The sequence below is a fragment of the Rattus norvegicus genome, chromosome 12, assembly GCF_036323735.1.
Source record: "Rattus norvegicus strain BN/NHsdMcwi chromosome 12, GRCr8, whole genome shotgun sequence".
NCBI classification, from domain to species: domain Eukaryota; kingdom Metazoa; phylum Chordata; class Mammalia; order Rodentia; family Muridae; genus Rattus; species Rattus norvegicus.
Genome location: NC_086030.1, coordinates 48222292 through 48344187, shown reverse-complemented (window position 1 = coordinate 48344187; position 121896 = coordinate 48222292). Strand labels below are relative to the sequence as shown.

The 121896-nt window shown below is 50.2% G+C and overlaps 3 protein-coding genes across 12 annotated transcripts in view; 1 reads left to right on the top strand and 2 right to left on the bottom strand.

The window, feature by feature from the left end:
* Positions 1 to 375: 375 nt before the first annotated feature.
* Ssh1 (slingshot protein phosphatase 1) lies at positions 376 to 62432 on the bottom strand. Of its 5 annotated transcripts, NM_001427479.1 has the most exon segments (15): positions 376 to 7007; positions 10062 to 10611; positions 13361 to 13561; positions 15175 to 15321; positions 16306 to 16352; positions 19174 to 19302; positions 20820 to 20913; positions 22129 to 22323; positions 25690 to 25755; positions 26846 to 26914; positions 32649 to 32770; positions 33181 to 33245; positions 37360 to 37463; positions 57779 to 57819; positions 62344 to 62432. In NM_001427479.1, coding segments are annotated over 15 exon segments (3123 nt in total). In that variant the 5' UTR covers positions 62413 to 62432; the 3' UTR covers positions 376 to 5783.
* Positions 62433 to 68223: 5791 nt separating this feature from the next.
* On the top strand, positions 68224 to 91288 carry Dao (D-amino-acid oxidase). 4 transcript variants are annotated; one of them, XM_063270980.1, is made up of 14 exons: positions 68224 to 68311; positions 69792 to 69827; positions 70362 to 70974; positions 71763 to 71826; positions 76296 to 76495; positions 78471 to 78585; positions 80328 to 80404; positions 81261 to 81326; positions 83428 to 83482; positions 85369 to 85473; positions 86332 to 86414; positions 87766 to 87883; positions 89654 to 89752; positions 90646 to 91288. In XM_063270980.1, the coding sequence occupies exons 5-14, from the start codon at positions 76305 to 76307 to the stop codon at positions 90775 to 90777; spliced, it is 1041 nt and encodes a 346-aa protein (XP_063127050.1). In that variant the 5' UTR covers positions 68224 to 68311; positions 69792 to 69827; positions 70362 to 70974; positions 71763 to 71826; positions 76296 to 76304; the 3' UTR covers positions 90778 to 91288. The 4 variants fall into 4 exon arrangements, with proteins under 4 accessions (XP_063127050.1, XP_038944931.1, XP_063127051.1 ...); XM_063270981.1 differs by lacking the exons at positions 68224 to 68311; positions 69792 to 69827 and having other exon boundaries at positions 70574 to 70974; positions 90646 to 90785; positions 90938 to 91288; XM_039089003.2 differs by lacking the exons at positions 68224 to 68311; positions 69792 to 69827; positions 71763 to 71826 and having other exon boundaries at positions 70521 to 70974; positions 90646 to 90785; positions 90938 to 91288.
* Positions 91289 to 93002: 1714 nt separating this feature from the next.
* Positions 93003 to 121896, bottom strand: part of Svop (SV2 related protein) — a 59637-nt gene continuing 30743 nt past the window's right edge. For 2 of the 3 annotated variants that reach the window (XM_008769316.4, XM_063271030.1), the window contains 10 exons: positions 115093 to 115156; positions 111113 to 111238; positions 110153 to 110281; positions 109192 to 109265; positions 105526 to 105602; positions 102191 to 102298; positions 99631 to 99742; positions 98409 to 98490; positions 97047 to 97136; positions 93003 to 94573 (listed from right to left, as the gene is read on the bottom strand). In XM_008769316.4, the coding sequence (XP_008767538.1) occupies positions 94367 to 94573; positions 97047 to 97136; positions 98409 to 98490; positions 99631 to 99742; positions 102191 to 102298; positions 105526 to 105602; positions 109192 to 109265; positions 110153 to 110281; positions 111113 to 111238; positions 115093 to 115156 (1069 nt within the window). In that variant the 3' untranslated portion in view covers positions 93003 to 94366. The remainder of the gene's footprint in view (positions 94574 to 97046; positions 97137 to 98408; positions 98491 to 99630; positions 99743 to 102190; positions 102299 to 105525; positions 105603 to 109191; positions 109266 to 110152; positions 110282 to 111112; positions 111239 to 115092; positions 115157 to 121896) is intronic. The other variant, NM_134404.4, reaches the window with a different exon arrangement.

The following is a 121896-nucleotide window of genomic DNA, read 5'->3' as shown; positions in this document are numbered from 1 at the left end:
ACCACCAGGCATGACTTGTTTTGTCCTCGTCCAGTCCCAGCCACAGGCAAGAGAACTGGAAGGAAGAGGTTGGGGCAGTGTCAGCACCGTTGCTCTGGGTCTAACTCCTGCAGCTGTTGAGGAGAGCCTTGAACTCAATAGGTTCAAGAAATCTAAGAAAAGCGCCCACAGGGGCTGGGGATTTAGCTCAGTGGTAGAGCGCTTGCCTAGGAAGCGCAAGGCCCTGGGTTCGGTCCCCAGCTCCGAAAAAAAGAACCAAAAAAAAAAAAAAAAAAAAAAAAAAAAAAAGGCGCCCACAGTCACGATAGGGGAACCAGGCGTCTTGGCAAGGGCCCGAGGCAAAACGCAGTACACACACAGGCACGCACTCACGGGACATGTATAAAGGAAGTGTTTATTCTCATCACGAGAAGCACGCAGACTATTATGTACAGTACACACCAACAGAAGTAAAAAAAAAAAAGTGCACTATGCCTCTTCTACTGAAAATTCACAGTACAAAAGATACTGCCTCTTAAATATATAATATAAAAAACAAGAAAAACAATACAATAAAAAAAAAAACCATCGAAGTTGTAATGTGACGAAGGAATCCGGCACGGTGGTGGCTGCGGGCGTTTGAAAGGTGAAGGATGCGGTCTGGTGCCACTCCTCCTCTGGAGTGAGCTGTACCCATGTAGCAAGGAGCTCAGGACACAGGCAGAAGAGGAGGGAGTGTGAAGGGGTGGAGGGTAGGCGTTGGCAAGCCTCTGTAAACTAGAGGGCGACCTTGAGAGGTTCAGGTGGTGTGGTCTTGGGCTGTGGTTCAGGGAACGCTGGGCCTGCACCACCTCTCGGCTGCCTGGCAAACCAAATCTCGTCCTTCACTACCTACCTCAGGTTTTCGGGGTTTGCCGATGTCCGCATAGCCTGTGGGGATTCAGCAGGCTGGGTGGAGTAGTCAGGACCCAGGATGTCAACTGCATAGCAGAGTGACACACGTGGATGGGGGGTAGGGACGAGCTCAGGTGCTAATCTTAACCACCGGGACCGAAGTACCCAGCCACGAAAGATGAGAGCTGAACGGCTGCGCATAAATACACAGTATTTGTAAACGATTATTAAGGCACTCAGTTGTAAAAGAATAATTACGGGGTAGAGGAGGAAGCAGCTGTCTTCTCATGCAGCGAGGCCAAGGGGCCAGGGCGGCAGAGGCTGTGTGTCTAAGACAGGGACTGAAGGAGGGACTGTGGTGTCTACTGCAAAAGGGAACGGGGTAGTCAACCCTTCTCCAGATGGCCCCTGGTGGCAGCACTGCAGATGGGTCCAGGGCGACTTCCCTGCAAAGCTGGAGGACCCACAGTGTGTGAGGAACAGCATACACCAGGTTTGATCGAGTAGAATACACTTTTAAGTATAGTATGTATAATGCATACACAAGGCATACGCACATACACACAGCGCATATGCAAATACTTATATGCATATGTCCATACACAGTGGACTCTCACACCTCCATAGTAACAAAACCAAGGGGCTTTGGGTAGGGGAACACCAATGACCTTCATCTGCCCTTACGGTCAGCAGGAACCTAGCCTTTAGGGTGGGAAGGAGAGTTTCCCTCATCAGCAGTGACATTGCAACCAATGTGGGGAAGAGCGAGAGTCTCCCTGGTCCTGCTGGATTGCACAGCTAGGGTCGGGCAAGGGACCCTAGGTACACGGGTTACCCTGAAGGCATTCGTTAGGTGTGCCGCTGAGCATCAGCCAACCCACTGGGGTTGGAAATGAATTCTCACACCAGTAACTGCCAGCGTGTAGAAGGTAACTCTTTTAAGGGGCGGTGATGTGTGATGTCTCTTGTGTTCTCGTCCTTGCTAAGGAGAAATGGTCCCCGAAGAGCAGGAGATTCGAGAGCCTTCCGGGGTGGTCCCTGAGATTGGTGCCCAAAAGTACAGGGCGGCTGTCAACATCTAATCTCTCTTGGTTCCATCCTGAGGCACCCTCCGGGCTTTTCTCGGGCAGAGGATGCTGGGTCGGATCTTCAGCTATAGCAATGGGAGCAGAGCAGTGCAGCCATCTGGGAACCCGTGAGAGCCACGGGGATGAACTGCATGTGGCCAGCAGGGCTTCCGTACTGAGAACGAGGGGTGGGGGATTTGAGAAAGACACCTTGCTCTTAGTTCACGCAATCGGGCATCCAGACTCCCCCCACCCCACCCCCCTGCCCAGTACCCATCTCCCTTACACGTCAGGAAGCCTTCTGTGTGGACATACAAGGCCACCACATGGCTCAGGCTTTTGGGAAGCTATGGAAGTGCAGGCGAGTGAGAGCGAGGAAGAGCAGCCAAGTTCCCGGACCATCAATCAGAGCAGAAGGCTCTTCTTTCAACAAGGACATTCGGTGAAATTGGCAGCCATCGAAACTGGTGGCTCAACGCTGCCTAAGTCCCTGTACCTTTGTTTGCTAAGGTTACACACACACACAGCTAAACTAGCCAGGCATAGAGCAGCTCACAGAGCTAACATTTTCGGGGGAGGGGTGGGGGGTGGAGGTCAAGGTTCTACACAGCCTTGAACCCAGGGATCCAATGGCCTCCCCATCACAAGTGTATGCGACCAACCGAGCCTGGCTGGAACAAACTTTTCCTGAGACAATACGGGAGCTGATGCCGCTGCTGAGGTACGCCTTAGCTTAGCGAGGGGATAGTTTCACGGAAGCCTTTCTGGTTAAAGGCCGATCCGTGTTGACAGACAGAGCCAACCTTCCAGGAGGAGTGGAAACCATGACTCCAGGGATTCGGTTCTAAGGATGGGGAGGTTGCTGGGTGCGCCAGTTCTTCTAAGACAGGTGCAGGCAGTCTGCCAGCATCCAGAGACCTCCTCCAGTTTGCCCTCCTCCTGTCCTGACTCTTTGAACAGAAATTACGGCTTTTCAAAATGAGGGTTTTCAAAAATCCTGCCGCTCTTACAGATGGGATTAAAAAACGCAGCGGAAGCCTATCATTACCAAATCTAGGGAATTATTTTGACACAAAAATTGACCCACCATGTGAAATTGAACTTGGCGACATATATTAACTTGGCCTTTTTTTTTTTTTTTTTTGCTTTTGTTGGCCGAGGGGAGAATAGAAGAAACCCACAGGGTTTCAGGAAAAAGTGGATGATCGCTTTTTAAGGTGACTGCCATTGACAGTAGTGGGAAAATAAAGCCCTGTAAAATAACGCACATGTATTAAAAAAAAAAAAAAAGTCACGCCAGGTAGAAGAGTTCTGAGACAGAGCTCACAAAGACCCCCAGAGGAATGAAAAGAGAACTGGCCTAGATCCTAGAGACACTTGGGCGTTCACCAGGATGGCCGTTTTGAGACTCCGTTCTAACCAGTGCGGTGGAGGCCCCCATCCGTGTACTTCCAGAACACACCGTATCCTTAAAGATGTTGTGGTCTCACGGAACTGTCTGGCTGAACCAGCCAACCGCAGGATGGAGCTGTGGTCACCTCCACAAGGACTCCGTCTGCTCAAGAGGTAAAAGGACAGCTGGCAAGTCTGAAGTGTAGGCGGGAAGGGTTTGGTCTGAGATATCCAAGGAGCAAAGGCAGCCTTCAAATATGTCCCCTGTCTTCCTGCCATGTTACAAGCAGCCCTGGGGCATCGCAAAAAAACAGTCAGCAAGCTTTCTACCGGGGCTCGCAGAGAAGACATCTGAAGCAGGTAATGCCATCTTCTGGTGGCAAGGTTATTTACCACTTCTGAGGTAGAATCGCACTCTGTGGCCCCGACTGCCCTTTAACTCACGATGGACCTGCCTCGGCCTCCTGAGGGTAGGATCACAAGTCTAGACCGTTTACCCTTAAAAATGTTACAACTAAGCCTGGGGGCACGAAGGGATGACACCTGTGATCAAACCAGCATTTGGGAGGCTGAGGCAGGAGGATTGCTGTGAGTTTGAGGCCAGCTTGAACTACAGGGTGAGAGGCTACCTCAAAAATAAAAACAAAAGCCAAACCCTTGAGAGGCAGAGGCAGATGGGTCTCTGCTGAGTTCGAGGCCTACCGGGTCTCCAGAGAAAGTTCCAAGGCAGCAGAGGGTACTGCAGAGAGACCTTGTCTCAAATTAAGAAGGAAGGAAGGAAGGAAGGAAGGAAGGAAGGAAGGAAGGAAGGAAGGGAAGAGGAAGAAGAAGAAGAGGAAGAAAAGGAAGAAGGGAAGGAAGGAAGGAAGGCAGCCAGCCAGCCAGTGTTCGCACACACTGTTAATCCCAGCACTAGGGAGGTAGAGGCAGGCAGATCTCTGAGTTTGAGGCCAGCCTGGTCTACAGAGAAACCCTATCTCAAAACACCAAACCAAACCAAAACCCAAAACCACCAACAGAGCCCAGGTGATGTCACAGGGCTGTGCGCCACCATTTGCCGAACACCAAGTCAAGGCTTTCTGCTGGTCGGTCGGCCTCGCTGCTTGTCCCTTTTCACGATGGGCACCAGGAGAGGCCCATGATTTGAACACAGAACCCAGGCCCCCTGCTTCATTGAGCTAACCTGCACTCATACCTGTGCTGTGGCCAAGCCTCCTCTGCCCCATCGTTACAGCATGGCAAGCTGGAGACAAGGAAGCAGTATTCTATTCTCCCCATGAGAAGGGACACTTCATAAACATCTGTGAAGCTTTTTTTAACAGACTCTCTCCTCTCAGAGTGACTCCTGGGGAGCAGCTTGTAAGAAAGTACCCGTTGCTGACCTGCCTTTCCTTTCAACAAATGTGGAGATGGCACTGAATGAGAGCCTTGGGTGGAAGTGGGGGTGGGGTTGGGGGTGGGGGTCACAGTGTCTCAGCGGGATGAACCACATCCCAGATCCACGACCTCATGTCCTGAGGTCCGGAGGTGGTCTGAATTCCAAACAGGATGCCTTGTTAGCAGCAGACAAGGCTCAGCAGTGCCCTTCAGCAGTGCCCTTCTCTGTGATTGGGTGACGTAAGCTTGAAGCCAGCAGCTGAGGACCCCCCTGCCTCCGCCCATGGGCACCAGGACTGTTAAACGGGCGCTGCCACTAAGTGCCTTCCTCTGATGATATTGCCTCACTGTTCTTGGGATAGTCAGGTTCAAAGTCTTGATGCTTCTGCGGGTCACCACCCTCAAAAGAATAAAACAAACCAAACCCAAAACCCCCCACAATTCTCTTGGAAAAACCCTTCTGGACACAGCATTGTTCCTCGGATCGAGCCTCGGTCATTACTATTTTATAAATGAAATGCACAGTGAGCGGAGAGGTAGGCCTTGTGTTGTCCTCGGAGGATTCTCCCTCGAGGACCGGATTGAGCCGGGAACATGGGCAGCGGGGACCTCACCACTGTGGCTCCTTTACTCGTTGCAAACTGAGTATTTTGTATGTACACACATAGTTTTTTTTGTTTTTTTTTTCTCTCACTCTCTCTGCCAGGCTGGCCTAAAACTCACCAAGTAGCTGAAGATGACTTTGAACTTCTAATCCTTCTGCTTCCACCTCCAGTGTTGGGATGTGGGTGTATGCAGCCTTGTCTGGTTTTATGGGCTGCTGGGGAATCAAACCGAGGGCTTGGCGCGTGTCAGGTACACACTCTCAACAACTGAGACAAAGCCCCAGCCTGTGTGTATGCATCTGAACGGTACTCCGGGCTGACAGTTCCCGGGTTGCCCAGGCCCCACCCCTGGGTGTTCCCCCTCACAGGCTCTAGGTGGGGAAAGCTCAGAAGGCTGAAGTCGTTAACACAAATCAAGACACGAGAGCGGATCAAGACATTATGAAGACCTCGCAGAGCTGGAAGCTAGTCAGCTTTTGTTCACCCTCACTGGGATTTTCAAGTTCTCTGGGGCGGATTTCCCTGATGGTTTGGAGGTCGCAGAGGGGTTCCTAGGTGCGGCCTGGGGTTCGGGCAAGAAGGAAGAGAGAGTGCACTTGGCATCCTGTGAGTCGGCGATGGTTGACGTGTCAGCCTCACTGGACAGGTCCTCCGTGGAGAAGTTGAGACTTCCCAGCTTGGCGAGGGAATGGGAACGTTTCAGTGGGGAGGACACAGTGAGACCGGCCAGGCGGAGCCGCGTCTCGATCTCCTGCGCCCGCTGCTTCACCAGCCCTGGCTTCCCTCGGACACTGTGGATGCTGTCGCTGCTGGAGCTCCGGGTCAGGTTGGAGCTGATGGAGGAGGGGGTGGGAGTGTAGCACGCGGACTTCAGGAAGTCTTTAGAGAAGTCTTTACTGGTGTGATCTAGGCGGAGGAGGAGGGTAGGCGGAGGGCTCTTCTGTGAGGCTCCGCCCACAGGCTTCTCTTCAGTTCCAGCTTGGCTGTCTAGGGCTGGGTGTGCAGGCTCCTGACCCTCCTCGGGGATGCTGGCCTCCAGCCTGCTGGCGGCACTGTCCCGGCAAGTAGATGGTGAGTCTGAAGGCAGGCTCTTCAACCTCTCCAGCTCTTTGGTGTGCTTTCGGACCAGGCCTGCCTTCTGCAACTGGATAATGGACTCCTGATGTTGCATCAGGTAGCTATTGGCGGTCGGCTTCTCCCCCTCTTGACTGAACAGGAGCCTCAGGTCCTTTGAGGGCTTCGGATCTTTCTTGGTCGACAGTTCTTCCTTTGCCGCCGCCTCCGTATTGGCTGCGTTCTTATCACAGTGGGAATTCTTCGACAGGAGAGATTTCTGAAGGGCTTTCGAGGTCTCTCTGGAAGGCTCTGGAAGGCTTGCTGGTGGTTCCGGGGCAACCCCGGCTCCAGAACCACTGACATCTGGCTTCCTGGAGCCCGCTGGTAGTAGGAATGGAGAGGTGTTAGCTGGACCTGAGGTTGGCCTCTCCGGAGCTCGGGACCTATTGCTCGTGTGGGCCATTGGGGAAGACGTGACGTGGGGGAGGAAGGTCGGCTGGGTGCAGATGGCAGAGGAGCTGGGGTCTTCATGCCGCTCCATGAAGGCCTCAGGAGCCCCAGCTGCTGGGTACATGCAGTCGGCACAGGATGTATAGGGAGGCTTCACTTTGCTGAGGATCCCAAACACCGCATCACGCTGCAAGAGACAGAGGACAGTGAGGTGGCTCAATGCCATGCCGAAGACCAAAATCACGAAGAGGGTAGCCATGGTAGGGGAGGGTGGCTGGCTGGCTGGCGCCATGGCTGGGGAGGGGCAGTGCTTTCATCTCATTTGTTCAGGATTACAGACCCCTAGGGACACAGTGGATCGTGAACAGAGGTCAGCACAGTGTAAGAGATGTCTTGATTTTCCACAAGCCAAGATGTTGTCCTGGGCAGACCTTAAGCCATACGGCTGGGATAGACTCCCAGTACCACCCCCCCCCTTCTCTGTCTGTTTCCATCACCCACCAGGCTGACCGTTCCCTGGCCATGGTCTGGAAAGCAGGGTGCAGGCCCCGGGGGGCTGGAGAGCCAGCTCCCTGGTTAAGAGCACTTCCTGCTCTTCCAGAGGATTTGAGTTCAGTTCCCGGCACCCGTGCCTGACAGCTCACAACTGCCTGTAATTCCCGGGTATCCAACGCCTCTGCCTTCTGTGACCACTGCATTCATGTGCATGTATGTACACACACAGAGATGCCATTAAGAATAAAATTTAGGGGCTGGAGAGATGACTCAGTGGTTAAGAGCACTGATTGCTCTTCCAGAGGTCCTGAGTTCAATTCCTGGCAACCACATGGTGGCTCACAACCATCTGTAATGGGATCCGATGCCCTCTTCTGGTGCTTCTGAAGACAGCTACAATGTACTTATACATGAAATAAATAAATCTTTAAAAAAATAAATAAAATTTAAAAACATCAAGAAGGGCTGGAGAGATGGCTTGGCAGTTAAGAGCACTGACTGCTCTTCCAGAGGTCCTGAGTTCAATTCCCAGCAACCACATGGTGGCTCATGACCATCTATTATGGGATCTGCTGCCCTCTTCTGGTGAGTCTGAGGACAGCTACAGTGTACTCATATTACATAAATAAATTAAAAAAAAAAAGAACTGAGGGGTTGGGGATTTAGCTCAGTGGTAGAGCGGTTGCCTAGCAAGTGCAAGGCCCTGGGCTTGGTCCTCAGCTCCAACCAAAAAAAAAAAAAAAAAAAAAAAAAAAAGGAACTGAACAGAATTGACTCTGCACCATAGAAAGAGGGTTCTCCTGGGCTGAGAGAGTTTGCCATGGGGGCAACTGCAGTCTGAATACAGCAAAACCCTTCCCTGGCGGCACACCGTGTAGCTCGGGAACCCCTGGTCGCCATGATGGAGGGAGGGGCAGAAATGGTATTTAGACCGCCTCCAACACAAACTCAAACATACTTAACTCCATGTTATGCTGTCTCCCAAGGGACTTGCCTTTGGTCACTGGGGCCTCAATGAACAGGACAAGGACTTCTCTTTGGCCTCCCTGTGATTGGCGATGAAGGAGGTGAGAAGGGTAAGGGCGGCTGAGGGAGCCAGCTCTCTTCCCGCTGCCCAACAGTGAGATCCCTCAACTTGTGGGATAAGCAGCCTTCCGGACGCTGGGTTGGGGGGGGGGGGGAGGTTGTCTCATAATTCTGCTACAAATGCAGCCTTCGTAACCTCTTTCCATAACTCCAGGAGGTTCAGGTCACTCTGCACGGCCAACTCCTGGCTCAGGCTCACAGGCTGTGTTCTTACCCACCAGCTTAGCCCGTCACCCCTCCCTCTGCTTAGAGTCCCCTGTGCTTCCCTGGGTGCCCAGGACATGGCACCCGGCTGCGCCAACATGCCAGGGGGCTCAGCCACCTCTCACCTCCATTACCCCACTGCAGCACGCACGCGCTACGGTCCCTCACACAGGGGATTCTCTGCCCAGATCATAGCTCCCTGGTCAGCACCGCTCCTCAGCCTGGGCCTAGCAAGTCGCTCCCCATTAGGCCACGGATGATGCACCTCCCCTCTGGGTGCATCAGAGGACAAGCTCTGTCCTCTTTTGTGCCCTTGCGAATAAGTTTGCCTTCCTTTGTCTCATACACGTGGGGCTCAGAGACACAGAGCAGGACCTCACACTGGCCTGACTCACCTTTTAGGTCTAATTCTGCCAGGTTCTGGTGCCAAGTTCCCTGAGCCCATACCCAAGCTGCTCTCCTGGTCACCATGGAGTGACTCACGGTCGGGTCACTGGGGCTAGCCGCAGGACAGTGGTCCCAGACAAAGGCATTTTACGACATCTGTTCTCTCTGAAGGAAGTGGTGGGCAGAGGGGGAGGCATGTAGTTCCTCTTTGGTCTGCAACATACTTCATTACTTAGAGGACAGCAGTGAACTGCCTGGGGTGGCTAGGTCTGTCTGTCTGTCTGTCTGTCTGATTCTCCCTCCCTCAGCATTGTAGCACAAAGTTAAATACAAACCAACTTCCTACCTCAGTGTCCCCACTGAGAGTCGTCACTGCCTATGGAGTGGCAGGGATGGCCAGGGAACATGAAGTTTCTGACCCCAAGCCTTTGGTGAGTACCTGAGAGGCAGAACCCAAAAGTGGCAGCTCCCTTGGCCCTCTGCAAAGACAGCCCTGCTTCTAGGTCACTGCCAGATGTTGGAACAAGGAAGACAGGACCTGGGACCAGCGACTTTCTGAGCAGCCTGAGGTTGTAGTAACCAAGGCACACTGCGCATCACCCCTCAAGGATGGTGGCTATGAGGGACCCAGAGAGCTCGGTATTAACACAAGGCGGAAGATGAGACACCTGGCAAAGCTAACCCACACACGCTGTCACTCTGCCACAGCGGACCACTTAGGAAGGAGATGGCACCTCTGGAGATTTGTTTCAAAGCCATCTGAGATGAAAAGGTTGGGGGGTGAGGGGGATGGGCACTGCTGAGGGTGCAGCGATATGACTCAGGAACACCCTGTATTGACACAGTGAGAACTGGGACAATGGCATGACTCGGGAGCCCCACCTTAGATAAGGGGTCTTCTGCAAGGCTTGAGTGTCCCCACTGTGTACACGTGCTACCTAGGCAGGTATAGCAGTCCCCCTCCCTCTGAAATAAATCCCGTGCGCTGAAGTGGGGACTGTACAGTGAGGGCTGCGGGTCGGGTAGAGATGATGTGGCATGCTGCTCCCCACAGCGGTCCCCAGCCTACCTCAAAGTCATCGGGACAGCTCCTCTTGCTGTTGTTGTTATTTAGGTTTTCCTGGTCAAGCAAACCTCTCTCCAGCTGCGTGGAGGCCCGCCTCCACCTCCCCGGTCTTGGGCTGCCATCCTTCTCCAGCTCCTCCACCTGAGGCAAGGAGCCGCTGCGGGCTTTGGGGCTCCCAAACTCCAGTTTCCTCTTTACATCCTTTTCACACAGCCTGTCACCTTCCTGGGAACTCGGGACCAGCTTGCGCACCTCCACTGGCTGAGCCTCATCCTCTAACAGAGCATCCCTCTCAAGGTCTTCTAAGTGGACCAGGCCACCCGCACCATCACGGTGGGGAAGGAGGAGGGGGTCCGAGAGTCTTCGGAAACAACAGGGGAGAGAGGGTCCTCCCGAGGGCAGGCTTCTCGGGAGCCCGGGGTGGGTGGCATCTTCCAAACAGGGCAGCTGAGTATCCAGGGCGCCATCCAAGGTCTCTGGCAAGAACTCACTGGGCTCTGCTATGGTGTCATCTGCCGGCTGCTGGCGCCACAGTTTGTTATGTCGCTGTTTGCTGTAAGGAGAAAGGGCAGGAGGTGAGCTGAGAGCAGTACCAGCAGGTCCTAGAGGGCCGGGTAGGGGATGGCCTGCAGAGTCAGACGGGGTCAGGAAGCAGGCTTCCCTCTATTCACCGCCTACAGGAGCATCCTTTGGAGACTGCTTGCCATGCGGTAACAATGTGGCAGCTGCAGAGGGAGCTTTGACTGGAGGTTACGCCCCCTCCACCTTCCTGTTTGTGCTTATCTTATTGTGTGAATCTTAGTCAGGACAGGGAGGGCTCCAACCGTGACAGTATCAACCTTTTCACACCTACAATGTGAGAAAACTCAGGGGTCAAGGCAGAAGGCATGGATCAAGCTCTCTGCACACCAGGGTCCTGAGGCAAACGGAGATTCCAGAAAACTCCCAAGTATTTGTTTCAAGCAGAGACTACAGGTCTGTTCTAAATGAGTTCCTCTTTTTATTCCTTTCTTTTTAAGAATCAAGCTCAGGCTAGCCCCAAACTTATTATGTAGCCAAAGCTAGACTTGAGTTCCTGATTCTTCTACCTCTTTCCTTCCAAGTGCTGGGATTACATGCCTGGCTGGAATGAATTCTCCTGATATTTTTTTTTCTTTTCTTCTGATATTTTTAATTATTACTTTCACGTGGCCTTGCGTCTGACAGCAGACATTCTACCACTACCAGCCTTATGGCATTAAAAAGTTATTTTTTACTAATCCTTGAGAATTTCATACCATATATTTTATCATACTTACCCTGGCTTCACCACCCCAATTTGTGTCTTTTAAAACTACCCACTGAGTCCAGTTTATGTTGCCATAACTCATGGATATAGGTCATGTCAGAGCATGGGCAACCCACCAGAAGCCTCCCCCAGAAGCATCAACTGTCAGTGGCTTTCAAGTCAGGGGCAGGGGCTGGCACTGCTTTTATAACACGTTTGAAGGTATAAGCCACGAATAAAAGCAGAGAGAAAGAACTTTACACGACAGAGGTAATCACCAAGATCGCCTCCACCTCCCAGGCTTCAGAGTGAATCCACACTGTGGGGTATGTGGGGTGAGACCAAGAAGCAACTACAGATTGCCTGCAGAAGCTCATCCGTGCACTCCCTCCACTGACTGCAATCCAGGTTCACACCCCACAGTATGGGTCTGCATGAGACCCTTGACTAGACTGCGATGTGGGAAGGCATCAGGTGAACTGGGTCAGGCAACCTTCACTTCAGTTCCCTAAGCTAAGGGAGAGCAATGCATACTTTACCTCCTCCTGCTACTGCCTGGGAACCTGATAGATACTCTTTGAAACAATGTAACAGCCCAGAGATGGCTACAGTGGTTCTCCCAGCCTGCCCAACCCGGCAGGAACACTCTGCCTCTGGATTCCTTCTGTTCTACCCAGAAATAATCCAGGTGGCTGCTTGTGTAGACTGGACACGGAGCTGGGAGAAAGTGAGTCCTCAGATACTGGCATCTGTTCCAGCAGGGTAGGACCTCTGGGGGGAACCCTTACCACCCTTACCACCCCGCCACACACACACCCCCCCACCTCGTGCAGCAAGTGCTTTCTCTTGTGGCAGTCAATGCATGTGGGTGTAAACCTCTTTCCTGGCACACCTGAAGTCACTGTGTGACTTGAGACAAGTTAACCTGTCGGCGTTGCCTCCCTCTGCTCACTTGTAAAGCAAGAAGCTGAACTTTACACTAAGGTGTGGAGCAGTTTTAGCAGCCACACTGGTGAACTTCCGGGAGTCACCCTGCAAAGGACCTGTAGTGACTGCTCCTGAGTCCTCACTGAGCCATGCCAGTTCTTAAACTGCAGTAAAGTGTGCCATCTCGACCACTTCTATCTACACAGCCTGGCAGGACAATTCCCAACACCGCGACACCACCGTCTCCGTAACTGTCCCCGGTGCAGAATGCACACCACCCACTAGTCTCTGTCCCTTCCCTAGCCTCTGGCCACCAAGATCGCATTCTCCATCTCTAGGGACCTCACACAAGCTGGGGCCACACAATTTTTCCTGATAGCCCCAGAGTTTGCTTGGAATGCACTACACATCAGAATTGCCCTTTTATGGTGTGAGGAGATGGGACCTTGATAAATGGCAGAGGCCGGGCTTGAATTTCCGGGTCAGGCAGTTTTCTAGCTTCAGTTCCCTATGCAGCTTCACCCACAATCAGGAGCTCCTTCATCCAACTGCCTTCCTCCAGTGGGCAGAAGAAGATTCCTGTGTGCTCTCCCTGTTTACTGACCCACTCATCCACTGGCGGACTCCGTCTCTGTGCTACCATGAACAACACCGCCTTCAACACAACCTGTGAGCCCGTCCTTCTGGTCTTCCGGGTGTACCATGAGGGACCACCAGCAACTGAGGCTCGGGTGTCACATCCTTAACTTAGAAGATGGAACTGGGCTTGGGGGAATATTGCAGGGCTCATGTGTGGCGAATCAGACTCTTCAGCCTTGAGTTTGGCATAAAGCAGGTACTTAGGAAATGAATTCACTCAAGCCCACACCACATACCAGGACATGCCTTGGATAAGGAGTTAAGTACCTTCCCTTGCCCAGCGAAGACAAGCTTTCTACATGTGCCAACAAAATCAAAACGGATCCCTCCTGGAAGCCACTAATCAGAGTCCGAACAATAGTTGTTTTTTACAAGCCAGCTCCCGGGAGGCTGGCTGCCAGTTGTGGGAGCTCCTGGCAGCTTGGGCAGCGTTGTCTGCCAGCCTGTGTCTAGGTGTTCGTTCACTCACCTTGCATCCAGGATACCTTCATACTCCGACAGCTGCCTCATAAAGCCTGCGTTGGGCCGCGTGATGCTGCGCTTCTGTTTCACATAGTTAAACGCTTTCTCCAGGGGCCAGCCAAACTCCTTCATGGCGTACGCTATGACCGTGGATGCAGACCGGCTCACGCCCATCTTGCAATGGACCAGGCACTTGGAATGGTTCCTTCTGCAGGGATGTGGGTGTGGGGACTGAGAGCAAGGATTAACAGTGTCCCCCACCTACACGTTATCTCACAGCCCCAACCCTTCTCTGCCCTAGTGATCTAACACACCTCTTAAAGGAAATTATCTTCTCTGTGAGATCAGTTGGCCCACAGTGGGAGAACAGATGAACCTGCATGGCCTGACCCAGCTTTCCAATATACCTGGCTTCAGGATGGAATCTCCTCTGTCACTGGGATACGGGAGGCTACCTACAGCCACTTCCCAGGCATCGCTTGAACTGTTAAATGGGAGTTCTGCAAAAGCCACTGAGCCTCGACGGCAGATGGAGGCCTCTGAATGAGCTACTGTCGAAAAACAGGCCAGCAAGGAGAAAACGCTGCGCTCTGGGGAGAGTGAGCGCCCAGAGGGAGCATAGGGGATGACAGCAATCTGGCCAAGAGAGAATGGAGCCAGGGGGAAGATGGAGCCAATCTGCTGCTTGTAAGAAGGCTGTGCTGGCCCGGGCACAGCTGATTTCCGAGATACAAAAGGAACAGTGACTGACCCTCTCCTTGCTGGAGAAGGTGAAGGCTGTAAGGCTGGCAGAGGCTCCAGCAGGGAAGCTAGGATGGGGCCAGGGAGGCTCCTAAGTAAGAGGGTTTTTCGCTGTAGCACAGGAGTGGGAGTTGGGGATGGGGCACGGGGGTCTTTGCCTTGAACTTCAATACAACAGCTGCTCCAAAGGAGAGTAAAGAGGGGCCCCAGGGCTCAGGGACAGTGCAGATGGTCCCATTTCAGGACTGCCCTGTTCTAGGCACACAGGAGCATGGAACTACTCCAGGAAAGGGTACAGCCTGCATTCCTTGGGGAACTCTCCAAGAGCCCGAAGACCAGCATGTACCGGCCCTTTCCAGGAGAGAGCTCCCCAGTGGCATTTGGGTATTGAACCCCAGCTGGCATCTACTGATGATAAACACTGGATTCAATGTCACACTTGAGGGCACCCTGTGAATAAGGCCCACTCTGGTGTCTGGTGTTTCTGCACATTTACAGGTTGTTATGAATGTTCTTAAGGGATGGATGTGTACAGCGCTTTGTATGTCCATGTGGACGATTACATGTTATCACTTGGATCAAAGGTTATTGTGTTGTGTGTTCTTTCATGTGGCGATTTAGTTGAGTTCAAGAGAGTGTGTGGTGGCTGCAGACACTGGGCCGCCACAGAATTAGGGTGTAAATTTCTGGCATGGTGGCAACCTGTCTTGGGAACTGGATGGGTAGAGAGAGAGAGAGAGATTGTTGCCAGGCTCAGAGAGAGGCTATCAGCAGTGTGATATGGGATGGAGCAGAGTGGGTGAGATGCTTTGCTGACAGAGATGAAGATATCAAACAGATGTCATGGGGTGCTATGGTGCTGGACCTAGTGCAGGATAAAAGACAGCATTATTTTAATTTTACTGCAACAGGAAGCTAAAACGAAAACAATGGTCGACCAGATAGTCCCACCTCTTCAGACATTAGGCTTCTGTATCCAGGATGACCTCTCCTGTCTGCGGTTAGCTTCCTTATCCAGCCCGGCCTGCTACTCATTCCTGCCCCACCATTCCTCCCGAGGCTGCCTTCCCACAGGCTTACTTCGCTTTGTTTATGAACTGATAGGCCTCATTCCAGTGGGCAAGAAGGTCCGTGGTCTCCTCGTCATATACTCGGATGTTATGGTATGCAAACAGGCCAGGGAAAAAATTGTCGATTTCTCTAGTGACATTTAAAATGTAGTCGACCCTGAAAAGAAGCAAAGAGCCCAGAGAATCAGAACAAGGGACAGGAAAAGCAAAGTTACAAAAATCTGGCAGAGAAAAGTCAAAGAATATGCACACCACGGGACATGCCTTTGTGGTGAGAGGTCTGTTTACTTATTTATTTATTTTGCTTAATCGTCATCTTTTGCGTGAGTTTTCTTCATAGGACAAGAATACATTATTCAAAAGTAACCCACGTCATATCAAAACCCCTTCACTTAATGGTACATTCAAGACCAGTTTGGGTTATAGAGCAAGACACTGTCTTAAAAACAAAACAAAACTTCCGCTCTTAAAATAGTTAAAAAGCAGAATGTGCTTCTCTAACTCTCGTCCTGTTTGAGGGCATCTGCTAACCCAGACTCTACAGCCCTCCCTCCACCCTGACCCAGCACACTCATTTCCTGAAAACCAAAACAGTTTTGGTAACTGGAAAGGGTCTCAAATAGGTTTCGCCAAGCATAACAACGCCTCAAAGAGAGCTCCCTGAATCACCGTATTTATTCCCGGTTAGACTGTAGCATGAGGACAGACACTGCTGGGGGGATACCTCTCACCGGAAGTTCTAAGGGTGTACTTTAAACTCTGTTTAGCCTCAGTTTTCAACTGCAGCAGGTTCAAGAAGGCCAGCTCCTTGGACCACAGAACGGTGATTTCGTGACTGCTTTCTTCACAGGCTTGGTTTAAAGGTTTGCTCCTGCCACTGAACATTTCTTAGAGACAGACAAGTTCCTGCCCAGCAATGACTGCCCAAGGCCAGGCTGTCCTCCATCCCCCAGGGTGACTAAGTTGCACCCAGACCCCCACAATCACCTCCGACTCCAGGAAGAATCTAGAAACCACGGATTACTGGGTCTAGTGCTCCGAAGCACATGAGCCCCTCCAGCCATTGCAGAGACCAGGCTGAGGCAATGGCAGGGCAGAGGCTACCTATGCTGCCTGGAGAGGTGGGGAAGAGGGGACTCACCCTGAGCCCTGCAGCTCCTCCAGATTGGATGCATTCCACTCGGAGCCCTGGAAACAGATCATACAAAGCCCTGTGAGTGTTAACACTCCAGTCTCAGAACTACTTTCGGCACAGAGAGGCTCACAACCATCTGTAATGGGATCAGATGATGCCCTCTTCTGGTGGGTCTGAAGACAGCTACAGTGTATTCACTTACATAAACTAAATAAATAATTCTTAAAAAAAAAAAAAAGAGTTCCCACCCTCTGACCCGGTAATTCTGAGTTACAAACACCTCTTCCAAGGAAATAACCAGGGCTCACACAGACCCTTAGGAACACAGGAGGGACATTTAGGGCTATTCATGGGAAAAACCATGGGACTCAGTAACATAAATGACAATAGATCCTGATGATGGGCACTTCAAAACAAACCATCCCATTACACAGAAGGCAGAGGCAGGAGCATTGCCATGAACTTGAGATTCAAGGCCAGCCAGGAGTATATAGTAGGAGTTGTTTGGTAACTTTTTTTTTTTTTTACACAATAACCTTTTTTTTTTAGAGATTTATTAATTTATTATATATACAACATTCTGCCTGTATCCCTGTGGGTCAGAAGAGGGCCTTGGATCTCATTACAGATGGCTGTGAGCCACCATGTGGTTGCTGGGAATTGAACTCAGGACCTGTGGAAGAGCAGTCAGTGCTCTTAACCTCTGAGCCTTCTCACTAGCCCTGTAAGGGTTGTTTGGTAAAATAATCATCATGATGGTGCAAGGAGGCGATACTCAAGAAACAAAAAAAACAAAGAGGGAGACAAAGTCTACTCAGGAGCAGTACAGGCAGAGCGTCTGCTGTCTACACAGCATCAGAGAAAGCCAGTGCTGGGCCCCGGGTTCCAATCCTAGCCCTAAAGGAAACTGAACAACGGACAAATTAACACAGCAAAATGCTGTGAGTGACAGCCTCCCTGTGGGAGTTGGGAATAGTTTTCCTCCCTTCAAATGACTTGTTTCCAACTGTCTATAGCCTGTGTGAGTGGATACATTGATACACTGTATCCAATTGTCTATAGCTGTGTGACTGGATACATTGATACACTGTATCCAACTGGCTATAGCTGTATGACTGGATACAACGATACATTGTATCCAACTGGCTATAGCTGTGACTGGGTACATTGATACATTATATCCAACTGGCCATAGATGTGTGACTGGATACATCGATACATTGTATCCAACTGGCTATAGCTATGATTGGGTACATTGATACATTGTATCCAACTGGCTGCAACTGGATACATTGATACATTGTATCCAACTGGCTATAGCTGAGTGACTGGATACATCGATACATTGTACCCAACTGTCTATAGCTGTGTGACTGGATACATTGATACATTGTATCCAACTGGCTATAGCTGAGTGACTGGATACATCGATACATTGTACCCAACTGTCTATAGCTGTGTGACTGGATACATTGATACATTGTATCCAACTGGCTATAGATGTGTGACTGGGTACATTGATACATTGTATCCAACTGGCTATAGCTGTGTGACTGGGTACATTGATACATTGTATCCAACTGGCTATAGCTGTGTGACTGGGTACATTGATACATTGTATCCAACTGGCTATAGCTGTGTGACTGGGTACATTGATACATTGTATCCAACTGGCTATAGCTGTGTGACTGGATATGTTGATACACTGTATCATTAAAAACTCTCCCATTCCTAGTCAAGGAGCTGGGAAGAGAAACACAAAGGGCAACCACTGATGCACTTGAAAATGCAGCCACTCAGTCCTAGAAAGACCCTCCCTGTCTTCGTATCTCAGTCTCCTTGCCGACTTCCTCTCCTGAGCTCCCCAGGTCCTCTGGGGCTCAGGGTTTGGTCATCAAGCAATGTGAGCTGGACTTTCACATCTCAGAGGCAGCCTGGAGCAGAAAATTCCTTTAACATCTGCTCACAGGAAGAATGCACAGGCACCCCGGCTCCCCAGTCTCCACCAGCTCCACAGAGCTGAGTCCTTTGGCTATGACCACCACCTAGTGGAGAGAGTGGAGGGAGTCGCCTTCTCACATCTCAGTGGATAAAGTAGGAGACCTGTACATGCGGGGACAGTCACATATAAACAAGAATATAAAATATATACGTTCAATGCTCAGGAGGCTGAGGTAGAAGATCACAACTCTGGGCTAGCCTGAGCTGAGCTACAGAGTGAGCTTCTGTCTCCAAACCTACTTAAAGCCCCCCCACCGTGTGTGTGTGTGTGTGTGTGTGTGTGTGTGTGTGTGTGTGTACATATGTATATACATAGAGACATCTATTTATGAAGACTGAAGGGGCCCCTCGGTGGCTAATACCATCTTCCTTCCACTCCCATAATGAAACACTTTCTCTTCTAAGCAGTCAATGTCCATAACCAAGCCTACAGACTCTGCACTTGCCGACTCCAGAATGTACCTCACTTAGCCATCGTAATCACTCGATGAGGGGGAGAGACAAGTTGACTCAGTGGGGTGGGGGTGGCTACATAGGGCAGGTAAAGTGCTGGAGCGGGAACATGGCCTTGCTGGGTCTGACTTTCAATTCATGATCCCCTGGCTAATTTTAGCAACCTGCTTGCCTTTGAAAATTGGCCAGTTGCCTTCTATGGAGATTTACGTACAGCCTGAAGATGCCGAGTGCAGGAGACACAGTGGGGGTGGGGTGTATCCTTCGGTGGACTCTGAGGGGAATGGCTCAGCTACCTGTGTTTCTGGTAGGTGCTAAGGCACAACCTTATCTGGGTTGTATATGTCTGTGAGTATGCTCCCAAAGGAAGTCCCAAAATTAGGTCCCCAAACCAGGTCCCACCAGAACTGGGATTCTTACAAGATAAAGATGGTCAAAGATAAGGGAGGGCTTGTCCATCTGGCCCAAGATGAGCAGCATCTCGTTATCGATGAACTCCTTGAACTCTTTCAGGTTGCAGTTCATTTGCTTCTCCAGCTCATTTCGGATCTATGGGCAGGACAAACAGGAGAGATGGGGAGCGGAACCTATCAGAAGTGATCTGTGGGCGGGATAGGAGTGATGGGGGCGTAACCTATTGGAAGTGATCTGTGGGCAGGATAGGAGTGATGGGCAGAACCTATCAGAAATGATCTGCTCGGGTTGGGGATTTAGCTCAGTGGTAGAGCGCTTGCCTAGGAAGCGCAAGGCCCTGGGTTCGGTCCCCAGCTCCAAAAAAAAGAACAAAAAAAAAAAAAAAAAAAGAAATGATCTGCTCAAACAGGAAGGAGCCCACCTCTGCACAGGTGTGAAGCCACAGTGGGAACTGTGACTATCTACAAAAAGTGTGAGTTTGTCCTCATTCTCTTGCCCAGGGTAATGCATTTAGACACAGGTAGCGCATCTGTGTGGAGTGCAGGCATTCACTCTCTCTACCTACAATGTAACCCAACTAGAGGAAGCCCATTGTCCTCAACAAAGAAATATGGTTTTTTTCTAAGTTTTTTTCTATTGAGTTTAAAACCTACACATTTACAGTGAAGTACCAAATACACTGCAGTGGGAAGGTAAAGTCGCTTTCTAGAAGGAAAAGGGATAACAGCATGATTTTTTTTTTTTTTTTAGAGTATTAACCAGTTAAAGACAAGAATTAAAGGTTGAGGTAGGAATTTGAGTGAGCCTTGAAGTCAGAGAACTTCTGTAATGGTCCTAGAATTAAAGTTGTGTGCAACCCAAGGCGGGGCCCTAGATTTGTTTGAGTGTTCGGTTTACATGTATGGCTGTGCACCATGTGCCTGCAATGCCTGCACAGGCCAGAAGAGGGCGGCAGAGCTCCTCTAGAAGGTGTTTATGCAGGGCTGCGAGCTACCATACCGGCACTGGGTATAGCACTCAGATGATCTGGAGAAGGAGCCAGTATAATTATTATTACTATTATTACTATTACCACTATTATTGTTATTATTAATTATAGCAATGGACGAAGGAAAAACTGACCTGGGAGAAGCTTAAAAGGCACAGGGAGAAACCTGAGAATTACATCTCCTGTACAGCACAAGGCTGAGGGGAAACACAGATGCACAAAAGAACACTGCTGACTGAGGTCCCTCGGAGGACTCCAAGGACCTGTCCTCAGGGCTCAGAGAGGGCAGGCAACCTGCCCATGGTCTCCAGAATTAGACTAAAACCGAATGCTAAGCCCAGGACCTCCACAGACAGTGCCACTGCAGAGCAAAGTGTGGGGAGCCTCTAGCATGGACGAATGCACACATATTATACAACAAAAGATCCCGGGCCTGCCTCTGCTGAGAAGTTGGCAAGACAAACTCGTGTGATAGCTTTGTGCTTGCTATGGGCCTCGAGGGAGGGTTGGGGAAACAGGGACAGAGGGGGAGAGAGGGGGGAGGGTTGGGGAAACAGGAGGGAGGGGAAGGGGGAAAGGAATGGTTCATAGAGGTGGTAGGTGAGTGGGGAAGGGGGAGGAGAATATTTCAGAGGCAATGGTAGGTGACGGGAGGATGCCTTACTTCCTTAGAAGTCACATTCTCAAGGTCCTGGCTCATCATGATACTCCGGAGTTTGGCTTTAATGAGACGCTCAGTTCTTTCTCCTTCTGTCGGCCTAGGAGGAAAACATATAGGAAGCTAATATACATTTAAACATCTCTACCGTATAGAGAGACACCTCACAGGGACCTCACACCCTCGGTGGTTCTCAACAGGCACAGGGTGTTGTGGGTGTGTGTTCAGCATGGGCGGGGTAGAGAAGCTCCGTCTCCAGTCCCACAGGAGCCCACATAGAAAGAGAGCAGGCCTGGGTAGGGGACCCGCTGCCCATACAGGTCACTTATAGTAACGGCCAACACCCTGGGCTGTCAGTCCCCACCTGACCCTTCTACCTCGGGCCACTGCTGTATCCTCATTAAGTGTTCCCATGAAATGAGAGTCTGGGCACTCCCTGTCAGGTCTGCAGGCCAGCCCTGCTAATTAGCTCTCAGGGCCATGGAGTGGAGACCTGGATGGTCCACTCCCCAGCTGACTTCAAATGTCTCAATCAGCACCATCCTTCCGTCTCTTCTCATGACATCTTGGTTGTGTCTGGTCATTTCTCTCAAAACCAGAATCTCAGCTAACACCTCGCTCTGGGGGAATGGGAGAGTGTGGGCTCAGGTCACTGTCTTTGCTGAGGGTGCTGTGAAGGCGCAGACAGCCCTCTGGATCAAGGTACCCAAGACCGAAGACTCTGCACCTACAATTCTAAGTGAAGCAGGGATTAGAACCTAAGGGGACACGGTTTAGGTACAGAGCGCAGATGTAGCAGGGCGGCATGTTCCTGTATTGATCTGATGAAGTGGGGGACTGCTCCCCACAATTGTCTCTAAAGGGAAAGAGGGTGTGTCTATGAGGGGCTGAGGCCCTTGTGAGGTTTCTTCGTCTATAGTGTACACACACACACACACACACACACACACACCTTTTAGAGCAGTGGTTCTCAACCTGTGGGTCATGACCCCTTTAGGACGGTCGTGTCAAATGACTCTTTCACAGGGGTCGCCCAAGATCATCAGAAAACACAGATATTTACATTGTGATTCACAACAGTAGCAAAGTTACTGTTATGAAGTAGAAACAAAAATAATTTTATGGTTGGGGAGTCAGCTCATTATGAGAACCTGTATTCAAGGGTCACAGCATTGGGAAGGTTGAGAACCTCCGGCCCACAGGTACAGGTTCCGTCAGGTTAAACCTGTCCTAGGAAGGGGTTCTCAGTCAAGGGGCTGCAAGGGACCCTGAGAGGACCGTATTGATCAGTGTGGGAGGCAGCTTCTGCACATACTTGTCCACGAACAGCGCGGGGGAGTCGGGCCTCGTGGACTCCAGGTCCTGCATGGCGTTCCATTCATTGATGCAGCTCTGCTCCGAGCTGATGCAGCTCTCATAGTAGGTGGCCCAGATGAGTGCCACTCCCCCCGGGAAGTAGTTATGTCTCCGAGCCACTTCACAGGCCTTGTGAAGCACTTGCAAGGCAGACCTGGGAGGGACAAGGAGAGAGAAACTCCGGATGGGGCGGGGCGGGGCGGGGCGGGGCGGGGCAGGGCCGGGGCCCAAGGGAGCGGGGTGCAAGGGGGCCGCTAGGGGAATCGGGTTCTGCAGCTCACCAAGGGTGCTCCCTTTACCAGCAGTGGAACAAGCAATTCAGAAAGGATTCCCTCTTGGAGGCGCTGCTCACAAGGTGTGTGAAGGACACAGAGCTAGATACAGCTATCAACTCCCTCCCAGAGGCTGTATCAATTAAGGGGGCAAGCAGATAGGCTATCCCTCACCATTTCCAAAAGAATAAACAGATGCAAGCAGCAGACCCCATCCCATTGCCCCTAAGTCTTCCAAGCTGGTCGGGTCGCATTCCAGCAACCAACTCCAAAGACTTGAGATCTGCAGGCAGGGCTGTACTGCAGGCATCTATGGGCTGTTTAAAGAACAGCAGGGGGTTGGGGATTTAGCACAGTGGTAGAGCGCTTGCCTAGCAAGTGCAAGTGCAAGGCCCTGGGTTCAGTCCTCAGCTCAAAAAAAAAAAAAAAAAACCCAAAAAAACCAAAACAAACAAACAAAAACCAGCAGGGGCTCCGAATGCACTTCGGACCTGCTTCTCTGTATGTAACATCTTGGGGATAGGGGGGCTTTAAAATGTGTATGCTTTATTTAGTTAGCATTTTTTATTTCTTTGAAGGCTAGCCTTATCCTTTGAGACAGGGTCTTTAAAAAAAAAGTATTTAATGTATGTGAGTACACTGTTGCTATTGTCAGATACACCGGAAGAGGGCATCGGATCTCTTTACAGATGGTTGTGAGCCGCCATGTGGTTGCTGGGAATTGAACTCAGGACCTCTGGAAGAACAGTCAGTGCTCTTAAGCGCTGAGCCATCTCTCCAGCCCTGCCTTTTTTTTTTTTTTTTTTTTTTTTTATTTCTTTTGACAAGAACTGAAGGCTGAGAATTTCTCAGGGAATGGACAGCTGAGGGAGGTATGGCAGAAGCAGAAGAGGACGGCGATGGCGCGCAGATAGAGCAAAGCAGCCCAACCATCCGTTTGTCTGTCTGTCTGTCCCACCATCAGGGCAGGATGAGAAAATAAACTTTAGTCAAATGTTTATTAAATTCAGTTCTAGTTCGTAAAATAGGGGGTGGGTAAAACCAACCACCGCTGCCACAAACGATGATAATTAATATCGATTGAAACAACTTGGCTAAAGAGAAAGCCGCAGCGATTATCCAAAGAAACACTGCGGGTCAGAAGGCGGACTTCCTTAGCCCCGCCCACCTCGAATGACCCGGAAGTGAGCATAGCCTAGAGTAGCGGCCGGAAGGGAGGAACCACTAACTGGGTGGCCTGAGAGGGTCCTTTGGGGCTCTCTTCTCCCTGAACAAGAGGAGTCGTTTGGAAACGCTCATCTTAGGCATCTCAGGCTTGAAGTTTCTCCTAGTTTACTCCAACTCTTTTGTTCTCGCACATGAACGGTTTAGCTAATGGGAGTAAACAACCTTTCACACCACAGCGCAGCCTGACATTGGACCTGCAAACCTGTTAAGCTACACCTACTTTGAATGTGTGGCCCCAGGCTGGACACACCCAAGAGAGACCCGTTAAGAGGAAGCTGGACCTGGAAGCTGCAAACAGTGCCAAGTCCAGCCAGTGTAGAGGGTCATGCCACCTTCCCTTCCCCGGGATCCTGGCTCTTCAGCTGGTGTTCTGTGGTCTGACCACCAAGAGAACACTCCCCATCTTTCTTGGCATGACACGCTAGTTTGTTCATACCTGTGTAAACATCTCCTTTCAAGATGCTTTAAACTCCAAGAGGCAACCAGGGTCTATCTCCCGACCCCGTTGTGTCTCTCCACTCCAGCCGAGCAGAGTGCTTGGACCTTAACTGCACAAACCTAGCACCTACTGTGTGCCAGGTACAAGGAATAAGTGAATGTACCCCAGGATGGCGTTCAGTAGGTCAGCAGGCAAAGCCTCATCTTCAACAGTAATACCTTTCTTTAAATGGGTAAGGAACTTAGATGGAACATTTCCCAACAAAGACACACATATATAAAATGTATATACATCATTGGGAGAATGTAACAAAAAGACACAGAGGAGGGCTGGGAGGCTCAGTGGGCAAGAGCAGGTGCTGTTTGAGCAAAGAACCAGAGTCCCCTGCACCCATGTCTTCTGCTCACAGGCTAGAGGGTCCTACACTCTTTTCCAGCCTCCACGGACCCCACAATCCGAGCCTGCACCTACAAAAAGGCATGCAGACACATACAACTAAAATAAAAACTGCTGATCGAGATACAACTCCACAGTCACCGAGATGGTGATCAATAAACAAAAATAATGTTGACAGGGACCTGGAGAAACTGGACTACTGAAGACCTGTGCAGCTACGGTAAGAAATAAACACCTTGGGGATAAACAATAGGGTAGGGCTGGAGAGATGGCTCAGCGGTTAAGAGCACTGACTGCTCTTCCAGAGGTCCTGAGTTCAAATCCCAGCAACCACATGGTGGCTCACAACCATTTGCACTGGGATCTGATGCCCTCTTCTGGTGTGTCTGTAGAGGGCTACAGTGTACTTATATAAAAATAAATAAATCTTTAACAACAACATCAACAACAACAGCAAATCCAAATAGGGCAGAGGGTTCTTCAGTGCCATAGAGTCTTCCCCTCAACATGAGGGAGCCTGAGCATGATGTAAGGAGACTGAGATGCAGGACAAATAACAGGGTGAATGCTCTCGGAGGTCCCTACAAGAGAGGGTTCATAGCAACAGAAAGCACAGAATCTTCAGGGGCCAGAGGGGTGAAGGGGGACTTCCTGTTGGGGTGATGGGAATGTTCTAACAGTGGATGAGAGAGAGTTAGCTGCGTGACCCTGAATCAAACATCTCCAAACAGCTAAGGTGGCCAGTTATGTTATGGAAGATTTGCTTCTGAACACCCATGCACCCACACACGCACACAAAATTAGCTTCCAAATACAAGTGATCATTTCTTTTTTTTTTTTTTTTCTTTTTCTTTTTTTCGGAGCTGGGGACCAAACCCAGGGCTTGCCTAGCAAGCGCTCTACCACTGAGCTAAATCCCCAACCCCCAAGTGATCATTTCTTTTCTGTTGTTTTGTTTGTTTGTTTTTTTGAGATGGGGTTTTCTCTGTGCAGCCATGGCTGTCCTATGTAGACCACTATGTAGACCAGGCTGAATTCGAACTTACAGAAACCCACCTGCCACTGCTTCCCAAGTGCTGGCATTAAAGGTGTGCACCACCACTACCCGGCTACGATCGGCTTTTCTATTCATTCTGCCAAGTATAAAATGCTGCTAATGAGTTCAAAGTCCCCCAAGCACACTTACCACATGGCCTGGACAGACACCGGCTTGAATATGTGCATCCTGCCCGCCGTGCTCACACTGAACCCCCTGAGGAGGGAAAACAGGAGACTGAGTGAGAACTCAAGCTTCCAGTCAAGCCCCTTAAGACTCTGGGTAGGTAGGCCCTCCCTAGACTTGCTGTCCGACGAGGGCAAAAGCAGACCAGCACCATCTTGGTACCCCAAGAGTGAGTTACCCTGTGGCGTTTCCCTCATCTGTGCACTCTGGGTCACAACCTGTACTGGCTGGTTTTGTGTGTCAACTTGATACAAGCTGGAGTTATCACAGAGAAAGGAGCCTCCCTTGAGGAAATGCCTCCATGAGGCCCAGCTGTAGGGCATTTTCTCAATTAGTGATCAATGGGGGAGGGGGGAGGACCCAGCCCATTGTGGGTGGGGCCAGCCCATTGTGGGTGGGGCCATCCTGGGCTGGTGGTCCTGGGTTCTATAAGAGAGCAGGCTGAGCAAGCCAGGGGAAGGAAGCCAGTAAGTAACATCCCCCCATGGCCTCTGCATCAGCTCCTGCTTCCTGACCTGCTTGAGTTCCAGTCCTGACTTCCTTTGGTGATGAACAGCAATGTGGAAGTGTGAGCTGAATGAACCCTTTCCTTCCCAGCTTGCTTCTTGGTCATGATGTTTGTGCAGGGATAGAAACCCTGACTGACACACAGCCCCAAGAAGGTCCTGAGTGAGTATTCCATAGCAACAGACTGGTGTGACACCCCCGCATTGATACTTCCTGAGCGAAATCCCTGAAGGAGACCCAGAACAGCTGTCCTATGGGCCTGACTGGACAGGGACACCACTGAAGGGATCAGTCCGCCACACAAGATTATCCAAAGATGTGGCCCTGTTTGTTAGTGCTTTGGGGTATAGGGAATGGTAAGTATCTAAAAATGTTTGTTTTATGTGTATGTGTAACTGCGTGACTGTGTACCAAGTGTGTGCCTGCTGCACACGGAGGCCCAACTGAGGGTGCAGGATCCCCTGGAATGGCAGACAGGAAGTTGTAAGCTGCCATACGGGTGCTAGGAACCAAACCCACATCATCTACAGGAGCAGCCGGGCCTCTGAGCTTCCGAGCCGTTTCTCCAGCCCCCCAGAAGAGAATCTTTCCAAGTATCACAGTGTGTCCATACCCGTCCCCATCAAGGTGGATCTTGGTGTCGCTCCACAGTCGAAGGACCATCCCGATTGTACAGCTTTTGCTGAGTGGGGAAGAGAAGACACCGAGTCAGTGTCTGCCCTGTGTATGCAGTCTTCCCTCAGTTTCCTTGTCTAGCAGACCTGCTGGCCTGACACCAGCCTCGGGGTCTGTGGTGGGGAGGGGTTTGCAGCCTGTCTGGGGGGGCACTCTTCAGTCATGGCTGGATTCTAGAGGACACAGGCATGGGGTGGCGGTAACTCCACAACTACAGAAGCTCTTGGGGTAGTGGGGATGCAGCAGAGAGCCGGCAAGCAGTCAGCGACAGCCCATACCAGGCTTCTGTCCTGGGTAACAGGAGATGGGAGGTCCCCCAGTCTCACTGTTCACTCAGACTTCTGTCTGTCTGTATGTCTGTCTGTCTGTCTACCTTTTGTGCTGCTGCCACTTTACAAACTGCTTCAATCCAGTTCTGTTTTGCCCATCCTAGCAGTGAACTGATACACTGGCGCCACGGTTACAGAGTCTTATCAGAAGGGTCTCTCAGATCGTGATGAAACCCTTGAGGCATTTAAGGGCTGGCTCTTGAGAAACTGCAGCGATTGTGCCTGAGCAACACCACAGCCCTCAGGAATTCCGAGTTTCTATCTTTGCCAGGTGGTTTACAGGCTCTGGGCCCAGGGGTGGTTGTGGGGGAGGGTGGGGAGAGGGTAACATTACTCCCTCCTCTGCCCGGTGACTCCCACTCCAGAGATACCGCCTGCCTGTACTATCCTGCCTTTCAGTAGGCGTGGGAAAGGAAGTTGGCTTTTTTTTTTTTTTAATTATTTAATGAAGGAGTGCTCTGCTGCATATACATCTACAGGCCAGAAGAGGGCATCAGATCCCCTTATAGTTGGTCGTGAGCCACCATGTGGTTGCTGGGAATTGAACTCAGGATCTTTGGAGGAGCAACCACTATTCTTAATGGCTGAGCTTTCTCAGCAGCCTGGGAAGGAAGTTTTTTTTTTTTTTTTTTTTCCTTTTCTTTTTTTTTTTTCGGAGCTGGGGACCGAACCCAGGGCCTTGCGCTTGCTAGGCAAGCGCTCTACCACTGAGCTAAATCCCCAACCCCAGGGAAGGAAGTTTTTAAGGTAGCGATTCTCAACCTGTGGGTGTTGAGACCTCAAAAGACCATTGGGAAACACAGATATTTACAATATGGTTCATAAAAGCAGGAATCATTTTATGCGGGCTGGAGAGATGGCTCAGCGGTTAAGAGCACTGACTGACCTTCCGAAGGTCCTGAGTTCAATTCCCAGCAACCACATGGTGCCTCACAACCATCTGTAATGGGATCTGATGCCCTCTTCTGGTGTGTCTGAAGACAGCCACAGTGTACTCATAAGTAAAATAAATAAATCTTAAGAAAAAAGAAAATAAAATCATTTTATGGTGAAAGGGGGGGGTTCACCTCAACAGAAGGAGCTATATATATTACAGGGTTGTAGCATTAGGAAGGTTGAGAACCACTGGTTTAAGACTTCCAGGTTCAGAAGGAGATACAGAAACAAAGTCTGGAGCAGAGACTGAAGGAATGGCCATTCAGAGCCTGCCCCACCTGGGGATCCATCCCATATACATACAGCCACCAAACCCAGACAATATTGCTGATGCCAAGAAGTGCAGGCTGACAGGAGCCTGATATAACCATCTCCTGAGGTGAATACAGAGGTGAACACTCGCAGCCAACCACTGAACTGAGAAAGGGGTCCCCATTGGAGAAGGAGTTAGAGAAAGGATTGAAGGAGCCAAAGGGGTTTGCAACCCCATAAGAACAACAATACCAACCAACCAGAGCTCCCAGAACCTAAACCACCATCCAAAGAGTACACATGGACAGACCCATGGCTCCACCTGCATATGTAGCAGAGGATGGCCTTGTTGGGCACCAATGGGAGGAGACACCCTTAGTCCTGCCAAGGCTGGACCCCCCAGTGTAGGGGATTGTCAGGGCAGGGAGTCAGGAAGGGGTGGGTGGTTGAGTGGGAAAACACCCTCATACAGGAAGGGGGAGGAGGATGGAAACTGGGAAAGGGGTTAATATTTGAAATGGAAATTTAAAAAAATCCAATAAAATTTTTATTTGAAAAGATTTCCAGGTTCAACTGGACTAAGCCTCTGGGCTGGAAATCCCCCTCTTTCCCGCTTGCTGTTCTAGGCGTCTGTACAGGGCTAACTCTACTTCCTGTATGGTGCTGGAGATGAGACGTGTGCTGAGCCCCACAGCGCTGGCCTCCTTTACACACAGCAACGTGGAAAAAGCTAGTGGACTGATGTCTCTGGAGGACTAGGGCCCAGCGCACTCTGCGACCGTGACAAAGATGGCAAGAATGCCATCGCCATGGCTGTCACTGCCACGTGAGGACATCGGTCCCATAGAACTCACAATGAAGTTGGACAGTGATGGAGGGGCGACACACACAGGAAGTGGGGTTAGGGAGACTGCATCGTCACCAGTCACAAGTGATGCTGGAGGGGCGGGTGGGAGGGAGTGTGGGGGAAGGGAGCAGGCTCTAAGTCCCTAGGGTCAAGAACAGAGAAGCTAGCTGAACCTGAGCAGGAGACACAGGCTCCTGAAAGCCCACTTCTGCACGTTTGAAAAAAAAAAAAAAGGTGGGCAGAGGGTAGTATACACAGTTACCGTGCTCAAAGAGTACCTGAACCAAAAGCAAACGTTAACTTCAGATGAGCCCCGACACCTAAGGAGATGCCTGTAGTCACCATAGCTTCAATATAGACTTTCAATCTGGTCCTTGTGTGTTCTCTCCCTGAGAACTCAGGGAGGGGGAGCCTGATGCTCCAGGGTCCTGAAAGCCAGCTCTGTCCTGATCCACCCCTCCCTGATGACACGCCCACTGGGGGAACACGCCCATCTCTCAATCATCCTATTTTTCTTAAAATTTAATTGTTCACTTATCGTATATGTATAGATATTTTTGTCTGTACTCCAGAAGATGGCATTGTATCCCACGGGGACAACAGTTATAGGCCGTTGTGAGCAGTCATGCGCTGGGAATTGAACTCAGGGCCTCCGGACAAGCAGCCATTGCTCTAACCTACAGCTACACTGTAGAGCCAGACTGTGGCTCTAGCTCAAGGCCTCAACAGGGAGACAGTAGCCTGAGAGTAGAACTCGCAGCAGAGGCGAGATGACCACAGGGAGAGAGGGACCCATGAGACCCAAAGCTAGAGTGCGGAGGGGTGGCAAGGAAAAACAAGACATATCAAAATGGGCGGGAAGGAGGGCGGAAGCCCATACAGCTCAGCTGGAAGCAAGATTCTGGGCACAAATAAACAGTGTGTAATGACCTTGGACCATACCAGCACAGGTCGAATCTCTAGTTACCCCCAACACGTGAGCGGGCTAACAGGTGCACACTGGAAAAGCCCCCAAACGAACAAGCAAGGGACGCCCAGGAGAACAGCAAACACCAGGAGAGACACAGGGTGTTCCCAGGCACTGTCGACTCCACTCACAAGAAGCCATTCTTGGACTCTGCCCCTGTGCCACAGAACAGGGCATCACAGTGGCAGCCAGGTTTCAGTAGTGAGAACTCCCTGGGGAGAGCCAGGACACTGGCCCCTGGAATTCTAGCCGTTCCTCCCTTCCCTGGTTGGACATGATCTTGGGAGATGCTGGAGTCTACACGAGCCAACACTGACAATAAGGTGACTCCATGACACAGCCAGGACGCACGGAGTAACAGAACCGTGCTCTGCAACAGCGGTGACCAGAGGGGACCTGACTCCTAAGAAGTTTCTTAAGTGAGGATCAAAAAGAGGGTACAGGGTACAGAAGACAGGCTATTCAGGACTAGAATAGGTTACCCAAACCATCTCCGTGTGATGAGAAAAATTCAGTCCTTGGAAGATTACTACAGAGCTGGGCCATCATCTGAAAAACTGTTAATTGACACAGAAAACATTAGTAACGCCTTAGCCTGGGCATGGAGGCACGTGCCTGTAGACACACTACTCGAGAAGCTGAAGCAGGGGGATCTCGAGTTATGCGCATGCGCACGCACATGCGTCGTACTTACGCATGCGCTTCGAAAAGACGGCCCCTCCCACGTCTGTGAGTGCCCCCCCCCCACCTCCTGGTGGTGCTTCAACAGCACAGCTCCCTCCCGCAGGGCATCAGCCCTTCTGTGTACACCAGAACTCGACTACTTTCCCAGCACATAAAGCCACTGTCGCAGCTCCTCCGGCTCCTTGTGACAGCGCAACTTTTCTCACGATGCCAGGGGGCAGGGGAAGAGAGTCATTAAATGGACCCATCCCCCCCCCCCACTCGATTGCATTCACATCTATCATCCAAGTCTTGGTCACCAGCCTATGACACAGCAGCTTAGTCACAAGGAGACTCAGCTGCGGTCATGTGATCTCCGGGACTCTCGTCTTACCATAGACTCCGCCTCCAACACCTGCGCCCCGAGTGTGACCTCACTGTGCTTCCTACTGGACCTTAAAACCTACCTTGGCACCACCCACTTGCTTGTACTATCACAGAAGCCTGGCTCCTGTCAACTGCTAAGCCTTTTGCCTCCCTGGCGGTGACACAATCCTCTGTGCTAAATTGAACCTGTACTGTGGCATCTCTGCGGACTTGGGGGCCAGTCTGTGGCCTCCTACACGGGTCCATGGAAAACCCATCCACATACTGAGTAGGGTGATGAGTGGAGAATGGAGAGAGTCCGCTCTGAGGGACCTAGGGTTTGCAACAACCTCCCACACTCAGTTCACTTCATGCCTTGCTAGGGTTGCAATGGAATTTACTTGACCTCCAGGCTTGGGGAACTGCAAGCCTAAAAGCTTCAAAAACAAACAGCAGGGCCCAGTGGTAGTGATGGCCTCGGTGGTGTCTCACACCTTTAATCCCAGCACTTGGGAGGCAGAGGCAGGTAAATCTCTGTGTGCAGCCTGGTCTATGAGTGGGTTCCAGGACAACCAGGGTTACACAGAGAAGCTCTATCTTGAAAGAAAGAAAAAAAATCAAACAAAAATTCCCCAAACAGGCACTCCACGGAAGTCAACCACCGGAGCATTCCAGCTACAACCTCCTCCTACATGCGCTGTGTGCCGAGGGGGGTGGGGGTGGGGGGGCGTCCTCCCAGCTAACTCTAGCATGTCCTTCAGTGTCCACCGTTGGATCGCACCCTTCAGGAGACATTCCTGGACAGGATGCCTTCACAACCGTGAGGGATCCCTCAAATCTGTTCATGGCTAGTAGCTGGCTCCCCAGATCTGCGCCATTCGAGGAGGTGGTATATTTACGAGCTGAGGCCTGGCGGAAAGATGGTGTCAGGTCCCACCCTCAGAAGGGGTGAATGCTGGCTAAGCCTAGCTCCCACTGCAGCTGGCTTCCTGTTCCGCCATGTGATCTCTCTTGCACATGCCCCCACCACCGTGATGTCATCCACGTGGCCAGAGAGAGGCCTCACATTAGATTTGCAGGCTCTGAAGCAGCGGGCCAAATAAACGTCTTTCCTTTATAAACTACCCAAGTATTATGTTGTTATGACAACAGAACGCAGTCACATGCTTCCTCTTCCGAAACTCTGAGCGCCATGCACTCTCCAGCTGGCTCTCAGCGGCAGGAAACTAAGGGCTGGGTAGGCATGCCCCTATCCCCAGAGACTTGACGCTTCCCCAGTCCCCACCCCCTCTTCTGTAGGGACTCACTGCAGGACACCAGGAAAACCTCTGGCCAACAGTGACCCATCTGCTCTGATGGGAACTCCATCCCTGAGACTCACCTCTCCTTACTGGAAAAGTCAACTCCCAGCAAGATGTTCTCCTCGGTGTCCTGGCGCCCGCTGGTGTACACCACAACCATGTAGCGGACACGGTCAGTCCAGACGCTCTCTAGGCGCACGGCCTGCAAACAGAAAAGGGAGGGCACCTCTTTACTCTCTTCCCTTCCCCCACCCCCCAATCCAAGACCAAGGGCTTTAGTTCTTGACCCCCACCCAGAAATCAGGGAAGAAATGAAGGCTGGGTGCTTGTGAGGAGGAAGGAGCGGAGGGTGTGCGTGCCTGATGCCTTGGGGACAGCAAACTGCTTGCAGCTGGGGCACAGGAGGAAATGTTCAGGCTACATTCAGGTTTAGCAGAGATGTCGTGGAGAGCGGACACATCTCTTCTGGCCCTTTTGGGGAGCTTGGCATAGAACCCAGGGTGTCCGGCATCCCAGTGATGTGTCTACCACCAAGCAGTGCTCTGGTGCCCTGGCTTTGGTCATCCCCATAGAGAGAGAAGGTCCCCGCCTCACTCAATACCACGCCCTCACCAGTTTGATTCTGTCTTCACAGCGCAGGAGGTTGATCATCACTTGCAGGTGCTGAGGCAGGTCACCTGTGGGACCGACAGGGCGAGAAGGTTTAAGTGGCTACTCACTTACTTCCCTAGAAAAGCCCAACCGAACCAACGCCGCCACCATGGAAGGTTGATTACAGCAGCCTGGGCCATACAGCGGTACTCTCAACAAAGACTTTGGGAAACACCGGCATGAGGAATGTGTTATCTACTATCATACCGGAGCAAACAGTCCTTGGCAAGGCGGGGAGTCAGAAACTACAGTCGTGGCTGCAGGGAGGCACGTGCCACGGGCTGGAGAGGAGAAGGACATTTGTCCTCTTCAAACTCTTGGTTGGGCATTTTCCACACGAGCCAGATGTTAACCCCTGCACCTGGGGAGTGTATGTGGGGAAATCTATCCGACCACAGACGAAAGCTCTGTGCTGGGCGTCCAGAGAAAGCATTTGAGGAAAAAACAATCTCTTCACCTCTTTTCACAAGAAGGAAATTATTAATGTCTTCTCTTTTTTTTCCCCTTCATTGCTAAGTAAAAATATAGTAATCTAAAGGAGCAATCCTCCTGCCTCGGCCTCCTGGGATCTAGGAGTGTGGGTGCATACCACCATTCCCAGCCAGAAAGTATTGGGTTTTTTTTTTTTTTAACACTTTAAAAAGAATGTATACATGTGTGTGGTGAGAGCATGCGTTTATGTGTAGTTGCCTGCAGAGTCCAGAAGAGGATGTTGAATCCCCTGAAACTGGAGTTACAGGAAGTTGTGTGTTGTCCAACAAAGATACTGAAAACTGAACTTGGGTCCTCTGTAAAAGCAATGTGCACTCTGAACCGTTGAGCTCTCTTTCCAGACCTGTTCCATTTCCTTCTTTTGAATAGTTTATACAGCCCAGCCTGGCTTCAAACTCACAACTCTCTTAGGGTGGAGTTTGAACTTGTCTGGGAGGCACCCCTGGGACTGCGTCTGAAGAATATGAAGGGCCAGGGAGCAAGCTCCCTGGAGGGTGGTAGGGTATTTCAGTGGGTCTCTAGCTGCTGGGGTACAGTGTTACCATAAAGCAGGATGTAGGACCTCAGGCCTGCTTCTCCACACCCGAGGCCTGCGTGTCCTCTGAGGAAAGGCTCGCTGTGAAGATGCTCACCAGCAGGAAGGTGTGCCTAATAGCTCAATAAAACGACCCTTTTCAACAGTGTGCAGCGCTCAAAGGAACCCAATGATCCTTTTTATTTTGTTTGGATTCCCCTACAGAGAGCTGAAAGAATGGCTTCTCCCTGCGACACTTGCCTAGTAATATGTGTAAGGCCTCGGTTTCCATGCCCAGCACTGCAAAAAGAAAACGGAGACAAAGTAACAACCAGACCCTGAAACACCCTCTACACGCTTGCTGGGAACCCTGGAAGGACAGCGCTGCTTACAGAAGCAAATGCCCTAAAACACCACAACTACCTTGACTGTTGCAAAAGCGCGTTGTCCTTTTAAGGCATGGAGGTGTCACACTGCCCCTCTAGTCAGGATGGGACAGCTCATGTTAAGTGTTCTTCCCACAGTAAATAAGACGGGCAAAACACAGACAAAAGAGCCGCAGAACACTCCTTCACAGCCTCCTTTGCTGCTGCCACCTGTCAGATTGCTCAGGAGATAGTATAAGGAATTCCCTGCTCTGCCTCGAGGCCCTACCTCATCTCCAATGCCATGGGGCCACACAGCCATCAAGGGATAGTTCTCTCTTTGCCTGGGTCCTCCCAACATCCACTCCAAGTCACAGAGATGAAAGTGATCCCATTCCCCATGCCTGATAAATGTCTAAACGAGAGAAGTGGTCTGCACATAAATAAACTGCACATATCCCAGCCTGACATCCCTGTATTGATCAGAGGCCAGAAGGCTGGCATGCGGGGTGGGGGTGGGGGAGGCAGGGAGGTAGTTCCAGGGGTGTCCCTGGACTGACTGGACTGGCTAAACCTGACCCAATCCCACAGAATTAACCTCTGGCCTCTCTCCACAGTGGCAAGGGAGGCAATAGGAAAAGGGAACACAGTGAAGTCTTTGGGGGTCATCTCAGGTCAGCTGGTTGGACCATTTTCCTGGCTGTGTGTATTCAAGAGAAACACAGACCAGCCTTCCCAGGGTCCAAAACAAAGTAGCTTCTTTGCACTTGCAGGCCAAACTCACTCACCTTAGGGACACATTTCACACTTGATAGGACACCAGCAGATGTGGAAATGACGGCTGCTTAGCTTATCACACTGAAGTCTCATACACCACCCACCGGAGAGGCTGGCGCATGATGTGTGCATGTGTGTATGTGTGTACCTGTCTGTAGAGGCCAGAGGACAACCTTGGTTCACCAAGGGCCTTTCACCTTTTGTCCAAGATCGGATCTCTCACTGGCCTAGGTTAGCTGGCCAGCCAGTTCTCAAGATCCATCTCCACCACAGGGTTACAAACGTGCATCTGGCCTTTTCAGCGTGGGCCCTTGGGATCTGAACTCAGGTTCTACTTTTGAAGGAAACACTTTATCAACTGTGTTCTCCCTTTTGTTTTAATTTTGTTGCATTGCTTTTAGAAGTTGGTCTGTGGCCCCGGGCTGCCCTTGAACTCATAGGTTTCCAGTCCCAGATTTGTAGGGCTAGGATTACAGGTGTGGGCCACCATGCCTGGCCACATGCATAATTACTAATTTCCATATTATCCGAGGCATTGGATGCCTACTGGTAACATTAGGAAACAGGCTCAGACGTCACAGAACCAGGTTTACTGAAGTCAGGTCTGGCAAGCTCCAAAGCAAGGTGGTTTTGTTTGTTTGTTTTGTTTTGTTTTTTCTTTTTTTTCAGAGCTGGGGACCGAACCCAGGGCCTTGCGCTCGCTAGGCAAGTGCTCTACCACTGAGCTAAATCCCCAACCCCTATTTGTTTTTTTAAACAGAATGTTTTCACTAAGTAACATCAGTATCCTGAAATATATACTATGTAGCCTAGGCTGGCCTTGAACATATGACACTCCTGCTTCCACCCCACACCCTAGTGTTGGGCTCACAGACTACCAGCCTGCTCCAGGTCAAACACTGTTTCCATACACAGCCATGCCTCCTTGTGCAAGATGAGGGCTTTCTTAGATGACACGGACCTAAATCTTGGTTGGCAGGATCAGTATGTGAGAGCACAGGCAAGGCTCTGGCGCTTGCTACAAACTATAAGGTGTGAAGTTTACCTCAGCGCTTACACCTAAGATGAAGCTGAGGAAGCAGCGGCCAAGGCGGGAAAATTCTCACAGGGTGAGGAAATGCCCAGACGCTTCCTGAATCTCACTCCAGCTCTTTTTTTTTTTTTTTTTTTTTTCCGGAGCTGGGGACCGAATCCAGGGCCTTGAGCTTGCTAGGCAAGTGCTCTACCACTGAGCTAAATCCCCAACCCCTCTCTCCAGTTCTTTTGAAAGGTAGAAGGGCCTCCCTAACACCTCCCTAACATTCAGACCCTAATAGGGGACCCCAGAAGGACCCCAGGGGCCAGCACATGTTACAGAGGGCCCCTTGTGGCCAGGCGCCTCCTGAGTTCCACTTTCAGTGTGCCTTCATTTCTGGAGTCGAGTAGCCTAAGAAGACTAGCCTTGGTACTTTTATTTTATTATTTTTCAGATTTATTTATTTATGTGAGTACACTGTAGCTGTCTTCAGACACACCAGAAGAGGGCATCAGATCCCACTACAGATGGTTGTGAGCCACCATGTGGTTGCTGGGAACTGAACTCAGGACCTCTGGAAGAGTAGTCAGTGCTTTTAACGGCTAAGCCACCACTCCAGCCCCAGCCTTAGTATTTGACAGGCATGGTTTTCAGTCCTACATTATTATTATTTATATCAACTATTCAGCTCTCTTCTGTTCTTTCCAACAGGTAGCCATTATAGGATAAAGACATCCTGTCAGATGAGCACCCGGCCGTGACATCACCCCATTGCGCTCAGGTGAGGTACCCCGAGGCTGTCTTCAAAGGGACAGCTGATAGCTGTGGTGCACGCTGGTCCATCTGTCCAAACCTCACCTAAGCTGAGATGTCCATACACTGCTTCTCTGGCCCTAAACCCAGGAACGACTTCCCACCCACTGTGGCACAGAAATGGTTCCCCTCTGTGGCACAGAAATGGTTCGTCCCATCTTCACCTGCATGCTTGTGAGGGTGCTGAAGACTCCGCTGGCCCTGCGGGCTGTTTCCCTGCTGTAGGAAGAGGGCCGCTCCTTTCACCATGAAAAAGCTCTCGCTCAAGCTGGAAAGAATAAAACCAGAGCACAGGTTAGAGCAACTTCAAGAAACACCGGCGAGGCACACGCCAGGCAGAGGGAACACTTAGGGCGGGCAAATGGCGGGCGCACGCAATGGGGCGAATGGACACGCAACAGGATAAAATGGTACCACTGCTGCTATAGTAATCAGGAGCTTACGATGCTACAGCCCCACGCCACCTCTCGTTTCAGGTGCGCTGGGCCAGGCCAATAGCTCCTTCCGGCACAGGGAGACAAGGTTCTTGGTGTAACTGAGACCCCCCCCCCCCAGCAGAAGGTGGTATGACTCACTCTGACCTTGCACTCGCTGGTCTTTGCTTCCGACCCTCCCACTCCCACCTGCTGCCTCCCAGACACTTGCAGCCTCGTCATTGCTTCCTGGTGCGGACCCTCGAAGGCATACACAGATGGCCTCCCAGGGTGTCAGCATCCTTCGGAACGCTGCCTGAGGCCTGGGGGCTGGGGGCGGAGCCATAACCGTCCTCAGTCGGGATGCCACCCACTACTCCTGTGAGCAAGTTCACCCTTACAGAATTTCTCAGCAGATGAGTTTTTGGCCCATTATTATTTTTTTTTTTGGTTCTTTTTTTTTTTTTCTTTCGGAGCTGGGGACCGAACCCAGGGCCTTGCGCTTCCTAGGTAAGCGCTCTACCACTGAGCTAAATCCCCAGCCCCTTGACCCATTATTTTTAACTAACAAAGAAATATTCAAATTTGTGTTTAGCTCATGACTGAAGGAGTCAGAATGAGGGGCAGGCCTACGACTCCCATGGCTCTCAAGGCTAGCCTGGGCAAATAGAAAGTAAAAAAAAAGGAGATTTGGGGAGAGATAGCTCAGCGGTACAGCATGTATATAGCATACAAAAGACCCTAAGATCAATTCCTAGGGTCAGACAGAGAGACACACACACAGGCAGGCAGATACATGTAGAGAGATAGGCAAATAGACACATAGATAGGCAGACAGACAGACAGACAGACAGACACAGAACAATAGGCAGATTCACACACACAGAGGTAGGCAGACAGACATGCAGACACACACAACAATAGGCAGACAGATACACACACAGAGGTAGGCAGACAGACACATACAGGCAGACAGACAGACATGCAAACACACACAACGGTAGGCAGACAGATAAACACACAGAGAGAGGTAGGCAGATAAACACTCATACAGGCAGACAGACAGACAGACACACACTCAGGCAGACAGATACAGAGAGGCAGACAGACAGACATGCAGATACACACAAAGAGACAGGCAGACAGATACACCCACAGAGGTAGGCAGACAGACACACAGACAGGCACACAGACACAAACAGACACACACACGGGCAGAGAAGGATCAAGAATGACAACCAATCACAAAAACCAAACAGCAAAAATATTCTTCCAATGCTTCACTTATAATTTGGTTAAGACTTTTTTCCCCTTTCTGGGCTGGAGAGGTAATAGTTGGGTGGCTAAGAGCCTTGGCTGCTCTTCCAGAGGACCCAGGTTCAGTTTCTGGTTCCCACACGGAGGCTCACAGCCATCTGTAACTCCAGTTCCAGATCTGGCCTCTGAGGGCACGTCATGCAATCCTTAACGCACTCGAAACACCCACGCACATAAAACTTGAAAATGAAAGCCTTAAAAACATTCTTCAGCTTCTACAGACATTCGGATTTACGAAAAGAGAAGCCTTCTCAGCTTTTAACTACTGCCAAGTACCCAAAACCCACTACAAACCCGGGAACTGATCCACAGGATCCAGCACTGGTTACAATAACCACCCGTAACTCTCTTCTTCTCGGCTTCTTAGCAGTTTCCAGATTTCCCGACACATATCAACTTTTTAAAACAGCTACTTTTGATGCTCAGAGAAACAATAAAGGTCACACTGTAACACACATTTTAGCTTGATCGGTTCCGTGAAGAGAACTGTTTAAATTCCTGATCTGTAAGATACTGCTCTCCTGAGTAAGAGGCTAACACCGATGACCCGAAAGGAAAAACATCTTAGGAAAGCCGTAATTTTTAAGAACCCTGGAATTAAGAAGATTAATTCCTGGAGAGATAATGTATTATCTACAGCTTGAAAAGGGCAAACTCATCTTTGATACCCAAAGTCAGTGACTAAACATGACAGACTTAAAATTAAAGGACCCCTCGGCGGCTTCTCAGACAACTTGGCTTCTGTGATGGTGGACTCATAGTAAAATCTGAACTTTTCCTGGCTAAGTTCTCATGGTAAGGGGCTGGAGAGATGGCTCAGCGGTTAAGAGCACTGCCTGCTCTTCCGGAGGTCCTGAGTTCAATTCCCAGCACCCACACTTAACTGTCTATAACTCCAGTTCCAGGGGATCCAACACTCTTACACAGACATACCTGCAGACAAAACACTGAAGCAGATAAAATAAAAATAAATCATAAGAGAAATGGTGGGGGAGACTCATGGTAAAATCAGACTATTCAACGGAAGGTACCAAGGCTCTACTGGACTCTCAAGCAAGGGCCTTTGAACTCTGAGAACCTGACAGTGGATCATGTGACACTCAGCCGTCACAGACCCACACAGCATTTCCTCATGATCCTCAGCACGCAAGCTGCACTTTCCCATGCCATGCAGTCACACACCTGTCCGGAGGAAGCCAGGATTACAGACCGGCAGGAATCCCTCTTCAGCCTCTCCTGGCAAGAGGCTCTCAGCTAAGGTTCGAGAGCCGGCCCAACCCTTCCCTACTCAAAATTTTAACAACAAAGCTTTCAGAAGGATTCCGATCTCAAGGACACCCATCCAGATTTCAGAGGGCTGAGACCCAGGGAGTGTAAAGCAGCCATCTGTTGACCAAAGACGCCCAGGGATAATTCTCAAGGCAGCATCAACTCCTTTTGTTCACAGTTTAAAAAATAAAAAAAAGAACTCTGACCAGAAACCAGAGCATTCTGGAAACTGCCAGACATTAGCAGTGTGACCTTTGCCTTGGAAACCAAGGGCAAAAATTCCCCTCGGTTTCCCTTGTATTTCCTTAGGAAAAAAAAGGAACATTGGTAATGAGTGGGCGGGGCTCACCCTGTGACCTGCTCTGAGGCTGACTGTTCCTCGGTCTGATAAGACCCGGAGAGAGGGGGCCTCCCCCTCCACCCAGGCTGCTCATTAGTGTACTGGTTGGTTTTGTGTGTCAACTTGACATAAGCTGGAGTTATCACAGAGAAAGGAGCCTCCCTAGAAGAAATGCCTCCATGAGAGCCAGCTGTAAGGCATTTTTCTCTATTAGTGAACAAGGGGATTGGGGGAGGCCCAACCCATAGTGGGTGGAGCCATCCCTGGGCTGGTGGTCCTGGGTTCTATAAGAAAGCAAACTGTGCAAGCCATGGGGGAAGCAAGCCAGTGAGAATCACCCTCCATGGCCTCTGCATCAGCTCCTGCCCCCAGGTTCCTGCCCTGTGTGAGTTCCTGTCCTGACCTCCTTGGGTGATGGACAGTGATTTGGAAGTGTAAGCTGGATAAGCCCCTCCCCCCCCCCCCCCCCCCCCCCCCGCTTGCTTCCTGGTCGTGATGTTTTGCTGCAGCAAGAGAAACCCTGATTATGACGATTAGTGTCCTGGAACCACCTCAGTTCCTGTCAACAGCCAGCATGCATGCTGCTGGGAACCCCACTGCTCTGGGGTCTGCGAGGTCCCTTGAGTCCTCGCAGAATACCGGTGGCCAAAATGGCCCTCAGCAGCCTGAGACCCAGATGCTGTGTGACAGACAGGAGACTTTAGAGCATGGTCAGGAATGGAATAAACACAAACAAGATGGAGGAGCACTGACTTTGAGGCCTGACTTCTAGGCTGTGTATGGCCTGAGCCACCATTGGCACACAGAGCTGTCTGAAATGGATGGGCAACACCTGGTTTTCTACACTAAGTCCCTACCAAGAAGCTCAGGACCAAGCCGTGTCCTGTGTCCTGAGCTGTGCCTCTCTCTCCCATCCCCCCCCCCCCCAGCTCTCCGTGACATTCACGTCGGTAATGGTGCATACCTTTTTTCTGAGTACCCAGGCCAAGGATGCATACCAGCCATCCATTCCAAATAGTGAGAAATCATCTTTCTGAGAGAGAGACTTTAGAGCCCTAGGAGTTACAGAAAGCATGACCCAGACAGAGGAGGCATCCTCTTTCACTGCTCTAGGGACCCTCCCCACCTCCCTGCTCCAAGCTTTTATCGCCGAAGCACAAGTACCGGAAGCACAAGCACAGCCCCCCGGAAACCTTGCAAGATCAAAGTTTCCACAAGTAGGCAAGACAAATGCAGCCCTCAATCCCCACAGCCAGGCTCTCACACAGACAAGAGAGCCCAGGGAGAGCACAGGTCCTCTGCGGCTTACGTACTAACGTGGGCTGGAAACCCCTGAGTGGCAGAGGTACCGGGTTGGCCGCAGGAAGACACAGAAGTCGGAAAGAAAGAAAAGATCCATGGCGGTGGCTGTCACATCCGTAGAAACCCCGCTGAAGCAGATGGTCCCCGAAGAGACCCCGTCAATCCACACGGCACTGGCCGGCCCAGCCAGAGGCACTGGGGCTTTCCAGGGCGGCAGAGGAGTCCCTCCTCAGACCCTGGTCCCACCCAGAGAGCAAGTGGCTCTTGTGGTACTTGTCTTCCTCTGATATTATGGCTTAAAAGGGCCCTTGTCCCAGCATCTCCTGATGAAAGGGGTCCATTCAGAGAAAGCAAAGCAGCTAAAGGTCCTCCAGTCACGGCACTCCCACGGGCTTTGCTGCAGGCTTTGGAACAAGCGAGGGGTGTGCATGAGGCACCAGCACGAAAAGCAGCTGGCCAACGGAGCAGCACACCTCAGTGCAAAGACCCCATCCCGAGTCAAAACCACAGACCGGCAAACATCCCAGGGCATGGCTTTCTTTCAAACCTCCACCCATGCCACCCAGCAGGGTCGGGGGAGGCTTACAAGGCATTTTCAAAAAGCAACTTTACAGCCTAAGAAAATGCTCAGTCACATTTATAGCCACTGGTGACCCTCAGCTGGGGACACTGCACATGAAAAGAGCCATGAGTGTTTCTGTGAGGATCTTTGAGAGGTGCAAGGTGTCCCTGCAGGTCAAGCTGCAAAGCCAAACCAAGTCTCTGACCCCAAAGGGCAGGAGATGCTGACAGCCTTCATTTACAGGTTACGCTCAGGAGCCCAGGAGGGCGAGAGACAGGAAGAAGTGGGAACCTGGGCCAGTTGCTGGCGGAGGAGCACTGAGCAGGAGCCCCCCCCCCGCCCCCCCCCCCCCAGGTCTTGTCCAGAAGCTTCTCCCAGCTCCAAGTATTCATGCAGTCCCCACTAGAGCAATAAGTGAATCACGGAGTTCTTACTCAGCTGATGTGTAAACCATTGCTCATCCAGGAACACACGCCTCACAGCTGGGACTGCCCCATACCCGTGTCAACCCCTTCTCCAGAAGAATTCACACGCTAAAAGCACAGCTACCACCTCTGCACAGCTCTGGTGACCCACCACGGTGTCACCAAGAACCCAGAGTACAGATTGTGTCCCAGTCCCTCTTCCAAGCATCCAACTGCAGAACACAAAGCAAGACCAAGGGATGGCACAGAGAAAAAACTCCAGGCTGGAAAGGCGCGACTACAGAATGCTTCCGTGTGCCCAGTTAGGTGCAATGGAAGGCGGTCAGACCTCGCCCCCAATCCCCACCCCTGAATGTGACCTTTTCTGGAGGCAGAACAGAGGGTTTAGCTGGTAACCACGCAAGTATCTTTAGCCAAATGCCTTCAAGAGTCCCGGACATGCTTGCCTACTAGAGGGGCTCAGACACTAGATGACATGGGATTGACCATGGCGACAGCGCACTGGACCTTGGTAAGTCCTGCTGCTGACAAAATGTTCTGGCAGACGGCAGACGGCAGACGGCAGACGCCTTCTGAGGCTCATCGTACCCATCCCAGAACTGTGTGGCAGACCAAGCTGATATCATCGTGCAGACTCACACCTCAGGGGACGGGAAGCTACTTAAATATATGATTTTAGGAATTTTTGGAAACAGGTCACCTCACAAAAAAGGCACGGTACATAAACATAAAGTATAGGGTTCTCAGGGCTGGAGAGATGGCTTGGTGGTTAAGAGCACTGAGTGCTCTTCCAGAGGTCCTGAGTTCAAATCCCAGCAACCACATGGTGGCTCACAACCACCTGTAATGGGATCTGATGCCCTCTTCTGGTGTGTCTGAAGACAGCTACAGTGTACTTATATAAATAAATCTTTTTTTAAAAAAGTATAGGGCTCTCTAAAGATTAGGTGCTCAATGGGCTGGACTGCTTAAAGCTGAGGTATCTTCTTAAATTGCTTTGCGATTGCATGCATGTACTTTATGTGTACATATGCATGTACATGTGTGTGCCATCACAGCTCCCCAGTGCAGGTCAGAGGACAGCTGGCTGAAGTGAGCTGTCTCCTCCCACCACGTGGGGTAGCGAGTTCACAGGCTCCACTCTAAGTTTCTGGGACAGGATCTCCCACTCCCCCTCTACAGGCTTGTGCCACCCCCCTGTCTCCTAAACACTGAGATTCCAGGCTCGGGCCAGCACACCTGCCTCAAACTCAATACTGTTCCAATGACAGCCCTGGCTATCTTGGAACTCACTCTGTAGACCAGGCTAGCCTCCAACTCAGAGGTCTGCCCACCTCTGCCTCCTGAGTGCTAGGGCATATGCCACCATTGCCCAGTCTGATTTAACCTTTGATTGTATTTTGTTTTGGGCACAGTGATGACTGAGGCAAGACCACAGAGAACCTGGAGGTAATCCTAGAAAGTAGCTACAGAACTGTAAAGTTACCAGTTCAGAGAACACTGTTGCAGGATTGCTGATCCCACCATGAACCCAGAGATTATGAACTGGAAAAAAAACAAAAACAAAAACAAACCTGTTTCTTGTTGTGGTGTGGTTCAGCCCTAGTACACACCTTTCTCTTTATTGTAAACAAGACTGAATAAAGCCAACCATAGGTCAAGAGGTAGAGCCAGCAACCAGTTGACCAGGAGTGAACATGAGAAAACCTGGGGAAGGGCTGGAGAGATGGCTCAGCAGCTAAGAGCACTGACTGCTCTTCCAGAGGTCCTGAGTTCAATTCCCAGCACCCACACGGTGGCTTCACAACCATCTATTATGGGATCTGATGTCCCCTTCTGGTATGTCTGAAGACAGCTACAATGTATTTACGTATAATAAATAAATCTTTTTTTTTTTTTTTTTGAGCTGGGGACCGAACCCAGGGCCTTGCGCTTCCTAGGCAAGCGCTCTACCACTGAGCTAAATCCCCAACCCCGTTAAATAAATCTTTAAAAGAAAACTAGGGGAAGACAAAGGAGGGGCTTTGAGTTGAAGGGGATTTTAAGACATCGGGGAAGAAGGGGCTTTTTCCTTCTGGGAGGTCAGCGTAGTAGGAAGGTCAGCTGGGTGCTTTTTCTGACTCTTGAGTTAGCTGGCTTTCACCACGGCCTCTGGTTCCTGAGTCTTCATTTGGTAAATCAAACTTTTGTGATTTCTGTGTGGACCATATCCCAAAAAGGAGGGCCTTTTAGTTCCCTCCAGATTAATCAGCGGTGACTGACTGCTCTGTAACCACACATCAACTTAGTGTGCTTCAAAGATCCTGGTCAGTGGAAACCGGTTCTTAGACCTTGATTGCACGGGTTAACAGGGGAACTCAAGCTGTAGAATGTCAAAGCTAAGAACCTGAGTTGGCCTGGGCTACAGCCATCGATCTGTCTGCACAAGAAGGTCTCGGTGCCTGACTTCACCATCCCTGCCGGCACTCAGAGCGACTGTCAAGAGTGCTTTACACTCTGGAGAGCTCGCCTCTCCTGCTACACCTAATTCTTACAATTCCATTCTTCTGACAAAAGATCCACAACGGGGAAGAATGAACTGTTGGAAGTTGTGAAGCAAACAGGAGCAGAAAGGGCTGGAGACGCTCCCAGCTCAGTCAGTATCTTTCCTGCTCCATTCCCCGGACAGCAGGGCTGCCCGACCAGCCGCTGCTTTAGCCTGGTTCACGGAAACTCACAGGCCCAGTCCTGGCGAAATGAAGTTTAAGACCCAGAGAAGGATAGAGAGTATTTGGAGACAGATGAGGGAAAAGCTGGGAATGGGAGGAAAATTCTCCCCAGTTTCTCCACTGCAGCCTCCCAATGTTCAGAGTCCCGGAGAACCTCTAGCTTCCCCTACACAGCTCTTATATCTTCTGCCTCCAATTGAAACTTGACAGGGTCCGGCTCCAAACACCTTCGTCGGGGTGTAAGGAAACACATCTTCAACTCATGTTCCAAACCTCTCCCTGAGAGAAAGAACATAGGGGTTCTCGGAAAGGCATGGTGCTCTGGAAAGGGATTAGGGGCAGAAAAATGCTGGCATGGCCAGTTGCTAATGTCTTTGCTGCAGGGCCTCAATTGTTTGGCTGGAGGCGTGGGCTTCCCTCAGAGAGAAGCAATGTCCAGAGGCACTGTACACAGTCAGAGACATTCCCCCCAGCCGGCCACATAGCCTTCCTTCACACCCAGCTGCCAGGAGTCAGCAGCTAAGACTAAGGGGCAAGCTCACAAAAGCAAGACTTTTGTTTCTGCTTAGGCAAGACAGCCAGTGAGCTGGAGCACAGATCTGCAGACTTTAAGGCAGTCCATCCACGACCCTGTTAGGCAGCCTACTACTACAGCTCCTTCCTCACCGGGTACACCAGGCCCTAAGCCTCCGTACAGAGGGTTGGGGTATAAAGGCTGCATTGTGTGGGATCTCTACGGCAGCAGAAGTGACCCAGCCAGCCAGAATCAACAGGAACATGAAAGCAGTATTTTTCAAACAACTCAAAAATCCTCAAAAATGGGTGATCTCAGCTGCCTCAGGTAGTTGTGGCTTCCTATGGTTCGAAGCCCCAGGCCACACTCATTGGTCACTGACAAACAACCTTCCCAAGAGTCCATTCCTTCAATCTCTGGGACCACCCATCTCTGACCTTCCTCATTCCCTGACTGAAACACACCAGCATAAGAACTGATTGCACAGTACAAGTGTGGTCGATGTGACCAAGGAACTGAATTGGTATTTCATTAACACATGGTACATAGCGCCACCCAGGATCCCAGCAGGTGGGAAGCAGAAGAAGGTGGGTCTCATGAGATTGAGGCCAGCCTGATCTACTTAAGTTGTTCCAGCAGGGGCTGCGGTCTCAAGGAAAAAGGAGACAGCAGCAGGTGCCTGCTGAGTTCCTGTGAGTTCCAAGCTCAACCCTCAGCACCCCACCCTCCACTCAACCTGCTACAGCACAGAACACAACAGTGTGGGAGCGTCCTGCCTTCCTCTGGCCCCACACCCAGGCTACTGGGCTCCTAATCACTGCAGACAACATTCTTCCTTAGCCCCAGAGCTCTCCACCGTGTGTCACCACCCAGAACTAAAACTCCAGCCACCTACCTTACCTAGAGTAGCCACAATTAGTCTTTCCACGCACCGTGCCATCCGCTCATCTGACTTTGGAGTCAGACTCTGATGTATGATCTCCCACATCCCACAGGGCATCCTCTGCTGCGGTCCTTAGAAGCCTGCTACTCCGTCCACTCAAGGTTTCACAGCCTCCTCGCCCATCTCCCCGCACGGTGCTTGACATCTGAAATCAGGCCTTCTCAAGGAAGCTTTCTGTGGCTGCTCTAGCGGAGATTCACAGTTCTTCATTCTAACAGTCAGTCCCTACTCCAAGGTCAAAGCCCCAAGCTTTGTTTCCCCGCCCATGGGTGGCAAATTGTTACCTTGTCTGTATCTACCAAGGATCCCCATTAGCAACATAAGTAACAAGTCTGACACATGAAACGGAAAAACACAGGCCCTCCCAGATATTTAATCAAACCCATCAGAGGCTGCGGATGTAGCTCAGCTGGTAGAATGGTGGGTGAACAACCGTGAGGCTCTCTGCTCTGCAAAGCCAGGTGTGGGGATGCACACCACAGCTGTAATCCTGGCACTTGGGTGAGGGAACCAAGAGGAGCAGAATTCAAAGTCACCCTTCAATACACAGCAAGTCTGGAGTCAGCAAAAACAACTATCATCATTATCAAACCAAATAAACTAGACAACTAGATTGAGAAGTACCTCCATAGGGCGAGATATTAACATAATCTCAAAATACCTTCCCCCAGGATACACCTAGTGGTAAAGAAACCAAGTGATACACCACTCCATGGGTGTACAGCAACCATGGACCAAGGGCTCTGTCTCTCTCACATGCTGCAGCACAAATCTAGTCAGAAGCAATTATTAACACACTCACTTAAAGGGCATCATATCACTAAATGATGATCTTAGCTCAGTATACCATTAATTCCAGCATCCATGATGCAGAGGCAGGAGGATGTCTGGGGAGTCCCAGGGTTACATAGTGAGGCCCAGTCTCACACAAACAAAGCAACAAAACGAATGGTGGATACAAAGTATCTAGGTCACGGGAGTCAAAGGCTGTGCAATGTTCCGGATGGAAAGCACAGGTTAAGCACAATGAGCAATTTGGAGCTGGAGTCTCTTCTATACAGGACATCACTGAAATAACTTTTCTATAAGCATGAAATGATTTCAAAATTAAAAAACACACACACTTTAGAATCCATGTCCCACCCACACTGGTATTGAACCAGCTGGAATCGAGCTAGTTCTATGGCTGTGCTCCACCCCAATCCATCTACCTGACCATCTTTTTGTTTTCTGAAACATCACCTCACCATACAGCACAGGCTGGCCTTGAACTCTTGACTTTCCAGTCTCCACCTACTAGGGGCTGGGATTACAGGCATGCACACCATACACACTGTCAGTTTTTACTGGCATATTTCACAGCTTTGCTTTCCAACCCTTGGGTCAGGTAGTGACCTCTTGCTTGCCCGCTCCCCCTTTTCCACTTGATGTTTTCCAGAACACAAGCTGGACCGGGATGCTATGCTGTCCTGGTGCTTCTCGGTCTAAAAGGGCCTTTTCCTGATTCACCTGAGAACTAATCTTGTCATTTTCTTCCACATTTTGGGACAATGAGAGCCTCACTTGACCAAGTGGGGCCTCCCATTGTAAGGGGCAGGGTTCTGGGGCCAGTCAGGAAGCCTCTCATCATCCCACACATGACATCTGGGGAGGCTGTAGCTTTGGCATCAACTACTGCTGCGCTCACATCCCAGGACCGCGATTACCCTGGTTAACTGGCAGGATGGGCAGGTGACACTGGCACTCAAGACACACACCTAAGGCGACCTGCTTGCTCATCCCTCCTCCTGGATATCTGGAGGTGTATTTGAAAGGAAGAGCTCTTCTGAGAAACTGGCCGGCCTGAGCTTTTTGTTTTGACATAGGTCTTGCTATGTTACCCGGGGTTGGGGTGGACGTGGGGGTTGGGTATCTTGGATGGGTGAACAAGTGACTCTCCTGTCTCAGACTCCTGAGTAGCTGGGACCAGAGGTTCACACCAGGTGCTCTGGTTGATGGTTTTACCATGGTAACACCAGTCAGGCAACAGTTGTTTTTTCCTTCACTTTGAGGACTAGAAAACCTGAAGTCAGATCTGAGGCCAAAAACTCTTACAGCTATCTGTGTCTCGAGTTCCTCTGGTAAGGGTCCAACTTTATTTCCTCCTTTTCCCAAGTCCTAACCTTCTCAATGTTTTATTTTGGCACTGTGTGTGCATGTGTGTGCGTGTGTCTGTATGTGTGTCTGTAGGTCAGAGGACATGAGTTAGATCCCTGGAACCCAATGGCCCAATGGCAGAAGGCAAGAACTGACTCCTTCAATTTGTCCTCTGACCTACACACACACACACACACACACACACACACACACACACACACACACACACACCCATCCTAGATGTCAGGTTTGACAAGCATCTTTCCCTACTGACCCATCTCGCTCAAAGATGGCTCAAGGGTTAAGACCCCTGTTGCTGAGCCCAGTGACCCGAGTTCAGTCCCTGGGATCCACAGGGTAGGAGACAAGGGCTCCTCTAAATTGCCTTCTGCCTGCTTCATGCAAGTTGCACCACGTGCTCCCATCTGCACAGACACACACAGGCAACAAGCAAACAATGTAACGACAGTGAAACAATTCTAAGTAACTAGACCAGAAAAGAGAGGAAGCAGATCTGTAAAAAAACAAAGTGAGGCAGAGTGTTGTTCCCAAGCTCAAACCCTGTGGCCCCATGAGTCAGCAGAACTTGGGAGGAAATGGTCCTAGCCCAGGGGTTCCCCTTGCAGGCTCCACCTGGCTGGGAATGTCTTCCCTGGTGAGATCACTAGGAGCTTAGCTAGCGGGTGTGGCCTGAGTGGCCACTGATAACACTACAGATGACAATAATAACAATCTTTTGCACCAAGGCAGGACAACACCAGGTTTCCCTCTATATCTCACAGGAGCTAGGGATGAAAAGGGCTTTTGCGGGGTTGGGGATTTAGCTCAGAGGTAGAGCGCTTGCCTAGCAAGTGCAAGGCCCTGGGTTCGGTCCCCAGCTCCAGTGGGGGGGGGGGGGCTTTTGCTCAGTGCGGGGAGGGCAGACGGGTGACCAAGGTCACAGCCATCCGGGTAAGTTAAAGGTCCTACTGTGCCCACACAGAGCCCACCTGCTGCCAACTGTAAGTGCTTCTGTGGCATCTATTCTACTGAACCAGCCAGAGAGATTGCCATATCTACCTGTTAAGACGTCTCCCACTGAGCATGCTGGGAATGGGAGCCGGTGGCTAGCTCCTATAAAATGGCTCCTTTCCTACCTTCCCTAGTCCTGGCTGCCTCCTCCTCAAGCTAGAGAACATCAACTGGGCCACCCCGGAGCTGCCAGCACTCAGCGCTGTGCACAGGAGCACATACGCCAAAGATGTGCTCTAAGTCCTTCCGCTCTAACCACTGATGATGTGCTGACTGCTCTGCTCCCATCTGAGTGGCAGCCAAGGACCATCCTATTGAAGCCCGGAGTACAATTACCGGGGGGCCAGACCATGTCGATCTAGATTGGGCCATAACTTTGACCCAGCCACACACCAAAAATGTCTAATCTTGTCCTCTGTGGGAATCAAACTCCCGGGTGTGTTACAAACCCAGAGGATGATTAGAAGCCCAAAACAGACACAGGCACAGACTGGAGTGCAGTTCCTTTATGGGGACAGTTATCGTGGTCGCCTCACAGAAGGAGGCTGGTGACTGGTGACTTTAGGAGCTAGGACCTAATCTTGTCTTTGAGGGGAAGTGACGGAGGCTGCATGGTAGACATCTCCTTCACAAACACTTAGGCCTCTTGGTACTTTCTCACAACTCTCTTTTTATTAAGTATTTAATTTTATTTATTGGTGTGTGTGTGTGTGTGTGTGTGTGTGTGTGTGTGTGTGTAACTGTCAAAGCATGCTTGTAGAGCTCCGAGGAGAGCCTGTGACAACCTGTGGTATTAGTTCTCTCCTTCCAGCATGTGGGTTCCAGGGACTAAACTCCCAGCGTCTGGACCTGCTGACCCATCCATCTCCCTACATTTCTCCAATTTGTGAGACAGCATCTACGTAGCCCAGACTGACCTGGAGCTTTCGATCTTCCTGCCTCTGCAACCCAAGCACTGAGATGGAAGGAATGGGACTGTGTCTGGCTTCACAGCCCCACTGGAGGATGAAAACTGAGATGGGCTTGAGTGGGCACCGCCTGTAGGAGCACTGCTGTGAATGCCCAGGCTCCTGGGTTGGAGAGTGTGTGTGTGTGTGTGTGTGTGTGTGTGTGTGTGTGAGAGAGAGAGAGAGAGAGAGAGAGAGAGAGAGAGAGAGAGAACAGCCCCCTGGTATTCATTGAAAGTCTAAGGATTGGAATTTCAGACGTTTAATGAACCACACTTAAGTGTAATTCATGTTAACTGAAGAAATGAATTTAATTAAGCTGTGGCAGAATCAACTTAACTCTTTGCCCCTGCCCTCATCCGTCTCCACTACAGGACACCGCTCTAAATTCTAGAAGCCTAATATACGTTGAAAACAAATTCTGAATTTAAAATAAAACCTTCTGGGCTGTCCAGATGGCTCAGTGGGTAATGGTGCTGCTATGAAAACCTGATAACCCATGTTAGATTCCCCAGAGATGAGAGAAAATGTTCCCAGAGGTTTTCCTCCGGCCTCCCAAGTGTCCCATGCTGAGCACGGAAGACATGAGCTGAATACAACTGGCAATGTCTGCAGTGAGGAGACCATGAAGACAGGAAATGCAGGCCTTCCAGGCGTGGGGTCACCTTCAGATCACAGTTCACAAGACAAGTGGTCTGAGCTGTAAGACTCCACCGGACACCCAGGGCATGCCAGGCACTGAAGCTAGGGTCAGGAAAAAGAGTCCTTCCAGTGTCTATGACCCTGCTGGGCAAGCCTGCCTCCTCACAACTGCAAACTGGTACCACAGGGCAACAAACGTATATAGCTTCAGTTGTTACATTTCTAGCAACCTGCCACAGGAGACTGGCGACACACTGCCCATGCTATCTCCCCCTCATGAGGCACAGACACAGTGGCCATTTAACACCTCAGAGGACTTTGCCTGGCAGAGTGTCAACAGAGGCTCCAAAACTCTCTGAAATAAACCCTCGAACGAGGCAGAGGGAGACCCGTACCCGTGCAGGCCATGGGCAGGGGGGCAAGCGGCCTGCAGAGCAGAACACCATGGCCCAATGAGACGCTGTATGGGCAGCCATACTTCCGGCAGCTACAAAGGGTAGAATCCCCTAGGGAGCCCCAAGTCAAGACCACAAGGGAAGGAGTGTGGAAGAAATGCAGATGAAGGAGAGTTTATGGCTTTTAACTCCCAAAACCACAAAGAACCCAGACAGCCAAGCCTGCTGCCTTGACCCAGAAATCCACTGGGCAGGGGACAAGAATGAAAGGTTTAATGAACGTGCTTGCAGAAACACAAGACTGAAGAAGGAAACCCCACTCCTGAGCTACACTCTGGGGATGACACAGCTGTGTCACCACCCCAGTGTCCCACCTGGCACACAACCACCCGTGCCTGGTGCCAGCCTGAGCGGCTCCCAGGATCAGGATTCAGGAAGCAATGCCAGCAGGGCCACCTGCTCACCAACTCCCATGGTCTCAACCACGCCGCTTCCAGAAGAGGCCAGCCACTAGGTACATATAAAGAATGCCAGGGGGTCGCTGTGGGCTTGGAGGGTCTCCCCTCAGCATCCTCTCCTTCATCTGAGCACGAGATGAACACACCTGAGGAAGATATCAAGCCCACACATAACCAACAAACGCAACAGATCCCATACAAGGAAGTTTCCACAGGCTACTAACCAGCCCCAGGAGGCTTTTTCTAGCCCGCATGAGCCTCCCAGGGGCAAATGCCAGGACCTCTTGGAGTAGAGTCTGGTACAGTAGCAGGGATGGGATCCACACACAGACTTACCTAACTTGCGGCCCCATACACTCATCACTCCCAGCATGCTCTCCCATGTCTATAATTGATGACAGTTCCCTTTAACCCCTTCAACGTGTGTGGGGAAAACACTGGGTCATATCAGTGATAAGACCCACCCTGGGGGGAAGGGGTGTGACAAAAACACAGAGCTGCCACAGGAGGAGCAGGTGACCTGCCTTCATCACAGAGAGAACCCACGTGTGAGTCAGCCTCCTGAAAACTGCATGGTTTAGGGGAGCAGAAGCTGATCTGCAGGACCCAGAAACAGTATGTGCACAGTATGGGACAGGTGGGGGTGAGGGAGTGGAGGAAGGCAGACAGGGATGTGGGGACTGGGAGAGCGAAGCAGAGAGGGCCATGAGGAGAGCAGTGAAAGGAGGCCCTGGGATGTGTCTAGTAGCAGTGTGGGTCGATGGCACCTCCCAAGAACAACAATCTGAAGAAAACGGCAGGTGAGGCTCGGAAGACTAAACCGGGTCCAGCAAAGAGCTGCAACTGGTGAGCCAGTCTGATAATCTTAGACCACCCTGGAGAACAAACCAGCACAGCTGTCGCTCAGTAGCAGTCAGGAAAGGGGCTGGGGGATACCCCTCCCACCAAAACAAACACACGGGTGTGCACACTCTGTGGCGAGCTGCAGGACTACCTAAACAAGGGTTAGTTAGAAGTCGCTACACTGTATTGCTTAGTGAAACTAAACTACTGGCCTTGCCAAAACCTTAACCCTAAACACAGTCGGCAACAATGTAGCACTTAAATCTTCAATCCACAGCTGTTGACACTAGTAAGCGGAACCCAAGGCTACAGCTGTCCAACGGTAATCAAGACAGAAAAGAGCCAGCGAAGGAAGCATCAACTTCCACCTCACCCCACCCCACCAGCTCCCCAGCCTTTCCCTCTACCTTAGAAACTGAATAAAGGCTGTTTACCATTCCCGGCCAATCCAAAGCAAAGGGAAATGTCTCCCATGCAATTCAGCCTCAAACAAAAACCTCCTGGCCACGTTTGTTTTGTTTTTCTAGGAGAGGCTTAGAGAGGGAAGACCTGAGAATGCAAATGAGCAAGAGTCTGTGAGGAAGAGCAGCCAGAGGCCAGACCTGGACACAGAACTTCCTTGTTAGAAAGCAGAATGATGCCCTCAGCCTGAGAAGGAAGGTGAACTGTCAAGGTGAGTAAGGAAACCTGAAGGCAGGCCAGGAGGAAAAGCAGAAGCCAGAACTCTCTGGTGCACTCCTGGACCATGAGAACCCAGGACCCACTCCTGGGGTTCTCCTTGTGGCCACAATGGCTTTGGGATCCTGTGATGAAAAGGGCTTATCTCTGACTGTATGGGTCTGATATCACAGCAGCTCCAGGAAGTGAACTCAAAGGGGAGTGCTAGGTTCTGGTTCTGGGACTACCTTAAGCCCTTCAGTCATGTTCCTTGTCTGTTGGTCCAAAGGACTGACTCATCTGAACAGACTGACTGGACTCTAGAAGACCCTTGGCTACCAGACTGAAGATACAGCTCTAGCATTCTCTCTCTCTCTCTCTCTCTCTCTCTCTCTCTCTCTCTCTCCACACACACACACACACACACACACACACACACTCGCATGTGTCTGTGTGTGTCTGTCTGTCTTTCCTTTTAAGCAGGGTCTTCTGATGTGACCTTGGTTGCCTTTGAACGATGTAGGCCTCAGAGATCTTCGGCCTCCAGAGAGCTGGGGTGAAAAGACCTGCACCACCATGCACAAATACTTCCCTTTGCAGAGTATTTCAGGCACGAAACTTGAGCTAAAGATAGTGGGTCACTTGGAACACAGAGGTGTCAATGGACTGAGATACCAACCCCCATCCTGTGTCAGTGCCCCACCCCACCTCCACCCAAGTGCCAAGCCAGGGAACGTTCCCTTCTCTAAGTGAGAAGGGACCACAGACAGACACAGTTCCTTATCACGGCTCTAAGTTCTTCAACATTCTGCTAATTAAGGGTAATTAAAGACAAAGCTAGCTCAATGCTCTCCCTGGCCCAGTGCCCAGAGAGGAAGAAGGGACGGGTGGAGGGTAGAAGGAATTCTGACCCCAGGGAAGGGTCGCAGGAGCAGGCACAGGAAGCTGCAGAGGCTCTGGGGGCCCCACCACACTCATCAAACTCTCCTCCCAGTTCTGGGCCTGCGCCCAACACCCAGATTCCACTGGCCCTCCTCCTACACACAAAGGCTGTGCAGCGAAAGGCAGCCCATTACTGCCCCCAGGAGCTAGTGTCTCTGGCCCTGGAACCTTAACCTGGGCCAAAGCTGCCCCAAAGCAAGGCGGGAAGAGCCAATCTGCCCTTCTCGCCATCTAACATGATGACAAGGACCTGGAAACTGCAATTGCTGTCACTTTGCTTTCTGCATGCAGGTCAGGGCTCCCCCACCCACATCATCTTCACGAACAGCATGTGCCCTGACCAAAGTTGAAGGTTTGCCTTCCTTCACTCAAGTGCACAAAGTCCGAAGACAAGCCAGAGACATTTCTAGAGCTTCTGCAAGAGTTTAAGCAGAACATCGGAGAGCATCACTGAGCACAGCACTAGGCACAATAACTAAGCACAGCACTGGGGACAGCACTGAGCACAGCTCTGAACACAGCCCCAGGCACAGCACTGAGCACAGCACTGGGCACAGCATTCAGCATAGCACTGGGCACAGTAACTCAGCACAGAACTGAGCACAGCTCTGAACACAGCCCCAGGCCCAGCACTGGGCACAGTAAGTCAGCACAGCACTGGGCACAGAACTCAGCATAGCACTCAGCACAGCACTTGGCACAGTAACTCAGTCCAGCACTGGGAATAGCACTAGGCACAGCACTGAAAGGCTGACCCATTTCCAAGCCTTCCTTCCCTTTACAATTACTCATCTTGGTCCTACCACAGTAAAACAGATTTTTTCTTTATAAAGAATAGCCTGAAGGGGCTGGTTCAGCAGTTAAGAGCACTTGTTGCCCCTGCAGAGGACCCAGGTCAGTTCCCAGCGCTCGCACAGTGGCTCACAGCCATCCATAGGTATGAATGTGGTGTGTCTATACGCAAACAAAACACTCATACACATAAAATAAAATTTTGTTTGGGAGGGAAAAAAACCCTGAACATTTGTTTACTACACTTGAATATTTACATTCATCGATCAGTTGAGACTTCTGATGGTCAGCCAGGCAACTGTGGCGCAGGCCTTTAGTCTGAGTACTTGGAAGGCAGAGGCAGGTGGATGTCTGAGTTCAAGGCCAGCCTGGTCTACAGAGTGAGTTCCAGGACAGCCAGGGCTACAAAGAAAAGCCTTGCCTTGAAAAACCAAAGACTGGGTTGGGGATTTAGCTCAGTGGTAGAGCGCTTGCCTAGCAAACACAAGGCCCTGGGTTCGGTCCCCAGCTCGGAAAAAAAGAAAAAAAAAAAAAAAGAAAGAAAGAAAGAAAGAAAGAAAAACCAAAGACTTCAGATAGGCAAAGAGAAGGAAGCCTGAGTTTTTTGGCAAAAAAAAAAAAAAGAGTCTATATGATTTTAGTGTCCCCTGAGTGAATGCAGTAACTGGTGACAACATCTTAAGGGAATTTTACAAAAAGTATTATCATCTCATGTTTCTGGGAATTTTGCCAGTACTTACCTCTATATACCTATGCATGCCTGATGACCAAGGCCAAAAGAAGGCGTCAGATCTTATGAACTCGGGATACAAGTGATGGGTGCTGGGAACTGAACCCAGGTCCTCTGCAAGAGCAGCCAGTGCTCTTGACTACTGAGCCATCTCCAGCCCTTAAGAACCGTCTAAGTGGGCTCAGCTACACATCAGTCCCAATCTCACACCACGCTTTTAATCCCCACACTCAGGAGGCAGAGGCAGGCAGATCTCTGAGTTCGAGTCCAGCCAGGTCTACAGAGTGAGTTCCAGGATAGCCGGGGTTACACAGAGAGACCTCATTTTGAAAAACAAAACAAATTAAAAACAAAACAAAACAAGCAAAAAGAAATGATGTTCTGACTTCAAAAATAGCAGCTTGTCAAAGGCAGAAGGAAAACACCACAGGGCGTAGTTCAAACAATTATGATTAAACACAGACAAGAACTTCTACAAGAAAATATATCAGGGGCCGATGAGAGGGCTGAGAGGGCACAGGTCCTTGCTGCCAAGCCTGAGGGACCTGAGTTCAATCCATGGGACCCATGTGGCATGAGAAAACTGATTTGCTTCAAACTCTTTTCTGATACACACACACACACACACACACACACACACACACACACACACACACAGAGGAAAGGAAATAGGGTACAGAAAAGGAACGAATGACATCCCATATTGAGGCAGTTAGTTACAGGCTGCTGGTGTTTAGCAGGAGAGCGTTTGCCTCGCCTCTTGTGTGTGGCCGTGTGTGTGATCGGTAGCTCTCCCTCCCCTAAAGCTGTGAATAGCTAAGCATGGACGGATTTTTACTTAATGTTTTCATTTATGGTTGTGCTGTGGCTGGACCCAAAGCCACGTGCATGATGGGCAAAAGCCACATCCCAGGTTTTTTGCTCGTTGTTTTTAAGGTAAGGGTTCCACTGTATAGTCCAGGCTGGCCTTAAAACTGAGATCCCGCCACATCCACTCCTAGAATTACAGTTATGAACTACAACCAGAAACGTATACAGTAGCATTTCACCAAGTAGCTTTGGCTGGCCTGGAAACCAGCTATGTAGAGCAGGCAGGAACTCGTAAAGATCTCGACTCCCTTCTGGCGAGATCACACGAGTGCAGCACCATCCTGGGCTTCCATTAAGACACGGGTACAAAAAAACAAAAACCAAAAAAACCAGTGTTCTTCAACCAAATGCCGCTGAGTGGGCTTACCTGAGGTTCAACTTCCGGTCTTCATCGCTGCCAGCTTCCAACTACAGAGAGAGAGAGGGAGAAAGAGAGAGAGAGAGTGACTCCTCAGCTACCACTATCAGCACTGACAGCGGGCTCCCCGAGTGCCCAGCAGAGATAAAGGCTCCAGGAAAGAGGCTGCCGTGTTGGACACACCCCTGCCCGCTCCTTGCCAACCTGATGTGTTGTTCCTCTGAGTCACTCTCTCCACGAGTTTTCAGGTTTCCTGATGTTTATCCCCATTCCCGCCACAGTCTAAAGGCAAGCAGCCCGAGCTTAGCCCCTACGGCCACTGTTTCCCAACATGCTCTTCCAAGCCTTGACTAGACACGCTGACTCTGAGCCTTATTTCGGTTTTGCTTTTAAGGGAAACGGGGTTAGGTTTTAAGAAGACCTATTTCTTTGTTGCTTCGGGCACTGGTGAGCAAGCCCGAGGAATAGCATCTAAAAACTCCATCCCAAAGAAGGACCTCACACCTGTCACCCTGGCTACCGGACAGGCTAAGGCAGGGGAACCGCTTGTGCTGAGAATTTGAGAGCAGCCCAGACAACACAGCAGGCAGGCCATGTCCAAAACCAAAAACGAAACAGAAACCCATTCCAGACAAGACTTTGCCCATGGAAGGTATCCGGGCATTGAAATCTAAATGTATACATCTTAACCCGTGACTACTTTACAACCCCCCTCTCCCCTTTCTGGGAGAAAACACAAAATGAGAAGAAAACGCAAGGCGGCCCAGGGAGAGTTGGTGTATTTTTTTTTTTTTTTGGTTCTTTTTTTCGGAGCTGGGGACCGAACCCAGGGCCTTGCTCTTCCTAGGTAAGCGCTCTACCACTGAGCTAAATCCCCAGCCCCGGTGTATATTTTTAAACACACAGTGTGTGGAAGAGAACCTCGGAACAGTGTGATGGCCAGGACAGACACAAGCCTGACTGGGGACCATCCAGCCAGAGGTCAAGGGCAACAGGAGTTGGATCCGGAAGGGAACTGGGCAGTAGGGGATATACACCAAGAGAAGACCATTTCCACCAAGAAGAGTATTCCATAAGGTGTTCCCATTATATGAAGATTCTGTGTACAACTTTATAGATGCACACACAGGAAATGGACCACGATTGCTCCTGGGCTGTATAGGAGAAGAGGAAACCTGGCAGACCCCACACATCACAGCACCAGACAGAAGCAGTGATCACTACGTGTAAGTTTTCCTTCAACAAGGGCCCTGGGGGGAGGGGGGATTTGGGAGGGTGCTACTGGCATCTAGTGGGCAGAGCACAAGATACTCTTAAAGGAGAGAGAAGGCTTTGCCTCTGAGTGTCCGGGTCAGCAGCAAGGCTGAGAAGCCCTGCTCCAACGTGTCTGGAGACTGGCCTATGCCCATGAGAAGAGAGACCTTGAACATGTGTCATCAACAATGACACTATACACCTCAGGAAAGGCTTATGTATTTATTTCTCGGCTCCCCTTGTTCTCACAAAGGAATTCAGATAAGGTTAACTGGAAAAGGACAACCATGATATAATTCAAGATCCAGAAAGTATGGGGGCCGGAAGGGACCAAAAGTAAGAAGACGAGATGGCTGTGGGGCCGAGGGCTGTGATTTCTCTTGGTTTCCCAGGCTTCGCAGCTAGCCTAGCTCTGTCAGGAAACCACCGTTATCCCTGACTCATAGGAGAGGTGGCATTTGGGTGTGACCGGGGTGGGGGGATGAGGGGGGGACGTGGCGGGGGGAGGGGACAAAGGCTCCATAATCATCTACTTCTTAGTCACCATCTCAGGTTTCCACTGAGAGGTGATATGAGGTCAGGAATGCCAGAGAAGAGAAGATGGCAAAGACCATCATCCCAAAGAAATAATCCAGACCCCTCCAAGGAGCTGACGTGGAAAGAGGAAGCCACTGGGTGAAGGTTGGGCCAGAGGCACAGCCGATCTAGAACCCAGTCTCCAGGCTCAAGGAGCACGTGCTGTCTTGCCACTGATGTGCTCAAGTTAAAGAAAAGCCATCTGATATTTAAGGGTTTGTGCATTTGTATGTGTGTGGTATGTATTCACATGTGTGCATGTGCACATACGTGTATATGCATGTGGATGCTGGAGACGTTGGTGTCTTCCATATTGGGTCAGGGTCTCTCACCTTGCCCGTTCTTACTTTCACTAGTCTGGCCATGCAGCCTGTTCTAGGGGGTTTCCTGCCTTCACCTTCCACATCCCTAGGAGGTAAAAGTCAAGTGGCCTCTGGGCCTCCTCCCAGCAGTGCCTTAATTCTGAGCGTTCTGTTAACTGGTCACTGGAACTTGGTTTTAAAAATTGTCACATAGGGGCTGGAGAGATGGCTCAGAGATTATGGGCACTGACTGCTCTTCCAGAGGTCCTGAGTTCAATTCCTGGCAACTACATGGTGACTCACAACCATCTATAATGGGATCTGATGCCCTCTGATGGTGTGTCCAGTATATTCATATAGATAAATAAATAAATAATTTAAAGAATTGACATATAATAATTTAAAATGTAGGCTGGGGAGGGGGCTGCAGACACCTCAGCAGTTAAAAGCACTGGCTACTCTTCCAGAGGACCTAAAAGCAGATGCCAGCACCCACAAGCCCCTGTAACCCTAGTTCCACAGGATCTAACGTCCTCTTCTAGTTTCTGCGGGCACCTGCACATGCCCATAAACAGACAGACAGACACATGCAGACATGCACACCTTAATGTGATTTTTAAAATGTGGACAGTGTGTGCAGTAGGGGGCATACACAAGCCCCCTGTACTTGGTTCAACACTTAAAAAAATAATAAAATGGGTTGGAGAGATGGCTCAGTGGTTAAGAGCCCTGACTACTCTTTCAGAGGTCCTGAGTTCAAATCCCAGCAACCACATGGTGGCTCACAACCATGTGTGATGGGTTCTGGTGTGTCTGAAGACAGCAATACTGTACTCATATACATAAAATAAATAAATCTTTAAAAAAAAAAACAAAATGATAATCCAATGTCCAGAGAAAATTTTACCCCCATACAATGGATTATTCACTTATAAAAAGCAATGAAATGGGCACATGCATCAGACACAGCATGGACAAACCTTGAGACCGTCACACTAAGAAGAAGCGAGGGGGTTGGGGATTTAGCTCAGTGGTAGAGCGCTTGCCTAGGAAGCGCAAGACCCTGGGTTCGGTCCCCAGCTCCGAAAAAAAAAAGAACAAAAAAAAAAAAAAAAAAGGAGAAGCGAGACAGAGGCAATACTGTGTGTTTTCTATTACATGAACTACAGAGTAGACAAATGTAGAGAAGTCGATCGGGGGCCGCCAGGGGGGGGGTGAAGCAAAGACACTTCAGGCGGCAACTGTGGACGGTGGGGCGCTGGACTGAGAGGTGACCCGCACCAACCCGCACCAACGGTCTATGTCTACTAATACTGGCTTACATACTTCCCAAAGGTAAAGCCACAGGCTGTGACTTACATCCCAACTTAAAAAGATTAAAGGCCTAAAAATGTGTCTAATACAGGGACAGGAAGCGACCAGGTGTTAAATTACCAAGACAGTAATGGAAGTTGGCTGGAAATCCAGGCTGAGAGCCAGGTATGGAGGGCGCTTCTGAAATGACAACATCTGGGCTGCAGAGGCAGGGGGCCAGTCCCAAGGTTGAGACCAGCTTTACCTATACAGTGCCAGGCCAGCCAGAGCTGCATGGTGAAGGAAGGAAGGAAGGAAGGAAGGAAGGAAGGAAGGAAGGAAGGAAGGAAGGAAGAGAATTTCTGCTGCAAAGGCCTGTACTGCCCCTCCCTGCTTCCCTAAGAAGCTCCCGTAGTTTCGTAGGAAGAACACAAGATAAAGGGATAAAAAGCACTTTGTAAACTGATGTAGGAGAACCGAGCTGTGTGGGAAGAGAGTCCTTACTACTATCTAACTTCTCAGTTGCCCTGCCTAATTGTGTGCAAAGAAGAGGCAACCAGAACCTTCTGCCTGCAGATAAAACTCATGAAAGAGTCTCAGACAGAAAGGGCCCTGGAGGCTTAACCTCACAGCCACTCTGCAAGTGTGCCTGCCAGTCCCGGCCAGACGAGCCCCAAATCGCACCGACACGGGCACGCAGGGGTGCTGAGCAGACACACAACCCGGGGAGAGGGCCCAGATTCCAGCTGGCAACTTCCTGGGCCTGCGGGGCTGTTCGAGCACAGCGGGGCGTCTCCTGCAGCCGACTGGGTCATCCGGGGTTTACTCGGAGGCCTTAGGCTCATCAGGGGAGGAGAGGTGGGATGAGACCGGTTGGGGTAGCACAGCCTAGGGCAGGCCGTCCTGGGGACCACGACTCTCCAGTCCCCATCTACCCCGACTAGGCATCAAGAGCTCAGGCCCCGAGCGCACCTCGGGAACGCACAGCTCAGAGCCGAGCGGAGCCCTTCCCGGTGCCCTGCGCGCTGGCAGCATCCCCCGCGACCCCGGCCCGGCGCATGCTCAATCACCGGGACGCGGGGACGCCCGCACCCTAAGGGCGGACGCACCTCCGCCTCACACCTTGCGGGAGGGTGCGGCCGGGCTCACCTCGCTGTTGCTTGCGGAGGACGACGCGGCGCTGGGCGTGGGAGAGCGCTGCAGGGTCACCAGGGCCATCGCGGCGCTGGCCCGGCCCCGGGCCTCCAGCAGCCGGCCGGGCAGCCGCGCCGGGCCCGCCCCTCGCTCCCTCCCTCCTCCTGCTTCCCTCCTCCCTCCTGCGTCCACCCCCCCCCCGCACCCCCCTCCCCCGTGTCCGCCGGGCCCGCAGAGATGCGCATGCGCCGGTGGCCGGCCTGGGGCGGGCCCCGCCGCGCGCTCACGTCCACTCCTGCGCGCCCCCGAGATGATTGCAGGCGCCCGGCCTGGGCCTCTTCTCGACCAGACTCGTGAGCAACGTAGGGAAACTGAGGCCTAGCCAGCAAGAGACTTTGTAAAAAAAACAAAACAAACAAACAAAAAAAAAAACCGCACTAGTTTATTCTTCCAGAAAAGTTACTCTGTCCATACAAAGTGCGGGGCCTCGAGTATCCAGAAGCCTTTTAGGCGCTGCCCACCCCCCACCCCCACCCCCGGGACTGTTAAATCCGCTTGCAGAGCTACTCGCGTAGGGCTGGGGTGTAGCCCAGTAGCTGGGTGCCCCGCCGGCTCAAGGTCCTGGATTCCAAGGTCCTGGATTCCGCACTGCCAAGGGCTGATCTAATCTGCGAATTCCTCCTGGTGTCTAGAAACGCAGACTAGCCGGTAGGGTGAGGAAAGGTTTCTCCAAGGAGTAGAGCCTACTCTGAAGCAGGATTTCTGTGAGCTGGATTAACCGACATGAGGGAGAGAGAGAACTCTGGGCCGGCCAGAGGAGTGGGCACATTGCATTGGCTTTGGAAAGGTTGCCCGCAGAGCCCTGGGATGGAGAGAGTGCAGGGTGAGGTGCCCAGTCCCTTTAAGAAGCGCTACTGGGCACCTTGGTAACAACTTCTCTCTCACAGAGCCCCCACCGCTACCCTGGACCTCTTGCGGTGCCCAGGCCTTACTGATCATAGGTCTCCAATCCCACTCCACCATCTTCAAAACCCAACGGGAAACCCAGGAAACCTGGCTCCCCTCCTCTTCCAGGTCTTGAGGGTATTAACAGACTCGGTCCTCAAAGGGGATTGTCTTTCTTTTTAAATTTTTATTTATTATTGTCTCTCTGTGTGTGATATGTGTATGAATACATGCATGAATCAAATTCAGGTCTCCAGCCTTAGCGGTCTCAGGATCATTTATATACCCCCTGATCATGTAACCTGCCCTCAAAGGGGATATTCAGTGGGTTACACCGCAATGTAAGGAAGTTTCCAGTTGCTCATATCTAACAGCAACCTGTTAGGCACAGAGTCCCAGTTATAAAGATCGGAGGGTGGCCCCAGTAGCTGCCTGCTATGTCGAAATAAGTATCCTCTTCAATGTCAGAATGCAACTGTGTCAAAACACAGGGCTGGGTATACTTTTTGTCGGTGAATCTGGTCCGCAATTTTTCAGCATTCAGTAAGACACTTTTTGAGTGGCAACAGCCAGCAGGGCTCGCCTCCATTTGGAGCTATTCTTTGGCTGATAGATGACCACGAGTGTTCCACAATGCCAAGCTCTGTGTGTGTGTGTGTGTGTGTGTGTGTACGTGTGCATGTGTGTATATGTCTATGTGTGTGTATCTATGTGTGTATGTGTGCATATGTGTACCTGTGTGTATCCGTGTACGTGTGTATGCATGTGTCTATATGTGTATGCATGCGCTTGTATGTATGTGTATGCGTGTGTGTACATGTGTGTGTTTCTGTATGTGTATATGTGTGAGCGCGTATGTATATGTATGTGTGTGTCCGTGTGTGTGTGTGTGTGTATGAGGGTATGTGTGTATGTATGTGTGCATATGTGTGTGTGTGTGTGTGTAATGTGTGTGTGTGCATGTGTATATGTAAACACAAGCATACCACAGCTTGCTGCAGAGTTCAGGACAGCTCTGTGGAGTCAGTTCTAAAGTTGTAAAGTTGTGGATGTGATTTGTTAGAACAGAAGAGACCTTCGCAGCTCTCTGTTAGCATCAGACTCAGGATTCTGAGACTTCCTGGTGTCCAAGCCTGTGTTCCTGCTGTGAATATGGTCTTCTTATGACTCACATTGAATGTTTGGGGATCCCCAGAGAAGACAGTCCCTAGACTTGCTTGGAGGTAGTGTGCTGGCTGGTTTTATATCAACTTGACACAAGCAAAAGTCAGAGGAGAGGAGGGAACCTCAATTGAGAAAATGCCTCCATAAAATCTGAGCTATTAGCAAGTCTGTAGGGCATTTTTTTGGGGGGTTCTTTTTTTCAGAGCTGGGGACCGAACCCAGGGCCTTGCGCTTCCTAGGCAAGCGCTCTACCACTGAGCTAAATCCCCAACCTCCTGTAGGGCATTTTTTAAATTAGTGACTGATGGGGGAGGGTCCAGCTCATTGTGGTTAAGGCTACCTCTAGGCTGGTGGTCCTGGGTTCTATAAGAAAGCAGGCTGAGCAAGCCAGTAAGCAGCACCAGCCACAGCTTCTGCATCAGCTCCTGCCTGCAGGTTTCTGCCCGGCTTGAGTTCCTGTTCTGACCTCCTTCAGTGATGGACTATGATATAGAAGTGTGAGCTGAATAAATCCTTTTCTCTCCAAGTTGCTTCTGGTCATGGTGTTCTATCACAACAATAGTGACCCCAACTAAGACATGTGGATCTGGAATTTTCTCAGATCTCCCAATTCATGGCAAGGGCTGGTTCTAATGCTCTTGGTTTAACCCTGCCACTGGGCCCTACACAACATGCTGTCATGGGGCTAAAATCCTTGTCCCGCTGCCCTAGCTTTGCTGCCTTCTCCTACCACAGAACTCCTCCCCTAACCAATCCCACCCTTTCTCACTTCCTCCTTCTGCTGAAAGATCCCTGTTCTATTGTTAGACATCACCTCTGCAGGGCCTTCCCTGCCACCAGGCTATGTCCTTTCCAGGACAATAGACACACACACACACACACACACACACACACACACACACACACACACACACGGTGTCAGGCTGCATGCCGTGCCCTCACTTTTGTATTAATCACCCAGTACCTCAGGCATTCAGCCAGAAATATCCCTAAGAAAGGGCTCAGGAAGAAAGCTGGGATTGCGTTGAGGCAGGGGTGGGGGTGGAGGAGTACCAAATATTTAAAGACATATTCTCACAAATAAGTGACAGATACTATCATGATTTGTTCTTTTCGTTTGTCTCTCTGTGTATGTGTCTATGTGTGTGTGTGTCTGTATCTGTGTGTGTGTCTATGTGTATGTCTGTGTGTGTGTCTGTGTCTCTGTGTCTGTGTGTGTGTCTGTGTGTGTGTCTGTGTATGTGTCTGTGTGTATGTATCTGTGTGTGTGTCTGTGTGTGTGTCTGTGTCTCTGTGTCTGTGTGTGTGTCTGTGTCTCTGTGTCTGTGTGTGTGTCTATGTGTCTGTGTCTGTGTGTGTGTGTGTGTGGTGTGTGTGTGGTGGCGGCGGCTGCGTGCACATGTAGATGCCTGTGGAGGCCAGAAGAGGGCAGCACACCAACAGACAGTTGCCCGCTGCAGAGCTCCAATCTTTTGCCGGAACAGCAAGCACTTTTAATGGCAGATCCACCTCTCCCACCCTGAGACAGCATTTTAGGAAAGGAACACTAGTATATAAATCTGCAAAGACCCAAACATCAAAACTTAAACAAGAAAAAGGGATCAGCACCAAGTTTGTGATTTTTTTTTCTCTCACCCCAGGCTCAGCAAGATGTGTTATTGATTTGATTCTGTTTTGGTTTGAAAGTTTGAATCCTGAGGCTGGAGAGAGGGCTCAACGATTAAGAGCACTGGCTGCTCTTACAGAGAACTGGGTTTGCCCACAAGGCAGCTTATAACCATCTGTAACTCCAGTTCTGGGGATCTGATGCCTTCATCCTGTCCTCATGCATGCAAACAAAGCTTCTATATACATAAGATGAAATAATATATTTTTAAAGATTTCCTTATTTAATGTATATGAGTACACTGTTGCTGTCCTCAGACACACCAGAAGAGGGCGTCAGATCTCATGACAGATGGTTGTGAGCCACCGTGTGGTTGCTGGGATTTGAACTCAGGACCTCTGGAAGAGCAGTCTGTGCTCTTAACCACTGAGCCATCTCTCCAGCCCCTGATAAAAATAAAGAAGAAGGAGAAGGAGAAGGAGAAGGAGAAAGAGAGGAAAAGGAAGAGGAGGAGGAGGAGGAGGAGGAAGAGGAGGAGGAGGAGGAGGAGGAGGAGGAGGAGGAGGAAGAAGAAGAAGAAGAAGAAGAAGAAGAAGAAGAAGAAGAAGAAGAAGAAGAAGAAGAAGAAGAAGAAGAAGAAGAAACATAGATTTACTAAAGAAAAGCGAGGCCTTCCAGGAGCGGGAGAGGCTGCAGGGAGGAATACTCTGGAAGTTTTCTCCTAAACCCTTCACTGGGCACAGCTTGTGGCTTTGCTCTGGAGACCTGTAAAACAGTAGGAAGGGGATCTTCCCCGGTACCCTCCTCTACTCTGCCAATGCGACTTTTAAGGAGCGCAGAGGGGCACCAGTTGGAAGGAGTAACTCTGGAGACTCCATGCAAACCATAGAATTTCTTTGTGTGTATGTGCCTGTGTGCCTGTGTGTGTGTGTGTAATCATGTTTGACCTGAGCAAAGTTTAAAAAGCAAAATTGTTTTTGAGTCAATGAGTGACCCAGCCTGGCCACAAACTCACTGTCTTCCTGCCTCTTCTGCCAAAGTGTTGTGATAACAGGCATGTCCCACCACAAGCTTCATAACTGCTAAAAGCAATGTTGGGGCTTGAGAGACAGCTCAGTCTGGAAGGTGCCTCCCACACAGCATGAGGACCCGAGTTCAGATCCTTACACACACTCAAAAACACCATATGGAAACATGTGTCTGCAAACCCAGACTCAGGGTTGGGGGAGCAGACAAGAGAATCCTCGGAGCTCATTAGCCAACCATCAGCTTGGCAGAATTCAGTCAGGAGTCCTGTCTCATAAAGCAAGGTGACAAGTGGCTGAGGAGACCTTATGACTTCTGGTCTCCATATACATGTAAACACCTGCACACACATGCAAACATGCCTGCACACACATGTAAACATGCCTGCACATACATGCAAAATGGCTGCACTGCAGGCATGTTTGCATGCACATGCACACAAACATGCCTGCACATACATGTAAACATGCCTGCACACGCATGAAAACATGCCTGCACACGCATGAAAACATGCCTCTGTGTGTGCAGACTGCACATGTTACTGAGTTGTCAGGTTTTTTTTTTTATTTGAATTCTTTTTTTTTATTTTTTATTTTTTCCAGAGCTGGGGACCGAACCCAGGGCCTTGCGCATGCTAGGCAAGCGCTCTACCACTGAGCTAAATCCCCAACCCCGTCAGTTTTTGTCTAGGCATTACATAAAGTGTCGCTTGGTACATGTGTTGGAGATGAAGTTTGATAGCAGGTAATGTCATCAAATTTCACCATCTCCACAAACCCCAGGTCCATACACCCTATCACTTTGCCCTGGTAGCCTTTTCTGGCCTCTGGCTGGGTCTGGTGACAATAATGTTTGGGGCCTGTTTCGTGTTTACTCTGGTTCTTTATGGGGTTTTTTGCTTTTTGTGTTTTTGTTTTTGTTTGGTTTGGTTTGGTTTTTGAGACTGGGTCTCACTATGTAGCCCTGCCTGTGCTGAAACTCACTATGTAGAGTAGACTAGGCTAAATTTACTGCCTCTGCCTCAGGGTTAGTATTGGGACTGAAGGCCTACACTGTCATTCAGGTCTGGTAGGGGATATTGTTTTTTGTCACACGGAGTGAATCTCATGAATGAGGAAGTAGCTGCCTGGAGCGGTGAAGCTGCTCACCAAAGGTCATAGTACCAGGAACGGTGAAGCCCTGTGGCTCTGCTTCAGAAACCAAACAGTGGCCGTGCCTTCCGGACAGCTTCAGAAGGGGAAGGTATGAAACTCTGATAGCTTTTCATTTTAGGAGCAGAGGGCTTGTGATTGTTCTTTTAACTACTAGTTCAGAAATGAAATTCCTTGTTCCCAGAGCTCTGGAAGGCTGAATCATGCAGCCCATAAAAACATGTATATCGGGCTGGAGAGATGGCTCAGTGGTTAAGAGCACTGACTGCTCTTCCAGAGGACCTGAATTCAAATCCCAGCAACCACGTGGTGGCTCACAACCATCCGTAATGGGATCTGATGTCCCCTTCTGGTGTGTCTGAAGACAGCTACGGTGTACTTACATATAATAAATAAATAAACACATTTAAAAAAATGTATATCCTAGTCCCCAGAGCAAGTCACCCTGTGGAGACAACGCATGGTGTATTCAATGCTGAGTGAGTGCAGACACATCACTTCACAGAGGAGAAGGAGTCTGAGTTGATGGATGTTCAGTTGGGGTTTGAGTAGGTGGCCCAACAGTTCATGGTGAATGCTCCCGCAGCCTGTGGGGGTGTGGTGGAGTGAGAGTGGGCGTAGATGTATATGGTAGGGTGGGAGTTGGGGTTGGGGTTGGGGTGGAGGATGGGGGTGGGGGGATAGGAGTCGGGGGATAGGAGAGGGGTGGGGTAGGGTAGGGCTGGGGAGGGAAGTTTGTATAGAAGCCCTCCTTAGTACTGAGCACTCAGCTGTCTCAGCTCTTTGACCTTAGGAGTCTCTGCAGTGGAACATTGGCCATCACATGAAGAAGCTTCTCTGGCCAAGGCTGAAGGCAGCACTAATTTAAAACAAACGTAAGCATAAATATTCCGGAAGGTAGTTGGACAGCGTGCCATTTAGCCAAGCAAAAATAGTAGGCTCCTCCCTATGACCTGTGACCTGTGACCCGTGACCTCTTTTTTTTTTTTTTTTTGGTTCTTTTTTTCGGAGCTGGGGACCGAACCCAGGGCCTTGCGCTTCCTAGGTAAGCGCTCTACCACTGAGCTAAATCCCCAGCCCCCGACCCGTGACCTCTTGAGCCCCAGACTTTTGACCAGGTTTACAGCATCAGGCCTGAAATCTTTCCAAGACAAAAGTAGTCGGTCGCCCCCATAACGTCTGTGCCATTGTTACCCTGCTGAGCACGTCTCACCTGGCAGGTTGGCATTGTAGGATGCAGGGCCATTCCATTGCTATCTTTTCTTGTCCACCGGCCTGCATGGTGCCTTTCAGCACTGTGAGCACGACCCTCCAGGGAGCGAGTTTTAGGTAAATTTCAACCTCGCTGCTCTGTGTCCTGTCTCCAAAGTGTGTTGTGTCTTAGCCATCGGTCTTACCGTTTAGTTCTGGTGGGTAAGTCAAGAGCAATGGTAGGTAGACTCCTGGGCCAATAACTGGTAAAGGGGGTATCCCACAACGACTTGCACTGAAATTTTCATACAATAACCCATCTGTGTAGGGTTCATATCAAAAAACAATAAGTTTTTTTTTTTTTTGGTTCTTTTTTTCAGAGCTGGGGACCGAACCCAGGGCCTTGCGCTTCCTAGGTAAGTGCTCTACCACTGAGCTAAATCCCCAGCCCCCAACAATAAGTTTTTAAGAAAAACCTGTGTAATCTATAACATGGCGAGCAGAAGGACGCTGCAGGGAGGCTTTTATGTATTCAATTAATGGTAGAAACTCTAAAGGGGAAAAATGCAGATTAAAAATAATTTTGAGGGCTGGAGAGATGGCTCAGCAGTTAAGAGCACTGACTGCTCTTCCAGAGGTCCTGAGTTTAATTCCCAGCACCACATGGTGGCTCACAGACATCTGTGATGAGATCTGGCGCCCTCTTCTGGCCTGCAGGCATACATTCAGGGAGAAAGCTGTATGGTGTATTAATAATAATAATAATAATAATAATAATAATAATAATAATAATAATAGAAAAGGCTATGGCTGTCCCTCAGAGTCACAGTGCCTGCCTAGTGTGCTTGTGGCCCTGGGCTCTCTCCCCTGTTACACGTGCTTCCTTCATTGTGGTGGATGTTGCTGAGGTAGAAGACTACACCATCACAGTATTCTCCTCTGTTCAGCAGATGTGTTTTGGTCTCACCGTGTCCCAGTTAGAGGTCTAGCCTTGGCAGAAGAAGGACCTGGAGTCCTGCTGCTTTCGTCTCTGGGATACTGAAGCAAAGACTACACATCCTCCCAGCCCAGGCAGGCGTCCCTTCTCAGCCTCATCTGTCTAGCGTCCCAGAACAGCAGTGAGCTAGCTGGCTGGCCGGGAAGGGCCTGTCCTCTGCCTTTGGCCCACAGTGGCCCAGGGAATGGTCCTCCCCTCTGCTGGGGTGCAGCAATGGGGGGGGAGGCTCATCTCCAGCTGGCTTGGGCCTTAGAAACCCCTCCTTCCCCCACCCCCCAGGCCTCTTCGCAGGGGCTTGGGATCAGCCAGAAAAGTCAGGCAGCTCACTAGAGGGAGGAAACAGAAGGTCCCGTGGCCAGACTGAGTCCTGCTCCTGGAGAAGTGCAGTGCCCAGCCCCACCCCTTGCCCTGTGCCCCCTCCACTGCCGAAGACTTTGACCTGGCGTTCCAGTCCTAGCTGGTGGGCAGAGGGCTGAAGTCAACGCAGCCCAGAATCAGGAGCAATCCTGCTGGAGACAGGTTCCTGCACCCCCAGGCCATTTTTCTCTAGACACTTGGCACCAGCGGTAAGTAAAGGGGACAGAAACAACATAGTGTCTTCCCCAGTGTCCTCTCCATGCCAACAATCCGGGCTCAACATCAGCGACTGAGATTGGTGACCCCAAAAAAGGACAGACTTGGGGAAATGTCCCCCTGAGAGATGACACTGTACCCCTGTACCCCTAGGGGTACAGTGTAGTCAGAAGGGGATGGCAGGTTCAGAACCTTACCTCTCCAAGCCTCAGTTTTCCCCTCTGGAACACGGCATTTTTGAACAAAGTTTTTTTCATTATGCTATTGATCGGTTTGGTATGGGGTTGGGGATGGGGGCAGGAATTCACACTCACGCTCTTCAGGTAGAGGTCAAAGGGCAGCTTTTGGGACTGCATTCACCCTTCCCACCACGGGGGTCTCAGGAATTGAATTCAGCTGGTCAGGCTCGGTGGCAGGCACCTCTAGCAGCTGAGTCATCTTGAAGTCTCTGAATGTGGGGACCTTGACTCACGGGGTGAATTTGAGGCTCAGAAGACAGAGGGATAGAAAACGCCTGGCGCCCAGCTAATAAACACTCCCTAAATGGTCTTTATCGCTGTGCTGGGGAGGGGGGCTTGATTATCAGCACAACTGCTGCCCCAATTAAATGATAACCTGGGAATGCACGAGAAGGTTCAGCCACATGGTCCTGGCAGGACCGGCTTGTGCTCGTCTCCGTGCCTCCTCGTTACGGCTGTTTGGCTTCGCTAGTCCTTCGTGTTCTCCATTAAGTGTACGTGACAGTCAGAGGTATGAGCTGCCTCCTCCGGTTGCTTTCCAGAGAGACAAAGAGAGAAGCCAGTGCCATCTGACTGCTGCCCTGAGATACATTCGGGCTGAATCGGGTGAGACCTGGCGTCCCATAGGATGATATAGAGACCATCTCCTAGAGGACGTGTTGTGTTGTCTCCATTGCATTTTGTGTCCTAGTGATGGTAGAGTCCAATAGGCTTTATAATCTGTCTGTCTGTCTGTCTGTCTGTCTGTCTGTCTGTCTGTCTGTTTCCCTCTCTGATGAATGCCATACCTTCGCCAGCTCATCTTCCAGGACACACACTCCAAGCACGGTTGATTAAAATGAGTGGCCATGAAGCAGAATTGCACCTCTAACGTAAAACTGTCAGCAACCACGAGGAAATGGTTGACTTAATAACAGAGCTATGCACAGACTGGCTCAGACGTTCATTGGTGTATGTATGCATGATCTTACCTGAGGCTAGACTGAGGCTTCTGTGGTCTAGCTCCTGCTTCTGATGAGGACCACATACATGCCTTCGTACCGTACTTTAACAATAGCTACTCTTGTCAGGGTCAAATGCAGGGTTCAGAGTCTTTCCTCTACAATCCTGTTCCCACTGGCACTCCCACAAATGGTGGGTTTTAGACTTTGGAACTGCAGGGCTCCCAAACATAGGCCATTTGTCTTCCGCTGCCTCATCCTCGGTTTTTCAAATCATGTGACTCATGTGAACACAGGGCATCATAGTCCGGTTAGCCTGGGCTCTGCTCTTCTCAAACAGGTTGTCTTGGGTCTCAGCCTCAGTTACCTCCACTGAAAATGGGTACATCTCCTCTAGGGTTGTTACAAAGATCTCGATAGGTTATGTGTTGACAGTTCACACAGAGACACACAGACACACACACACACACACACACACACACACAAAGACCCATATACACAGAGGGACACACACAAACACACATACAGATATATAGATATACACGTAGGCATGCCCACAGAGACAGTCACACATACAGGCACACACACAGACACATGCACACATGCACACACGCGCACACACACATGCGAGCGCGCGCGCACACGCACACACACACACACACACGGGCTGGAACCCACACAGCTGCAGCCCTCCCCTCACAGAGACGATTCTTTCCCACCACCCCTGGGAAATGATCCTTTCCTCACGGTCGTGACTCAGGGATAGTCTCTCCCCTTTCCTTGGTTTTCTATCCACACAGGGATGTCTAGTTCCTCCTTAGAGTTCTGCATAGTGGGGAAAACTGGGACCTGTGAGGCACGCGCCTCTCACCATCCCTTGGAAGCCATTATCAGAGCCAGACTTCCGATCAGTCTGGGTTTGTCCTCCCAAGGCCATGCTTTGGTTCAAAGTTTCTTCTTTGCCTTTTTTTTTTCCCTCTTAAGGCAGGAAGTTACTATGTAACCTCTGGTCTTGAACATGCAATCCTCCTGACTCAGCCTTTCCAGTGCTAGGAACACAAGTGTGCACCACCAGACCTGCCTCATGGGTCCTCCCCCTCTCCCTCCACTTCAACCCTTATCTTTTTGAGACATGTAATTGCTATGAAGCCCAGTCTGACCTGGAACTTGTAGCTTCTTCTTGCCTCAGCGTCCTGACTTCTCAGATTACAGATGTCTTCCCCTATCTAGACCCCTGACACCCCATCAGCCCTCTCCCCTGCCCCTCACCTGTCCTTTCCTGGGTCTCTCAGTGGTGCAGGCATCAGTATAGGTTCTCTCTCCAGCCCCTATCTTGACCTCGAGTTGAAGCCGCTGTCTGGGTGACTCATCGCCTCACCTGTAAACTGCAGTTGTGTTTGAGTTCCCAAGCACCCAAGAGTTTCCTAAGATGTCCCCTCTTGGTGTGTGCATCCACTGTCTGTCCCAGGCTGGGGCGAGGAGAACAATGGGCAAGAGGCATTCTCTCACAGAGTGTGCTGAGGTAGGGAGACAAGGGGGTTAGCCAGCCTGCAAGTGTGCAGACAGAGGACAGGCTCCATTCACACAGAGCAGCTCCCCTGGCTTCCCTGAACTCTCTTGGCTCAAACACTGAAAATGTGCATCACAGGAGGGAGCACCCTAACCCTGGGCAGACTGGGAGCTGCTCTCTCTTACCCAGAGGAGTCCAATGACTCGGCCAGGCTCACACACTCAGTATGTCAGAGGTAGGCTAAGCTGTGCGTGTCTGACCTGCTGATCCAGCACACTGTGAGCTTCTAAGATTGTTTACTATGGACTGTGTGTATTCTGTACTGAGTACTAAGCATGTGTACTGAGTACTTGTGCTGGGTAATCCTGTGTGCTGTATACTGAGTACTTGTACTAGCTAGTACTGTGGGCTGCATACTGAATACTTGTGCTGGGTAGTCCTGTGTGCTGTATACTGAGTACTTGTATTAGGTGGTACTCTGGGCTGCATACTGAATACTTGTGCTGGGTAGTCCTGTGTGCTGTATACTGAGTACTTGTACTGTATACCGTATGCTCTGTACTGAGTACTTGTACTGGGTACTATGTCCTGTGTGCAGAGTACTTATACTGTATACTGTGCTCTGTGCACTTGTATGCTGAGCACCTGTACTGTGTAATCTGTGTGCTGGGTACTGAGTACATGCACTATTACATACTGTGTACTGTGTACTGTGTACCGAGTACTGAGTACTTGTACTGGGCACTGGATACCATGTCCCGAAGGTCTCCCAGGCACCATTTAGCAGGAACCACTGCAGAGCTTGGCACTGAATCCTCATGACAGCTGATGAGACTGGAGCACTCCTGACTTTCTTGGGGCTGAGGGTGGGGGTGGGGATGGGGGAAGGGTGGGGAGGGGGAGGGAATGGATGGAATGGGTGGGGAGGGGAGGGGATGGGTGGAGTGGGGGAGGGGACAGGTGGGGCGGGGGAGGGGCTCTTCCCTAAACCCTCAGCACCCAAGCACAGGCCTCAAGCTGCCACCTTCTGTTTGTGGACTCGGTACCCAATTTGGCATCTGAAACCCCAGCAGAGTCCAGCTTCTGTGGCCTGCCGCCACCCCGCCACCCCCGCTTTGCAAAACTAGGCCATATTGAGAATGATCCACTGTTCAGGGCCCCAGGCCCACGTTGCCAGGAGCTGGGGTCTGAGGGAGGCCAGCCGAGTGTAAGAAGGGGCAAGAGTTTGGCCCTTCCGGACACACACAGTCCCCTTGTTCTGCCTCGCAGGAGCTGTCTGAATAGAGCAAGGTCAAAAGCGGCTAGGCCTAAACATCTGAAGGTGTAGCCAGCCCCCTAGTCCAAGGCTGGCCTATTCCTCTGCCAGAAGAGCAAGTTCTGAGGGCAAACCCTGCATCGGACACGCTCAAAGCCGCACTGGCTCGTGGGCAGTGTGGCGCACAGTTGGGGTGCCGTAAACGTGTACAGGATTTATTTGAATCAGAGTTACATTCCAACACCAGCACTTACTGGAGATGTGTGTGAGGCACTTTGCCATTCTGAGCCTCAGTTTCCTTATCTGTAAAATGGGACTAAGAACAGCAGCCCTGACCTCAGAAGGACAACCGAGGCTTAGGTGTAGGGATATGTGTAGTTCTGGCTCAGGAGCACAGTAGGTGATCCCGGAGGTTGGCTCTCTACAATACCAGAGCTGTTTGGCCACTGGTGTCCACCCCTGAGGGAAATCTAAAGCTCGAGGGGCATGTTACCCAGGGCTGACGGTTAACAGGGTTGAGCTCTATTTGAAGCCAGTACTCCTGACTACCAGACTAATACCGGCGGCCAAAGCTAACCTCGGTGGTGGGGCACCCAGGGAGCTGCCACGATTATCAGCTGAGTGACTTTAGGCACGGGATTCACCTCTGTTCACCCCAGCGCTGCTCCTGGTAAGCTGGGAACAGTGAGGATGGAGAGATGGCTCAGCAGTTAAGAGCACGTTCTGCTCTTCCAGAGGATCCAGGTTCAGGTTGGGGGCTCCCAGCAATCTGTAACCTCAAGTCTGGGTGTTACAGATGTCCTCTTCTTGTCTCTACCTGCACCTTGCACTGAGGGTTGTGTGTGTGTGTGTGTGTGTGTGTGTGTGTGTGTATGTGTGTGTATGTGCATACACATATGTAGACATGTAAAAAAATGAAACATGTGTATGTGTGTGTGCTTGTGTGTCACTCTGTGTGTGAGTCTGTACTTGTGTGTATCTGTGTGCGTGTGTATCTGTATGCGTATGTGTGTGTGTCTGTGTGTGTCTTTGCATGTGTGTCTGTGCCTGTGTCTATGTATCTGTATGTGTGTGTGTGTGTGTGTGTGTGTGTGTGTCTGTGTGAACTGTCAACACATAACCTATCGAGATCTTCATAACAACCCTAGAGGAGATGTACCCATTTTCAGTGGAGGTAACTGAGGCTGTGACCCAAGACAACCTGTTTGAGAAGAGCGGAGCTCAGGCTAGCCCAACTGTGGTGCCGTGTTCACATGAGTCACGTGATTTGAAAAACTCAAGGATGAGGCAGCGGAAGACAAATGGCCTACGTTTGGGAGCCCACGGTGATGGTGGTGATGACTGGGACCCTCCATCTTCTCTCTTGCAGGCTGGGGTGATGCGCGTGGCCGTGATTGGAGCGGGAGTCATCGGACTGTCTACAGCCCTCTGCATTCATGAACGTTACCACCCAGCCCAACCTCTGCACATGAAGATCTATGCGGATCGCTTCACGCCGTTCACTACCAGCGATGTGGCTGCGGGACTCTGGCAGCCTTATCTCTCTGACCCCAGCAACCCGCAGGAGGCGTGAGTGAGGGTTCCATGCGGTAGTCTGGGGGCCCACGGAGCTGAGTCCACATAAGGAGCCTCTCACCACTGTCTTTACCACCAAGGACAAATCCCTGGCGGAAGACTTGACCTGGAGTCATGTGTTATAGAGCTTTTGGGTAGAGGGGGTGGGTTATAAGCTTGGGATCATCTAGACTTGAAATCATAACAAGACTAAGATTAAACAATAACCAGTCAGGAAAGTCCACCTACCTGTAATCCCATCCCAACACTCAGGAAGCAGAGGCATGGAGATTCACTGCAATTTGGAGACTCACCTGGTCTACCTGGCAAGTTCTGGGTTAGCCAAGACTACATGGAGAGACTGTATAATTTTAAAGATTTATTTATTTATTTTATATATACAAGTACCCTATACGTATATACACTTGCACACCAGGAGAAGGAACTAGATCCCACTACAGAGGGTCGTGAGCCACCATGTGCTTGCTGGGATTTGAACTCAGGACCTCTGGAAGAGCAGCCAGTGATCCTAACCACTGACCCATCTCTGCAGCCCCTATATTTTTTTAAGTAAATATATAAGGAATAATGGATAAAAGAATGAAGAAAATAACAAACCGTGCACCAAGCAGACATAACCGGAGGTCCCAGAGCCGACAAAAGCCGCCCTGGGCAGCATTGTTGACCCCACTACCACGATCGTTGAGCCAAATCTGAAGCAAGCTTTGCTAAACACTGGCCAAGATGGTGGCCAGTGGCCAGGTCCATACCAGGATACCCAGAGAACAGCCGTATACCTCCTGACTTACTTCCTGCCCACATACCTCCTCCCGCCCATGGGGGTAATCAAGCCTATCCCGTGCGGTCGGGGCAACCGACCTTGTTTACAGAGGTCATCTGACTGGAGTGAAGCCTGTCACCTGTGTTCCTGGGGCGGTGCTCAGTTGTGGGCTTGACCTGCTCAAAGCCAGGTCAAGGACTTTGCAGTGTGAGCCCAGGCCCCAGGCACCATCTTCAGGGTACACAACAGGGATGCTTTTCCTCCTGGTTTCCCATCTGGGAAGCTAGGTGTGGGGGAGCTTTTTGGAGCACTGTAAGAGTGAACTTGGGGGATGTCTTCTCAGTGTGTTACACACGTCCCCGTCGTGCAACACCACGACACTACGCAATCTAGATTCTGAGCAATTTGGCCCAGGGTGTTTAGTGACCAAGACTCCGGTGTCATTTTGGTTAGGGACAAAGCAAGAGACTGATATTCTAAGGGGAGTGTCCAGACGAGGCTAATTTTATCTTTAAGAAGTTGTACTCAGGGCTGGAGAGATGGCTCAGCGGTTAAGAGCACTGACTGCTCTTCCAGAGGTCCTGAGTTCAATTCCCAGCACCCACATGGTGGCTCACGACCATCTGTCATGGGATCTGATACCCTCTTCTGGTATGCAGATATATATGCAGAACACTGTGTATATAATAAATAAATAGATTTATTTTTTTTAAAAAAAAAAAAAGAGGAGCGAACACATAGAGATAGGAAGTGCATTTGCTTTTTGTCCTGACTCAGATGGAGACTGTACCTTTTCCAGTTGGCTGGGCTCTAGTTGTTAAGTCTTTTTTATTTTCTCTGAGTATCCTTGGCTGTCCTGGAACTCGCTCTGTAGACTAGGCTGGCTTGGAACTCACAGAGATCTGCCTGCATCTGCAGAGTGGGTAGTCTGAAAAGGAACAGAAGGAGGAAGGGGAGGGGTTGGGGGCGTCTCAGCTCCAGGTCATCAACATCTTAGAAACAGTGGAGAATCTGTGTGCAACAAAGATTTTACTGGGTGTGTGGCATGGGGGTGTGTGTGTGTGTGTGTGTGTGTGTGTGTGTGTGTGTGTGGTATTAATACATTTGCATAAGGTCTTACAAGACAGGATGCTAAAAAGACTTTAGTTCCTTGATGTCAGCTCAGGATTGGTAAAAGAGACTCAAGTGTGCTGTCTTTTACATTTCCAGGGAGTGGAACCAGCAAACTTTCGATCACCTTCAGAGCTGCCTCCATTCTCCAAACGCTGAGAAAATGGGCTTGGCCCTAATCTCAGGCTACAACCTCTTCCGAGACGAAGTCCCGGTGAGTCAAAAGTCCTTGACCATGAGGCGGATAAGCCATTGTACAGAGAAACAATGGAATTTAGATCATTTGTTCTGTGGTAGAAGGAAAGGCTTTTGAGGACCAAGTCACCAGGGCAATCTATGCGGAGAGTGGGGTGTGAGAGAGGTACAGACAGAGAGAGGGCGAGAGATTGTCTGGACTGACGGGAACTGGGTATCCTTGCCCAGGGTAGTTGACCCTTGAGGGAAGGTTGAGAGGCACTCTGCTCCTGGAGGACTAAGGGCGGTTCCTCTCCTGCTTTTCTGGTGAACAGAAACCCATCGTTAGGCCTCTAGACCCAAGAGCAATCCTTCTGTTTAGGACAGTGTCACTGGAGCTGCCATTCAATGGGAGATTTGGACCTAATGGGGCATAGATAGAGCTGGGTTCCTGACCTGGAGGAGTACTCAGAGGTCACAGACTTATGGTCCAGATTAGTTCTGTCTGTCTGACTGTCTACCTATCTATCATCTGTTGGTCAATCAGTTATCTATCATCTATCTATCATCTATCTATTGATCAATTATCTATCTATCATCTATCTATCATCTATCATCTATCATCTATCTATGTATCTGTCTATCATCTATGTATCTATCTATCATCTATCCATCTATCATCTATCTATCTATCCATCTATCATCTATCTCTTTCCCTCTATCTATGTATCTATCTATCTATCTATCTATCATCTATCTATCTATGTATCTATCATCTATCTATGTATCTATCTATCATCTATCCATCTATCATCTATCATCTATCTCTCTCTATCTATCTATGTATCTATCATCTATCTATGTATCTATCTATCTATCTATCTATCATCTATCTATGTATCCATCTATCATCTGTCTATCTCTCTATCTATGTATCTATCATCTATCCATCTATCTATCTATCATCTGTCTATCTATCATCTATCTATCTATCATCTATCTATGTATCCATCTATCATCTGTCTATCTCTCTATCTATGTATCTATCATCTATCCATCTATCTATCTATCATCTGTCTATCTATCATCTATCTATTATCTATCAATCATTTATCATCTATCTATCTATGTATGTAAGTATGTATGTATCTATCTATCATCTATCTATCTATCTATCTATCTATCTATCATCTAGCTATGTATTTGTCATCTATCTACCTATCTGTTTTGGTGGAGTTGAGGGTCAGGGCTTTGCGTGTCTTAGGCAAGTGTCTTGCTATGGAGCCACATCCCTGCCTCAGGTCCACTGAGCCGCTGTCTCTACTCTACTCCTGATCTTCTTATGCTAACTGAAAGGAATAGACCTGAGCCTGATTGTGTGAGTTCAGATCTCAGCTCTCAGGGCTGGAGAGATGGCTCAGCGGTTAAGAGCACCGACTGCTCTTCCAGAGGTCCTGAGTTCGATTCCCAGCAACCACATGGTGGCTCACAGCCATCTGTCATGGGATCTGATGCCCTCTTCTGGTGAGTCTGAAGACAGCTACGTGACATACATGAGCTCTCACCTCTCCCTCCTAGCTGTGAGATTCAGACGAGTTCCTCGACCCCTCCCAGGTCCATTGGCTTGTCTGTAAGGATGCACAGCATCCACCTCAGGGGCTGGTTGTGAAGATGGAATAACAGAGCCAGAGAAGCAGACGCGAGCCAGCGCCCTCTGAGTTTCTGTTCTTCTGGTGATCCAGTCTACCTGGCCCTGCAAACCTGTTTCTGCTTCCTCCTCAGGACCCTTTCTGGAAAAGCACAGTTCTGGGATTCCGGAAGCTGACCCCCAGCGAGTTGGACATGTTCCCTGATTATAGGTAAGATTCCTGTGGAATGAAAGAAAATGAAAGAAAGAATGGGAAAGGAAAGGCCATGGTTGCTCCTAGGTGTGGTGGAAGAGGAAGTTTACTGGCAAGACAAAGGTGAGAATAGCACAGACAGAGCCATCCAGGAGAGTCCAGAGTGGACATAGCCAGAATGAGCCCGGTGAGGAGAAGGGGGAGGGGAAGCAAAAACAGAGAGAGGAGAAGCAGGTGCAGCAGCCAGAGGACCAAAGGTATAGAAGGGGCAGGTAACCAAAATGGTTGGATTATACAGAGAGGAGCAGGCTAGACCCCTGGACTGAGAGTTCAGGGTATGGGGTGGGGTATGCCAGCCATGCCCTGTAACAGGCAGGGACTGAGGGATGCTGGGAGAACCATCTTTGCTATAACTTGGTCTCAGCCATTCCCTCCAGGGTCTGAGACTTAACGCCTGTCCTGGGCAAAGAAATCAGGGCATGACAATTCAGAGAGAACAGTGTAGAAGGTACCAAACCCCAATCTCCCATCCCATCTCTGTCTTGGAGCCCTTTGTACCCTGTCCTTCTGATGCTTCCTGAGGGCTTTGGGATGAAATGCCAGCCAGCTTTGCACACTAGATATGGGCTACCTATGAGCTCATGAGGTGTTTGCCATGCCTGCTCATATCATGACCTATCAATGAGAAGGGGTAATGGGGGTTCCACAGTGGCTTTGAAGGAAGGACCCGATGGTTTCAGGATCATTCTTTAGGCCTCACCTTCTAATCCCATCAGCTCCCCACATATCCATGTTGGGGGACTCAGAACAACACTGAGACAATTGTCAAACAGCAGATTCTGACTGTTCCCTCCCCACTCCCCTCTGACTCTAGCTATGGCTGGTTCAACACGAGCCTCCTTCTTGAGGGGAAGAGCTACCTATCATGGCTGACTGAGAGGTAAGACCTTAAACTTCCCTTAGGAAGGAGATGTCCCAGGGACCCAGATGTGAGAAAATAGTGGACAAACTCCACGCTGAAGATCTTGGGGTGCTGTGTGGGAGCTGTCCCTTGTCCTGATCGCCACGGTGGGCTGAAGCCATGGTTCTTCATTGCACAGAGCATCAACCCACTTGCAGATTTCAGTTGTTATACTTCTTAGCAAATCCCCTCAAGGCTTCAAGCTCATATGATAATGGTTTTTTTTTTTAAAGATTTATTTATGAGTACACACTGTCACTGTCTTCAGACTCACCAGAAGAGGGCATCAGATCCCCATTACAGATGGTTGTGAGCCGCCATGTGGTTGCTGAGAATTGAACTCAGAACCTCTGGAAAAGCAGTCAGTGCTCTTAACCACTGAGCCATCTCTCCAGCTCTAAAGACTTTTTTTTTTTTTTTTTGGTTCTTTTTTTCGGAGCTGGGGACCGAACCCAGGGCCTTGCGCTTCCTAGGCAAGCGCTCTACCACTGAGCTAAGTCTTTAGGGGCTGGGGAAAAGACTAAAGACTTTTTTAAAACTCTGAAATGGGGCTGGGGATTTAGCTCAGTGGTAGAGCGCTTACCTAGGAAGCGCAAGGCCCTGGGTTCGGTCCCCAGCTCCGAAAAAAAAAAAAGAACCAAAAAAAAAAAAAAAAAAAAACTCTGAAATGAATGGAGATTCTAGTGGTCTGGGAAGACGCTTTGAAGTATGGCCTCCAGGGTCCTATTCTGTATCTACTGAGTCAGAACGCCCAGGGCAAGGGTCCAGATTTGATTTACTTATTTACTCTTCGTCTTTTTGAGACTATGTAGCCCTGGATGGCCTGGAACTCACAGAGATCCACTATCCTTGTTTCCCAAGTGTAGGGATTAACGGGGGTGGGGTGGGGGTAGGGGTGGGAGTGGGGGGTTGTCTCATGTCTAGTAGGTCCAGAATCTTATACAATCCAGTACATTCTCTGGGTGAGTATAGTTATCAGCTAAACTCGGGAACTGTGTCGTGTGAAACCTCTCCTGGGGAGACACATACATTACTACTCACCCCACATAGGAAACCCACAACTGACTAAAGTGATCATTACATCGAAGTCCAACTTGGTGAGCCAATGAATTTATTGAATTAGTAACAGGAGTATCGGTAAGGGGTCAGTTACAGGACTTGAGATGGCTCAGTGGCTGTTGCATCAAAAGCCCAGCCCAATGCAGGTGTGAGCTGCAACCCCGGAGCTCCCTGTTCATCTCTAAGCAGCTGCACAACTCAGATACTCTCCCCTGGGCTGCTCAGCTGTCTCCTCCCTCAGCTTGCCACTGCTTGTATAACCTTGGAGAGGGGCCTGGTGAATCTTGTGTGTTCTCAGTCATATGAAATTTGTTACTTTGTATGTCTCAGGAGAGTCTCAGTTCCTTCCAGAGGGGAATGTTACAAATTTGAGGAAATTGTAATACAATAAACCACTGCTCTGAGGTTTACTACTCTTGCTTTTGGGACATTGTGACCCCTAACTAGCCTCTTTCCAGGTGTCCTATCACGATGAAATTACATAGTTAGGACTCCCTCCCAAGGGAACCCTTCCAATTGTTTGATTTGTAGTTCTTTTGATGAATTTTCAGGGCCTCACGTCCTCTGGGAAGACATATCACCACTGAGCCACATCCACAGAGCCCTTCTCTGGGACATTTAAAGAGAGGGATGGGTGTCCCTGGGTAGGGCACTCTGGCATCATGCTCCTGACAAAGGTGCATATGACACTGGCTCAGCTCTGCCTCCCTGCCCTTTCTCCCCTAAAGTTTGTTCCCTAAAGTTTGGTAGAAACCAACATGGTAACAGACTATAATGAGATTCTGGCCTTGTGTCCCAAACCCTCAGGGGACAGCTTGCTCCATGACCTTCTCCACGAGCTCAGTGATGGGCTAGAGGTATTTTTCAGACCAGTGGCCCAGCCAGTGCTCACGAACTGAAAGACCACACAGGGGCATCAAGTGGGGCTAATGTTCACAGGAATGTCCCCTGTCCCACCCTCTATGAGGGATGTGGCAGAGAAGTGAATTTGGGGTGGTTTTGATGTATGTCCTCATTCCAGGTTAACTGAGAGGGGAGTGAAGTTCATCCATCGGAAGGTGGCATCTTTCGAAGAGGTGAGTGTCGAGAGTGTGTGTGTGTGTGTGTGTGTGTGTGTGTGTGTGTGTGGGTGTGTGTGAGTGAGTGTGTGTGCACGCCTGTATGCATTGTATGTGTGTGTATGAGTGTGTGTGAGTGTGTATGAGTGTGTGTGAGTGTGTGTGAGTTAGTGTGTGTGAGTGAGTGTGTGTGTGCACGCCTGTATGCATGTGTATGTGTGTGTATGAGTGTGAGTGTGTGTGTGTGTGTGTGTGTGTGTGTGAATAGAGAAGGGAGGGAGGGAGGGAGATGCTCCCTGCTGTTGGGCGAGAGAGCCCCTTCTTGGACTCTCAGGGCTTCTGTAGGCCTATCCAGGCTCTAACTCCAGGAGGACTTGGGCATTCTGAGAAAGGTGTCTGCCTTGATATTGGTGGTGAGAAGGGAACAAGGGAATCACAGTGGCCAGAGGGACTCTGGTTATATCTGCCCCCAGACATGACTCACAGTCAGGACACCTTATCCTGGAGTCAGCTCTACTCCACTCCCCAGTCCAGACCTTTCCGTGCTGCCCATGACATCTGGGCTGATATTCCCGCAATGTCCAGCACTCAGCTCAGACCACATGCACACCACCACCACACAGTGATGAGGTCAGGACCACTGCATCCTAACAGCTCAGCTCCGTGGTTTCATTTAGTCCCAGCATGCAGAACAATGCTTGGCACAGGGAAAGTGCAGCATCTCCAGCCGCTGGTACTGAGCTCATTGTGGTCAGGCGTGGCCCTGATGGACACCTAGGGTCTGTGGTTGATTCTGAAACCATTCTCCTCCATGACTCTACCATAGCACACACTTAGCAATGTATGTGTCCGTGAAGGCCTTGGGGGAGTCACCAGTGATGGGCTGGAAGCATGGGGGTGCTTCCTGTGTCTGACTTGACAAGTTCTCTGGCCACAGGCAGAACTGAAGCAAGTGTCCTGGCAGAGAGAAGGCAAGGGAATAGGCTAAAAGGGGTCTCATGGAGGGTAGTGCCATCTTGTCTTGATGCGAACTTTTCTTTAAGGTTTCAGGAAAGTTCCCCTTCTCAGTACTTTTTCTGTCCATCAGTCTCTCCTCAGGGTCACACAGCATCCTTACGGTAGCCTGTGAACATTATTGGTTTTGCTAGAAAATCATTGTCAGCCGGGTGGTGGTGACTCATGGCCTTTAATCCCAGCACTTGGGAAGCAGAGGCAGGCGGATGTCTGAGTTTAAAGCCAGATTGGTCTACAGAGTGAGTTCTAGGACAGACAAGGATACACAGAGAAACTCTGTCTCAAAACACCCAAAATAGGGTTGGGGGTTTAGCTCAATGGTAGAGCGCTTGCCTAACAAGCACAAGGCCCTGGGTTCAGTACCCAGCTCCAAAAAAATAAAATAAAATAAAAAAATAAAAAGAATTAAAAAAAACAACAAAAATAGAAGAAGAGGAGGAGGAGGGGAGGAGGAAGGAAGGAGAGAAGGGGGAGCAGTTAGGAGAGGGAAGGGGAGGAGGGTGGGGAGGAAGGGGAGAAGGAGGAAGAGGAGGAAGAAGAGGAAGAGGAAGAAGGGAAGGAGGAGGAAGAGGAGGGGGAGCAGTGAGGAGAGGGAGGGGAGGAGGGTGAAGAAGAGGAAGAAGAGGGGAAGGAGGAGGAGTAAGAGGAGGAAAATTATTGTCAAATGAGAGTAGCTGAGTCTTGGGAGCTAAAAGGACATTTCTGTGATCAGAAACTGAGTGAAAGACAGTAGGGAGATTTGGAGCCAGGGTCATTGGATCCATACCGGCACACCTCACCCCAGTTCCCCAGGGAGCAGACAGCTGTGATGTAAGAGGCTGGAGGACGGATGGGAGAGGGCACAGCACAGTCCTCACCCCTTCCTGACCCTGACTTGTTCTTGCTGCCAGGTGGTGAGAGGAGGCGTGGATGTGATTATCAACTGCACCGGGGTGTGGGCCGGGGCTCTGCAAGCAGACGCCTCCCTGCAGCCAGGCCGGGGCCAGATCATCCAGGTGAGGAGATGCAGCCTGTGGTCCGTGGAGAGCTTGCTCTGTCTTCTCCCGCCACTTCTAAGCTGGCACAGGGTCCATGTTGATGGAGTGACTGCAGACTTCGAGGGAGTGACTCATTGAAGAAATAAGGACCAACCTACTCCCAGCCCTGCTGTTTTGGAATTTTGTGCATTTAGGAACCTTTTCCCCATGTAGGAACATAGCACAGCCCTGAGTTACAGAAAAAATAGGGGCTGGGGATTTAGCTCAGTGGTAGAGCGCTTGCCTAGCAAGCGCAAGGCCCTGGGTTCGGTCCCCAGCTCAGAAAAAAAAAATAGGGAACCTTTATGAAGTGCTTATCAAGTGCAAGGTGCACACCTAAGTACTTTTTTTGAGTCAGTCGGTTAGTTTGTATCACACTGCCATCTTACCTGAAGCACAGAGATGTCAAGTAACATGAGAAAGGATGCACAGCAGAAAACAGTGAGCCGAGGGTTAGAGCCCAGGTGAGCCAGTCTGTGGTGACACTGTTGTTCCATGCCTCTTGTGCTGTGTGGGGATGTCCATGTACATGCTTGACATTTGCGGGCATGCCTATGGGTGTGACCATATGCACATGTGAATGTGCACGTGTGCGTTTGTAGGTGTGCAGGGGTGTGTGGTCCTTGTGTGTCCGTTTGCTCACTGAGCTCAGGTTTTCCTATGGATATGTGGTGAGGCTATGGGATATACTTCAAGGAGCAAGGGGAGCTGTCAGGTGACCCTCCTGCAATCCTGGGTCAGAGGGGTCATGAGAGGGCTGAGCACGGAGGGAGCAAGCCTAAGGGTAAACCGCTGACCTTGACCTCACTCCCAAGATGCATCTGTCTTGACTAACAGGTGGAGGCCCCTTGGATAAAGCACTTCATCCTCACCCATGATCCCAGCCTTGGCATCTACAACTCTCCATACATCATCCCAGGGTAAAGCTCTGACTGATCTAAGGTCATAGAAGGGAAGGCTTCATGGCGTCGTGACACCCCATCCACCTGGCCGGTGTTTTTCTTCCATGGCTTTATAGATAAGCTTAGGCGGTGAATCCCGGGATGGCGAGATTCAGTCCTGATTAAACTTTACCTTGAACATTCATTCTGGTAGCAGAGGTGGAAAGGCGAGGACGAAGGTCCTGGGTACTCGGGCAGTGACCTGGGTTGGAATGTCTGTAGAGGGGGTGGGAGAGCAATTGGGTTTAAGGTGATCACAATGTTGGTGGTGGAGGCTGTGTTAGGGGATGGTGGGCTACTGGTGTTGAACGACATCATCACGGCGATGTAGCAAGTTTATGGGTGGGGAAGGGTGGTGCCGAAGGGACTGTTAACAGGCATGGAGGTGTTTCAGTTAGGGGTTTTTTTTTGCTGTGAACAGACACCATGACCAAGGCAACTCTTATAAGGACAACATTTAATTGGGGCCGGCTTACAGGTCCAGAGGTTCAGTCCATTATCATCAAGGCAGGAACATGGCAGCATCCAGGCAGGCCTGGTGCAGTAAGAGCTGAGAGTTCTACATCCCAAGGCTGCTAATGGAAGAACTCACTTCCAGGCAGCTAGGAAGAGGGTCTTAAAGCCCATACCCACAGTGACACACCTCCTCCAACAAGGCCACACCTTCCCCAACAGGGCCACACCCCTCCAACAAGGCCACACCTCCTCCAACAGGGCCACACACACTCCAACAAGGCCACACCTTCTCCAACAGGGCCACACCCACTCCAACAAGACCACACCCACTCCAACAAGGCCACACCTTCTAATAGTACCACTCTGTGGGCCAAGCATACACAAACCATCATAGGGGTATTTGAGTGCAATGTCAAGGAGATCACCATCATCAATGGTGGTGGAGCGGGAGCGGCATCCGCTGTAGATGAAGACCAATCATGCTTCTAGCCTGGCAGAGATGATGGTTTCAGAGCCAATGATGGGCGATGTGGTGGTGTGATGGCTGCCTTGGTACTGATTTTATTGGCAAGGTGGAGATGACGATGCCATGGTGATGCTGCTTTGGTGGTAGAGACAGTGATGGGGTCAATGCCCATGGCATTGCTGGTGGTAGCGGGTTGTTGACAGAGATGGTGGGACTGATGGTGATGGAGATACTGGGGATGGTGGCACAGTGATGGAGACCACGATGGCAGTGGGGTGTGTTTAGCAGGGGCAGCAAGGCTGACGGGAGTGGGTGATTCAGAGGATGCGATAGTGAGGGAGAAGGAGAGGGGGAGACGCCTCTGCCTGCCAGACATTGTCTTCCTTAGACCTCTTTATTTTTGTATAGTTCCAAGACAGTTACACTCGGAGGTGTATTCCAGCTGGGGAACTGGAGCGAGCTAAACAGCGTCCATGACCACAACACCATTTGGAAGAGCTGCTGTCAACTGGAGCCCACCCTGAAGGTGAGGGGTTGGTGATGGCCTCAGCCAGGGCAGCTTGGTCCTGATGGGAAGATACCTACAGGGGGATAAGTGGGCCAGTTAGCCCAGAGAGAGACTGGGGTATGCAGTACACAGTACCCAGTACCCAGATGGGGTATCCAGTATACAGTACACAGTACCCAGACTGGGGTATCCAGTATCCAGTACACAGTACCCAGATGGGGTATCCAGTATCCAGTACACAGTACCCAGACTGGGGTGTACAGTACACAGTACCCAGTACCCAGACTGGGGTGTACAGTACACAGTACACAGTACCCAGACTGGTGTATATAGTATACAATACACAAACTGGGGTACACAGTACTCAATACATAGACTGGGGTACCTAGTACATAATCCACAGACTGGGGTACACAGGGCACAGACTGGGGTACACAGTCCACAGTCCACTACAGCCTGTGACTTCTTAGGAAGTCCTTGCTATGCCCTGATGACACCTCACTGGCCCCTCTGAGAGTGTCCCTCATTGCACGGTGGCCTCAGCATGTCTTCACAGAGAGCAGGTGTTCTTACCTTTGTCTCCAGTTTCACATCTGCCTGATCACAGTCACAGTGACAAGAGCAGTGGGAAATGATGTTGCAGTTGGTGGTGATGACTGCAGTGGCGGTGATGGTGGCATGGTGGTAACACCAGGACAGGGGCTGGTGCTGACAACCGTCATTGCCATAGATGAACAAGTATGTGGTGGCAGACGGTAAAGGGCATGGCCCAGGGAGTAAAGACTTGCTGTGCAGCAGTTAGGACCTGGGTTCGGATCCCAGAACCCATGTAAAGACAGATACAGCAGCACACGTCTGTAATCCCCATGCACCTATGGTGCTGTGGAAGGTGTGAACCAGGATTCCTCAGGCTTGCACACCAGCCCAGCACACACAGTAGTGAACAGAGCTTGTTTCAAACAAAGTAGAAGATGAGGGCTGATACTTAGGGTTGTCGTCTGACTTCCATATGCACACTGTAGCATGCATGGGCCTGCACCTGCACACACACACTCACGCGCACATACACTCACACCCATGTACAATTATACACACTCACACACATATATTTACTTACATACACTCACACACATATACACTTAGGCACACTCACACAAACCCACACATACACATACATACCCTCATACAAAATATACACACATATACACTTATGCACACACACAAACTCATACATACACACCTTAACACACACTCACACACAGTACACACACATATATATACACTTATACACATACACACATTTATACTTACATACACCCTCACATATATACTCACACACATGTATATTTAGACACACACAAAATACACATGCATACACACTTATATACACACTCACACAAACCCATACACACATACACACATAATACATATACATATATACTTATACACTCACACAAACTCACGTACACATGCTCACACACAATACACATACATATACAGTTATACACATATACACATTTATACTTACCTACACATACACATGCAGACGCATACACACATTTGCACTCTCACACATTCACATACACTCAACTCACACACATACATACTCACACACTCACACACTCATGCGTACTCACACGCTCACACTGTGGGATGTGTGTGACTGCTAACATGACTAGTGTGGTGACTAGCGAAGGGGGCAGCGATGAGAGTCTGAAAGCTAACTCACAGCTGCCTAGAATGTTAGCCAGGAAGCAAAGTCATCAGAAGGTTTTCTTTTTCCCCCAGAATGCAAGAATCATGGGTGAACTCACTGGCTTCCGGCCAGTCCGACCTCAGGTCCGGCTAGAAAGAGAACGCCTTCGCTTTGGATCTTCAAGTGCAGAGGTGTGTTGTGTCAAGGGCAGCAGTGTTTACCCAGCTCCAGCAACAACCCAGCCATTCCTCCCCCCACCAGCCTCTCCCCTCCCCCACCAGCCTCTCCCCTCCCCCTTCCCCCATATAAGGGGACATGGAGACTTGAGATGGGAAAGGACTGAGTAGAGAGATGTGGATAGGAACAACTTTCTCTGGCCTAAGGAAAAAAACCAGGACCTCCATTGGAGACATTACCTAGTAAGCCAGGCCACGGGTAAGGGGGCCAGGCTCAGGTGTGACTGGAGCTTCCTCAGAGACATTGTCCTTCTGGAGGGGCTCCTCTGGGTCCCCTCACCAGGGGTGTGAGCAGGGTGGGCTGGAACCGACCCCTGCACCCAGGTTAGCTTTCTCCTCTTATCTCAGACAGGGGTGCACGGAGGGCATGTGTGTGAACCAGTGTGTATGTAGACAGGTGTGTGTGACCGAGTGTGCGTGTAGGCAGATGTGTGTGTGAATGAGTGTGTGTGTGTAGACAGTGGGTACAGATGATTGTGTGCACATGTGGAGGGACCGTGGCCGTCTCTACAAAGCTGAGTGTGTGCAGTATGAGAACCAAGGGATCTGGGGCAGCTGACCGCTCTGAGGGCAAGATTTCGAGGTCCTGCATTTCCCATGCTGCTGGGTGGAGCACCCTCTCCTTTTAAGCAGATTGTAAGAGTGTGGCGTGTCAGCCTACACTCCTCAGACCATTCCCTTTAAGCTAGTCCCAGGCCCAGCCCACCGCCCCGGTAAGGCATTGATGGAGCTCAGGGCATCCACTCTTTAGAAGGCTCTTTCCTGGTCTTCCGGTGTAACCCCAGCGTTCCCGGTCACGCCCTGAGGTCCCTCCCGCACCTGGTCACCATCTCTCTTGCTTCTCCCAGGTCATCCATAACTATGGTCATGGAGGTTACGGGCTCACGATTCACTGGGGTTGTGCAATGGAGGCAGCCAACCTCTTTGGGAAAATTCTAGAAGAAAAGAACTTGTCCAGGATGCCTCCATCCCACCTCTGAGGACTCTGGTGAATACCACTTGCCCCAAGACGACATCCCAACCCCTTCAGCCAGTTGACACCATCCTTGATGATTCCCTCCCCCAGCCCCAGCCCCTCCTCCAGCACCCCCTTGGCAAAGGCCTGAAGGGAGGAAATCCTGCTGTTCCCTCTCTGCCTAGTCCTTCCAGGGCAGTGATGCTGGTTGGTTCTAACCAAGGCTGCATGAGACAGGCGAGATCTACAACCATGATGCAATTCTTCTCACGCTGCAACGACTGTACTAAGGCTGGTCCTACTGGGTGGCAGGGTCTGTGTTCAGTCTGATAGAGTAGTCTGGAATCTTTTGCTTAGAACTCTGATGAACGGTTCACGACACTATCCATGTCTATTTGTAGTGATGGAGTGATGGGAGGAGAGGGAGGAAGAAGAGGAGGAGGGGGAGGGGGAGGAGGGGGAGGAGGGGGAGGAGGAGGAGGGCTCCCTCTTCAGCACTCTGCTGGTCAACATCATTAAAGCACTGAATATCCAAACTCTCTTGAGGATTGAACCGAAGACATACCTTCCTCTCATTCTCGCTACCTCAAGACCACTGTGGTCTTGAGGAGACTTGATCTGCTTGTGTGTGTGAGGGGAGGGGAGAGGGGGGAAGGACATGGCTCAGGACCTGGAGCAGGCTAGGTAAATGTTCTACCATTGAGTGGAACCCTGTCCTCTCGAGTCCTGAAATCAGAGAAGCGTATCACCGTGGGCACAGTGAATGTCTTCATTTTAGCCTTCGTTAATGTTTTGTGTCTTTGAGTGTGAACAACCACCATGATGTGTCGAGGTCAGAGGACAGCCCATAGAAGTCAGCTTTCTCTTCCCATCATGTGCGATCAGGGGCCCAAATCCAGGTCCTCAGGTTTGGCAGCAGAGCCTTAACCACAGAGACACCTCACTCTGAAGTCTTTTCTCTTGTGGAGAGGAAACAGACGGCGTTCCCACCAGTAAATGGGACGTTCTCTAACAAGGCTGCTCAAAATTAGGTCCCTGCCGTATTGCTGGGTTTCTGAGGTGAGGCAGCTTTGTGGCGGTCCTTGTATTACTTGAAAATACCGATTTAAAAAAAAAAAACTATTTGGTTTATTCAAGGTGTGTGCATGTGTGCATGTGTGCATGTATGCGTGTATGTGTGTGTATGTGTGTGTATGTATAGGGGTCTTGAGTTAGGGTTTCTATGTAGCTGAGGTTGGTCTTGAACTCATGAACCTTCTGCCTTTGCTTCTGATTCTCAGGAATTAATGTGTGGAATCATGCCTTAATCTCTCTTTGTCCCTCCCTCTCCATGTCTGTCTCTCTGTGCACATGTGAGTGCATCTCTCTCTCCCTCTCTCTCTCTCTCATACACACACACACACTCTGTGTGTATGTGTGTGTGTGTATGTGTGTGTGTGTCTGTCTGTCTCCATGTCTCAAACATGTCTCTGTGAATGTCCGAGTGTGTGTGTGTGTTCCATTTTTGAGGGTGTCTCAGCCACGAGACTGGCTTCAAGCTCACTGCGTTTCTGAGGAGTGCTTCTGCCTCCCAAGTACTACGATTACAGGTGTGTCCTTTGAACTTTAAAAAAAAAAATGCTCCAAGAGTTAATGTTTCTCTCTTGGGTAGGAATTACAACCTTCTTCCTTGTAGCCCCTGGAGAACATGCCTACCACCCTGCCCCCCCCCCCACCCAGTGTCTTTCCTACTGTAGCTGGGTAGTTTGAAGATAAAGAAGTGAAAGGGAGCTGCTGGGGGGAAGAAAGAGGGGGGAGGAAGAGGGAGAAGAAGATGAGGAGGAAGAGAGGAAGGGAGACAGACAAGGCAAAGGAGAGACTGTTTCCTTGGAGAGAGGAACTGCCCAGAAATAACTTGAGATTCAAGAAAATGTGGGTGGGTGTGGTGGTATGCAGGGGAGAAAGATCAAGAGAATAGGGCTAGCCTGGGCTATACTGTGAAAGTCTGTTTCAAATATTAATAATTAATAACAATAATAGTCAATGTGGCTGTCAGAACAGGGTAGGGGGTTGGACACCAAATCATCCTCATGAAGAAGAGGCCACTTCGTCCCATTAACAGAGTTGTCTCTGCCGAACTCAAGGACCCGGATGCTGCCTGCCAGCTGGACCAACTTCTCCTCATAGAGAGGACTGACTGGGATGGAATAAGTTAGCCGACTTTCCAGTGAGCTGTCACTGATACACGGTGACCAGATTCAAACCCCGCAATGTCCGTCACCAACGTTTTAATAAGAGATGAGCGCACAACGCACATTTGGCTCCCTTGCGAGGTGTCCATCAAGCAAAGCGGCCAGTTTCCTCTGGCCTTTGATTGGGGCCTGGCCATCTCCTTCCTCCCCCTGCGTGCTTCTTTCCTGAATCTCAGAGGGGCGGCTCGTGCGTTCCGGAATCCGGGAGTACACGTGGACTGCCTTCAGACCTACCTTCCTCCTGAGGCCAAGACAACAGCCTCCTGTCTCCCTCTGAGATGGGCTTTCCTGATCCTCGAGCCGGGACATCCTCCCGGGACCCGCCTCTGTAGGACCAGCCCTGCCCTTGACAGAGGAGCAGGAGAGAAAGCAGAGGCAGAGCCGGAAGGGGCAACAGGTTCTCCGTCCCAAGACTTAATGGGCCGGCACTTGGTGCTTTGCCATGGAGATCCCTAAGCTCATGCCGCCACCTACACACAGACGAGTCTGGAAGCCTGAGGAAACCGGGACTCGCTATGTAGTGGGGCTGAGTGGGGGTGGGAGGGTAAGAGAGAGGGCCCAGAAAGGCCCTAACTGCTTCAGGGGTGACTCTGGCTTTGGTTTTGGCCCTTAGTCTCCCCTCTGCTAGGCCTCACTCTCCGATTTCCAAGACAGGGAATGGGTTAACAATTTTCTGGGTCTGTCGCCTGGTGGGTACCTAGCTCTCCCCAGAAATATAACAGGACCCTCTGCAGCCAGAGACAGAGGCTCCAGAAGGGGTCAATGGGGGATGATGCTTGGCTCAAATTCACAAGCACATTCTTCAGTCAGTTTCTACCCGGCAGGCCCTGAAGAGACATCTAGAGGGGCCCAACCAAGGAAGCAACGGGGAGGGGGGTGTCTCAGGCTCCAGAAAAGCTGCTCTAGTCGGACACTAATTAGCTTGTCTTAATTCCAAAGACATCCTGGGGCCAGGGTGCAGGAGAAACTTACTGGACAAAATGGCGGGTGTCACAGGGGTCTGGGCTGAGACTGTATCTATGGAGATCTTTGGACAGTGGCTCTCCAAGGGTATGACTGGGTAACCACGTGACATCTGCTCAGCTGGCCCTGAGCGCCCTGGGACCCTCCCACACTAGCAGCTTCCCCCATGCAGATCCACGGCGACGTACAAACCTTCCCCCACCACGGAGAACCCCCTGGAGTGAATGCAGCCCCATCTTCCTGGGGCGGGCAACCCTCGATGAACATAGGCCAAACACAGTGAAGACACAAAACCCTGTCGGTTCACTTCGCCCACTCGGGGAAAGTTCTTGATGTCGGCAGTGACCGTTAGTGGCCCAGCTGGGCTCTGCCAGCTTTCTAGGCTCCGGCCTCAAAGACCAGCTCAACTCCCAGGGGTCACTACTCCTGAGAGCCAGAGTTCGACCTGGGGACGCCTGTGCTGTTTGTCCCTCGGCCAACCATCTCCTGGCCCCACTCCCGGTGGCTGGACTCCTGCAGTGCTCGGCCTTTGGTCTCGATGGGCAGAAAGCAGGAGGCCAAGGCAGCAAGGAGGCAGCAGCCACTGTAGACGGCCAGGGTCAGGTACACGGAAGATTCCAGCATCACCTGCGGAGGGAGATGCAGGGGGATAAGAACGGCTTCTCCGAGCCGTGGGCAGGACACGAGAGCACTTCACCCCGCCGGCCAAGCTCCGGGTGTGGTGATGGGCATTTATAGTCCTTGCTCTGAGAGGCTGAAGTAGGAAGGATTGCTTGAGTTCAAGGACAGCCTGGGCTACACAGTAAAGCCCATCAGGCTTGAGATTCTGCACACCGCCAGGCATAGTGGGTACCCATCACCCCAGCATGTGTGTGTGTGGGGGGGTGGTTACGGGGGTTTGCGTGGGCTGGGTGGGGCTGATCATGAGTCCAAGTTCTCACCAGACATATAGTAAGAGCCTGTGCCGAAAAACCCAAACCAACTCAACAGGACTCCCAAGCAATTGCTACGGTCTAGCCTGGGCCACACTCCCTATCTGATGACAAATGTCAGACCACAGACAGGACAGAGCTGGGTGCTCTGTCCCCGAGGGACCGGCATGGAATGAAGACATTCTGAAGAGGCACATGCTGCCCTCCCTTTGGCTATCAGACTGCTTTGAGGCAAAGGTCCCGCAGAACTGGGAGTCGGGATTGGCTGTACCAGGGATCTTGTGCCAGAAGGAGGAGGAGGCGGGAGCCTGGGGTGGACCAGAAGGAGTCTGTGTTCTGGGAAGAGATGTCAGGCTTCTGAGCACAGACAGGCCACCTATCAGCTGGAGCTGATGGAGGGGACCACAGTGTGACCAGGACCACTGAGCTGTGTGAACCACTTGCCCTCTGCTTCAACCTAAATCTCACACGGGGACCCCGATGATGGACTTGGGGGGCTGCCACTCTTATGGTTTCTCTCCCCAGTGAGGCTGTGTAAATGAATCTCTGCTTTTCTCCCTCTCTGTCTTTTCACTCGGCACACAGAGGATGGCTCGTTAGGATCTGCAGGATCCAGGCTTTGGTCCTGACAAGTCCGGGGACATTAGAAATGACATAGAAGGGACAACAACGCAGAGATAGATGTTAGCACCCCAATTTGCTGAATCACCCAGAATAGTTAAATCGGTGCAGACTGGGAGCAGGCTGGTGTTTACTCGGGGTGGGCACGACCCCTAATGGATAGAGGGACTTGGGGGACGGTAATGAGAACACTTTAGAAGTAGACAAAGTGGGGTGCACAGCGGCATATGGTGTTCGAATGCCACCAAATGATTTGTTAGAACACAGTCCCTTCTGGTGCTACTGGGAAGCCTCTTAGAGGCACAGCTCCAACTTCAGCAGTTTCCTCCCACCCCAGCCCCGCCCAGTCCCAGCGCAGCCCCCACCCCGTGGGTGCAAATTGCTGACCACATTCAGGGGCTGCAAGAGTTTCTTAGCTCCTGTAGACTCAGAGAGAGTCCAACCTGCACCTCTTCCTGGAAATCCGAGCTCATGTTAACTAGGCCTACTTCCTCACAGCCCAGGACCTCCTCCCTTGGAGACCCAGCTTTATCTGGCGGGACTGAAGCCACAGACCCTCTCTGTGCTGTGTAGTCTGTCTGCCTGTGGAATTAATAAGGCCTGAAGGATACAGGACACTGGGACTTTCTTTCTTTCTTTCTTTCTTTCTTTCTTTCTTTCTTTCTTTCTTTTTTTCTTTCCTTTTTTTTTTCCTCTTTTTTTCGGAGCTGGGGACTGAACCCAGGGCCTTGCGCTTGCTAGGCAAGCGATCTACCACTGAGCTAAATCCCCAACCCCCGGGACTTTCTTTTGAATCTATGCACTTCTCTTCTCCCACCCCAGAAATTGCTCCCCCCACCCCGTGTGTGTGTGTGTGTGTGTGTGTGTGTGTGTGTGTGTGTGTGCACGAGCATCACATGTGTGGAGTCGAGAGGACAACTTATAGGAGGGACTCTTTCTGACTTGTAGTTTCCCAGGTACCAAACACAAGTCCTCTGACATGGCAGTAAGTGTCTCACCCTGCTGAGCCATCTTGTCTGCCCAAATCTTTCAGGCATTTAATAAAGAGACCTACTCCTTTAAAAAAAAACAACGAAAGCAAGAAAGCTGGATATTTAGACCCTAAACAGGAACGGGAATGTTTTGTACCCAGAGTTACCAAATTTGGTAACTCACCCAGATCAGCCGATTCAGAACGGGCGACAGACACCTGTTCCATTGCAAACTGGTGTCTGTTGTTTGTTTTTTGGTTCACAGTTATTTTAGCCCCAAACTCTGCTCTCAAGTCTTCCTCTCACTTCAGCCTACCCAAACTAGCCAGGACTGACTGCCTCTGCTACCCCACCCAGTGTATGCAAATTACTCTGGGTCGTATCTTCTGGTACCTTAAGGGCTTTCTATGCAGGGAAGACCTGAATTTTATTCCAGGATAGTCTGAGTCCCTGCCTGGTGGCTTTGGGCCTTTTATCCTGAGCCCCTCCCCACTTTGGGTAGGTTGCTGGGAAATGTAGTCCAGTCTGTCGGCACAGCCGGCTGCTACCTGGATCTGTATTTGGGGCAGCACTTGCCTGAGCTATGAATGGAGTGATGAGCGCGCCCACTCTCGCCATGCCGCTGCAGGTGCCCAGGCCCAGCGCCCTCGTCGCCGTTGGATACACCTGGAATGTCAGGGTGTTAGCCAGATGTCACGGGGGAAAAACGCAGGAACTCCTCGCCCCTTCCCACCCGGTACCGATGGGAGTAATACCCGCCTGCAGGCAGGATGAGAGACCTGCAAAGGAGCTAGGAGGTTCCCCGGAAGCAGAGAGCATGAGGTTGCCTGTCTCATGGCCTGCTTCATGGTTTTCGCTACTGGGAGGTATTCCACAATTGGATTTTCCTGATTAACAGTGGCGGGGGATGGGTGAGTATGGAGGGCTTACCTGGCATGGTCGGACAATGGGTTCTACCCCAGTATAACCAACCTCCCCCCCAAAAGAACCCCAAAAAACAAAACACCAACTATGTGAACAGTTCAGTAGGGGTTGATGGATACCACGTATAATGCGCAACACACACTTAATTACTGATGTATTAATTGCCTGGCATATGATTGCTACTCAATACAAAATGAATAAAGGGATTAGTACTACAGTTTGGTCCTTTTCCCCCTCCCCCACTTGCTGGAGAACTTAAGGCTCTCCAAACCGAACTTGGCAATGACCTTTGAGCAACTTTGTATGTCCCGTGCGTGCGTGCGTGCACGCAAGCGTGCATACATGCCCTTAGTGGCCAGAAGAGAGTATCAGAGCCTCTGGAGCTAGAATTATAGGCAATTGTGAGCCGCCCAAAGTAGGTGCTGAGAACCAAACTCAGTTCTTCTGTGCGCTCGTAACCACTAAGCCATCTCTTCAGCTCCTAGTCTGGGTTCTCAAAGTCTACACAGAAACCTACTGCTCGGCTGGGTACCAATCACCTATTTAATTAGTTCTTCATGGTCACCAATTGCCTTCTGGCTGAGGTTTAGCCAGGCTCAGAAAAAAAAATTTTTTTTCAGTACTGAGGGTCAAATCCAGGGCATTGAGCAAGAAAGGCAAATGCTTCAGCGCTGAGCTACAAACTCAGTTTGCAAGCTGCGGAGGGTTGTCTCCATGAAGGTAGGATGTGAGCTGCTCTAACCCCATTCACTTTAGCTCTACACTCTTAGGCAGCCTCTGGAATTCTTACACTGAGCTTAATGCTTCTATGAGCAGCAACAACAACAAAAAGATTACAAAGTAAGTGGGGATAAATGAATAAATGAGGAGACACAGGTACCCAGACCCAAGAACCATTGACAATCTGGGTAGACAGCATCCCCACCCCCACCCTATGCCCCACCTCCCTCCCCATGCCCCGCCTTCTACTCTTCATCCCCCTACCCCCATCCCACTCTCAGGCACCTCTCCTACCTCAGGCGTGTAAACGTAGGCTGCTTGGAAGCCTCCAGAAATAAACGCTCTTGCAATGAACAGTAAGAGGGTTAGCACATTTCTGGGGAGGAGAAAACAGCAGGAGAGAGGGGCTTTTGTTTTGTGTCTGATTCTCCCTGCACCATCCCACCTTCCCTAGAAGAACTGACATTTGAATCTGCAGAGATCCCCTGCCAAGCGCCCATCACACCTGCACAGACGCACCCCAGAGTGCTGACAGTGAAGATGGCTCTTACAGAACTCCGGTCTCCATCCGGCACCCTGGCTGACAGACAGGAATGCCTGTGCAGCTGGGGTGAGAGTTGGGGGAATGTGGTCTGAACGGCTGTAGTCCCCAGCTGAGCCTCAGCCATAGAGCATGTGCTTAACATGTGTGAGGCCTTGGGTCCTTGGCTGAGGCTCAGCCAAGCCTTGGGTTCTAGCAGGGCCGTATTTGGCATTTTTAGGCCACTCCAGATCCCCAACCCTCGGCTCCTCTGTTCCTCTTGATAACCCAGAACACCAACCCTTCACTCTAAGTTCCGTCTTTCCCCCCACAAGTGGCCAACTGATTCCCAAACGGGAGTGATCTGGGATTCCTCTGGGGTCAGGTATATATTTAAAGGTTCTTAGGAGTTGGAAAACTAAAGAAATAAGTCTTTGTAACAGGTTTTTTGAAACATGGTATTTTTCCATCAAACAAATCATCTTTAACACAACTTCTGTGGCCAGGCTTGTACTCTGGAATTCTTACACTGAGCTTAAAGCTTGTATGTAGTCACTGTGTGGTGGTTTGAGTAAGAATGGCCCTCATAGGCTCCTATATTCAAATGCTTAGTCATTGGGGAGTGGCACTACTTGAGAAGGATTGGGAGGTGTGGCCTTGATGGAGGAAGTGTGTCATCGGGGGTGGGATTTGAGGTTTCCACAGTGTAGGCAAAGCCCAGTCTTGCTCTCTCTTCCTGCTGCCAGCAGATGGGATGTAGAACTCTCAGCTTCTTCTCCAGGACAACTGCCTGCCACCATGTTTCCCACCATGATGATTATGGACTGAACCTTGAAAACTGTAAGCCAGCCCCAGTTGAACATTAACCTTGAGGTTCTTAGAGAAACAAAGACCCATGGTCCCTTGCTGCCCCGGCAGAGGCTTTGGCCTTGAGCCTGACCATCTGGCCCCCTTACTTAGTTCTGGTGAGGGTCTGGGGGTCCTCCTGACACCCACCTTCCAATGCAGATGAACAGCAGGAGGCTGCAGAGGGAAAAGATGACGAAACACAGAGCCATGGTCTTCTTGCGGCCCAGGCGGTCGATGACCCACAGAGTCACAAGGACACCTGCCAGGAGAGCGGGACAAGGTAGGCGGCTTCTCAGCTGGTTCCTGATGACCCGCCCCATGCCATCCTCTGCCCCTGAGAGTGGACCAGCCCAGCGAATCCATGAGCTCCAGATGCTGGCCTAGCTTAGCTTTCAGGCTGAAGGTTGGCATCCGCTCAACCGGGCAGCAGAATGCCGCGGCTGGGACTCATGCCTCATTGGATCTAAGTCCCCTTGTTAATACGGAGTTGCCTTGTAACCCGGAGCTGATCTTCCCTGAGCCTCCGTTTCTTTATCTATGTACGGGACTCGTAAAATGGTGCACCCTATTTCCATAGAGGCAGCACAGCATAGAGCTTTCAATTAGTATACCATATAGTATATTAGTACTATATAATCATAATTCTATTTTGAGAATACACTTATATATCTATTATTCATCAAAAGGTCTTCTTTTTTTTTTTTGGTTCTTTTTTTCGGAGCTGGGGACCGAACCCAGGGCCTTGCGCTTCCTAGGCAAGCGCTCTACCACTGAGCTAAATCCCCAACCCCTCAAAAGGTCTTCTAAATTAAATACCACCGGATGCCTTTGATTCCAGCATTTGGGATGCGGAGGCAGAAAGATCTCTATGACTTTGAGGCTAGCCTGGTTTACATAGTGTGTTTCAGGGTAGCCAAGGCTACATAGTGGCTAACTGGTCTCAAAAAATTAGAAGTTAGGCGGGTGGTGGCACATGCCTTAAATCCTGGCACTCGGGAGGCAGAGTTCTGGTGGATCTCTGTGAGTTTGAGACCAGCCTACCTGGCAGAGTGAGTTCCAGGATAGCCAAGGTTACACAGAGAAACCCTGTCTCAGAAATTAACTAATTAATTAATTAATTAAAAATAATTAAATGCTAGCAAAGCCCCATTCTTCACATTTATTTAATTATTGCTTATTGTGTGTCAGGGCTTATTCTAGGAAGGTGATGGGTGTTCCAAACAAAACCAAACAAACGCAAACATAACAAGAAGTGAAAAGAGTCAACATTTCCCAGCAGTCACATCATGGAAAGCTAAAACCTCCGAGTAGGTACTCTCCCTTCCTAATGTTATTGAGGGAGACGTTTTAGAATGGCTGTCGGTGTGGGGGCGGTTCTGAGCTCTGCCAGCAATGAGACACTCAGTGTCTTAGGCAAACTCTTACATCGCTCTGTGACCAGGGTATAAGTCCAAGGTGCTGTCTGTGAAGGTGACCCAGGCAAGATGGTGCACTGAGGACTCTGCAGGCTGCTCTGCTTTGGCTGAGCAGAATATAGTGATTATGGAAAAATGGGAAGTGGGGGGCAGGGGTGAGCCTGAGCGATGTTGGGCTGCCTTTAGTTCCTTTTAATAGCATTGGTTCAGCACGGGATCTGAAATTGTCCTTCTTGGATGGTGAGGGAGGGAGGAGGAAGGAGGTTGGAAAGAAGAAGGAGGGAGGGAGAGAAAGAGGAGGCAGGGAAGAGGGAGTGGGAGGGAGAGAGGGTGTTTAAGTTTGGAAGTTTGATGCCCCCTCCTCACATACTTGGTGTTTTGAGGGGAGGGTCCTCCATGGCTCCATCTCTGCACAACACCTCAGCTGCTTTTTTGTTCTAGGCTACCATTCCAGAATTGTTTATACAAAAGCTTTTTTTTTTTTTTTTTTTTTTTTGGTTCTTTTTTTTTCGGAGCTGGGGACCGAACCCAGGGCCTTGCGCTTCCCAGGCAAGCGCTCTACCACTGAGCTAAATCCCCAACCCCTATACAAAAGCTTTTGAGAGCAAGGACAATGTCCCCTCAGGAACAATGACAGAGGACCTGGCAGCCAGTTATAAAGTCCTGTGTTTCTTAAGCTTGAGGTTCCTCTGTACTGTGGTTTAAACATGTTTTGAGGGATCCCCTAGGAATCATGTGGCTGGGAGCTTAGCCCTCAGTGTACTGATGTTAAGATGGATGGTAGCTATGGCCCCTGTCTCTCTGGCTTCTTGTCTCTCCTTCCACTGGCCCTCTCTACAGTGCTACCATCCCCTAGGAGGTTCTGACTAGAGCTGAGCTGATGCTGGCTTCAGAACTTAGAGCACTAAATCCACTTCTTTGTAAAGTATCTAACCTCCAGCATTTTGTTACAGTAACAGACTAGAGTGGGGGGGGGGGGGGCGCACACACACAGATCTTCCAGCTGGGTCTTCCTCATCGTGGGTGCGGACTGGGCCAGTGGGACCTGACATTATTATGACCCTTGCTACAGTGTAGCTGCAGTAGGCTCTATGCACTGCAACTGTTGCTGCTTACACCCACAGCCCAGGAGTCTTGCTCTTTGAACAGAATGTTTGACCTAGCCAGCCTAACTGGTTAGCCTGCAGGCAGAGTCCTACCCCCAGGCCTCCACTGATTTTTGTAGCGTGTAGAATGGGACCTATTTATTTTGAATCCTGAACAGATGGCAGGTTTCTCTGCCCCAGCCTCACCTGGGAACTCAGACAGGGTGGTCCACAGCAGGTCCATGTAATCCTCTTTGCTGAGGTACTCACAAGCCAGGCTGCATTTGGCTTCCACCGCCTTCTTCCGGCTGGAGACTAGGGTGGGGAGAGAGGGGTAGGAATAGTCGGCCACATAGTTCTACACTGCAGTTTGCTGTATCCCATCCCTTCTTGCCTGTGAAGAGTGGGCTGGGTAACCAACTGTAAAATCCACAGTCTCCAGGGCTTGGGAGTTGCAGTGCTGTGGTTTGGCTCTGAGACACCACAGAAAGAGCTGGGGAAACTGACAGGCTCAGGGGTGAACCCCGAGCAGAAGACAGAGCACTAGCTTGATCTCTCTGAACCCTGCTTCTGCCCACTAGTGAATTTTTATGCATTTTCTCCTATTTTGAGGTAGGCTGTGTCAGCATAGAGAGCTGAGACGGAATGCCTAGCGGCTATGCAATCACAGGGCTGTGTTACGTCAGACCCTCCTAACACTGGCAGGATGCACTTATCGGTAACTACTGATTTCCGTCACATGATGATGAACCCTGTGTAATTAGCATCTCCAAATTGCCTGCTCCCACCACACCACAAAGTGTCCAGGGAAATCCCACAGAAAGACAGAGTCGCTATTAAAGCCTCTTCCAGGGAGAGTCTTAACCAGGTCCTGGGATTCTTATCCTTCCCCTCCCCAGACCTCAACATCCGAACAAGTCTCCCCGCTAAAGTTTACCCAGAAAACGAGAATCCAGAAGTTCACCTGCGTGGCTGTGGCGCTATGTCTATTGAGAACCCACGCCCACCCTGCAGGATGTGCCTGTGTCCCTGATGTATTTCAATTCCCACGTCCAGAGGAATCATCCTGAAATACCGCACCACACTAACAAGATCCAGACTTCACCAGGCCTCCGAAAAGGGCTCCTAGGCTGCCCCCCCCCTCCATGGAGCCTGTCACTGGACCCCCACTGTTTATCCCAGGAAATCTCTAGCAGGATGAAGGGGACATTTCCTTATAATTGATGCATAAAAAATTATCTATATGTATTCACACAAATGCACCCCCACACACACATGCGCTCTCTCTCCTCCCCCCCCCCCGTGTCACACACACACACTTGCATCTCTTATATAGGATTGCTTTCTTGCTAGGCTACACCAGAATTGTGTAGCCCTCAAAGCTGGAAACATTTAATGTATAGCTCTTGACAGAAGAAGCCAGTCAACCTCTGCCTTCTGACAGTGCAGTGGGTCCTCTGATTGGCTCAAATGTCCACTGTCTGAGGACTGTCCCCTCTGTCCCCTCTGTCCCCTCTGTCCCCTCTGCTCAGTCGGTTACCCCACACACCCACCTCCAACCAGATCTGCAACTGAGTGCTTCTGCAGGGCTTAGCGTAGCCACTTATTAACAGACCAGGTAGCACGGACAGTACCATCTCTTCGAATTCTTACACCAGTAAGACCTTTCGTGAGTAAATGATGGACTGAATTGTGCGGGACATTGAGCCCAGGCCTCATGTCTGCTAAGTGCATGCCTTACCACTGGGCTCTGTTCCCATCACCCAGAGTATAAAACTACTGTCTATGAGCCCTTAGGCTTTACATGCGAGGGTGAATGGGCAAACCCTGGAGAAACTTCGTCCCTTTATCCTACACTTGACTTCAGTAACCGAATTCCGGCGTTGCCTTCAAAACAGAACCCCAACCAGAAGGCTGAACACCTGCGTGCTGCACATCTTCAGTTTGTCAGGTGATCCCTGCCTCACACTGCAAACCCTCTGGGGAACTTTTAAACCTGACTAATGTGTGGGCCTCACCCATGCTGATTAAATTGGTCTGGAGAAGGTTTAAATGGCGCTGGCGCTGTGTCAAAGTTCCCAGGTGGGAGGGTGTGGACGGGCAGTAGAGCACTTGTCTGGCTTGGGGTTTGGGTGGAGGCTCTGGGTTCCACCCTGAGTGGGGAATTCCCTGCCCCACAGGGTGGAGATCCGCGCTCGCGCTCCGGCTGACTCATTCTCACAGGCAAAAGACACATCAACCCCTGCCCGGGAACCGTGCTTTTGGGGGCAAGGGAGCTTGGGAAGATTATTTTAGCTGTGTGCAATTACTTACCTTTAAAACTATTAGTGAAAATGAATCAGGAGACCCCAAGGTTAGGATAAGATAGCCCAGTGTTTGGGGATCTTCTGTAGACAAGCTCCAAGCTGCTGAGTTTCTGACAAACCAGAAGCCGTGGCTCCCAGGAGGGGTTCCAGGACGCTCGGTTGATCTATCTGCGCTATGGGCCCTTTCCTGTCACACTTGTGTGAGGTTGGTACTCATGTCCCCCAGGAACTGCTGGTCCCCAGAGCTAAGTGACAGTATGTAACCTGGGGGACTTATGGAAACATAATGCATTCAGTTTTGTAGAATGCGGTTTCTCCAATTCTACAACTGCTCTTTCTCTCATTCTGTAAGTTGTTTTGTTTTTGTTGTTTGTTTTGTTTTTTTGTTTTTTGTTTTTTTTTTTGTTTTTTGTTTTTTTGAGACAGAGTTTCTCTGTGTGGCTCTGGCTGTCCTGGTACTCACTCTGTAGACCAGGCTGGCCTCAAACTCACAGAGATCCACCTGCCTCTGCCTCCCACATGCTAGGATTAAAGGTGTGCACCACCACCGCCACCTGGCTCTACAAGTGCTCTTAAAAGCCCTGTAGGAGACTGGGCGTGATAGCTTCTGTGTGTTCATGGCCAGCCAGTGTGGTCTACCTAGAGAGTTCCGGGCTAGCCTGGGCTACATGGTGAGACCTTATCTAAAAACAAAAAGCCTACTAGGGAGCATCTACCTATAGGTGTGAACACCTATAATTCCATCCCTAATCCCTGCACCAAGGAGACTCAGGTGGGAGCCTGCTGAGTTTGAGGCCAGCCTCGGCCTTAGAAAACAAAACGAAACAAAAAATTTGGTATTTTACTTATTTAGTTATTTTTGTGGTGGGGAATGAACCCAGGGCCTCACACATGCTAACTGGGGGTGCCCCCTTTGCCCTTAGAGTGGGTTCTCCTTCGGTCTTTTGGCAGAGCTGAAAGACCTTCGCATCCCTTCAGCGGAGTGCAGGCTGACTGTGCTCGCCTCAAGTGAGCTATATCTGAGATGCCTCTGTTTATCCGTACACTCCGCTAACCTCAGAGCCCAAGCCCCCACAGGGTAAGGTGGGCTGGGCACGTGCCAACTCGGTCATCGCAAAGTTGCCCAGAGTCTTGGGAACTTGGAATTCATGCCATGACAGTGAGGACAGTAGCTTGCAGGGGAGCGAATGTGGCTGCTCGAGGGGTGGGGTGAAGGTGGAGGGGGGTGGTACTTACTGCTGCAAACATCTCCGGCCTGGAAGAGTTCTGTGGTGAGCAGAACCAAGCCGTAATAAGAGAAGGCATTGGAGAACCTGCAGAGAGCACAGAGATGTCAGAGAGGCCAAGGCCCCTCCTGGCCCTGGGAAGGTCTACTCTGTCCCTGACCTTGAGCAGGGAGGTGGCTATGAAGCATCCTGATGGAAAGGACCAAGACAGACAGAGTGACATTCCCACTGGCACACACAGGGCGTTCTGGGCCGGCATGGGGGATTGAACATGATTTTTTTTTTTTAATTTCAGAGTGTGGGGGGCTCACATCTTCATTCCTGCATGGAATCTGAATTCGGGGTGCACAGATCCAGAGCATTCATAAGACAGCCATGAGGGGGGGTTGGGGATTTAGCTCAGTGGTAGAGCGCTTGCCTAGGAAGCACAAGGCCCTGGGTTCGGTCCCCAGCTCCGAAAAAAAGAACCAAAAAAAAAAAAAAGACAGCCATGAGGGGACTCAGACACAACCAGAAGCTGAAGCCGAGTCTCACCCGTGGTTACAGAGATCACAGCGAGGTGATCAGCAGGTTCTCGGGTTCTGTCAGTCTGACTAAAGCAGTTTTGATTGGCTAAAAACATTTCCTTCATCTTCTATATCTATTTCTTCAGCCCAACCTGCATTCTTGGCCACTGCAACTTCAAGCACAACATTGCTGTAATTATGTTACACGTGAATGTCAGACACAGAAGGTGGGAGAAATTGTCGCTTGGCTCGTGGCGGCGATGTGTGTGTTCTTTCACCGCGGCCTTTCACCACGGCGGCATGGTCGCCTGACAGCCTCGTTTGGTCAGATGTTAGGAACGAGCCCCCTGGTGCGGTGGGATATAAACCAGCATCCAGCATCCATGTACACAAGGCGTGGCCCTGGCTCTTCATGGGGAAATATAAAGAAGAGTCGCTAGAAGCAAACAAACTCGGTGCTGAGGATCTACGAGGCCGACTGATGTGGAAAGACAAAATTACCTGGGGCCATCTAAACAGTCATGTGTTTGCCTGCAGTCTGTGTCTGACCCAACATCCTCTCAACTCTCAAGTAAAACTGCTGGAATGGATCAACTTAGGGGACCACTCTCTCCTACCAGTAAGTAGATAGGAAGACAGATTTTATATATATATATATATATATATATATATAGATAGATAGATAGATAGATAGATAGATAGATATAGATATAGATAGATAGATAGATAATAGAGATAGATAGATAGATAGATAGATAGATAGATAGATAGATAGATAGATAGATAGATAATGTACCGGCTGGTGTTGTGTGTCAAGTTGACACAAGCTGGAGTTATCACAGAGAAAGGAGCCTCCCTTGAGGAAAGGCTTCCATGAGATCCAGCTGTAAGGCATTTCCTCAATTAGTGATCAAGGGGGGAGGGCCCAGCCCATTGTGGGTGGAGCCGTTCCTGGGCTGGTGGTCCTGGGTTCTATAAGAGAGCAGGCTGAGCAAGCCATGGGGAGCAAGCCATGGGGAGCAAACCAGTAAGCAGCATCCCTCCATGGCTTCTGCATCAGCTCCTGCTTCCTGACCTGCTTGAGTTCCTGTCCTGACTTCCTTTGGTGATGAACAGCAATGTGGAAGTGTGAGCTGAATGAACCCTTTCCTCCCCAACTTGCTTCCTGGTCATGATGTTTGTGCAGGAATAGAAACTCTGACTAAGGTAGATGATAGATAGATAGATAGATAGATAGATAGATAGATAGATAGATAGATAGATGGGAAAAGCTATGCTATAAGTTTGCAGTAACTGATACTGAGGAGTGGAGACTTGGCAAATACCCTGATTTATGGCTTTCCTACTTTTGCATTTCTTTATTTAACCACTTCCACACAGGGACACATTATATTTGCTTCTGAATAAACTGTATTCTCTTTGAGGTAAGAGCTAGGTTTGACATGGACAGCATTAAAATTAGCCTCTCAGAAATGGCTTTTGGGATTCTAAATCAGTCCCAGTGAATGACAGGTTCTTTAAAACTCATTTAACTTCTTTTGAATTATGGATCCTTAAAGGCCGGTATTTTAGTTCTGTCCAATGCCCTCTTTCTAAAAACCGTTTGGATGCCACTTTGTACCGGGCACACAGCAGGTGCTTAATAAGTGCTTGGTGAATTGATTCAGCTCTTAGGATCGTGGAGGCAGAACTCAAGCCTGCCTCTGTGCAATCAAAGCCTTTCTGCCCTCTTCTCGGTAATTGACCACGCTGGGAAACCTCTCTTCTAATCAATGCCTCTGTGAAAGGTGAAAGGGAGACTTGGCAGCAGGTTAAAAATAGAACACAAACCCTCCAGCCACCCAGAACAATGCTGCATGCTAGATCTGGTGGGGGGTTGGGAGAAGGAGGGAGGGAGAGAGGGAGAAAGAGGGAGGAGAGCGAGGGAGGAAGAGGGTGGGAATGAGAGGGAGAGAGAGGGAGAGAGGGAAAGAGAAGGGGAGAGAGAGGGAGGGAGAGAGGGGGAGAGAGAGGGAGAGTGAGAGAAAGGGAGAGGGAGAGGGAGAGAAAGGAAGAGGGAGAGAGGAAAGGATGGTTGAAACTGGACTTTAAACTTGCTACAAAGACAAAAGCAATCACTCTCTGCATCTGCCTCCCTTCTGGTCTACTCCCATGGCTGTCACTTAAGAAAAATCAAACCGGATGGCAACGGGGTGGGGGTGGGGGGCCGGATCCCAAGAATGGCCTTGTTGACCACATCTTGGTTTTCAAGGATGGGCTGCGTACCACCAGTGGTAGCCGAGGCAACAGGTGCAGACGGTAAGGCCTGGCCGGAGTGAACAGTGACCTCCTGTAGAAAGGTTCCTTCGAAGTTTTCTTCCAGCTCCTTTGGTTGCACCAACTTCATCATGTGCTCCAGGATCCAGGGCCTCACCACAGCTGCCCTGTCTGCAGTACGAAGGCTTTGAAAAGCCTTCCTGTATCCTTACTGCATCTACCTTACAGAGAGTCCTTAGGGACGGCTAGCAATGCAAGTGTTTCCTTGAAAACCAGAGATAGAAATGTCTCCTTCAAAAGCTACTTTATCTGAGTGGCTCCAGGTCAAGTTCGAAACGTGAAGAAGTGAACAGATCAAGTGGTACCCAGATGTGGATGGATCAGTTGTGTGGTACTGACAGCACACGGGGATGGCCAGCCTGTCATCCCAACGTTCCAGGGGCTGAGGGCAGATCTCCATAGCAAGCTGACTAGCTTCAAGTGAGAGACCCTGCCTTGATTTGTATGGTTGAGAGAGACTGTGACAGATAACTGATGTCATCTTTCATCTTTTTTTTTTTTTGGTTCTTTTTTTTTTTTCCGGAGCTGGGGACCGAACCCGGGGCCTTGCGCTTCCTAGGCAAGCGCTCTACCACTGAGCTAAATCCCCAACCCGTCATCTTTCATCTTTGGCCCTCCCATCTACACATGCATACACACATGTCCGCACGCGTACACACACACACACACACACACACACACAGAGGTAAGATAAATAAGTAAATAAGTCCTGACCATGTGCAGTGGGAGAGGCTCGTGATGGGCGGGGCCGCGGTGGGAGGGGCTATCGGTGGGTTGGCCATTCTATGGGAGGGGCTCACAGTGGGAGGGGTCGTGGTGGGAGGGGCACACAGTGGGCGACCAGCAGCTCTTACCATATAAACCACAGCAGCAGAGTTGTCCAACGAAAGTGGGGTGTGAAAAGGTCCCTCATTTTGCCTCGGTCTTCCTGTTTCAAGACAAGGACATAGGGGTTATTGGCTAGCCTCCAGTGCACAGGCGCCTCAGCTGAAGCCTGGTGTACACACACATACACAGAGAGACACAAATACACATACACAGAGACATATATTTAGACACAGATGTACAAACACTCAGATATACACACATAGACACAGACCCACAAAGACATACATACACACACAGAGACATACACAGACATACAGATATACAGACACACACTCAGACATATACATACACACAGAGACATACAGATACCAACACAGACATACAGACACAGAAACACATAGATACACAGATATACAAACACACAAAGACATACATATACACATAGATATACACAGATACAGAGACACAGAGACATACAGACACACAGAAACACACACACACAAACACATATACAGACACTGACACACATGCACACTCACTCATACACATACTCACATACATATTCTCACAGACACACAGTCACACATACAGACACTGACACACACACTCACACACATATTCTCACATACATACACACAGAGACACCCACACATATACAGTCACACACATACACACAGTCACACATATACATACAGTCTCTCACACACACAGACATACACACACTCACACATACAGACACTGACATACATACACACACACATACAGACACTGACATATACATAGATACACAAACACATACATATAATCACACACAGAGACACACACACTCACACATACAGACACTGACATATACATACATACGCTCACACATATACACAGACACTGACACACACAGATACACACACACAGTCATACACACATATTCTCACATGCACACTCACACACACACACACACACACACACACACACACACACACACACACTGACCTGTCTGGAGATGATGAGCTTCCCCAGAGGCATGGGGGCTCCATTTTCTGTTGCGATCCGCTTTAAGGTAGCAATCGCCTTTTCCTGGTTCCCAGACAGCACATCGTACCTAGCACTCTCTGGCAGCCACTGGGGGTGGGGGACAGGAGACCCAGGTGTGGCTGGTCAGTACAGGACAGAGCACTCCCCCTGCCCACCTTCTCTCCTCTGTGGGCATCTTTAAGAGGGAGGTCTCTGGAGTCAGAGGACCTGGCTTCAAATGCTGGGTCCTCTGTAGGCTACCCCATTATAGGACCCAGTGCAATGACATCACTTCCCCAGGCCTCTGACTCCTCGGTCAGGTGTTTACAGGGTTAAACAGGGTAACATGAGCATAAAAGTGTCATCACCACCATGGTGGCTTTTTGAGTTTTGGGTTCAGGTGGATTGAATGAAGACCATCATCAAAAAATCTCGGGGTTGGGGATTTAGCTCAGTGGTAGAGCGCTTGCCTAGCAAGCGCAAGGCCCTGGGTTCGGTCCCCAGCTCCAAAAAAAAAAAAAAAAAAAACTCCTCCTCGGCTGGAGAGATGGCTCAGTGTTTAAGAGCACTGACTGCTCTTCCAGAGGTCCTGAGTTCAATTCCTAACAACCAAATGGTGGCTCACAACCATCTGTAATGAGATCTGATGCCCTCTTCTGGTGAGTCTGAGAACAGGGACAGTGAACTCATATACATAAAGTAAATAAATAAATCTTAAAAAAATTTTTTTCAAAAAAAAAAAATCTTCCCTAAAGCCAGGGGATGGTGGCACAAGCCTTTAACCCCCACACCCGGGAGGCAGAGGCAAGTGGATCTCTGAGTTCGAGGCCAACCTGATCTACAGAGTGAGTTCCAGGACAACCAGGGTTACACAGAGAGACCCTGCCTCAAAGGAACAAAAACCTGGACCAGCAAGAAGATGGCTTTAAACATACGTACGAAACACAGAACAGCAAAGACAAGTAGTGGAGCGGCCGACAGCAGCAGCAGCCAGCGCCAGCCCAGGCTGGGCATCACAAACACAGCCAGAAGCACCTCGAACACGGTCCCGATGGCCCAGAAAACCTGGCACGGGAGAATGGGAGTCAGTAACAGGGTAGCGTGGTCCGTACAATGCCGACTGTGGGGTATGGTGGACTGAAAGCCTGATTCGCACGTCCTGCTATGGCCCCTCCCATACTGCGTAATACCCACGCAGCGCTGGCCGGACCCGCACAACGGGAGAGCACAGCGAAGCAGGAGGGAAGGATCAGTAGTGTGTGACACAGGTATGGCAGGGGACACTCAAGGGACTTTGAATTGTTTCCAATTTTTTTCCCTAACTGTTCTAAGTATGCACTGGTATTGAGCATGCCCCCGCTGTCCCACGGCCGTCAATACTGTGGACCTCTCTGGAGGTCGTTCTGTGGAACCGTGACAGTCAGCTCCCACTCTGCCCAGCCACGGTTCTTTGGCAATCTCTGTATTTGTTTTTCTCATTGTCCTTTTTTTTAAAAATAAAGCTTTTGAGACAGGGTCTGACTATGCGGCCCAGGCTGTACCTCGAACTGGCTACGTATCCCAGCCTAGATTTGAACTTGAGATCCTCCTGCCTGAGCCTCTCAAATAGGGACATGATCAGAGATGCCTGTCCTGTCGTTTCGATCGGGCTTTATTCTGACCACCTGCGTAGCAGAATCGCATAGCACTCATCTTTTATGTCTGGGTTACTTCAGCAAGCATAATGTCCCTGTGGCCCGCTATTGCTGTGGCCCGTCATGGCTTCCTGCCCTTTGAAGGCTCGATGCTATCATTATGTGTAGATATATCACATCCTCCATATGCGTGTATGGATTGATGGACACTCGAAGGCTTCCACGAGAGGGAATCTTTTGTGCAATGTGTGGAAGTTTCACCTGTCGATTAAGAAAAGAAGGCCTATGGCCAATGAGCTCAGGATTAGAAGGTGGGACATCTGGCAGAGAGACGGAGGGCATTCTGGGAAATAGGCGCGGGGTGACTCGCCCTAGAGACAGAGGAAGATGGTTGTGTGAAACTGAGGACCAGGTAACTGGCCACGTGGCAATGATTTGGTTATGAGCTAGTCAGGGAACGGCCCAAGGCTAGGCGTTAATTCATATGTGAGAAGTCTCAGAGTCATTATTTGGGGGAAATTGGGTGTGGATGGAAAGTCTGTGGTTACACTCCCATCGTCTCTGCGTGTGACTATACATATTGTCTACTTTTGGCTTTTGTCTACTACATAAGCTTTCCTGGCCGTACAGGCTCAGTGTCCGTCCTTGGGGTCGTCTCTGCCTTATCCCTGTCCCCAAGTCATTCTCCTTTTTTTTTTTTTTTTCTTTTCCGGAGCTGGGGACCAAACCCTGGGCCTTGCACTTGTTAGGCAAGCGCTCTACCACTGAGCTAAATCCCCAACCCCGTCATTCTCCTTCTTTTCCTGTTTTGGAAAGGACCCCAAACACACACCAGGCCCCCTGCCTGCGGCTTCCACTGTGGACTGATCTTAAAGAGAGGGAAGTCACAGGCTGGCCCAGCCCATGGTCTCTTCAGAGGTTCCATCATCCAACTCTCTGGGCTGCTCTTGTCCCTTCCTGGTCTTTCAAGACAGGGCTTGGTAACAGAGACTTTATTACTGTTGTTGTTGTTTTTTTAAAATCATAATTGTTTCTTTGTTTGCTGAGGGGGTGGTGGGAGTCATAGTTAGAGAATTTGGGGTGGGGGGAGTCAGTTCTCCTTACAAAACATGGGTCCTGGGTTTTAAACTCAAGTCATCAGGCTTCATGGTGACCCTAATATTAAGGTCAGTATCTTAAGTGCTGGGGATTGAAGCCAGGGCCTTGTGCATGGGAGGCAAGCACTCGACCAACCGGGATGCGGCCTTCACCCCTCTTCTTGCTTTCCATTCTGAGCCAGGTCTCACTAAGTGGCTGTGGTGCTTTGAATAAGTATGGATCCCACCCCCACCCCCCATAGACTCATGTGTCTGAATGCTTGGCCCATGGCAACTAGCACTATTAGGAGGTGTGGCCTTGTTGGAGTGGGTGTGGCCTTGTTGGAGTGGGTGTGGCCTTGTTGGAGTGGGTGTGGCCTTGTTGGAGTGGGTGTGGCCTTGTTGGAGTGGGTGTGGCCTTGTTGGAGTGGGTGTGGCCTTGTTGGAGGCAGCGGGTCGCTGTGGGGGCGGGCCTTGAGATCTCAAACGTATGCTGCCCAGTGTTGGGAGAGTCCTCATTAACAGTCCGCTGATCAGAGCTGTAGAACTCTCAGCTTCTTCTCTAGCGCCGTGTCTGCCTGAATGCTGCCCTGCTTCCTGCCATGACGATCATGGACTGAACCTCTGAACGTGTAAGCCAGCCCCAGTTAAATGTTGTCCTTAATAAGTGCTGCCGTGGTCATGGTGTCTGTTCACAGCAATGCAAACCCTAAGACAGTTGCCCCTAGGCAGGGCTGGAAGTTGTGGTCACTCCTCAGCCTCCCCTGAAGCAGGGATGACGTGTTTGGTTCACCAGGCTCAGGAGGGACCTTATAGTAATGACTTTGCCAGTCTGCCACACTTCAGTCCCCAGAGCCTTCACTTAAAGGAGCCCCAATCCATTTCTGTTGTTGATCATCATGCGTGGCCGCTAAAATGTCTAGCAATGGCTACGTTAAAGATGCTGGTTGGTTAGGATGAACATTAGTCATACAACTCAACCAGGTACGAACTTAAAAAAAAAATTTTTTTTTTTTTTGAGACAGGGTCTTGCTATGTGGTCCTGACTGGCTTGGAACTTGCTCTGTAGACCAGGCTGGCCTGGAACTTGCAGGGATCCTCCTGCCTCTGCCTCCTGAGTTTGGAGATCACAGGTGCAAACCATCACTTTTAGTTGCTGGATCTTGGGAGGTTTAAGGGTCCTAAATGAGAACCGAGTGTGACCGGGGTTAGCCGGATGTCAAGATCAGCTGTCCCGGGCTCATTATGTTATCAAACAACCACAGGGGTGGTGGTGAGTGCCTGTGGTCTCCACACCAGAGAGGCAGAGGAAGAGGACTGCCACAAGTCCAGGGCCAGCCTGAGCCACAGAGTGGGTTCCAGGCCGCCCAGGGCTACGGAGTAAAAGCTTTTCTCAAAAAAAAAAAAAAAAAAAAAAAAAAAAAAAAAAAAAAAAACGAACACAGCCATTTAGATAGAAAATCATCAATTTTCCATGCCGATGTCAGATGACTACTGTTGTTAGACTGTGTAAGTTGGTGGCAGAGTGACGCCCAGTGTGATCATGTAACAGAAACGGTTATCCCGTGAGTCCCCTGCATGGCTGGCCCTGACAGCCACAGAGTGAGTTCAAGGCCAGCCTGGGCAATTTAGCCAGACTCTGTCTCAAAATAAAAGGGACAAAAGAAGGCCAGGGGTGTAGCTCAGTAAACTCGCCCAACGTGTGTGAGATCCTAGCTCAGTGGTTCTCAACCTCTAGGTCATGACCCCTCTTGTGGGGGTCAAAAGACCCTTTCCCGGGCTGGAGAGATGGCTCAGCGGTTAAGAGCACCCGACTGCTCTTCCAGAGGTCCTGAGTTCAATTCCCAGCAACCACATGGTGGCTCACAACCATCTGTAAAGAGATCCGATGCCCTCTTCTGGTGTGTCTGAAGACAGCTACAGTGTACTTGTATACAATAAATGAATAAATCTTAAAAAAAAAAGACCCTTTCCCAGGGGTCACCTATTAGATATCTTGCATATCAGATATTTACATTACGATTCATAATGGTAACAAAATTACGGTTGAAATAATTTTATGGTTGGCGGTCACCACAACATGAGGGACTGTATTAAAGGGTCTGTCTACTGAGTCTGTTCTATCTTTAACTCCCTTTTGCAGTCCTGTGGCTACATTCATCTGAGAACCGGCTTGCATCCCCTGGAGACCCGCCACCCACCCCCTTACCTCAATCAGCAAAATGCACTTGGCTCTGGCCTTCATGGGGAGGAACTCGGCGTACAGGGTCACCCTAGGTGAGCAAAGAGACAGGGGTTAAGAGAGTGGGAAGATGGCAGATTCTGAGTTTCCTCCAACAGTGAACAACATCCTCCAATAATGACCCACGGATTCCTCGTGGCTAAACTCAGAAATTCAACAAACAGGTTCTTACTGTCAGCTCATGGCTGACTTCAAACTCACTATCTGTAGGATGATGTCATTATGCAGGCGAAAGCAGGTACAAGATAGAAGGAAGCCTGTCATGGGACGAGAAGGAAGGATGGGTGGGAGAAAAGTTTTAGAGAGGAGAAGGAGACTGGAGCAAGGAGACGAGAGGGAGGAGCAGCTGAAAGAACATGGAGGCTGACGTTAACATTCCTCTCTGCACATTTACAGGTTGTTATGAATATTTTTAAAGATTTATTTATTTATTTTGTCATACTTTTTTTTTTTTGGTTCTTTTTTTCGGAGCTGGAGACCGAACCCAGGGCCTTGTGCTTCCTAGGCAAGCTCTCTAACCACTGAGCTAAATCCCCAACCCCCTATTTATTTATTTTGTACATGAGTACACTGTAGCTGTCTTCAGACACACCAGAAGAGGGCATCGGATCCCATTACAGATTGTTGTGAGCCGCCATGTGGTTGCTGGGAATTGAACTCAGGACCTCTGGAAGAGCAGTCAGTGCTCAGCCATCTCTCTAGCCCTCACATCCTAATTATAAGAAAGAGCTCTTCCGGGGCTGGCGAGATGATGCAGCGGATACAGGTCCCCACCGCCAAGCCCGTTGGGCTGAGTTTGTTCCCTATTGGTCCCTGTGACTCCACAGGGCAGAAGGAGAGAGCTGACTCCTACAAGTGGTCTTCTGACCTCCATAAGCATGGTTGTGTAGGAAGTCACCTGGAAGGCGCCCCGACTGGCGATTTTCACTCCAGCTGAATGGTGCTCTGCAGATGCTCACAGCGCCCTCTGCTGGACACAAAAGTTACTGACTTTCGCCGTCTCCTGAAATCTGCTTGTTCTCCTGAAGATGCTTGCAGCTCTAGTGAGATTTTTGTTCTTTTCTTTGCATTTTATAGCCAAAATGTCACTTGTAACGATAGAGTTAGGACATTGTTTAACTCCCTTTTACAAATTAGAATCCGAATTTGGGGCTGGAGATTCCCCAGTGGTTAAGAGGTCGGAGGACCGGAGTTAGATTCCCAGAACCCACATGGCGCCACCCGCATGCAACTCCGGTTCTAGGGGACTGGACATCCCCTTCTGACCTCTGTAGGTATTGCATGCTCAAGGTGCACGCATGCACACACGTGCGCGCGCGCACACACACGTACAGGCAAAACACATACACATAAAACAAATAATTTTTTAGTCCAATTTTTCCATTTGACTAGAAATTGAGCTCAGGGCTATGTGCAAATAAGCAAGTGCTTTGCCACTGGGCTATATTCTAAGCTATAAAATCTAATCATTTTTGAAATTTTATTTATCTTGTATATGTCGCTGTCTCCAGACACACCAGAAGAGGTCATCAAATTCCATTACAGATGGTTGTGAGCCACCATGTGGTTGCTGGGAATTGAACTCAGGACCTCTGGAAGAGCAGTCAGTGCTCTTAACCTCTGAGCCATCTCTCCAGCCCTTGAAATTATTTTTAAATATTTGTTATTTTTATGTTATGCATGTGCAGTGCCCGCACAGACCAGAAGAGGGAGCTAGAGCTACATCCATGATTAGCTATTCAACAGAGGAGCTGAGAATTAAATTTGGTTCCTCTCCAAGAGCTGTGAGCGCTCTTAACCATGAAGCCATCCCTCCAGCCCCAAAGCAAACCCTATTGTATGCTTCGCTACAGACTTAAAGTGAGATTACTCAACCAAACGGGACACAGTTGGGCTAAACATCGCCTGAAGACGCATAGCATAGCTGTCTGGTGGGCAAGCACTCAGGTGCCCTCATTGTCTTGGATACTGTAGCTCTTATCCCGAACATCAATGTGTATTTTGGGGAAAGGAGGGATGAAGGGGGACAGAGGCCTCCTTACGAGTAATTTGCTCTGTCTTCCCATTTGGTATGCACGTGCCCAGAGTTTTATGTGGTGACATTGTATCCCCATCCGGAAACACTAAACTTGATCCAGTTTTGGTGTCTATGGGTGGGGGCTCAGGGTTGGGGTGCGGGAGGGGTTGATCAGGGTTAGACAATACCGTTAGGGTCAGTCCCAAGATTGAATCTGGGGGTGAGAGCTTGGGGAGAGTCTCTTGGAATTCACTGTGTAGCTCAGACTGGCCTCACATCCACAGTGATCGTCCTTGGCCCCACCCCCTCAATGCTAGGGGCCCCACCCCCTCAATGCTAGGGGCCCTACCCCCTCAATGCGGGGGGGGGGTGTCCCCACACCCTCAACACTGGGAGCTTCACCCCCTCAGTGCTGGGGGCTCCACCTCCTCAACACTGGGGTTAGGGGAGAGAGCCAACACTTTCTTCTGGATTCCTGATTGGTTTGTGAGGTTCTGTTTGGGTAAGGCAGCCCCTTCAGATGTATCCCCTAGCCTTGAGCCTGGACTATGAGCTGAGGTAAACCTCTTTTCTTTATAACCTGCCCCGCCTGTGGCGTTGTGTTCTCCAAACAGCGGTTATCGTTACATTCTGACTGTTGACGTAAAGTAATACCCCAAGATTCTATTGTTCTGATTTTCTGAGGCGCTCTGACTGGATACAGTTACTCTAAATGAACGGAAACTTTTAATATTACCTAACTACCTAAAATCATTGTCACCTAAATGTTTCTCAGTAAAGCACTTACGGAACCATCTTTCTAACTAGATAAGAGCACCCTCTAATTACCACAGAGTTGGGTTTATGTAAATGACTACATCAGAGGGGCTGAGAAGCCTCTCTTGGGGCTTCCTATTTCTCCTGAGATTTGCCAGTGGTTTTATCTGCCCTCCTCACAGATAAAATAGCTATCTGGTTACATATGTGAGAAGGCAAGTGTGGAGGGGGCTGGGCGATGTTTTAAATCTCACGACCATTAGCCAGCTCTGGGTGGGAAGGTTGGCAGATCTCTGATTTAGAACCAGCAGGCAAAGACTGTCCTTAAAGTGAGAGAACAACCTAACGGAGATTCCGATTAAATGGTAAAACAGAGAAAAGAGGGTCTGTCCGGGTTGCTCAAAAACAAGTGTGACAAGATTTGTATTGAGTTGGAGTTCCTAAGGAGAGAACTGATAGAAAGTTAAACTGTGTGCTAAAACTTCTGGAAGACTGCAGCCTGAGGAGCGGTTCACAGATGTCTGTGATTGATGATCAAACCTGTCCGAGGGTGGGTGATTGTGTCCCTAGATTAAGGAGGTACATTTCCCTCCATGCTAGCGCTGGAGATGCTTTGCCCAGCCAGGAACTCCCCTGACAACTGGGCATGGAGACCAACAACTAGAGCCACATCCAGTGTGCCAACACAGTGCCTCCCTGACCCAGTGAGCCAGCAGGTGCAGCTACGGAGAGCAGAGCCTTATCCCCCTTGTTCCAGAATAGGTCTGAGCAAATTAAGTCAGGCTAACTGGATAAGTCAGAGATAGAGAAGAGTAGGGAGGCTTCTTGAAGGAGTTTGGGGATACTGAAACTTAATGGCTCAGAGAGAATGGCTGAGGGTTACAGTGAGCTAATTAATTAGCACCTCTGTGTACCCAACCTCCACTTCTGGAGGAAGCAATTGCTACAAATGGATACAAAGGATGGAGCGGGGCTGTATTAAAGTTCACTTATGTTTGGCTTTAGTTCCGTCTTAGTTGTGAGCTTCCGGGATCTCCTGACACCTGCTGAGAACAGATGGCGACAGACATTCAGGTCATCTTTGTTATGGGACGGTGGTTCGGGAAGCTGCCTTGTCCTGCCTAAACTCTGGAAGAGTTTCAGTTATGTGGATGACGTAATGCTAACCTCTGAGCGTTCTGCAGATTTGGGAAATAGAAGGGAGAGACAAACAGGCACAATTCTATTCCCATCTACCTTACGATCCTACTGGGGCTTGGTTAATGGAAAGATAAAAAAGGGAGGTTGTTACCACGATAACTCTGAAGTTTGAGTCCAAATGGAACCCTACATGCATGGAAAAGGACAATGGCTGGGACGGGCTACCTCCCTGTGAGCTGCAGACCAGAGAAGCCCCTAAGGCCCCTCAAGCCATATAGGCTATTGCTACTGCTGTTGGTTGTATGCAATGAAGATACCAGTGCCCATGCTTTGACTGTAGGGCACGGAAACATTAAGCTGGGAACGCCCACTCTGACAGCTGGATTTCCTGATGCCAGAAGGGGCCAGGCAGGCTGCTGGTGGAGAACTGTCACCAACATTCCCGCTTACCTATGGACCTTTCATGCTGAAGTATCCACATGCCAGGCATGACGTGCCTGCCTCTGCAGTAGTGGCTCAGCTGTCGTGGGTAAGACCAACCAACCACCTTCCCACTGGATTTAAGACCTGCTCCGCAAGAGGGAGTTCACATCTGGTACTGTAATCCCGGATAAAAACCCATGGCTGGGAAGATCATAGGACCCAATGGGGAAGCAACTTCTCTGGTTTTTCTAGATGGAGGTGACGTGCCCGTCCAACTGCCTTCTATATCTGTGTTTATGCCCATCCATCATTATTGTTATCTGCCTTAACTCAACCACTGGTGAAGCTCCCAAGTGACTGTCACTGTGGCATGCTGGCCTATTTCTTAGCCATAGGTGGACATCTATAGTCGGGAAGATGAGGCAGAAAAAATTTAAGAGATGGAGGAACAGATGGCATGTTGTGTAACAGTTTCCTCTGAGATTGAAACATTCCAAGCTGCAGGGAAGCTGCTTAAGCAGGAAGATAAACAACTCAATGTAGCTTCGGGAAGTCCCTGAAACTGACAAGACTCACTACCTCCCCCTCCTGCCCCTGCCTCTTAATGGAGTAAAATCTGAGAGTTAGGCTCAGAGGATCAAAACTAAGCTAAACTATGAAGAAGTTAAGCTGCCTGAAAGAAACAAAGACCTACTAAGCTGCCTTAAACAGGGTTAAACCAACCCAAGCACCTGGAAAGGACAGTCTCTCCAACCTGCTGAGCTGACTGCTGGCTATATAGTGTGCTCCAGGTTCCCAGCTTTGTGAACCGTCACCCTACCTGGGATGGGTTTTGATAATGCAGCTGTCTTTGAGTCATTTCTGTACCTGTAAGTCATCCCTCACCCCTATTCCTAAAAGTAACCCTAGTAAACTCATCAGTTCACCAAGTTGGACTTGGGTGGTGAAGGGACTCTGGCCAGCTTGAACAAGGTGAACATGGCTCTGACAGGCTTGCCTTTCTCCACCATTCCCTCTGCCTTGCTAAAAACCTTTAGGTCTTTCCTAAACTAGCCTTGAAGATCTAGTCCCTTATTTGGTCACTTCTTCCTCCAGAGGCTGACTACCAAGGTCCAGCTATCAAAAGCCCCCTTTTGGCTCACCTAGTTAACACGCCCAATCAAAACATCCCACCACACCCTAGCCCATTCTAATGTAGCCCTCTTTTTTTTTCTCTTCTTGATAGTTACACTTTCAAGGTCATTTGCTGCTGTTTTTCTCCAGAAAGCAGCCGCTTTAACTTTTCTTGTGAAAACAGGTTTTTGGGTGTGGTTTGTGCCTAATCATGGGTCCCATGAGGGAACCCCAGCTGTGCTGAGGTCTGTACTTTGGTCTGTAGTAGGTAGACAGCATATGTGTACACATGTGTGTTGGGTCTCCAGGGCAAGTTCTGTCACACAACACCTGGTGTGCTCCCCTCCCTCCCTGTACTGGGAACTCTGGGACGGTCTCCCAGCCTCTGGGGAAGAACCCTTTTGTCATAAGGTGCCCTGCAGCCGGTTTGGGGTGTAACCTTTCTTTGATCTAGTTACTTTTAAGCCTCCATTTACTCATAAGCTTCCAGAAGTTTCTCAAGGTTTCTGCTTATTTGACAGTATCCTTTCTTTGCTCTGTTAAAGGATTCCTATCACTTCTACGTCATTTCTAGGAGATTGGGTGTGCTGCACATCTCTTATGCTGTAGCATTCCGGAGCACCCCTGGAGGAGGAATTTGATCCGATCCACAACAATTCCTCCAGCCACCAGGGGGCGCTGCTCCATGGCCAGTGGTTCATGCGCAGGAATCTTGGGAGCTGGGCCACAGGTCACCAGCAGCTGTCAGCTCAGATTTATGGCTGTGTCTCTGTTAATGGCCTCTGCTTAGAGCGCCAGTGGTTTCTAATTCCTGGATAGCAGGAAATCATGCTTTTCCACTCCAGGAAAGCATGTCCTGTGCCAGCTCGATAGAGTGCCGGCAGAAACCATCTGTGAAGACCAGAGGACGGAGTGGAACAGGTTCAATGACCTCCCAAGCCAGGAAGCCATGCCTGGGTGTTAGATCCACCCACAGTCAGCCTCCCCTCTTCAAACTACACTTTCTATTGTCCGCGTCCACACGATTTGACTTCATCAGTGCCTTGGGGAACTGGACTCATGCCAAGCTCTGACTTCCTAGGGAAGTGTTTGTTGGTTCGTCTGGAAGCATGGCGTCAGGTATTTCACGCTGGCCTTGGAATGTCACTTAGCTGAGGATGGCTTCGAGCTTGCGATCCTTCTGCTTCCAGCTCCTCAGTGCTGGGTATTAGGGAGGGAGGGAGTATTCTCTAAGGCATTGTCCTGGGCACCCCATTGTGGGGTCCTAATGTTCTGAGGGACCCATGAGGTGCAGAAGCCAACAAAACTGATATAGAGCACAG

Excerpts from the sequence above, each read along its gene's own strand:
- Ssh1 (XM_039090197.2), bottom strand. The coding sequence starts at position 47,045 with ATGCCCTGTGGGATGTGGGAGATCATACATCAGAGTCTGACTCCAAAG. Across the intron at positions 13,562-15,174 it reads CAGTTCATAAACAAAGCGAA|AAGGAACCATTCCAAGTGCC; the intron begins GTAAGCCTGTGG and ends ACATCCCTGCAG. Across the intron at positions 10,612-13,360 it reads GAAGGTATCCTGGATGCAAG|CAAACAGCGACATAACAAAC; the intron begins GTGAGTGAACGA and ends TTCTCCTTACAG.
- Dao (XM_063270980.1), top strand. The coding sequence starts at position 76,305 with ATGCGCGTGGCCGTGATTGGAGCGGGAGTCATCGGACTGTCTACAGCC. Across the intron at positions 76,496-78,470 it reads CCCAGCAACCCGCAGGAGGC|GGAGTGGAACCAGCAAACTT; the intron begins GTGAGTGAGGGT and ends TTACATTTCCAG. Across the intron at positions 89,753-90,645 it reads TTGGATCTTCAAGTGCAGAG|GTCATCCATAACTATGGTCA; the intron begins GTGTGTTGTGTC and ends TGCTTCTCCCAG.